This window comes from Cupressus sempervirens, chromosome 5 (genome assembly GCF_028749045.1).
Source record: "Cupressus sempervirens isolate cs-2001-9-10 chromosome 5, ASM2874904v1, whole genome shotgun sequence".
Taxonomy (NCBI): domain Eukaryota; kingdom Viridiplantae; phylum Streptophyta; class Pinopsida; order Cupressales; family Cupressaceae; genus Cupressus; species Cupressus sempervirens.
In genome coordinates this window covers 354,741,082-354,885,260 of record NC_143122.1, presented here as the reverse complement: position 1 = coordinate 354,885,260, position 144,179 = coordinate 354,741,082, and positions in this window count along the sequence as shown.

The window sequence follows — 144,179 nt, the reverse complement described above, 5'->3', positions numbered from 1 at the left end:
AATTTTGCTTTAATCTTCTCTAAGATCCTTGCTTCTATAGCTTCATAGGGATCTTCAATCACCCTAGAGTCCAATTGTCTTGGAGGCATCTTCCAAGTTTTTTTCAAATCCTCCATGACAAGTCAACCAAATCCAACCTTCCATCAAATAATCTTCACCACAAGTCCTGGTGCAAATTGCATCAACTTTGGTGATCTACCCACATGCTCAGGAAAACCTTTTCTTTGATACCATCTCATGCAGTGCAAGGTAGGAGAATCCCCAAAGGATATTTCCTAGCCCCTAAAAAATAATCACATAATAGAAAAACAACACAAGATATAAGATCTAATACCAAACACAACTCTTTATTCATAAAATAATTGTTTACATGCAATGTGCCCGATTGTAAGGCCTTTTGAGTTTTGGCCAAATACAATAATAATTACAAAATATTTTTCCAAGATCCAACCCAAATCCTAGCTAGTTTAGATCCACACTCTAGCAGAAACCTCCGAGGAAGATCTAAACTTGTGCTCACAAACCCACCAAGCAATCTCCTTTAGAGATTCTCCTACCTTGCAGTGCATCACTTATAGCGTCCCCTTCGCAATCTACATAGATAAAAATTCCCAATATAACTGAGGGGAGTGGGGGCACAACTTCTCTAATTTATCTCTCTTCCAAATCATTCCCTACAAAGGATTTCACAATGTTAGAGCCACTTTTCCTTATTAAGGATAATATGTGTATCTGGAGGAGGATAAGGAAAAGAAGGGGTTCGATTTAGGATCAAAGAATATTACATTGGGTCCTCTATGAAAGCTCCTTCCAAAAATCTTGGTTCTATAATGAGCCAGCTTTCCCTAATGCATATCTATAAAGGCTTAGGTTTACATATGTTGGCATTCATACTAACTATGAAAATTGGACTAGAGAGCCTCAATTCAGATTCTACAAAAACTACATATTTTCCTAATTTGTTACCTATTAGTTTAAGAGTCTCTTTAGTTAATAGTTCGATAGGGAGATTAGACATTTGTTCGTATTCATTCCAAAGCATGCAAAATAAATTTCTTGGAGGCACCTAGTTAAGAAATTTGTAAGTCTTGTGCACTATCAACATTTCCAAATTTTACATACAAGTATATTTTAAGACTTTCTAAGTGAATTCAAGATGATATCATTAAGATCATGGTGCTTTTCTATTTCACACTTTCTAACTATGTTAAAGTTTTCTAAAAATATTTTGAATAAATCTATTTTTTGCTTATCGTGTTACATCTCAATCAATGGAATGATATATCTAAGGTGTCCTATATAATCCTATTTTTTTTCTTATCATATTATTGTAGTGCATGATTATTTTTATATTATTTCATTTAGTGTCACTAATAATTTCCACAAATGCATTATTTGTGCTCAAATAAATAGAAATAACTAGCATTTTTGTAAATAATTTCTCTTTCTAGAAGGTTGGAGATGAATTTAGATGTAGTGTAACTATTAGAATATACTTTAAGGTTCTCAACATCTCTAATAACTCTTCCATGAACAATGTTTAATCATTAGTGTAACTTTTATAAGATGACCAATGATGAAAATTGAAATGTGATTCACAACTTATGTTAATGCATTGATAAAGAGTTTACTCCTTTCAAATTATTTTCGTGAATATTTGATAATGTGCATGGATTTTAAAACTCAAATTTCACTCTAAGAAAAATAAAATTCCTTGCTAACAACCAATTTTGATCTTGTATAGATGATTGGGGGAGTTAACAAGAAACATAAGATCACTGGATACATATTTTTATTGCCTTTAATGGCTGATGTGAGATGGGTTGCCGACTTAAATAAAAATATTGTAAACTGTAGTTTGTGCTCATTAGTGGTATTAGAAGAAGGATGGTTGAGTTGTGTGGAATTATTGAGTCCCCTTTCTCATCAACATTTTAAAAGAGGTAAAGAACTTGTTTTTTAAAACTAATGTTCATAAAAAACTTTAATACAACTAGTAATGATAGCATGGCATGCCCTTTAGCTCTTGATGTGAAATTTTGTTGACCTAAATTTATGAGTTAGTGGGGCTGAATATGGGGGATTTCATTTCCACACATTACTTGTTCAAACTTGTTAGCTCAATGGCTTGGCAAAGGAACATGGCTTGTAAGCAGAGCAATCCATATGAGATTTGAAATTTTGTGGTTATTTAACCAGTGAAGTGGTTTAAGTATGACACTACACATCCAAAGATAAAAAGGTTAAGCACTTATGACACTCACAAAGGATTTCTTAATTTTAACTTGTTACCAAAAAGTATGAGTTTTTCTTTTTGATCAACATTTATGAGTCAATTTTCATCAATGTTTAAATCAAAGTTGTCAACTCATTTTAAAAGTGCAATGAATTTTCAATATCCTTTAGCTTCCAATGCTTTAGTAAAGTAATGAATTGGTATTAAAATTTGTTGACAAGTTCTAAACTAAGAAAGTGGTATGTCATCTCAAGGGAGGTTGCTCATGACTTATATTGAAAACTTGAATACACTTATTAATTGATATCAAATTGCTACCCATTCATAACTTATCAGACTTGTCCAATTTATTAACATGCATAACTTTAAATCAGATCAATCTTTTCCTCTAAAACCTAGCCACATCAATAATAATTCCATTATGATTAAAATATATAAAAATAATTCCATTTAAATTGAATCAAATGTTTGATTTTATAATTTCTTCAACTTAAATTGATTTTTTTTAAAGTTTCAATACTTCATCGACCGAACTTTAATTTAGTAAAAAAAAAATCTATATTAATCAAAATAACAATAAAAATGTCCTTGTTAAAGGACCAAAGTTTCACTAGGAATAATCTGATAAAATGAAGGGTGTCTCTTCTTCAAGAGAACATGTACTTTCACATGAATCTAATCAATGAGGAAAGTTTGAAGATGTGCAAAGAAATCATTAGTCTATAAAATATATGGGACTTCCATTTCATAACTTTTCATGCCCTGAATAGTAACTAGTTTCCTTCAAACAATGGTTTTCTATTGAATTGATACTCGATACCTGGTTTTTATAAACCATGGAAACAATGGCTTTGATTAAAAAAAGGATGCCTTAGATGGAAATTACTTATATCTCCTATTTTTATGATGCATTATTTCAAATATTATATATAACATGGAATTATGATTTCATTCTAATCAAAAGTATTGTAGTTCTTATCTTACATTTATGTATACATAAAAATATTGGAATTTCATGATTTCGAGCACATTGGTCTTGTTTTGGAAAAGTGGATGCAAGAATGACTTGGCCTTCAAGGAAGGAGGAGAAAATATATCATCGGGAAGGGGGGGTTATGGTTATGATCATCGACTGACTAGATAAAAGAAGATTGGTACATAGTAAGTAGAATTGGCTAGTACAACCTTTCATGACTTAGGTCCCTAGTAGTATTATTTTATTTTTTATTTTTTGCAGGTGGGGGGGTGAGGGGGCATATTGCTAATGTCTCTAAATAGATTTTATGGTAGTCTTGGAGTCATTAGATTATAGCGTCTTTGACTTGAACCATGTGTGACATCCTTCCTTCAGTACTTTTGATGATGATTCTATGCAAACATTCCTTTAAAATATTTTATTATAAATCTTATCAAATAATGATATATGAATATTCGTAGTATAAGTATCATATATATATGTGTGTGTGTGTGTTTTTTTTTGTGATGTGGAGCCTAATCAGATTTAGAGGTTTATTTGGTGCAATTTCCCTCCAAATTATTTCTATGGGGGTTTGGGGGCAACACCCCCAACATGGGGTCAAGGGGCAGTGCCCTAGGTGCACTCCCTATTGCAGTATAGGATGGGGTTAAGGGGCAATGCACCTGCGGGGGTTTTCAGGGGCAGCGCCCTTGAAGCCGAAAATGCCCTTATATTGTAAAAGGCATCAAGTACTATTTCTCTATTATTCTGGCCCTAAATTTGTAAGCAGTAAAAGCTTGTATTAAAAGGCTTCGGGTTAGGGATTTTTTAATGAATGGTGATTTTGCAGCTTCTTGCGGCAGTATTGAGCTGTAAAGGATTACATATTGTAATCAGGTTGTAATCACTGGATCATAGTAATATTGGACTTGCTATTGGTGGACATAGCCCAAGGATTGGGTGGACCATGTTAAATCTTGGCGTCTTGTGTTCTCTTATGTATGATCTATTATTTTCTTATATTGTTTATATTTTCATGTAACTATTATTTCTATCTGAGGTTAATCCTAACAAGTGGTATCAGAGCTAGACTATCATCATTTTTTTTTAGCAAGACCATCGTCATTTTTTTTAGTGATCCTCTATTGGAAGGTTTCACAGTTAAGTGGGAGCGATGGTAGACGAGGTTAAACTAAGAGTTGACAAGTTTAATGGGTAGAAGTTTTAGTTATGGAAGATGCAAATTGATGACTATCTCTATTAGAAGGATTTATGAAAGCCGTTGGGAGGAAAAATTAAAAACTAGGGAACTATGACAAATGAGGACTGGGATATTTTAGATAGAAAGGCACTTGGAAGCATTCAATTATGCCTAGCACCATTAATGGCATTTAATATTACAAAATTAAAGATGATGGAAGAGTTGATGGAAACCCTAGCAAAACTATATGAAAAGCCCTCCACTTCAAATAAGGTATTTCTCATGAAGCATTTATTTAATATGAAAATGGTCGAAGGTGGATCTATTGTGGATCATTTAAATGAGTTTAATACTATTACTAGTTAGTTATCTCCTACAAGAATTAATTCTAATGAAGAAATTAGGGCTCTCTTGATTTTGTGTTCTTTTCCTGAAAGCTAGAATGACATGGTAATGGATATGAGTAATTTTGTTTTTGGATCTAATACCCTAAAATATGATGATGTGATCAATGTTATTTTGAGTGAGGAAACTCATAGGAAAAGCGTAGGTGGATCTACATCAGGAAGTGCTTTGAATGCGCAAAATAGAGGCAAAATGACTGAGAGAGGAAATAATTCTGGAAACTGTGGGAAATCAAGAGAAAAATCAAAGGGGAAGAGGTCTCAATCTAGAGGACTGAGAGCTTGCTGGTACTATGGGAAATCAGAGCATAAGAAGAAAGATTGTTAGACTTGAAAGAATAATAAAGGAGATAAACTAGAAGGGAACAAGGAGGCAAATGTGGTAAGTAACAAATCTGAAGAGGATGCTTTGCTTCTGTCTTTAGAAAGTGTTGATGATTCATGGGTTTTAGATTTTGGTGCTCCATTTCATGCTACACCTCATAGAGGTTATTTCATTGTTTATGTCCAAGGAGATTTTGGACTTGTTTATTTAGGGGATAATGAATCCTGTCTAATTGTTGGAAAGAGAAAAGTTAAGATTAAGTTGCATAATGGGAATCATTGGCTACTACATGAGGTAAGACATGTTCCAAGGCTGAGTAGGAATTTAATTTCAGCAGGACAACTCGGTGATGAGGGTTGTGTAGTTACTTTTAATGATAAAAATTGGAAGGTTTCAAAATGTTCCCTTGTAGTAGAAAAAGGTGTGAAAGTAGGCAACTTATATCTTCGTAGAGGTCATATTGTTCCTTCTACTTTGATTGTTTTAAAGAAAAATGAATGTTCAGGAATAGTTGTTGCAGTTGAGCAAGGAGAACAAACAAATTCTATAGATTTTGATATAGCACTGTGGCATAAAAGACTTGGGCACATGAGTGAGAAAGGTATGAAAGTACTTCATTCAAAGCAATTTTTACTAGGCATGAAATGTGTCAATATGGATTTTTGTGAAAGTTGTGTATGGAAAATAAAAAAGGCGAGTTTTGTGAAGACTAAGATGGAAAATAAAAGTGAGAAATTAGAGCTTGTGCATACAGATGTATGGGAACCGACTTTGGTATCTTCCCTTGGTGGATTTCATTAGTATGTTACATTTATCGATGATGCAACTAGAAAAGTATGGGTTTATTTCCTTAGACAAAAAATTGATGTATTTCAAACTTTTGAGAAATGGAAATACTTGGTTGAAAATGACATTAGAAAGAAATTAAAATGTCTCATATTTGATAATGGTGGTGAGTATTGTAGTCATGAATTTGAATATTATTTCTCTACTAATGGTATTTGTAGATAGAAAACTGTTCCAAGGACTCCATAGGAAATGGAGTGGCTGAATGCATGAATAGGACAATAATGGAGCATGCAAGAAGCATGAGGTTGCATGTAGGGTTCCTTTAAACATGTAGGAAAAGGCTATTAATACTATTGTATATTTAATTAATAGAGGTCCCTCTACTCCTTTGGGTTGTGGTATTCTAGAGGAAGCATAGACTAGTAAGAAGGTGAGTTATTATTTTCTCAAGACCCTTAGTTGTAAAGCATTTCTTTATATAGATTATGAAAATAGAACCAAACTGGAAGCTAAGTCAAAGAAATGTGTATTTTTTGGATATGATAGTAATGAGTTTCGTTATAGGCTTTGGGATTTTGCAAATCATAAAATTGTAAGAAGCAGGGATGTTATATTCAATGAGAAAGTGTTGTACAAAGATTTGTTGCAACAACATGAAAAGAAAGAAAATGATTATGTAGTATGATACTCCAAAAGCTGGTGTTCCAACAATTCCTCATGATGTGTAACAACCACAACAAAAAATACCACACACCCTAGTGAATGTTTGAACATCAACAAGGCCAAGTAGACCTCCAAAAGGATTTTCTCCTTCCTTGTATTCTATTTTACTTACTAATGTTGGTGAACCTGAATGTTATGACGAAGTTGTATAGGTGGATACAAAGATTCAGTGGGAGTTTGCAATGAAAGAAGAAATGGACTCTTTGCTAAAAAATAAGACTTGAGATTTATGCAAGTTGCCTGCAGGAAAAATGGTTTTCTAGAATAAGTGGGTTTATAGGTTGAAAGAAGATGGAGGTAAGAATTTTTTTAAAGTCAGGTTAGTTGTAAAAGGATTTGCATAGAAAAAGGGCATTGATTTTGATGAGATATTCTCTCCTATTTTTAAGATGATTTCTATTTGCATTGTTTTAAGTATTGTGGCTACTGAAGATTTGCATTTGGAGTAGCTTGATGTTAAAACAACCTTCCTTCATTGTGATTTGGATGAAGAGATATATATGGCTCAACCATAGGGATTTGAGGTTAAGGGTAAGGAGAACTTAGTGTGTAGATTGAAGAAAAGTTTATATGGCTTGAAGCAAGCACCTCGGCAATGGTATATGAAATTTGACAAGTTTATGCATGAGCGTGGATACAGAAGGTGTCATTCATATCATTGTGTTTATTTTAAGAGGTTGAATGATGTCAGCTACAATATTTTATGTTTATATGTTGATGATATGCTTGTAGTTGGGTCTAACATGGACCATATTATGGGGCTGAAATGCCAGTTAGCACATGCATTTGCTATGAAGGATTTGGGGGCAAAAAAATAAATCCTTGGTATGAATATTTGTAGAGATAGGAAGAACAAGAAACTGACTTTATCTTAGGCTGATTATATTGTAAAGGTATTGCAACGTTTCTCTATGGAGAATGTTAAAGTTTTCTACACACCTTTACCTATTCATTTGAAGTTGCACTAAGGAGATGTGCCCCAAGATACAAGAAGAGGAGGACAAGATTTCTAAGGTACCTTATACTTCAGCTATAGGAAGCTAGATGTATGTTATGTATGTACTAGGCTAGATATTTTACATGTAGTGGGAGTCATTAGCAGGTATATGAGTCATCTAGGGCTTGAGCATTGGAATGCAGTCAAATGGATTCTCAGATATTTGAGAGGAACAACTAGTAAGTGTCTACATTTTGGGGGCTCTACTATTGATTTATAGGGCTATGTTGACTCAGATTTGGTAGGGGATATTGATACCAAGCGGAGTACTATAGATTATGTATTTACTATTGGTGGGGCAACAATGAACTAGGTTTCTAGGTTACAAAAGGTTAATGTTTTATCCACTATAGAGGCAGAGTATGTTGCTACTACAAAGGAAACCAAGGAGATGATATAACTTTAGTTCTTTATGAAAGAATTGGGACACAACAGAGCGATGTTTATTTGTTCACAGATAGCTAGAGTGTCATTCATCTTGCAAAGAACTTAGCTCTACATTCAAAGACAAAACACATACAATTGTAGTACCATTTCATTCGGTCAGTTTTGGATGATGTACAATCAAAGTTAGAAAAGATACATACAAATGGTAATTTAGTAGATATGTTTACAAAGGTAGTGACAAGGGAGAAGCTAAACTCCTTTTCAACTTCAATTGGTCTTTTCGAATGAACATAATAACAAAACAACAGAGTCCAAGGTGGTTTGATATTCCAGTGGGAGCTATAGGTTTAGCAGTGCTATGATCAATCTTCGAGTGAGAGGTTATTATTGTGGAGTCTGATCAGTCTCCAAGTGGGAGATTGTTGTGATGTAGAGCTTAATCAAACTCAAAGGTTTATTTGGTGCAGTTTCCCTCTAGATTATTTATACAGGGATCCTAAGGCAGTGCCCCAATTGCACTCCCTGTTGCAATATAGGGTGGGGTTGAGGGGTAATGGCCCCACGAGGGTAGCACCCCCAAATCCAAAAATGCCCTTATATTTTAAAAGGCGTTAGCTACTATTTTTCTATTATTCTAGCCCTAATTTTGTAAGCAACAAAAGCTTGTATAAAAAGGCTCAAGGTTAGGAATTTTATTATGAATGGTGATTTTGTAGCTTCTTGTAGTGGTATTGAGTTGTAAGGGATTACAGATTGTTATAAGGTTGTAATCACTGGATCATAATAATATTGTACTTGTTGTTGGTGGACGTAGCCTAGGGATTGGGTGAACCACGTTAAATCTTGGTGTCTTGTGTTCTCTTATGTGCGATCTATTATTTTCTAATATTGGTTATATTTGCATGTAACTGTTATTTCTATTTGATGTTAATACTAACATGTGCACATGTAAAATAAATGAACAAGGTACCACAACTTATAATTGACCATATACATGTAAATTCATATTTATATGTTAGAATATTAGAAATATACACACACATACACATCTATATATTTATATTAATAAGAAACATGGATACTTTAAAATATTTAATAAGTTTATAATAATTATTAAGAAATCGATATTAGATAGCAATTCAATGATTAAGGCTACCACTGACCTTGCTCCTTGATCAACTTATTATTATTTGTTTGCTTAGTAATAATAAGTATATTTAATTATATAAATCAATGTTACACAAGAAGATTGTAAACTAACTACATAGCTGTAAGCCACACATAAACCACTAAGACCAAACTACAACAATCTCATACAACCAAATACAAGATGACCAAGAATTAGGCCTCAAACCAAGAAGAAAATATACTTACAACCAAGATAAGGAAAATCACCAATATTAATTCCTTAAACACCACCTGCTTCTTGCAGCTTCTCACCACCACCTAAGACAAAAAGTTGGCATTATCAAAACCCTGATGCTGAGAGCTTTTCGGATTTGTGATCAAGACAACTTAGACCAAGAGCTCTCCCATCTTCACCAAGTCTTCATATGGAATGACTATTCCCACAAAAAAATCTCTCAAGCTTTCAACCTTGCTAGTGCTTTCTCGCATTCCTCCTCCCTTCTTTCCTCTTCTCTCCAGGATTCCTCTTCATTTATCTCTCTTCCATTCATTGTTGGTATCTCCCACAAAATCACCAAGATTCTAGCCAAAATTAGTGTTCTTGTGACTTTCAAACCATTGATCACCTTGAAGAATTTCATCCCCCTGCTTAAAAACACCAGGGATATCTTCTCAGAATCTAGTGTCTATAAGGTGCGGTGCTCATGTGGCACATCTTATATTAGTGAAACCGGACATTTAGTCTGCATTAGAATCAAAGAAAATGCTGCAAAAATTAAGCATGAGTGGGTTGTCAAATCTACCTTGGTAGAGCACTCCACTACTAAGCATCATATATTCTTAGAGGACACACAAATCGTGTTCAAGGAAGAGTATTTTTTCAAGAGGAAACTCAAAGAGGCTATTAAAATCAATAAAAACCCTTCTAACCTCAATCAAGATGATGGTTGGAGCTTGAGCACTTCCTAGCAACCCTTGTTATCTTCCCTCACACCTCCCCTGCATCATGGTCTTTCCTCCTAGCTCTGGTTCCCTTCTTTCCTCTCATGCTCCCCTCGCTTGGTGGTTTCTTTTCTTTGTCTCCCTCCTCCCCCCTCCCCCTTCTTTGTCTTTCTCCCCTCCCTTGTCCTTCGTCAATTACTAAGGCTTGTCTATTCACCCCCCAACACCACCTACCTCTCTCTTTTGTCTTACCACTCACCCTTCAGCTCTCTTTTGATTTAGCTTTCCCACCCCCCGCCCTTGCTCTCTCTCCTTCCCTCTCTCATTCTCTCTCCCTTTCTCTCCCTCTCCCATTATGCCTCCTCTTTTCTTAGTTTAACTCTTGGTCCCTTTCTTTATTTCTTCTTCTTCTTTTGTTCCCATCCTCTTCTTTTTTTCTTTTAAATTTATTTTATTATTCTATCATGCTTCTTCCTACTTCCATTCTTCTGTCATTCTCATATTTTTTGTTCCTTCCTTTTTATATTTTTTATTTATGCCTTCTTGTGTCCATTTTCTTTTGCCTATTTTGCTTCTTCCTCTTTGGCCTTTATATATATACATATATATTTTTCACACACACACACACACACACACTCTTCTTTTTTGTTCTTTTCCTTTTTTATTATTATTCTTTCAACCCTTTTTATTTTTTATTTTTGATTTTTTAATTCTTCATTTTCATTCTCTTGCACATTTATTTATTTATCCTTATTATTTATTTTCGTTGTATTTATGTATTTAATACATTTGTGGTGTGAATACACACAGACACAGACACGCGCGCACACACACACACATATATTCACACCATATATATTAGGTAGTATTTATTTTATTATTATAATCATCTTTATATTTTAATTTTTAATTATTTATTATTTTTATTAATTAATTTTTTTATTTTATTTATTTTCTTATTTACTCTATCTTGTTATATTATTCAATTGGTAGTTTTTTGTTTATTTATGTATTTTTGATGTAGGAGCATCCTGGGTTGCCTTGTTATTCTGCTCATTTTGTTCACCTAGTAGTTCCTTCATGTGCCTAGCAGTCCTTCATATGCCTAGCAATTCCTTCATGTACCTAGCAATCCTTCATGTGCCTAGCAGTCCTTCATGTGCGTAGCAATTCCTTCATGTGCCTAGCAATTCTTCATGTGCCTAGCAATTCCTTCATGTGCCTAGCAATCCTTCATGTGCCTAGCAATTCCTTCATGTGCCTAGCAATCCTATTTTCTTCATGTGCCTAGTAACCCTATTTTCTTCATGTGCCTAGTAACCCTATTTTCTTCATGTGCCTAGTAACCCTATTTTCTTCATGTGCCTAGTAACCTTGTTTTCTTCATGTGCCAAGTTATCCAGTGTATGCCGAGTGATTCTTCATGTGCCGAGTTACTTAGTGTATGCTGAGTGTTTCTTCATGTGCCAGGTTACCCAGTGTATGCCGAGTGTTTCTTCATGTGCCGAGTTACTCAGTGTATGCCGAGTGTTTCTTCATGTGCCGAGTTACCCAGTCTATGCTGAGTGTTTCTTCATATGCCGAGTGTTTCTTCATGTCCCGAGTTACTCAGTATTACTCAGTACATGGAGAGTGTTTCTTCATGTGCCAAGTTACCCGATGTAAGCTGAGTGTCAGTATTTGGACGTGATTTTGCGAGTTGACTTGCGAGATTTATTTCATTCGCAACATTTATGTTAAGATCTTTTCTTGGGATGAGTCCAGACCATTGTTGGGTCGGTCTTCCTCTTATGTAATGATTCTAGAATGATCTATAAGTCATTTTGGAAAGTATAAATAGAATGTTTAGGCTTAGAATTAGGAAAGTTTCAGAGAGAGCAGATTAGGGAGCAGAATTGAAAGTGTGAATTTGTAGTTGGATCTTTGAATGTGAATGTATTTGTAATTGGTCATAACCTAGAAGGCCTCACAGTTGGGCATGTATGAAGATATCTTATTGAATTAATAAAAGTAATTCACTCTTCTTCCTCCTTTGGTTGTTGTTCTTTGTATTCATTTCCATTGTGTTAACTCTTGCAAGGTGGTTTGGATAGCTGGGTGAGCCTTTGGCCCTAGTTATTCATCCTCTCACCTACGTCAATTTCCCTCTCCCTTTCTTGTGGATTGATCCTTCTTGTTATGGTTTGTGCTTTTAATTTTCAGGTGTGTGTGTGTGTGTATATATATAACATTTATATGTCAATGTTTCTATGCATTTTTTTATATAAGTGTTGGCTTTTGTTTTTTCATTTTCATATATATCCACATTTACTCTTATTTATTTTTATATTCTAGCTTATAGGAATATTCACTTTCATTTATATATATATCCTCCTTATTTTATTTAGAGTTTTCTCCAATTTTCTCTTTATCTTATTTTTAGCTACCCCTCTGTTTCTTGTCTCTTAGTTTTCTCTTTCTCCTTTTGTCTTTTTTGACTTTTATTATTATTTTCTTTTTTATTGCTTTCCGTGTCTACCTAAATTTGTGTGCCCCTTCCATCACCTAAACCTCTTTTTATCTCCCCTTATGGATCTACATTCCATATTTTTGGTTTTCCTTGATTCTCATGCATCTTGATGATGGATCATGCAGTATGATTTGAAACGTTGATGAGAAAAAAACTCACATAATCATTCCTAGAAATCTAATGAACACCACCTACTATCCAAATACCAATATCAAACTACCCATTACCTCCACCATCTACTATTACTTTGTCCAACATGGAAAAATAAAATACCTAAAAGAGGCATGAAATAGCTTGTGTAGAGTACACTATAACATTGTCACCCACACTACTGTATCCATGGATCCATGCCCTCCTACCACCAACATATCATGTTGTCATAAATTTTTAAAAATACCAGCTACAAAAATTCTAACCTAGGCATCTTATCATTCTAGCTACCTGTCACCTCCAATCCTCTTGATAGACATGAAAGACATAACAAAATTCAAAATAAAAAAACAATATTCTATGACATTGCCACTCTTGTAAGATCTTCAATTCTAAACTCTAGTTCCTCAATATTATTCTCCTCCATATTACTTTCTCTTAGAGTGTGACTAATTTTAAAATCCTCTATTGAGCTCAAAAATTCCCTAGTGGAATTAATAAATGGTTGGATATGTCATGCCTCTAATCTTCCTTTGATTAAAGATTGACTAAAAATTAAAGATTCACCTATCAGATGAATCTGATTGAAACTTACTAGTTTGACAATTTTTATATCTAATAATTATGTATTTTCTTCCATTCTATTGTTAGTACCTTGAGAGATTTGTTGAGCCCCATAAGCCACCATCTCCCTATTGTAATCTCATATAGCTACACAATCACTATAATTTCTTGGGTTGGGATTTGAATCCTCATCAAAATTGATCTTCATGCATCCCTCACCCATTTTCCCCACTTGATCTTAGGTATATTTATCTTCTAAGACTTATTTTGCACACACTATCTTAACACTTTAATTATGATCCCTGGCCATCTTGAATGAATAATTTGGTCCCACAAAGTATAGGGCACCCTTTGTGGAAGTTTGCATCTTTTTCCCTAACAAGTTCCTTAAATAACAAATTGATTTAGTATTTGATCCTATCAACTAGTTCAAATTTCCCAATGAAGATTCTATGGTTTTTCTCCTTCCAAAGTCACCACACTAAAATAGAAGGGATAACAATCCAAACACTAGATATAAAAAATTTCTTTTGTTGAGGGGGCCAACTAATAACAACCTCCTTTAATAAGGTTTGAATAGAAAAATGCCACCCCAATTTACCTAGCACCATCTACCAACATTCTCTTTTTACATTACACTTAATGGTGCAAGGGCACCTAGTGAACTAATGAAATGGACTTAGGTCTCTTTGTGTGTGTGTGTGTGTGTGTGTGTGTGTGTGTGTGTGTGTGTGTGTGTGTTTGTAATAAACCCTTGAGGAAACAAACCTAGTCAAGACAATCCTAGGGAATAATAAAATGAGTTTGGAAACATCAATTGATGGTCAAATAGGCCTTCTTGCTTTCTAGGACTAGTTATCTAGGTGAGTCAAAGTTGTTCAATGCTTGGTCAAAGGATTGACCACAAACCTAAAATATCATTTTAGGTCAAAATCCATCCATGCATGTGATTTGGAGTGACTTGGTGAATATTTGAAGTGTTTTGTGCAATAGATTGAAAAGTTGCAAAGTTGCAACTTTGCAACTTTTTGACAAAAGTTGTCAACTTTGCAAGATCAAGGTGGAATCAGTTATAAGATGCATCTAATTGAGTCAAGAGGCCTATAAGTCTTGTAAGAAGCCACTTATGGAAAGTTCAGTCAATTTTGGCAAGTTTTGGCATTCATGGCTTTTTGTCATTCTTTATGTTTCATACAAGCAAACTCGACATTCTAAGTAGAATCACGGAGGATAGAGGAGTTTTGCTTTCTCAGCATTGGTAGAAGCTAAATAAGTGATTTTTTACATATTTACACAATGGTAGAGTAGATTTGTATAGATCTTGTGTTATTTTGAAGCACTTTTGTAACTAGGGTTTTGAGGCAAGCATGAAATAGTCCTAGCAAACCACTAGCTAGATTTCTCATGGCTTGGTGGAATGTAAAGGATATGTATAATAGAACTTTTTTGAACTATGAAAAACATAATTTTCCATGGTTGGGTACCCTACACATGAGAAATTGGCTAATCACGTGGGGTGTTGAGCTATTGAAACAAGGTTTGGATACAAGCCATAGGTCTTGTGGGCGTGAATACAAGATCTAGTTGCTTAAATAAATAAGGGGGGTGACTTTAGAAGGGATGCAATAGGTTTGAAATTTTCATGCAAAGATTCCATCGTGAAACTTTATTGACACTCTTAAAGACTAAGAAACCCTAGGTTTATTGAGGTTTTTGGGTTAAGACACTTGAAGACAAAATCCACCCATGGAAATGTGATAATGTATGACCCATCCAAATGGGTATCTGAAACTATATAAAGGTTTGGGGATTTTTCAAACTATTTTTGAATGATAGAGGAAAAACTAGTGTTATAGGGTTAATTATATTAGGCCTAATTTGCTAATTTATGAAGTTAGAATCCTAAGTTGAGGGAATGGTTGAAACCCATTATTGTGGTCGGAAAATTAAATTTTTTTAGGACAAATAGGGGCATTGGACACCTTGTCTTGTTAAGATCTTGTAGCAAGAGGAGTAAGGGTGCTAGTTGTGGTGTAGGGGATTCTTGGAGAAACCTAAAGAACTTGGGATTTGGGATTTATTTGGATTTTCCTAGACCTTGGAGGGAAGGAATCCAATATTAGGAGCATTGGGAAAGTCCTAACATACTTATCATCTGGAAGATTAAGCCACTTCTGAAATGGTATTAGTTTTCTAGATTAGAAGAGCACAAACCCTACTGCATCACTTAAGCAAAAGATGGTCCACATGTTCCTCTTTCTCTTCACATAATACATATCTTGTTGGGCCATGTAACCCAAATAATTTTTGTCACTCCCCTACAAGAATCCTAGTCTTGGTATCCAACCATGCAAAGGATCCCACTTTAGGACGGCAATTCTTTTTGCAAAATAGATTAATTGGCCAATCATTCAACTACACTCTCCCATCCACTAATTGATATTCCACTTTCACTGAGTAGTTTCTACTTTTTATAGCACACTGGGTCTCTTTATCCTCTTTACTAGAGAAAACCACTTTTTCAGATTAAAATATTATATACCTCAATTCCATCTATTGTGCACTTGTGTTTAGTCCCTCTATGGACTTCAAACCCCATTCAAGACCTCTAATCTCATGCCTATTCTCAATATACTAAGAAAATTCATCCCCCATTATTGTGTGAGAAGGATCCTTAAATAATGCAATTCAAATTTTTTTTTTAAGGTGGAATACCCTACCAAGAATACTCCCAAAATTTAACCCTAAAACCATTACCAATCTGTTATATTATGTGATTAGTAATGATTGGCCTACAATCCAAAATCAAATTACAAATCACTAAATCTTTAGGAGTGTTTCTAATAGTTAATATTATATCACCATCAATTTTCTAGATATTTATCCTTGATTATTTTGACCCACAATATATTTAGATTACATTAAATTGCTCATACTAACTCTCCTCTAAGATTAATGCTAATCATTTTTCAATTTTAGATTCCCATACCCCCACCTTTATTTATTTTGCAAACCTCCTTTTGTGCTAAGAGAGGTCATTTATCCTCATCTTAAGACTCACTCCAAAAAAATTCCTCATTTTTATTCTATAATGCTGAGCACTTCCCTAGAATCTTCATACACATCACAAAGAAAATTGGAATGACCAAAATCACTAACTCTGACATAAGGATTATACCAACTGAAGTTAACCATTTATTCTTCCATCCTTCCAATTTTCTAAAATAGTTGTCCATTAAGTTGTTTTATAATTTATACTTGGAAATGCCCCTGAATCAAGGAACTCTAAGATATTTTCCTAGAAGTGAACCATCCCTCATCCCAAGTATTCTGCATATATTTCTCTAAACCTATCTATTAGTATTAAAATATTAAATCTTAGATTTTTTCTATTTGATGCATTGTCTTAAGACCCAACTATATTATCCAAGGTAGATATGACAATATGTGTCTTTCATTTAGTTTCCTCCCCATTAAATATGTATCATTCCCAAACTAAAGGTGAGAGATTGGATCAATTCTTGTTGCAATTCTAATACCCTTCCATGTGTGACCATTAATTCTCTTTTTTGAAATTAATATTCATATGGATTTGACCTTGATGATAAGTAGAAAGGATAATAATGGGTCCTCTTTCCTAATTCCCTTGTTTGACTCAAAAAATCCCTATGGGCTTCCATTAACCAAGACTAAGAGCCTAGGTGTGTTAATACAAATATTAATCCATTTAATTAGCCCACTCTTTGCAAAGTTTAAATTTAGTTACCACCTCTATAAATAAGCCTTAATTAACATCATCATAGGCCTTCTTAATGTTCATCTTGATCATCATCCTTGAAGGTTTTTCTTCTCTTACTGAGTGTATAGCTTCATGTGCTACTATTAGGAGAAAAAACACTATGTTCACTAGAAATGGTTGAGTCCAATAGACATTTCATTCTATTAGCAATTGTTGTAGTGAAAATTTTATATACTATATTGCATGAAAAAATGGCTCTATAATCACCAAATTTCACTCTCTCCACTTTTTGGGGGGAATTCAAGAAATAAAGGTGTTGTTGAAGTCATTTAGCATATATCTTCCACTTCTTGATTCCTCTACTACCTCCCAAATATCCTACACAACAATCTCCCAAAATGTCTAGTAGAAGATATCTTAAAAACCATTGAGACTAGAAGCTTTCTTTTTCTAAAATAGTTATTTGACTTCCTCTTTTGAAATAGGCCTCATAATATTTGGTTCTAAAATTTGAGATACATTTAGGAATAACTTCAAAATGCATGAGTGTTAGTTAGTATCCATTGATTCATTTGAAAAGATATCATTAAAAAATATAACAACCTCAACACTTATCTTATTAAGAATTTGCAACCTCTCTCCATCAATACTTGATATTGATAGGATTTTATTAACAAATATCTTAACCTTATGTGAGTTATGAAAGAAGCATGTATCTTGTCTCCCTCCTTAAGATAAGTTTCTCGTGATTTTTTAAATCTCCATTAGACCTCTTCTCTAGCTAGAGTTTCAATCTATTATTTATTGAAGTCCCACTCTAACAATAAATCGAGCCCATTCATCCTATTTTCTATTACTATCTTTTTTTCAATATTTTTCTTTCCCTCAAATGTGTTTGAAAAAAAAACTTTTCTCCAAATCTTAAGTTGTCCCTTGATGAAGTAAATTTTATTTAAAGAGTAAGAAATATTTACTACCTTCTCTAAGAGGATTCAATGTCCATGCATCTCTAATTTTATCCTACAATGCAGTGTCCCTCAACCACATTGACTCAAATTGAATGTTGCCCTCTATGGAATAGTGTCTTCCTGGATCCATAAACAGATAGGATAATGATATGAGGTAGAGATAGGAAGGATCTCAACAAGAAAATCAAATCTATCTCAATCCAAGTTTCCTCTAGCTAGAACCTATCAAGATTTTTAGAAATATTAAGAAAACCACTCTTCCTATTAGTAAATGTGAATTTTCCATTACTCAAATTCACCTTAACTCTTAGATCAACACATGAATGTAATCATAAATACAAAGACCCCTAGAAGACTCCACTAAATCCATAAAGCAACCTTTCCATCCTCAAAAGCGTTGTTGAAAATGCATTACCTTCTCTTCACAATGCTCAGTTTCCTGAATTAAAAAAACATCCAATCTAACATGATCAAAGAATCACTTGATCAAGTGGGTCTTGTTAGGGAAAATGCACCCCCTAGAACGTCATGACAAGAGCCTCATTTCTCTAAGGAAATGGAATAACCCTTTCTTGATATTGAGAATTTATTTATTTTTATTGGCAACACTCCTTGTCATGGCCAATTTCACCTTAGTAGATTTTTGCCCCCACATTTTCCTTTCCCCTACATTAGACTTTTATGTGTATGTTACAATTAGATAAATATTCTAACACATTTGGTTCATCCATTATCTATAGATCACTGAAGCTACCTGTCTATGTTAGAATATTTAGAATAACTAAGAAGGGGGGTGGGGGGGTGAATCGGTTATCCAAGGTCGAGAGTACTAATTAAAAAAACAAGCTCTTCAACTACTTCAAATCTGAACATCCATGAGCTCAGTATCTATAGTACAATTTCAGTAACATCAACTAGTAGTCCACTGTCCTCAATGTAAAATACTTACAGAATGTAAACATTAACAATAAAGAATCATAGATAACATCCACACAAGTTTGACACTACGATTTAACATGGAAACCCAATTTAGGAAAAACCACCAATAACATGTCACTTATCTTTGCACTCTTCTAAAGTGAGCTTTATTAGGAGCCAACCCTATTAAAGGTTATAAAACACACTATTAAATGTGATCTTGTTAAAGGATTTAATCACCTTGTTAGGAGTGGCCTTGTTAGATGACTTTAGAACGTTCCATTAGAATTCCACCTTGAGTAAAGAATTTGCATATGACTATTAGGTCATCCTTGATTAAAGGATTTCAATATTGATGTAATGGTTAGAAAGTAACAATAGGTTTTGATCTAAGAAACATAACTGACTTTATAGATACAGATCACAAATTTGTTCATAAGCTAATCCATTGACTAGCTTTCATGACAATATTTGTCTTTGATTTGCTTGGGAACCCTTCAATCAATCACCCTTCTCAACTCTATTCAACCTCCTCCTTAAGTTCACTAGTGAATAGCATCGGCAACTACTCCAACCTTGCTAGGTTTGCACACCCACTCACACACACATGAGCTTAGCTCTTGTGCCTCCTTAAATTGGTAATTCTAATCTTTTGTCTCTTAAACACCATCGTAGATCTTAGGGTTAGGTTAGATTCATCAAATCCTTCCAACATTTTGTCTACTCTTTTCTATTCTAGAAAATTCTCCAAACTTCTTCTTGAATCCTTACATAGAAAAGTGTAAACATGGTTTCCCTTGATTTAAATATTCTAGGTCATCCATATTTATGATCAACATGCTTTACATATCTCAAGAAATCAACTTAGTCGGTTGAAAATCATGTTTTTCTCATAAACTGTCAAAATGTTGTCCCTCGACCAACACTATATTCTGACGCTTGGTCATCACTAGGTTACTCGATCACTATTAAATTTTTTTTGGAAAAATAATTGACACTCGATTAATACTAATGCTCATTTTACACTACTTCTTCTTGGCTTATACTGACACTCAATCGATACTAAAATCACTTGACATATACTTCAAGTTCCTTAATCTTCTGCTCTATTGCTCGATAAAGCCTATGCATTTGGTCAAATCTTTGATCACTTCTTCAAGGCTTCAGTATAGCTATCTTCTTTACTTGTAGCATGATTAAACAATCAATTTATCTTGTCAAAGTCCAACTACTCAAGTGCCCATTATAGTTTCTTCTCATAACTCAACCTTTCCTCTTGGAGTTATTGTTATGTCCAACTCCTCATATACTTTTCATCAATCATCTAGCTATGACATTCAAATCAGGTAGAAACATATCTTACCAATAAGGTTTGACATCAATGACAACGTAAAAATTATTCCAATTATAGTTTCTAACAATATCCCTCTTTGGAATTAATGGAAACACCTCTAGTTATTGTGTAATCCAAAACATGTACTACATCAAGAAAACTTCCTCTATGCTTAGTATCAAATCTTCAATAATATCCTTAGTTTCATTTTGATTCTCATTCATATAGTGTGCATAAGATATGAACTCCCTTTTTGATATATATATATATCTGTTGATCTTCAGAGTTCCTTGTAACAATATCTCATATTCTCTTGATGACTCTATCATGTATGACTTCTCACATACTCTCCCTCTTGCTAATCACTTTATAGGTAATTGCTTCAATATTCTCACTCTTCTTATTTTCAAACCATGATAATTGAATTACATCTTCTCCCTCTTTGACAACAATACCAAAGACATTTTATCTATCTCATGCATCTTTATTGTGTAGATATCTTCATGTCAGTATTGAATTATTCCTCTATCATTTGTATATGATTGATACAATATTTTGTCGTTCATCCTTCACTACTACTTTAGGAAGCTCCTACAGTAGGATTGTCTACATCAACTTGTAAGATATTCTGATCAACACATTTGATGCAAAGCTCTGTCTTAGCTTAAGTAACTAGTCTAGGGGAATCACCCCTAATTTACTTCTTAGATACTCATGAGCATCCTTAGGTAATGCTTTAGTGAAAATATTAGCTATTTTCTCCTTAATGTTTGCATACTCCAATCTCACTTCTTTTTCTTGAACTAGCTCTCTCAAGTAATGATACTTGATAGCAATATGTTTAGTTTTTGTGTGCATTACAAGATTCTTTGGTATTTTAATAGCGCTTGTGTTATCACAATAGATAACAACTAGATCAATGATCTTTTCCTTCATTCCTTTCAATAATTATTTGATCCAAATGATATTTGAACAATATATTGTTGCTATCACATATTTAGCTTCACTTGTTGATTGAGAAATATAGTTATGCTTCTTGCTTGTCCATAAAACTAGCCTCTTTCTTGGAAAGAGTGCTCCACTTGTACTTTTTCTATCATCAACATTTCCTATCCAATCTAAATCAGTAAACAACTTCAGTTCAAGGTTGTCTTTTATTTTGTAATACAATCCATAGCCTTTTGTTCCTTTTAGATATTTCAATATCCTTTTTACTGCCATTATATGATTCTCCTTAGGACTTGTAGAGAATCTTGCAACTATCCCAAATGCTAATGCAATATCAGGTTGTGAACAACATATTGTAGCTTTCCAATTATTGATCTATATAATGTCTAGTTCACATCAGTAGAATCGTCATTCTTAGATAACTTATCTTATGTGGCCATAGGTGCACAATCCAATCTTGAATCTTCAATTCCAAAAAAAATCAGTATCTCCTTAATTTATTTGGATTGAGTAATAAAGATATCTTGCTTCATTTCATAAAATCTAAAAGAAACAAAGAATTTGATATCACCAAACATAGACATTTGAAATTCCTTCTTCATCTATCAACAAATATTTTGTATAGTGCTCCATTTCCTCCAAAAATTATATCATCAAAAAATATTTCATATAATAATACCTCATTATTATTACCAGTCTTCAAGAATAAATTGTTGTTATCATTAGTTTTAGCAAATCCAACTTCACCAAACAATTGTACAACCTTTCATACCATGCTCTAGGGGCTTGTTTCAAACCATATAGAGCGTTATAAAGCTTGTAGACCATGTTTTTCTTGTTGGAATCTACAAATCCTTCTATCTACTAAATGTAAACTTCATCCAATATTTCTAATGTAGGAGCATCCTATGTTGCCTTGTAATCCTACTAATTTGTTCATTTTGGCACTTATGACCAAGTTCCAACAGTGTTAACTGAGTTCCAACATTGCTAATTGAGTTCAGTGTTAACCAATAGAATTAATCAATTTTGTAGTGTTAAATGAGTTTAGTGTTAATTGAGTTTGTTTTGCAGTGTTAAATGAGTTCAGTGTTAACCAAATTTGTAGTGTTAACTGCGCTCAGTGTTAACCAGTAGTGTTAACCAAGTTCTAGTGAGGATTGAGTGTTCCTTCATGTGCTGAGTGAACCTGATATTTGTTGATGCTTAGTTCATTCTTTGATTGAGTTTGTCTATGATTGGTTCTTAGTTTGAGCTGAGTTACATATTTAATTTGGATCGTGAGTTCAATGATAGGATCTTGTCTTGGGATGAGTGCAAATAATTTTAAGGTCAACTTTTCTATGATGTAATTATCTAAAATATTTTCTAAGCCATTTCGAAAAGTATAAGTAGAGGTATTTGGTTTAGGTTAGAACATAAATTAGAGATTCTAGAGTAGATATTTTTGGAATTGTGAATTGGAAGCTGGATCATGGATCTTGAAGTTGTATTTTGTATCTGGTCATGACCTAGAAGGCCTTACAACTAGACATGTATGCTGATAACTTGATGAATCAATAAAAGTGTGTTATTCTATCTCTCCTTAGTATTGATCTTTGTGTGTTTTCTTCCATTGTGTTTACTCAACAAGGAGTTTGGATAGTTAGGTTTGCTATTGGCCCTAGTTATACAATCCCTCCTTGCATCAATTCCCTTCAGAAATGCAGATTTGACATCCATTTGATATAACTTAAATCCTTTATAGTAGTTTTCTAACTCCTAATATTGTAACAAAGGAAAAAGTTTCCCCATAGTCAATTCCTTCTTCTTGTGCATATCCTTTGCATACCAATCTTGCCTTGTTTCTTGTGACTTTACCTTTTGCATTCAACTTGTTCCCGAATATCCACTTTATTCCAACAATACATTTTTTTTCCTTTGATCTATGTACCAGTGTCCATGTTTTTTTTTTCCCTATCTGCTCAATTTCTTCATTCATTGCTTGAATCCATTCCCAATTCTCCAAAGCATCTTTTACAAATTTGGGCTCAAATTCACAAAGTAAACATGTCTAACTTCTAAGTCTTTTCCTTTTCATCTCACTCTAGATTTTTTTATCTCCAATTATTTTCTTAGGTGCATGATGTCTTCTCGCATATTTTTCTAGTATAGGTTCTTTCCTTCTCTCTTCTTCTATGGGTTCATCTTGAAAAATGATTTCAAGTTCATTTGCTATCTCTGGTTTTGGTTCTAGTTCTAGTTCTAGTTCTAGTTCTGCTTGCTTGACATTTTCTTGCTGATGTTTGAGTCCTTCAGTATGTACCTCAACATCATTTTGTTATTGCTCAACACCCACACTATACTGCTCAAGAACTAGTTGTTGCAACTTGACATTCCCATTTTGTTGTTGCTTTGTAGCTCTTTTCTCTTGCTCAAGAAGGGTGTAGGGAGCACCTTCATTCACATATATGAATGTATTGTAGTCTTTAGGTTTCTGTTACCTCTGGTTTTACCGCCAAGAATTTAAATTTGAAAGTGTGGCTCATGCAGCGGTTAGTCTCGAATAAGTATTTTAATGTTACAACCTGCAAGTTTCTGGCTGTCAGATCTAAGCGGTACCGACGGTTGGCGCCATCGTGCTATAAAGGAAATGCACGATATTTATTATAGTGCGATGATGCCCTGACGACACGTTGTAGGGGTAGGTCCGGCGTTTCGCGGGTCGAAAAAGGTCCTTGACGCTCTTGGCACTATGTCGCTATCGCATATCGGCCGAAAAATCTCCATAGCGACATAGCGCCCGGCGAAAATATTCACGGCGGCGAGTTTCAACAACCGAAAGAATCAGGTGTTGCAGCGACAAATCAGAAGGAATCACGTGTGCCAGGTCAAAGTTCCTGTCGGCACGGCTAACAAATTCGGGGCTTACGTTCACCACCGTCGGATTAGCTCGGATCAATGGTAAACGCCATCGTGCTATGGAGGAGTTGCGCGAGGGTTATGACAGCGACATCGTGCCTTGGTGATGCGTGTCAGGTGGGGCCATGTCTCAAGGCGATGCTAGGTGTATCGACATGGAGGGCAGAAGCACAAGGTACGACGAGTCCACACGATTGTCAGATTGGGTCGCATCAACGGATGGTGCCATCTCGCTATGGCGGAGATGCACGGATTTTATCATGGCGACATAGCGACCATCCGCCACATGGATCGATAGGACCAAGTCTCACCAAGGATTGCTAGGTGTCATCCAGAGTGTGGTACGATTGCCAAGGTGGTGCCAAAAAGGATGGGCCCAGTCGCAGATTGAAAAGTTCACGGCAGGTCGAAAGTCTCACGACGGGCAGATTGCGTCGTTGAAAAGGTGTACCGACAGCGGTTAGTTTTACGATGAATCAGGAACAACCACGTGTGCTGGATCAGAATGCAGACATGAGGTGGCACCAGATCTCAGTTTGACCAACACAGTCAAAGGGCGAGTCCCCACGATCATCAGATCCGCAGGGATCTACGGCTGGCACTATCTCGCCATCGAGAACCACTCGAGAAATAACATTGGTGACATAGTGCCCAGGTGCCATGTGTCCTGGTGGAACCATGTTTCATGCAGCTGGCGCAGTAAGGATTAAGCGATCGTCGGACCAATAGGGAAGTGCCACATGTGTCGCGGGCCCAGTGATTTACAAGGGAAGGGGGTTGCAGAATGACGAGTCTCCATGATCATTGGATCGAGGCCGATCGACGGTAGGCACCATCGCGCTATGGCGAAGATGTGCGAGGTTTATGTTGGTGACACAGTGCCTTGTCGACATGTGTCCTGTCGACACAGTCGAGGATGGCGGTTGGCGGTTAGTGTAACCATCACAGTCATGATAGTATTCAAGGTGGCGCGGTTAGTCCAATGAAGGGTGGTCAACTGTGGGAGGACCTCAAGGTGGCAAAATAAAGAAATGCAATTGGCTCGCGCGGCCTAGTTGACGCATAAGGAGCCTGGTTGACCTTTTGACTTTGATGGATTCATGAACCAGGAAGCGAAGATAATCAATTTTGTCATGCGATCTGATCTCCATGATCAATCTCGACGTACCAGAGTAAATGTAAAACACAAAAAGACACTCCATCCATCCGTTGATCCATCTACTAGGTCAGAGCGCAGTTATGGCACCATTTTCAGTCTTCTCAGGACATTATTGGCGAAAGAGATCAAATTTTCTTGAGATTTTTTCCATGATTGTCTTCCACAGGACTTAATGGCAGGTAGTTGCAGGGTCATTTCAGCAGCAAAAGATCTCAGTTACGCCTGAACTATAAAGGTAGATTTTGTACATTTTGTAAGGGTCGACTCTTCCTGATTTTCTCTGCTGTTGCTTGCAGACTTGCAGTGTAAAATCCCTTTGTCTCTAAGCTAGATAAAACATCCTGTATCATCTCTTTCAACCATCAACGTGTATGTGTAGCGTTTTGCCTCTAATTGATGTATTGTTGAGATCAATGGTCTGCATACTGTATCTATCTTTGGCCTATTGAATAATATACAAGTGAAATCTTCTGTTCCTGGTGTTATTCAATTGGTCTCCTGATCTGTATGTGGCTATTGGTCGATATAAGTCTGAATGAATGTATGACCTTGAATGTTACCCTAGTTCCGTAGTGCATATATGGGCAGAAATGAGTCTGAACACTCTGTTTTGGTGCATCACCACCTTAGATTAGACTAGGTAGATTTGCTTTAATGCTCTCTTTCTCCCTTTCCCTTCTGAGAATAGATAGGTGCACCTTGACAGTAAGAGGAAGTCGGCCTTCTCTGGAGACTCAACCTTGCAGTTCAAGTCCCACAGCTTGGAGGTTGTTTCCATGTTTCACTAGGTTGTCCTCGTGCATAGGCCTTGGACAAGGGTGCAAACCTAAGTGACAAAATTTTTTGGCACGCCCGGTGGGACTCATATCAGAATATTTTAGGTCTACTGGTGTCAAGAAGAAAGAATTCTAGAGATACATGCTGAAGAAGTAGTGCTAGCTTTAGTTTTTGAGCCTTTAAGAGGCTGATTCTTCAAGTACTTGGTGACTCTAAACATCAAAAAAGTCTGGTTCCAGACCAAGTTTGCAGTAATTCATGCCCAAGACTGAAACAAGGGCGTCTTCTAGAGGTAAATTTCAATATCAAGAGCTTTCTCTTTCAAATCCTAGGAGAAGAAGGACTAGAACTTCATTATCACCAGTTAGGGGTAGAATAAAAATTGATATATCTGTACATATCTGTCTCTACTCCCCCTACTGTTCGAACTCAGCCTAGATTGCCATCAACACTCATCAATAGAACACTTGTTTATATGGCACAACCAAGAGTTCATGCTTTTGCCACCTTTAATGGTGGAAGTCCTCTGTTGTTAGCCCAAAGACATGATATACCAGTATATGCACTAAAGAGTATACCTGATTTTATTGGTGAAACTTATATTTCCCCTTTAGAGCATATCCAAGAGGTAGCGAATGTCTGCAATATTCATGGTATCATAGAAGATGATGTTGCCATCAAACTTCTAGCCTCATCCTTAAAAGGAAAAGCATTACAATGGTATAGAGGCTTAGCTCATGGTTCCATAACTGATTGGGATGGGCTAGGAGCAGGATTATGCAAACATTTTGAGGATAAGAGTGACCATTTGTCACTACTAGAGCAACTGACTACAATAAAAAGAGCCCCCCATGAATGTATGACTGATTTTAATTATAGATTCCAAAAGACATGGGATAGAATACCTACTATAGTGAAACCTACCCCTGGTAATGCCTTCTTGCATTACCTTAGAGCTTTCAACAGTGACATTTCCACTACAATCCAAACTATGGGAGGGGATACATTACCAAATGCTTATGAGACAGCTATAAAAGCTAAGAACATCTTAATACAAGGAGGAAAGTTGGCTCCAAGGCCTCCTATGCCTTTCTTTCCTGATGTTCCCAACCACCAACCAACGATAGCCCCCCTTCCTACAATTTCTACATCACAAGCCCTTACTCTAGTTCCCCAAGCTTCCACATCCTCAAACAGAATAGATGAACTCAAGGAAATGCTCCAAGGTCTAGTGCTGAATACAGATAAAAGAGAGAGGACTCTGGATAAAAAATTGCAAGAGCAGGGGAAGGAGTTGAAGGACCAAGGGAAGAGATTAGAGGATAGTTTTTCTCTAATAAAAAAAATGAGTAATAAGGTGGTGGCCTTAGAAAGGTAGCAAGCCCAAAGTGGCAAGCCCCCCCAATTACAACATCAGGCTCCAAGTGGTGGTAGGCCTCCTAATCATTGGAATAGCTCTTTTGATCAGAATAGGAAAAATAGTCATGCTGCTGCTTCAAGCTCAAATCAGAATAGAGCTTTAGTTCCTCAAAATAACTTAGCCCAAGATCAAGACTTCTGTCCTTCATGTAACTATTCTTATGCCTACTGCCTATGTCAGAAGGCAGAATCTTATTTGGCCCTAACTGTCCAGGAGTCCGCAGTAAAGCAATCATACAAGGAAGATCATCCCAAGGAGGCCTCATATGTTCATAGGCAGGGTGATTGCTCTTTTATGAATCACCAGATGGAGGAGCATTGTAATGTAAACCAGGATTCCGGTGCTCATAACACAAGAAGCAAGAAGAGAGCTATGGAACATACTGCCCCCCTTTCTCCTGAGCAGGCCTCAACTTCAAGTGTTATACCTCATACACAAAAAGCAAATGAGCAGACAAACACTTTACAACAGCAAAGGCAAGGTCCAAGAAAGGAGGATGCAAGTGATCCCTATGTTGCTCCATCTCAGCCTCTCATGGGTATAGCTCCCAAAGTTTTCGCCAAAATTCCTAATGCACCCTTGAGTGTGGTAGAGAAAATGAAGAAAACCAATGTAAGCATTTCCATGTGGGATGCAGTTGCCACCATACCAATGCAGAAAAGGATGCTGCAGCCAGAATTGGAAAAGATTGAGCCCAAAGATCAGTCATCTACCATGGAGAGTGACACTAGTTTAGTACAACCATCAGGTGATGTGGAGACAAATAAAAAGGTTAGACCTCCTCCATTCTATGTTTCTCTGATTATAGGGGGCAAGTTAGTCCATAATTGCATGATAGATTCGGGGGCTAGTAGCTCAGTAATGCCTAGGTGTGTTGCTGATGCTTTAGGAATGAAATATGAGCCCATTATTAGGGATGTGTTACAACTAGATAGGAGTACTGTCAAAACCATAGGCATCCTTAGGAATGTGGAAATGGCCCTACATGCATGCCCTGGTTGTACTGTGATTCAAGACATATCTGTTGCTGAAGTCAAGCCCTATTTTGCCATCTGTCTTTCAAGAGACTTCACTGCCCAAATAGGTGGATTCATATCTGATGATTGGTATTATATGTCATTTAAGACCAGATATGGGGCCAACACTTCAATTAGAGCAGAACCTCAAGCCCTTCATCACACTGAACCCTACACTCCCAACTTCATTAATATGAATTGCCCTATTTTGGAGATGGATGAAAATGACATAGTAAATGAGCCTGCCACCTCCATAGTAGAGATTCCTGATTTCTTCTTAGATGAGTGGGCAAATACATGTCAGTTTGAGCCTATGTCAGAAACTCTTGAGACAGGCCTTAGTACATATTGCATAATAGAGAAGGAGGCTCAAGTTCCTGATCTTGTTGGAGCTAATGATGACATAAGTGGAATATGGAGTATGTACTTTGATGGCTCAAGGAATAGAAATGGAGCAGGGGCTGGTGTTATGTTGATCTCTCCTGCACAAATAAGATACTACTTCTCTTTTAGGCTCTAATTCAGTTGTACCAATAATGTGGCTGAGTATGAATCTTTGATCCAAGGTCTCCTACTTGCCCAAAAGAGGGGAATTCAAGCCTTGAAAGTATATGGAGACAGTGAGTTGGTAGTGAACTAAGTGAGAAATTAGAATATCACCAAAAATGGCCTGTTCAAGTCTTACAAACACAAATTCTAGGATTTTCTTGAGGGTTTCCAAGCATTTAATATCCAGAGCATTCCTAGGAAAGAAAACAAATATGCTGATAGACTTGCAACAGTGGGTGCATCTTATGATGTGCCAGGGAATCTTGAGGAAGAGAAGAAGCAAAAAATAAGGGTGGTAGTAAGGCCTGCTGTTCCTGATAATAATACTCATTGGCAGGTGTTTGAGTCTGATGAGCAGATTGTGAGTTTCTTGCAGAATGAAGCAGAATTTTCAAAAAGAAATCAGTCAAGACTACAAGATCAGTATGGTGATCAGATCATTCACCTCAGTTCCAACAAGTTGCCCAAGGGTCTCATTACCTTGGAGAGTGTCTTTAATCCTGATGATCAGGCAAGAGGCAAAGGAATAAATCTAGCTGCAGAAAAGGATGATCATGCCCCAGTTACTATTGCGGATGGAAAATCTCTTAACATGGGGAAGGTATGTTCTGAAGTGGAGCAAGAAAATTTCATTCATCTATGTCAAGAATTTAATGATGTGTTTGCTTGGACATATGATGACTTAAAGGGGTTTGACCCTAGTTTGTTTCAGCATACCATAGATTTAGTTGATAGGGTCAAACCAGTAAGGCAAAAACAAAGGCCAGTGAATCCCAAGATTGAACCCTTAATGAGGAAGGAACTATCCAAGTTGATTGAAGCTAACATAATTTTTCCTATCAAACACTCATCATGGGTGGCTAACCTTGTCCCTGTAAGGAAGAAGAATTGAGAAATCAGATTGCGTGTGGACTTTAGGGATCTTAATCAGGCTTCCCTTAAGGATCACCATCCTCTCCCTTCTATGGAGCAAATTCTGTCCAAGGTCAGTGGGTCAAGGAGGTTCTCTTTTCTTGATGGATTTTCTGGTTATAACCAAGTGTTGGTTAAAGAATCTGACAGATATAAGATAGCATTTACTACTAAATGGGGCACCTATGCTTATTGCAAGATGCCATTTGGACTAACAAATGCAGGTGCCACGTTCCAAAAGGCAATGGAGGTGGCTTTCAAAAGATTAATTGACAAGTTTGTCTTAGTATACCTTGATGATATAACTGTATATTCCAAGAATGTAAAAGATCATCTTGATCATTTGAGACAGGTATTTCTAAGATGTAGAGAGTTTGGGGTTTCCCTCAACCCAGCCAAGTGTGTCTTTGCTACAAGCCAAGGAAAATTACTGGGACACATTGTATCTAAGGATGGGTTGACCATTGATCCAGAAAGAACAAAAGCAATACTTGCCCTTCCTCTCCCTAAACACAAGAAATGGCTACAAAGTTTCCTTGGTAGGATAAATTTTGTAAGAAGGTTTATTCCTAATCTTGCCATCATGGTGAAACCCCTCACAGCCATGCTTAAGAAAGATATGGTCTTCTCATGGACCAAGGAGGGGAAGGAGAGTTTTGAAGAAATCAAGGCAGCCATAGCCTCAGCCCCCACTCTCATGAAATCAAATTTTGAGAAAGATTTCATCCTCTACACTTTAGGTGGTGAGTCAAGTGTTTCTGCTATCTTGACTCAGACAAATGACAAGAATGAGGAGCAGCCCATAGCATTCTTTAGTGAAGGACTCAAGGAATATGAAGATAAGTATAGCTTTGTTGAGAAGCAAGCCCTTGTAGTCATTAGAGCCTTGAAGAAATTTAGACACCTCTTATCCCACAATATGATCCATTTGTTGGTGCCCCATGCGAGTGTAAAAGACTTCCTATTAAGCAAGGACATCAGTGAAAAGAGAGCTGGATGGATCACTAGGGTAATGGAATATGATGTTGATATTCAGATTACCAAATTGGTAAGAGGGAGAGGATTATGCAAAGAAATGTTATCAGGTCAGGATTCAGATGAAGGGACTGCTATGGTAATTGCAGAGCAGCAGGAGGAAAGAAATGTTAATGCCCCAAGGAGCTGGATGGATGACATGAGGAAATTTTTATCAGGGAATGGATACCCTCAGGGATTGGATAGAGCTAAAAGAAGACAATATAGACTGCAGTCCATTCCCTATATTGTGATTGATGATATCCTATTCAGGAGGGATTTTAATGGGACCCTATTGAGATGTATTGAAGAGGATCAGGTTGAGAGGATGATTAAAGAACTTCATGATGGCCCTAATGGTGGCCACTTCTCTGCAAGAACAACCGCTATGAAGATCATGAGGGCTGGATATTACTGGCCATCTCTGTTCCATGATTCTTATAGGTATGTGAGAAAATGTGAGAAATGTGCCTTTTTCTCAGGCAAATAGAGACTTGCAGCTCTTCCTCTTCATCCTATTCAGGTGGATCAGCCCTTCACCCAGTGGGGGTTGGATTTTATAGGCCCCATTAATCCTCCATCTAGTGTAGGTCATAAATGGATCTTAGCTGCTACCGATTATTTCACTAGGTGGACAGAGGCAGTTGCCTTGAAGGATGCTACAGAGCCATCAATTGTTGAATTCCTTGATGGAATTGTATCTAGGTTTGGAGCTCCTTCTACTATCATCTTAGATAATGCCAAATCTTTTGTTGGAACCCAAATTTGTGCATGGGCAATGAGTCACAATATCTATCTGAGCACATCATCAAATTACTACCCCCAGGGTAATGGTTTAGCTGAATCTTCAACCAAAAATCTGATCAGAATCATAAGGAGAATGATAGAAGACAATCAGAGGGTCTGGCATAAAAAATTAAGGACTGCTCTATGGGCTGATAGGATAACACCCAAGAGATCTATTGGGAATTCACCTTTTGTGCTGGTATATGGTAGGGAGGCCAGAATTCCAATCTCGTTGGAATTCCCATCCTTGGAGTTGGCTCATCAGCTGGAATTGGTTGAAAATAGTTCCATGTCAGTAAGAATGGCAGAGTTGATTGAACTGGAAGAAAAGAGAAACAAAGCTATGCAAACCTTGGAGATACACCAACAGCAGATGAAGAAGAGTTTTGATAAGAAGGCAAGGGCCATAATCATTAGAGAGGGAGATTTAGTTCTCAAGTGGGACTCAGACAGAGCAAAACCAGGAAGGCACTCCAAATTTGATCCACTATGGAGTGGCCCTTATCTGATCTCCAGTTGCAAATAGGCCAATGCGTTCTAGCTAAGCAGGCCAAATGGTGAAATTTTGCCCATTCCAGTCAATGGGATCCATCTGATACCCTGTTTCTGAAAAAGTTGTGAATCCATGTACATAGTTAGTTTAGTTGCTTCCTGTTGTTCTTGTTTTACAATAAGTGCGCGTGCACATGGCTCACTTCTTGAGTTGCCAGTTCCCGAAGTTTTGACAAGTCTCAAGTTGCTGAGGAGGTCCTATTTTTGTTTCCAAGTCGCAGAGACAGAGCCAGAGTTCAAGGGTTTTTAATGTTTTGATTTCCTCATTAAGGGTTAGGGTTTCTTGCAACTCTCAGTTCCGTACCTTCCAGGCCCTCTTTTTTGACTCCATGGCCCAATGGATCATTCTCAGGCACTGGTCATGCATTGAGCAGGCTCATGCCCCCTGTGAGTCGCCAAAAGTGTTACCTCTAGTTTTACCGCCAAGAATTTAAATTTGAAAGTGTGGCTCATGCAGCGGTTAGTCTCGAATAAGTATTTTAATGTTACAACCTGCAAGTTTCTGGCTATCAGATCTAAGCGGTACCGACGGTTGGCGCCATCGTGCTATAAAGGAAATGCACGATATTTATTATAGTGCGATGATGCCCTGACGACACGTTGTAGGGGTAGGTCTGGCATTCCGCGGGTCGGAAAAGGTCCTTGACGCTCTTGGCACTATGTTGCTATCGCATATCGGCCAAAAAATCTCCATAGCGACATAGCACCCGACGAAAATATTCACGGCGGCAAGTTTCAACAACCGACAGAATCAGGTGTTGCGGCGAAAAATCAGAAGGAACCATGTGTGCTAGGTCAAAGTTCCTGTCGGCACGGCTAACACAGTCGGGGCTTACGTTCACCACCGTCGGATTAGCTCGGATCAATGGTAAATGCCATCATGCTATGGAGGAGTTGCACGAGGGTTATGATAGCGACATCGTGCCTTGGTGATGCGTGTCAGGTGGGGCCATGCCTCAAGGCGATGCCAGGTGTATCGACATGGAGGGCAGAAGCATGAGGTACGATGAGTCCGCATGATCATCAGATTGGGTCGCATTAACGGATGGCGCCATCTCGCTATGGCGGAGATGCACAGATTTTATCATGGCGACATAGCGACCATCCGCCACGTGGATCGATAGGACCAAGTCTCACCAAGGATTGCCAGGTGTCATCCAGAGTGCAGTGTGGTTGCCAAGGTGGCACCAAAAAGGATGGGCCCTATCGTAGATTGAAAAGTTTGCGGCAGGTCAGAAGTCTCACGACGGGCAGATTGCGTCGTCGAAAAGGTGTACCAACGACAGTTATTTTTACGGTGAATCAGGAACAGCCATGTGTGCTGGATCAGAATGCAGACATGAGGTGGCACCAGATCTCAGTTTGACCAACACAGTCAAAGGGTGAGTCCCCACGATCGTCAGATCTGCAGGGATCTATGGCTGGCGCTATCTCGCCATCGAGAATCGCTCGAGAAATAACATTGGTGACATAGTGCCCAGGCGCCATGTGTCTTGGTGGAACCATGTTTCATGCAGCTGGCACAGTAAGGATTAAGCGATCGTCGAACCAATAGGGAAGTGCCACATGTGCTACGGGCCCAGTGATTTACAAGGGAAGGGGGTTGCAAAATGGCAAGTCTCCATGATCGTTGGATCGAGGCCAATCGATGGTAGGCGCCATCATGCTATGGCAAAGATGTGCGAGGTTTATGTTGGTGACATAATGCCTTGTCGACACGTGTCCTGTCAACGCAGTCGAGGATGGCGGTTGGCAGTTAGTGTAACCATCACAGTCATGATAGTATTCAAGGTGGCGCAGTTAGTCCAATGAAGGGTGGTCAACCACGGGAGGACCTCCAGGTGGCAAAATAAAGAAATGCAATTGGCCCGCGCGGCCTAGTTGACGCATAAGGAGCCTGGTTGACCTTTTGACTTCAACGAATTCATGAACCAAGAAGCGAAGATAATCGATTTTTTCGTGCGATCTGATCTCCATGATCAATCTCGACCTACCAGAGTAAATGTAAAACACAGAAAGACACTCCATCCATCCATTGATCCATCTACCAGGTTAGAGCGCAGTTATGGTGCCGTTTTCAATCTTCTCAGGACATTATTAGCGAAAGAGATCAAATTTTCTTGAGATTTTTTCCATGATTGTCTTCCACAGGACTTAATGGCAGGTAGTTGCAGGGTCATTTCAACAGCAAAAGATCTCAGTTAAGCGTGAACTATAAAGGCATATTTTGTACATTTTGTAAGGGTCGACTCTTCCTGATTTTCTCTGCTGCTGCTTGCAGACTTGTAGTGTAAAATCCCTTTGTCTCTGAGCTAGATAAAACATCCTGTATCATCTCTTTCAGCCATCAACATGTATGTGTAGCATTTTGCCTCTCATTGATTTATTGTTGAGATCAGTGGTCTGCATACTGTATCTATCTTTGGCCTATTGAATAATATACAAGTGAAATCTTCTGTTCCTGGTGTTATTCAATTGGTCTCCTGATCTGTATGTGGCTGTTGGTCGATATAAGTCTAAATGAATGTATGACCTTGAATGTTACCCTAGTTCCGTAGTGCATATATGGGCAGAAATGAGTTTGAACACTCTGTTTTGGTGCATCACCACCTTAGATTAGACTAGGTAGATTTGCTTTAATGCTCTCTTTCTCCCTTTCCCTTATGAGAATAGATAGGTGTGTCCTGACAGTAAGAGGAAGCCAGCCTTCTCTGGAGACTCAACCTCGCAGTTCAAGTCCCATAGCTTGGAGGTTGTTTCCATGTTTCACTAGGTTGTCCTCGCGCATAGGCCTTGGACAAGGGTGAAAACCTAAGTGACAATAGTTTCATCTTGCATTCAACTTCATTCTTTTTTGCATATTCATCAACTTTTACATCTGCACTTTCCAGAACTTTGTTAGTGTTAGAGTTAAAACACTTATAAGCTTTGCTCTTAGTGGAATAACCTAGGAATATGCCTTCGTCACTTTTAGCACCAAGCTTTCTATTTTTTTAATCCTTTAGTATAAAGCATTTTCTTCCAAAAACTTTAAAATATTTCACACTAGGTGCTTATCGATACCATAATTCAAAGGTTGTAACATTTGTACCTTTCTTGACTTGCACTCTGTTTAAAGGATAAACTATTGTACTTACAACTTCTCTCCAATACTTTTACAATACATTCTTCTCCATCATTAGTGTCCTAGTGCAATCCATGATTGATCTATTTCTACTTTCAACTATTCAATTTTGAGGAGGGGTCCTATGTGCTGACATTTGACTCTTGGTTCCTCTATCATTGTAGAATATATTGAACTCATTAGAGACCAATTCTCCACCTCTATTAGATCTCAAGCACTTCAGATTCTTTCTTATTTCATTTTCAAATCTAGCCAAGTACCACTTAAACAATTGAAAATCATCATATTTTTCTTTAAGAAACATCATACTCATCATCCTAGAAGAGTCATCAACAAATATAATGAAATATTTGTCTCCACAATAGCTTTGAACACTAATAGGTCCACAAAGGTTAGTGTGAACTAACTCCAAAATATTATCAAATGAACATGTCTTGCTCTTGAAACTAGACTTTGTCATTTTTCCCAATTGACATTGTTTACACATAACATTATCAAGTTTCTTAAATTTTGGCAAACCTCTTACTCTTTTCATCTTACCAATGCTCACCAAATTGTCAAAATTTACATGACACAACCTCTTGTGCCATAACCATATATCTTCATACTGTGCAAACAAAAATGTCTCATCAGATAATTCTAGATAGAACAAGTTACCACTTTTTTGATCACCACGTCCAATTAGTTCACCATCATCATCAAATATCTTGGTCCTATGATGGAATTCAACTCTGTATCCTAATTTGTTCAACTTTGAAATACTCAACAAGTTATAATTAAGTCTTTCAACCCAATAAATATTTTCACACTTGATCTTATCAATCGATTGTATTGATCTTTGACCTTTCACAAGACATGGTACATCATACCAAACTTAATACAACTACTCTTGTATGGTCTAGTGGTTTCAAATTTACTCTTATCACTAGTCATATGGTTTGAACAACCACTATCAATAATCCATCTATCACTTTTATTCACATTAGAGATTAATTCAATTTTCTCATCTTCATCATAATCTTCTTTCATAGCAACATAGAAAACTTCTTCATCATTACTTTAAGATTCATTATCACTTTCTTCTTTAGAAATGTAACAAGATTTCTTACCTTTGTCTTTGTAGTCCTTATTATTCCTATTGTCTTGATCATCTCTCCTTCCTTTGTACTTACTTTCCCTCTTTTCATCCTTGTCTTCTCTATCAAGACATCTTGCAACAATGTGACCTACTTTGTTACATGAAAAAAAAATTATAGGAAGTTTATATTTGTATTTTCCTCTGCCTCTTGGAAGTCTTCTATCCATCAATTCTTTAAGCTCATCAAGTTCATCATCAGAAACATCACTATCACTTTTGACACATTTTCCTTTTCCTTTCTCACTAAGAACCAATTGTGATTTAAAAGCAGATTCGATAATGGTAGGGTTGAAGTTATCAAAATTTAACATTTCAAAAGCAGTAAGCCTACTAATCACACCTTCTAGAGTTACACTATTACTAGGAGTACATCTCAATTCTTGTATTGTAGAAACTCAAATAACATAAATAGGCTTCTCAATACCTTGTAAATAGGCATAAATGGTAGAGTTCTTAATACCTTGTTGATCACAATTTCATCATTAATCTTTCCATTGGATCCTCTTATAGCATTCATAACATCTTTGATTCTTCCACTTACTGAACAATGTTTTCACCTTCCATCATTCTCATTTCATCAAACTTACCTCTCAAGCTCTCTGATTTTTTTCCTCAATACATTCATGTCTCCTCCATAGATGGTTTGTAGTGTGCCCCACATTTCCTTAGCATTCTTGTAGTCTTTTATGTCATCAAACTCAATAAACATTAGGGTTGATGCAATCTCCAACATAGCTTGGTTCTGTTCTTGCTTCTCTTTTAGTTGTTGAGATGTCAAAGGAAGAACTGTCATCTCCACATATGATTTGTCCACAAAATGTATTGCACCATAATCAATTCCTACTAGATGTAGCCTCATCAAACTTTTCCATGTAGAGAATTTCTCTATGTTAGACCTTGGCACCTCCTTCTTGTACATCTTGATCTTTAGCTTCAAGTACCTTTAGAATTTTCTCTATGAGCACCGAAGCTCTGATACCAATTGTTAGAATATTTAGAATAACATGGGGGGAGGGGGGTTAAATTAGTTATCCAAGGTATAGACATACCAATTAAACAAAAAAACTCTTTAACTACTTCATATCTACACATCCATTAGCTTGACCTCTATAGTAAACTTTCAGTAGCATTAACTAGTAGTCTATTGTCCTAAATATAATATATTTGCAAAATGTAAACATTAATAGTAAAGCATCATAAATAACATCCATACAAATTTGACTCTAGGATTTAATGTGAAAAACAAATTTGGGAAAAACCATCAGTAACATGTCACCTATCTTTTCGCTCTTATGAAGATAGCTCTATTAGGAGCAAACCCTACTAAAGGTTACAAAACACATTCTTAAACATGACCTTGTTAAAGGATTTAATCACCCTATTAGGAGTGGTCTTTGTATAGGACTTTAGAACATTCTATTAGAATTCCACCTTGATTAAAGGATTTACATATGACTATTGGGTTAACCTTGATTAAAGGATTTCAATACTGATACAATGGTTAGAAAGCACCAAAAAAATTGATCTAACAAATACAACTCACTTTACAAATATAGATCACAATTATGTTCATAAGATGATCCACTGATTGGCTTTCATGATGATATTTTTCTCTAATTTGCTTGGAAACCCTTCAAGCAATCACCCTTTACAACTTTGTTTAGCCTCTTGCTTAAGTTCACTAGTGAATAGCATCAACAATTGCTCCAACTTTTCTAGGTTTTCACATCCACCCTCATACACACAAGCTTAGTTCTTGTGCCTCCTTAAATAGGTAATTTTGATCTTTTACTACCTAAATACCACCATAGATCTTAGGATTAGGTTAGATTCATTGAATCCTCCAAGCATTTTGTCTCCTCTTTTTTGTTCTAGAAACTTCTTCTTGAATCCTTGCATAGAAATGCACAAACATAGTTTTCCATGATTTAAATATTCTAGGTCATCCATCCTTATCATCAACATGCTTTACATATCCCAATAAATTAACTCTATCAACTAGAAATCATGATTTTCTCATAAACTATCAAAAATTTTGTCCCTCGGCCAATACTGTGTTTTGATGCTCATTCATCACTAGGTTACTTGGTCGCTATTAACTTTTCTATTTAGCACATATACTGATGCTCGATCAATAGTGATGCTTGGTCAACACTACTTCTACTTGGATTATACTAGCACTCAATTGACACTAGCATCACTCAACATATACTTCAAGTTCCTTAATCTTCTGCTTTATTGCTCAATCAAGCCAATGCATTTGGTCAATACTTGATCACTTCTTCAAGGCTTCATTAAAACTAACTTCTATACTTGTAGCATGATTAAACAATCACTTTATCTTGTCAAAGTCTAACTAATTAAGTGCCCATTATAGTTTCTTCTCATAACTTAACCTTTCCTCTAGGTTCTATTGTTATGTCCAACTCCTCAAATCCTCTTCATCAATCATCTAGATATGAAACTCAAATCAGCTAGCAAATTTTCATACCAATAAGGCTTGACATCAATGAAAACATAACAATTGTTCCAATTCTAGTTTCCAATAGTCTCATTCTCCAAAGTTACCTTGTAGTCAGAGTCCTCCATACCAATAACTATCCCTGACCCCTTTAATGGAGATCTCCAAATTATGAGTGGGAGACATATGCATACCTTCAACACCTTTCCCATCATTCAAATTATTATCACACATCATGACTTTTCTTACCCATATTAACTAAGGTGTTCCTCTATAGATCTACCCCTAGCAAAGGTTTCTCTATTCTAGCATTTTCCCCTTCAAGAATGAAACTTTGCACATAAAATCTTAGCAATTTTGCTAAGCCATCCCTCCCTAAAGTTTTTTGCTCATTTCAAAAAGTTAATTCCTTTAACATCCTAGAATCATCCTCGTAATAACATACAATATTTCCCAAATAGGAAAATGATTTTTCATTTGAGAATCATGTTGACCCAAGCTCCCCTCCAATATCCAAAAACTTTGAGGGACGATAAATTATTCTCACTCTTTTACACTCTTCTTCTCCATTCTACATTTTAAAATATCTAAATTATTTAAATATGGGTAACCACTTCCCAAAATAAAAGTACAAATATTTTCATATTTTCTACATGTCTCCCATTCTAGGCCATCATTTCCTTCATTCCAATCTTTAAGAGTGTTATGCAAGATAAGTTTTAAAGATGACCCCTTAAAATCCACACTTTTCTCTTTTTTTGCAATCTTGGTGATCACTTTCTCCAATCCCTCCTTGTCTAACCCTTTTCCTTTGTCTATCATTGGCTCACTATTCTCCCATTTTTTATTAATCACATCCTCACTTGAGCCTACACTGGTGTCCACCTCCAAATGTTGTTTCCATAGTCCTCCAATATGAATTTCAGTCATCTCTAATAGGAGGTGCACTTCTTGCCATAAAATTTTCATGTATTGGTAGATGCATAGATCTTTGTTATCCACCACTTCATCAAAATTTAGATAGGTCCCTAGCTTTTACCCAATAAACATGAGGGTTTTCCCCCTATAGTTGTGTTGTAAATTTTAAATCTTCATCCAACTTAGAACCTCTTTAATCTTTTCTATAGGTTGATCAAAGCTTGGAGACCAATCCACTAAATATAAATCTTTACCCTCAGTCATTAAGTGTCCAATTTTAAACAACTGGTATTTGTCTTTTATAGTAGAGAAAATAACCATGAAAGATCCATTGGACATAGTTTTGACAAAGCAATTATCTCTTAGGTTTGAATAAAACCATTGCCTTATTTTATGAAAGGATGAACATGACCTAACCCATTTAACAAGAAAAGTATTAGCCTTAAGAAATCTCACTATTTCACTCCACTCCTAATTATAAATTAAAAAAGAGACTACCAAATAATGTTCTTTTATTGGGGTAAATAGAGATTTTGTTTTAGTCATTTTTCTTGCACCTTCAATAACCAAAAATTCCTCTCTATATGCTTAAAATCAAAACTCCTTAAAACCATTGATGGGTAATCACCAAAGTTTTTGCCTCAATCTGCAGTCTTTGTCTTGACCTTTCCATATTCACAATCTTCCTTTAGGATTTCTCTTTAGGTGTGAAAATGGAGGATAATGAATTTAACAACATAAAATATGTGAGATGGATTCATTAACTAAATATTTCAACACTAACATTCAGTATAAGAGAAAGAGGGGAATCCAAATCCAAATATAAAAATAATCCAACTTAGATTAGAAAAACCCAAGGAGATAAGGAATGTCAATGATGAACCCAAATTATATCAAGGAAGTATGAAAGCAAGTCCTCTTTCATGCAATATAAAATTTTATTAAAGATGTGTAGATTTGAATGTGAAATAGAGCTAGTTGATTTAATGATAAAACTAAGATAGATCTAGGTACTAAATCTATGAAATCATCCCAAATAAGATATAAAAATAGTTCTAAACTAAAAAGTCAAATGATATAAAGTAGTCACCTTGAAATGTGTAGAGGAATATGATTTTTCACTCCAAAAATCATGGATCTAATTGTAGCAGAACTTTTTACTACAAATCTGCGGTCACAACAAAAAACCTAAATAATGTTGTTTTTCTCAAGCCTCCAGGAAGACATTGACCTGGTGATAAAGTATCTAGGCACTTTACATAAAGATGGACATGTTCTTTAGATACAATAGAAAAGATGACCCAACTTCTTTAGAATTATTTTGGGTGAGTAATTTCCAAATCAATGGTTGTAATTCGGCTATCCTACTCTTCTACACAATAAAACTTTGTTTTTGTTTTGGGTGGATGGGTGGGTGAGGGCTTTCCTTAAACAATCCCTATATTGAGATATCAACCTTGAAATTTAAATGTACGTATGTAAGGAAGGAAACACAAATGTAAATATTCACCTTGCTTGTAAAAAATCTTTTCAATAAGAATGTTCAATGCTTGTATGTTGTAGATGGTTAATTTACAAAGAATAATGCAAGAAATCTCCATGAATATAATGGTTCTACACAAACCACATCATAGATACACAAATGTCAATGTGCATAAATGAAGAACATGATGAATTCTTTAATGTAGATATCCTCCCTTGATGACCATCATAATGCTAGATCTTGAAGAGGAAATACTCACAAAGGATCCTTGAATCTTTGAATGCCTTGAATTCTTGATTACAATATGATTTCTTGGATTTCTATTTCTTATGATCTTGATATCTTATTCATTGTGAAATTGAGGTGCATAGGCTTCCTTTTATACTAGTTTTCAGGAGTAAAAATAAATCAAGCTAACAAGACCACTCAATTAAAAAATTTCTAAGCCCTAGATCAAACTTTCCTTGAGACTTAAAATCCATAGGGAATAGGTCAAATAGGTTGACATATTATAGAATAGGTTGAGTTAGGTTGACCTAACTTAGAAGAGGTCAAACTGGGTCGACCTATTCTAGGGTTGGCCCACAAGGAGATAGTCCCAAGGTTTAGGAAATTGCATTGATTAAAATGCAAGACACAAAGAAAATTAAGATAAAGAGATGACTGAGCACAAATCCATCCATGGTCCATAAAGTCACTAAAGTATGGGTGTTAAAAGGTCCTAAATAATGGGCAATTATATTTTAAGATGGTACATTTATTCCCCACTTTAGTGCAAATACGAATTGCCTTAAATTCATGGTAAAGTAGATCAAAAGAAAAAGAAGATCTTATCATGAATAAGGAGATGAAGAAACCATCGAGACCTCAACAGACTTGAGTCTTCATCATATCAAGAACCATAATAAGAGAGATGTCACTAAAAATAAAAAGTGTATCCAACTTGTCCAATTAGGTTTGTGTTCCTTATTGTGAAATACATGAAAAAGAAAGGGTGTGGTACAATAAAAGATGACATTGAATGGTCTAACAAGTGTATATGCCATGCTAGTCAACCCATCGAAGATGAATTGAATGGTCTTGAAAGTGTGTGTGGCATACTAGTTAGTCCATAAAAAATATTCATTCTCAAGGAAACTTTATGTTCCAAAAGAAGAACCAGAAAATGACCCAAGCTTAAGGATATGTGTGTCCTTAAGGGATTGAAAACAAGATTAGGATTCCTAGACTATCAATAGTACAAATAAGGATCAAACAATGATTATGCCTCCTAGACCAATCTGAATAAATAAAGTGGAATAGAGACTAAGCCCTTATAGAAAATTAACATCAAGTCTTTAAGATACAAAGATAAGGTAATGAGAAATGAAACCTACAAATCAGAGTATAAAAAACCAAAATTACTAAACCAACAAGAAAAAAACTTAGGAAAATGAAACAAGATGGGAGGCCAAAACCAAATATCCCAACAACCACCTAGAAGGCCAAAAAATAGACCAGACTCCAACAACAAAAAACTAGCCACATCAAACCAGCTGAGCCAACAAGAACCAATCACCAAAAACTACAAAAATTTAACTAAACCAACAAACACAACCAACAACAAAAACCAAAACCATCAGACACCAACCACCAATCACCTAGTGCACACTACCCTAAGGAAAAAGATTAGAAGACTAGGCCACTACTATTACAACTCCTTGAGATGATCCTGGAAGGAGTTCTTGAGTGGGAGAAAAGATATAGTCTCACTCATCCCTTGAGAAGCCTATAGATTTCCATCCTCCTTACTTTGGGTCTCCTCCCTATGCTTTCTCTTTGCCAACCTTTCTTCCAACTAGAGCTTCAAACCACCAATTTTAGCCTCCATTTTGGCTTCCATAGATTTATGGTGAAAGAATAAATTATTCATTTGTCCCCCCATCTAATCTTGAGTTATTTTTATAGCTATTAGGGTCATAAAAATTTCATCTTTTTATTCTTTTGAAGGCACTTTGTTATGGATATCCACCACGTGCTCCTCAAGTTGCTCCCAAATTTTCAATCTATCACACTACACCCAACTAACTTCCCACAAGGCTTCATCCCTATGACCCATCATCCAATCTTTAACCTTTTACTCTACTTCAAATATAGCCTCCAATCTATAAATTTTGTTATAGACAATATGCATTTGAAATAGTTCCATCTCACCACCATATATAAACTATTATAGAATATAACCATCTCTATCAAATGTAACGTAAGAGTTTCCAAATCCATAGAGACATATTCCTTTTTAAGAATGAGACTCGACGAGTATTCCCAAGAAACTTGAGGGTCACCAGGGTAGCTTATATCAATAATAAGGGAAGGGGGGAATATAGTAGAACCAGGGGATAAGGGATTGGAAAAATGGGAAGATTTCTCCAAGTTCCATTCAGTTTTAGTAGTTGAGGACAAGCCCTTTCCAAGATCCTTTAAAATTCAAACAGTTTCCCCTTGATGCTCAAGGGGTCCTCTTTCTTCTTCTTAGATTTTCAAGGGGTGGGGCAGGGGAAAGAGCACACACAATAGACCCAAAAGAGTATTTGGGTGTAATGGGGGTATGAGCGTATTTCAAAAAGGAAGAAATGGCCAAGAAAACCTGATTGTTCAACTCTACCACTAAATGGGGGGAAGTCTAAGGCACCAAAATCGTATTCAACTCATAAAATCTATATAAAAACCCCTAGTGTTAGGGAGGAGAACCCTTCAATTTGCATTTTTCCATGGAAAGAGAAAGAGAGGAATAAGTATAGAATAGAAAAAAAAATAAATAATTCGTATGAAAGTGGTTAAGCTTAGGAAATAGGTGGGAGTGGAACCACTTATACCTAACTTTGGAAATGACGAACTAAATGAGTACATTCACCACTTTCTGCCACACCCCCTTGACAACTTCTCTATTAAACCAAGAATGCAGTCTTAAAATTTTCTCCCCCATGTCTAGAAAATGCTCAAGATCCTCTTTGAATGATATCTTCCTATTTTGTAGAATTTGCACACCTTCCATACTTAGACTTGTAATAGTTGAGATCGATTCCAAAGTCACAACAAAGGAAACAATACCCATTATAACCTTCCCCACATCCTGAGATTCTACAATCTTCTAATAGCACTTCAAGTTAAATCCCTTCATTCTAGTAATGTGCTTCATGATACCTCCCTACTCTAGGATTTCCCACAATTCCATATCATTTTAATATTCCCCTCACTCATCAAACTCAAATTAAATAGGATAACTCCCCATGTTCTTCTTCTTACTATAAATCTTCCTGCAACACTTACAAACTTCAACACTACTCAAACTACTCAAAAAAAAAAACAAAATTCTAATATTACAGCTTCACAACCAAGCTAAATAACCCATAAAGACAAAGTACACTCAAACTCCAAAAAAGGTTGAGGGAAATGGAGCCCACAATCAATTATAATGACAACATCATAAAAGTAAGATTTCACTATGATCTTGCATGATTTCTTTGCACGCTTCCACAAGGATATATAATATGTCTTCCCAAATTTTAAAACTTTCCATAATACTACCCACATTATCCGTCTTGTCTATGGTGAGGATTTTTTTGTGGCACACCTTCCAATTAAAAAACTTTACTTTAGGAATAAATTTTGTATTCTAGATCTTGTTCCATTCAAATAATCTAGGGAAATTTGGAGAAAAAAGGTCAAAACCTATTTTGACAGTATATTCACTAGACTTTGAGCTTTTCCAAATAACCACATCTTATTGGTCCAACCTAAAAAACCTTAAGGTGTTAAGATATTTATAGAGTTGTGAAGAAATAGATTTCAATCTATTCTCAAACCAATTAATGTCAGTGTTCCATTTGATCCTATAGTCCATAATCTCCCAGCAATCCCAAACCTTGAAACCCAATTGCTCCATCAAAATACTCTTAAGGTCCAGGAACAAAGGATGAAAATAGAAGGAAGGAAGATCTAGAGCCATCCCAAAAATCATCAATAACACCATCTCCAATGAGCCAAGACATAGCTTGAGAAAGAAGAGGGATGGCCTTCTTCAAATTAATCTAGATTATTGATCCCTGCATGGGAGGGTTTGTAAACTTGTACATGCTCCATTATTGACATAGTTAGCCCTTAACATCTTAGCCCAATCCATATATGACCTCATGAAACTCCAACCAACTTTGGAAATGAAGGCTAAGTTCATAATTGAGGGTCTCTAAGTTTGAATCCACCTTGGTCCTTAGGGGTATAGACTGTTTCCTAGTTGACCAATGAGAGTTGCTTCTTGTCTTCAACTTTAGCCCAAAGGAACCATGTTTTGATAGCATCTAGTTTCTTAATCCAAAGGATAGACATATGAAAGAGATACATAACATACAAGGTTGAACTTTGAAGAACCAACATGACCATTTGAAGTTTACCAACATTAATAAGGAGACCTCCTGTTCAAGTAGCCAATTTTAATTCAATCGGCTCTAACAAGTTTAACCAAACCCTGTTATCCACTTTGGTAGTAGTTAAAGGCATGCCTAGATATATTGCATGAAGGTGAACAACTTGACACCCAATCATTTTAGCTCTTGATTTTGGATCCTATTAGGGGTGTTAAAAAAGTAAAGGGAACTTTTTGTAAGATTCAATCTTTTCCCAAAAGCAAGAGCATACTCCCTTAGGATACTCTTCTAGGATTTTTCTTCCACTATGGTGGCTTTTCCAACCATTAAGGTATCATCATCAAATTATTGGTGAAAGACAATTTCGAAGGTTGAGGAGAGCCTAAAGCCTTTGATCAAGCCATAAGCAACTATCGACTGCTAAGATTTCTACTAAGAACATCAAAAGAAATATTAGTAATCCAAAGAGGGATCAAAAGAAAGGATTGGATCTCCTAAACTATTAGTAGTCCAAGAGAAATAAAAAATAACAAGAAGAATTAAGCCCCAATGAACTATCAATAGTTCCATAGAGAGAACCAAGATGCCAATTTATGTGTTTGCATAAGTGAGAGGAGTGTATGCCCCCATGTTAAAGAGATTGTAGATTCCTTAATCAAAAAAGTGATTTTAATGGAAGTGTATATGTATCAACTATAAATGTTTCCACTACAAAATTCCCCCAAGAGAGATCACTTCAGGAGAACTAAACACATAAAAAAAAAGAGCACAAAAGGATCTACTAAGTTTGGGGCCAGTGTGATCATATGATAATATGTAATATTATATGAAGTATAAATGTCATCATTCCCCCAAAGGCAGTAGAGATATAATACAATGGAGGAAAAAATGTAAGAGATACAAAGAAGAGTCATTTTGGACCAACAATGCGGAGAGAGAAAGAATTAGTGCTACCATGCTGCAAGAATCTATTTAGATTATTGTTTCCTTCACTCTTGTCTCTTATCATTTTTTCTTATAGAATCTTGTTTAATTTAAGCCCAAAGTGTCCATGTCCAAGTCATGTAGCTAAGGCTTAAATCTAGTTCAGAGTTTAAATCAAGTCACTTCTCATTAGGATTTCAAGTTTTCCCTTCCCTCCTTCACATTTTCGATCACATCACCCAAGCTGGGTAAAAAATCAATGTATTCAAGTCACCTGTGTAGTTCACAAGTCTAGGTAGGTAAGATAAGTCCTTAGCATAACCCTTAATGAGAAGTAAAGTCAATCCAAACATATTATTATCTCAAGATTTGGATGTCAGACTTTTATAGTTCAAACTTCAACACTAGTTGAAAAAGTGTTAAAATTGCTTTGCCCTTGCAAGTGTAAATACTTGCATTGGTCCTAAGATCAATATAGTGTGCATGAATATTCTATAGATATTCCTTTGGCACACCCCACAGTTCAGAAAAATGGAAAAGGAGGTTTGATCCCATGTGTAAAGAACAAGGTGGACCTCGAAGGAAGTTGAAAAGAAAATATGTCTTGAAAGTTTTAAAGGAGGGATTTTGGAAAAGTACTTCCCCCCATATGACACCATGAGCAAGTTGTGAATGCTTGGAGTCAAGGCTTATAAAAACTTGGGAAAATGACTTCCACATGGCTACTAATTCATCAAAGGGAAATTAAGGAAGGAGCAAGATGCTACATGATTGAGGGAAACCACCAACTTAGAAGCTATAATTAAAGTTTAGGAAAGTGGAAAAGCCACTACTCCCATGTTGAAGAAGGAAAGAAAAGAGAAAATTTAACATCCCCAGATATGACTTGCAAGTGATGTGATGCATTGATGTCACTTTCTAGTCATTAACCACTAGACATTAAATTGGAATTTGACCGTTAAACAAAAGGTCACTTCCAATTTTAATAAAAATTCCCTTCACTCATGTGGCACAAGAAATTCAAGCCAAGATCTCATAAAGGAGAGTTTATTAAAAGGATTTGGAGAAATCTTATCATTATTATTCTTCAAACAAACATTTTTTATTTTCACATCATATTAAATTTATTATAACTTGTTATAAGTTTTGAGGTATGGCAACAAAATTTTCTGGATATGATAGTCTGAGCAAGATTGATTATGAATTGAAGAGCTTAAACGATACTCAACTAAGGTCTACGATCTTAGAGATTTGCACAGGAAACTAAATTTTGAGCTCTTGCACTTGATCACTCAGAAGTTAAGAGAGAGTGGTCTTGTAGAGTTCACAGGTTTCCTACTAGCATTCCAGACCTTTGAGTTAATACTGGATTGTATTTACCACTACAATCCATCCACACACCATACCAAAATTCCCAATGATCAGGTGTTACTAACCATAGATAGAAACACCATACATACTTTCTTTAGGTTACCCACTCATAAAGTGTTCATTGATATGGACTTTTGAAAGTTTTTGATGAGCTATAATGAAAATAAATCCATAAGGAAAGGGGACTCACTAGAAACATGGTCTGAGACTCCCAAAGGTAGCAAAAGAAAATTACCGAAGACTTTATATGACACTAATATGAAGAGTGAGAGTGTGGGTATGTTGGTGTTGTTGCATCGAATGAAGGGTAATGAGGATGCCCTAAATTTTTTCGAATACTACTTCTACTTATTATAGGTGATTTGTATGTGGAGAATGAGCATGTACTCTGGGCTCAAATTATGAGCAATCAATTGGCTTCATGGTTGCAGTCTGCCAAAGTTCAAAGTTAGTTCTCCATGTAATCATTCTTAATCTACATGTTGGCTACAATATAATTATCACTTGGTCTTCTTGATGTGGAAGAATTTGATAATGATATCTAGGTGTACAATTTCTACCCTAGTCTTTAGATACACAATAACTATGTAGAATTCGTGAAGGTGAATAATGCTTTCACCATGAGATTATGTAGGGAGTTGCAGGGTTACCTAGAGAGGACATTATCCCCTAAAGCTATATTTGTTGTCACTCAATTTTGTAGCTATTTCATATAGTTCCCTTCCTTCTGCTATATCAAGATAGCTAGATTTGATGAATTCTGATGGAAACTATTGAGATAACCAGAGACAAGATCATTTTGGTAGAGCTCTATCGACAAATTCTATAAGTAAACACTCTATGTGTTGATGCACAAAATGAAGGAATTCCTTTTCCTATTACTATTGGAGGCTATTCATGTGCATCAAGGTCAAATGCCATGAACATGTTGATGCCATTTAAGGAGAAGTATAAGATGGAGTCTTACAAGGTGTTGGCTCAAATTCAATCCAGTAAACTAAATCAAAGATAACCTATAGTTGGGTTCAAGATTTATGCATGTCCATAAGGTCAAAGATAATTAGGCTAATTGTGTCACCAAACTAGAGAGAAAGGAGAGGTTTTACTCATGGATGATAGTTAAACAAATAAAAATGTATAGGGTGAACATTGATGTTGAAGGAGCCGAAGATGATGAGAAATATACAAAATTGTCAACATACATAAGGAGATTAAAAACAACCCAATTGATTCTACCCCATCCTTGGGACCAATACCTTAAACTTTGGAAGTGTTGATGAGTGACATCTCAAGAGAAAAAACAAGTGGGTAGAGTGGACCAAGGCTACAAAGAATAGAATAGGAGCATCACCCTCAACCTCCAACCCTACATAGGCATCCTCTACTATTGCCACCACTAGCTCTATAGCCATTATATCTCTCACACTAGACTAGATACTAACTAGTGGTAGATCAGACTAGCTTCTTGAGAAGAACATCCCTATCTAGCCAACATGTGGAGGTGGTCCGCCCCCAAATGTTGGGACAACTAGAAAAGGATAAAGAAGGTGACAAGGGGAAGGATTAAGAGCCAGATAAGGATACACAAGTGCAAGTGATGAACCTAGACGGTTTTGACAATAGCCAACCATTTGATGGAAGTGATGGCAATATGCAATAATGAGAGAAACTTTAGAGTCAAGGTGACCTGAGTAAATATCCTACTTCTAATGTTTCTACTAAGATAGTCATATTTCCTTTCTCCTCCAACCAGAAGTCCACTCCCTCGGTGGAAAGAAATATTTCTGATGTGGATTCCGTCTAGTTATCATTGAATGTTTTAGCATATGAATCATGGCTAAAGAACACCTTAGAGAATAAAAGGAAGAGAGCAGAGGAGAGTGCTCCCTCAAAGGACTTGATCACTCAGGTTTCTCAACCATCCACCCTGCTTCAAAAAGTAAAGAAGCCAAACACTGTGACGACTCTCAGAATTACCATCAATCATGTAGTCATGGAAATTGTGCAAGCCCAAGGGGAAGGATATTTTCCATCCCTCTCCTTGTCAAATTTTAATGTGTGAATGCCTAATATGGGTCCTCCCTAGCATGACACGATGGTGAGGATGTGGAAATTCACAAAGTAGCATGTGGAGGAAGAGCTCGAGGAACTAAAGATATCTAAGGCTCATCTAAAAACTTCTAATAAAGATCTCTTTGAATACATTAGATAATTACTCTCCCCATTGGAAATCCTCCTAGGACACTCTTCTACTATCAATCCCTTCAACTCATCTATAGAGCAAAACAAGGCTTTGATTTTCAAACTATAGGAAGAGAGACATTTTGGCTAGATTGGGCATAGATGGGTTAAAAATATAAAGAACAAGGGCCTACCCCTAACTGAAGAGTTGGAAAACCTTTGCAAGAAGGTTGCAAATATGAATGAGACCATATTCACCAATATTGAATCCCTCAAGGCCAATGTGGATAAGTACAAAGAATCAACGTCACTATTGCATGAGATTGTAGGTTTAAAGTTTGAAAGCACCATCAGCCTAGGAATTTTAACAACTAAAAAAGAGCCTTTGTTGCATTGGATGTTATCACTCGAATTTAAAAGAGAGAGCATGGTCAAGGCTAAGAAATAGTTGACTTGAAGGTACATGAGTCGGTGAAGAAAGTAGAGGGAATCATTTTTGGACATCACAAAGAGTTGCACATAGACTCTCATATAAGAAAAAATGGGGATATTGTTGATAGTGACCACATGAAGACTATGTATTAGGATTTCATAGATGAGTTGGTGTGCCCTATTGATTTTCAAAATTTAAAAATTCATAAGCTAACAACATTAGTTGAGATGCTAGTGAAAGTTTCGGAAAATATTCAAACCCGCGCCAATACAATTGAGGAGCTAGTCGTAGATCATGAATTGCTCGAATAATATACATATTCCCAATAGAATAATTTTTTTTTAATCTTGGAAGTCATGAAGACACATAAGGCAAGCCAAGAAAGTTCTAAGCTAATTGATGATGGAAGTGGAAATGCTTCAGCTCGCCAGCCTTAATAATTAACATGTTCCAAAAATAACAAGTGTCATCCCCCTTTCTTTTTGTCTCATCTTCTATCTTCTCCAAGACTATAATTATGTAATGGTTGGAAGTTTACGGGCCTATATGTAATGTTTTAAAAATCAATGAAAAGGATCAACAAGTTTTGGTGTGAATTCTCCCCCTATTGCTGAGATAATTGAGTGAGCCTCAAGATTTTTACCACATTTTGTTATTCAATTAGCTAATTATCTTTATGTTTTGTATATGTTCAATGAACATAAATTGAGTTGAATGGATTTGAATTTATAATATAGTTGAATCTTTCTTTCAATCTGAAGTTAATGGTAATTAGATTGTTACTGCAATTTGGTTGTGTTCTTCTCACCCTTTGATTGTATGTATAGAAGTTAATCAATTGCATTAATTGAATCATGTATGTCAAAATATTGTAGTTGCATGTTAAGTTAGAGAAAATATTTTAAAATTGAACATGCTCATGGTTGTGGGTGAGATTTAATTCAGCTACAAACCAATTTTAGGCCTGAAATTTTTATGGAGATGGAAGGTTTGGGTATCACCTCTTTTTCTCTTGAGTTAAGAGCACAACCCTATTGAGTAGGATTAAAAGAAAATTATTGCATGTCACATAAAAAAGGGAGAATTACCTTGCAATTAAGAGGTAATTCTAATGACATAGACAAGGCTTTCCAAATTTTGATATTGATTGTTTTCCTTTAATCGAGCATCAAAGTGAGATATAAAGAAGTATCAATAGAGATAATATGTTAACCAATAGATTTTTGGTGATTCTACTAGGGAGATGAATGGTCATGTATAGACTAAGTCACTAATATTATGAGGGAAAATGGTACTCTCTCATGGGAATATAATCATGGTGCTCTAGTCAAATTTTGGTTTTCAAGATGAACAAGAGGACATCATTGGTTAGTTGAAGACCTTAGTGCCAAGAATGAGGAGTGTAGAGGATTATAGAAGAGCGAGTTTGATTTTGGAAGAAGAAGATACCTTAGTAGAGAATGTGTAAAGAATTCATCATAGGCAAAGGTTGAGATAGGCTTCATGACAAGTACCACATAAATGATTCGCTAAAGACAACAAAAACAAGAATATCTATTCAATCTTGAGTCAAAATGGTCCACCATGAGTTCTAAGGGTCAAGGAAAGATTGATTCTATTTTTGAAAAATTTAACAAACACAATTTCCCTTTATTAGAACTCATCCATTGAGGTGGAAAGAAAAGGCAAGAGATAAATTCCATCCTTGAAGATTTAAGTCAAGTTAGGTTCGCACTGATGAACCCCATTCATTGGAGTAAGAATCGACTAGCTTCACCCTTGAAGAAATAAATTATAAAAATGTATATTTGTTACACACTAACATTACACATAGTAGTTTCTCCTATGGGAGTTAATCTTTAGCCAATTCTTGTCGTTGTACCTTGAGAAATGTTTGTATGTGTACCTTGAAGAGTCACAATCGATCCCCTAAACTTAGATGGACATAAAAAAATTATGTGAGGGTCCTTGAAGCATTTTCAAAAATGTGTAGGTGATGGGAAGGTTTTAGTAGAAGATCACATTGCATCATTCTTCATTGCATGTAGTGTCGTAGCTCCTCAACACATGGATATGGCAGTTCAACTGTTTATAAAGACATTGGTAGATGGAGCCACATATTGGTTCCAAAATTTTCTTACAAGATGTATCACCAATTGGGATGACATGACAAGGTACTTCAAGTCTAGATTTAAGAGTGTCAAAGATGAGCATAACCTTCTCTCCTAGCTCACCTATGTGAAGAAGGAGCCTGCTATCACTATGCAGGAGTTTGTAGCAAGGTTCAACAAGATCATCAACCATCTCCCAGCTAACAATAGGCCAAACCTTGATAACTTGAAAATATTTTTCCTTGGTAACATGCTGTTAGATATAAGCTTCAATCTAAGGTGAGCCTGAGTGGTTGATTTGGTAGCTACCCACAGACCAACAATCAAACTGGAGGATGATCTTATTTCTACTAGAAAATAGAAAAAGGAGATGTAGATGGGGGTGAATAGTAGTAATTCAATTTCCTCCAAAGCCATGATCCAAGAGAATTCAAATAAAATGATGGATCTAAAAAGGTAGATCTTCATTCTGAGAGCCCTACTAGGACATGCCAAGGAGGAACAATGATGGGAAGATTTTATAGTTTCCTTCTACACAACAAAGATCGGCTATAGGGGTGCCACCCAATAAAGGGAACATGCAAATTTTCCATCTCACTACTGACTATGATGGAAAAACTTGCCCTAAAATGGAAAGGTTTGTATGAATGAGCTAGCAGGTGAGGCCTCCAGATGTGAAGAGGATTTGAATCATAATTGTGACTCAATAAATTATTACTTGGAAAATGAATCATATTTAGAAAGGGGAGGAGACTTCTTTTCCACATTCGATGGGACATTGACTCCATTGACTAAAAGCCTAAAGACCAAAATCTTGCTTGCCTCAACCCAACCTCATAATAATGCACCCACAAGCACCTCCACTCAAGCAACTAACATAAGTACCTTGTCATCCTCTTTCATATAGAAGAGTAAGAATTCAAGCTCATTTGATATTATGCATTTTGTAAAGATGCTTGTATTCAAATTTCTTTGTTAGAATACTTGAAGCCAAATCCTTCTGAGCTTCAGAAGCTAGTTGAGTGTTGCAAAGAAGATAATAGAGGTTTCAATGCTCGCATAAATTCTCCACCCAAAGAGGAACCTTTAATCACCCAAAAATGGTCATGCAGACTTTGAGCCACATTTCTAGCATTTTTCTTAATTTATCCATTGCTTATTCATGATCAAATCATCATTTCACTATTTATTCTATTATATCCAATGGTTTGGCCACCTTATCTTATGTATTTTATTTAATTGAAAGAACTTGATCCCTTTTAAATAAATAAAATCCCAAAGTGCCACATATCCTAAGTCTGCATATGAAAAATAAAAATTTTTATTTTTAAAAAGAAAATATTTTTGTCTCACATGAGGTGCACAGTTTCCAAGGTTGGTGGAATCTTGATTCTCCTCCACACACCTTTTTCCTCTTAAATACCACCATTGATCTTGCTTATGTGAGATTATTTTGCACATGGATTACTCAAAGCTCATTCTCCACCCTTGATTTGGAAAAGCCAAAGTAAAAAAGTTAAGATATACTCAAATAATAATGGGTGGGCCCATAGGAATGTCTTTGGGGTTATCAATTTTATTTAAAATTTTAAGAATTTCTTGAGACAATGTTCACTGTCATATGGGTGCAAGTTGGTGTTTATTTTGGATAATTAGTGGGACCCCAAAATTTCCTATGAAGAAATTACTGACATAAAATTTAATATTTAAATTTTTTTAATATGGTTTTGTCTATTTCTAGCACTCTTATGCACTTAGCATTTGGTTAAAGAGAGATTAAGCAAGGAAATGTGCACCAATTCTTCCAAATGGTATTGCATAAGATTTAAGCAATGAACATATATGATAAAACTGACAAGATAAATATTATCATTAATGCACACTTAAATACAATCTACTAACATTTATAAACACAAAAGGACATGACTGAGATAAGTGCTAGGGTTTCCACAAATATTTTCTTTGGGATACTATAGCGGGATGAGAACAAATTATTAATTCATCTATTCTAGCCACCTTTGATTGGAAATTATACATTTCTCTCCTTATGATGGCAACCACTACTAAGAAGTATTAAATCTTAGACACTTGGAAGTTGAGTGGGTCAATGACTTCATCAACAAATGTCAAGAACTTTTATTTCATTCTCTTAATATCCACAAGCTTTCCATTAGTTGACACAAAGGACTCTATGTGCAATATCTTCAAATATTGAAATAACTTTTCAATGACCTTTTGCACTAGGTCATGCACATCCTTGAGCTCATTTGCAGATCTCCTAGAGCTTTCTATAACAAAATCCAAGGATTTTTTTCAGTGAAATATTGACTCCTTGCTTGTCTTAATGATCCCATGAGCAATATCTACATTTGTCTTCATGTCTATCACTTCTTGTAGAAGGGCCAATTCATCTATCATCTTGTTTGTTACCTTCTATATGGTTGTCAAATGATTTGAAGTTGCTTCCTTGAGCTTGTGTGTTTCCAACACTAGGCTTCCTATGTTTTCACCTACTAAGGGACCTTGATCCTTGATTTGATCCACCCATGCTCATCCAACCTGCATGAATTTCCTTTATTGTTGCAACTTTAGGAGTAGCTTTTTGTTCTCCTCTACATTTAGGTCAAATTGACTTAATGAAGTGATCCCAAGTGTAGACCTTATGTATTCCCACTAATTGTCTACTGGAAGATTTCAAAATTTTCTTTTATGCTCTAAGCTCTTCCAACTTATCTTCAATTTTCTCATTGGTAGACTTCCACATTTTCACCATAGAGTTGAGAAATGGGATTTCAAGATCTACCATTTTGATATGGAAATCATCCTTTGAGAGCTCATGAAATCTGCCTTCTTTCTATGGCTAAACAATCTCAACTATCATATGGATAGTTATTGAATTTGTAGCTAGTGTAGCAATAGTTTTCTACTTATTCATCTTCTTGGATGGCTAAGAGGAGGTGACTTGTGTGATCAAGTCCTTCAATGGAGTCACTTCCTCATATCTCCTCTTATTCCTATCAATGGTTTATTCGAGCCATGACTCTATAAAGAGCACACTGATAGTAGAATACAATACAATAGGATTGAATATCTTTCTTGGGATTAATGGAGTTGGTTTTCTTTGAGAAGCAATTGGTAAGGCAACAACCTTAGTTATTGAAAGAGCTAAGGTATCCCCTTGTTGAGATGCATCCTATTCCTGACTGTCCATGGGGTAAGAGTTACCATCCAAATTGATGACTTGGATAGGGGAAGATGGCTTGGCCATTGATTTTTCTTGTTCTTTCCCCTTATCCTTGTCATCTTGCTTCTCCCCAACCTTCTCGATGTTCGAAAGAGAGCCAACCCTATAGGTAGGAGTGAGTGAGACATTCTTTTATGGAGGCTACTCTCCCCCTTGGGCAATGGATTATAATGGACCTACAGATGTCGATGTAGTAGCTAAGGTGGTTGTTGCTATGGTTGACTAAGTAGCTCTAGCTAATACTCCACCCATAGAACTAGTGCTTCTAGTCCTCTTCTTACTTGGTCGGGTAAATTCCACCCATTCTTCTATTCTCTTGATTATCACTTGTATAAGAACTTCCATAGTGTCAATGACTGGATCAGTAGGTGGGGTAGACAAAATTGGGGTGCCTTTGATCTTCTCGTAATATGTGGGGTGCATGTAGGCTCCATCATCTACAAGGTCAGAAACATCAACAAAATCATTATACAATTTAATCTCATTAATGGTTAATAGTGACCATAAGCTCTCTCAATTTTGGTATTCATTAAGACACCCAAACAAGAAGTCTTCAATATCTGAAACATGCATGTAGGCATATCCAAACTTTGAGTGATCCCTTACAAAGTTAACTATATCATATTGAGGTCTGAGTCCCTCATAGTCTAATATTTTAATTTTGATTTCAAATCTCTTCACTAAATTATGAGCATTTGATCTAGAAGCACATGCATACAGACCAACCACAACAGGGAAGGGAATCTCGATAATCTTCTTCATATTACAACATAGGGTGTTCACTTCAAGGATCTGTCAATATAGTTTGACTAAAAATACCTTGTCTTCTAGATAACTTAACAATCTCTTAGGAATCCTACATAAGCTCTTATTCATAAATAGGAGAAGTTTGGAAAAAGGATGAATGGGCATCCGAATTGGCTTATGGCCAAAATTTCCTTGAGTGAAAATCTCCTTTGAGGGCATCCTTGAAATTCTCAGTATAGCCTCATTATGGAGGCATCATTAACAACCACATAATCCTCATAGGTTCTTTGTAGCTCCAAATGTGGGTAAAATCCATATACTGTGGTGTGCTCATCATAGTTTGGGATGCTAGGGAGGCTGGACCACAAGTGGTGAGTTGCCAATGCATAGATCAGATATGATAACATATAGAAATACTTGGATGCTTTGCCCAAATTCAACCATGAGGCTAGCTCATTACAAGTGATCTATTCCTAGTCGATCTACATATCCTCAGCACATATTTCTTCTACTAGGAAGAAATGGTGTTCAATGAACTATAAAATCTCCTCTTTTCCTTTGAGTTTGAGGAGGAGCACAAGGATATCCAAAATATCTCTTTTCATATTCATGCCAAACAAGGTCCTTGAAATTTTTCTCTTCTCTAAGCAGGCAGTCTGGAATCATGTCCTCTATATATTTTCTTGATTGAGGGTCTTTTTCTCATTGAACATAGATGTAGACGATCTAAAATAAACATCACAATACTAATCCTTCACAAGAATGCCAAATGTGGACTGCATCTATGCCTTGTTAATTGAGATGAGAATAGATTGATTAGGAAATAGAATCTACTTTATTTCTAGGTTCTATCTCTCTATGCTTTCCTTCACTAGATTAAGTGCATGAACTACCATTGGAAAATTGGCTACTTCAACTAGTCCACTTTCTTTAAGCTTTTAATCAATTGGTTGAATAGGTTGAGATTTGAGTCTTCTATGAAGATCATCCAAATTGTAGAATTTGAAAGATGTATCTATAAGCTCTGTTAAGTCCCTCTCTAGGACAACTAACTTATAATAACTAGCAACTCCCATTTCCATTCGCTATGATTGCACAAGATATAGTTCTTGATAAATAGCTATTTAACTATACTTGAAGAAACTGATTATAGGCAATTTTGATGAAATAAGTATATGAATGAGAACATTGGTGCCACATGAATGAAATAAGCTCGACCAAAGATTATAATGGCAAGATTTGTATTTAATTCTATGAGGAATGACTATTTAAACTTTTCATTCATTTGCATGTAAACTATTAAATTCTTGAAAGCTTTATTACTTTACTTAAAGTAAAGTGATATGACTAAGAATCGCTTAACAACACAAATGCTTTAGCTTTCTAGAAAGTGCCTTACTTTACTTTAGAATTTGGAATGTAGATATAATTGATAATGTTAATGTATGTAGGAGAGAGAGAAACTTAGCTTTTTTGCAAACCCATTTTCCTTCTATCTAGGATCACAACATAGGGAGTGATCCTTTGGCTAGCTTGTGCACTTCATTCTTTCACTTTCTGCCTAAATCTTTTAACACCACATCTCCTTTATATCAGGGTCGCATTTTCATTAGTAACTTTTCTAGAAGTATCTTTTGAGCATCTTTGAAGGATATTCACATTTTAGATTAACTTGAATTTCTATTTTTAAAGCCCCTAGAGAAGTGGCCTTTTTCATTGCCTTAGGATGGAAAACCTCGTTCTCAGCAACATTTCCTAGACTTGAGCACAAATAAAAACATTTCACTCTTTCACTTTCATGTGATGGCCTCAAAGCTAGATCTTGAGCACGCCTTATTGATTATGAGCCCTTAAATGGTTCATTCAATATCATGTTCACACCATTTGATCCTTGGGGCTGAGGTTTGGCTCTAGTTTATACAACATTGAAAGTAGAAAAAAACAACTTCACTTCCATGAGTACACAACAAACAACCCATATATTCATGTTTCCTTGTAGCACTTGATCTTATCTCCACAAATTTGGATGTAATTCATTCTGGCTTTTATCCATGGCTTCATAGACCTTTTCTAGCATGGCATAATCATCTTCTTAGCTTGCAAATCTTTGTCATGTCTTCATTCTTCAGATATGCACTTGATATACTTTTCTCAAGGGGAAAAGCAACTCGAAAGCTTAGAATTTGTGGGACATGGAATATTAGGGAAAGGTAAGAGAAAAAGAAATGTGGAAAAACTTACTTCTCATTGGGAGGATGCTAGAACACATCCCAACCATGCCTAGATCACCTAGAATCCACACACACTAGAACAATAGAAATCCTACTTAGATGGTGGGTAAAGGTAATGCAAGGGGGAACTAGAAAAGAAAGAAAGTAGAACACTCAAAATATATGAGAAGTGACCTAAACAATACTTAGACATCAATTTTGGACACATATTTTCATACCAAAAACTTTGGGCTTGAAAGGAGAAGATTAAAACTTGGCAACAACTGGCTCTAACTAGGGACTTAGGCAATGCAAATGTCTAATAAAGGACCCATAATTTCTAGTTTTGAATAGCTAGAATGGAAAATTACAACAAGCAACTAAATTAAGCACACAACAGAAAGGAAAACTAACCTAGGAAAGTAGGAAAACAATGAAAGGAAAAACACAAAGCAAACCTACCTAGGCTAACACTAACTAGGGGTTACCTACTTTCAATGGTAAACTTGATACAAATTTAGATCCTAGCCATTGTAATAAAATGGGGGAATCTCTCCAAAAGGATACACCAGAATGAAAGAGTTGTTTTGATTTGTTTGCATAATCTTGAAAGGACCCTTCCAAAGTGAGTCAAACTTGTGATGCATACCTTTGGGTTCATGCCTCCTATCCCACACAAATACCAAATTTCCCTCCATGAACTTCCTTTGTTTGGCCTTCTTGTTGAATAATGTCTTCATGTGCTTCCAATGTTCTGTAATATGATCAACCGTCCTTTCATATTCTTCTTCTAACTTAGTTAGGTACATAATGCACTTCTCCCAGACATCTTGGAATATTGGATCCTTGATCACTTGCTATAGTTTGCAAATAAATAACTCTAATGGTAGAGGAAGGCTAGCTTCAACTTTTTATACTAGCTCAAACATGGAAATATTGATTTCTTTCTTAGGGGTTTCACTATCTACCTAGTGCACATTGTGTAATTTCTTGTGCCATTTCTTCTGGTTCTTAGACCTCCAACTTCTTCATGATATTGATCAAGTTTTTATTTCTTGATTCTACTTAGCCATTTCCTTGAGGGAAATAGTTAGATGAATGACTAAGATGTATGCTATTATTATAGAATAATTCCATAATCTCCACAAAAGAAAAGTAGGAGTTGTTGTCTATGACAAGCTTCATTGGTACCCCAAACCTTATCAAAATGTTCTCCTTGATGAACTCATAGATGACCTCAGAAGTAATTTTCTTGGTTGGCTTGGCCTCCATCCATTTGGTCAAGTAGTCCATAGCAGTGATGACATACAAATGACCAACAAAAGAGGGTAGATTGATTGATCCAATGAAATCAATTGCCCACTACTGAAAGGGGCCTTCAATTACAACTAGCTTTAGAGGTAGAGCATCTAACTGAGGCTTGTTGGAAAAAATCGTACACTTATCAACTTGGCCACCCACTTATAAGCATCCTTGAACATGCTAGGCTAGTAATAGCATTGCCTCAAAATCTTGTATGATGTAACTATTGCCGAAAAATGACCACCACAGGCCTCATTGTGGAAATTAGGAGGAAAACTCTCTTGTTGAGGTTTATCCACACATCTCAAGAAGGTCCCATCTATTTCTCTCTTGTATTGTTGGTCATCATATATGACATAATTAACTGATTTAATCCTGAGGTCTCTTTTCTACTTGTATGTTATTCCATCAGGGCAATCTTTGTAAGTTAGCAAATAGGAAATGTTTGAGAACTAGGAGTCTTGGAGACTCACCATTAGTGCCCTTGAAAATTCATCTTCTTGGCTTAAGTCCCAACTTTCTACAATCATCTTGCACAAGCTACTCCCTCACACCAATTTTGTTGGCTTTAGGTCAATATCATACTCTTGAACTTTTTCTATCCACACACCTCTAGTATTGCAACCTATCTCTTTTTAGGTTAATATTCTTTTGATGAAAAAATCAAGAAAAAATACAATAGAATGATAGTGCTCTTACCATTTCATAGGCATGCTTTTCCATTTGAGAATATCTCAACTCATGCTCCTTAAGGGGAGCACTCATGAAACCAATTGGCTCTTGGATATCTTCCTTGTTCTATTGCATGAGTATTGCATATATTGTATGGGATGAGGCATAGCAATATAGTATGAACTCCTTGGTGTAATCTAGATGTACCAACATGAGTGCTTTGGCTATGGCATCTTTAATTTGATCAAAATCCTTTCTTCCAAAATCATTCCATTTGAAACTTTGACTTCGTTTCATCATATCTATTATGCATTTGGTGAATTCAAAAAAATTAGGGAAAAAGCATCTTATAAGGTTCACCTATCCAAAGAATGATTTGACTCTAGATTTTCTTCTTGGAAAATTTAACTAGTGGATGGCTCTAACATGTCCTGGGTCAATCTCGATGCTTTCTTGAGAGATTATGTGACCCAAAATTTTCCTTTTGTAACAAAAGACTAATTTCTAAAGATTGAGTGAAATCCCATGTTCCTTGCATCTTTTCAACACTTTATCCAAGTCCCTTAGATGATTTTCTCTTTTCTTGGAGAAGGTTGATAGATCATTCAAGTAGATAATGATGATCTTATCCTTTAGATTAGTGAAGGAGGAATTCATAGCCCTTTGAAAGGTGGCACCAACATTAATGAGCCCAAATGGAATTCTATTATATGAAAATGTTCCCCAAGGAGTGGTGAACGCAGTCTTGAATTGATCTTCCAGGTTTACCTAAATTTGGTTGAAACTCAAAAATCCATCTAGCATGGACATCATTTTAGAGCCAACTACTATTTGTTGTAAATTATCCATATTGGGAAAAGTGTAATTGTCCTTAGGGATGCCTGATTCAAATTCTTGAAATCCACACAAATTCTAATCTCCCCACTCTTTTTTTGGATTGGGACAATGTTGGCTATCCATGTTGAATGATGTATGGTGTAGATAATTCTTTCTTCCAACATCTTGTGAACTTCCCTAAAGATAGAATCTAAGACCATAGGGTTTTAGTTACACTATTTTTCCTAAAGGGAGTGGCATCAGGCTTGAGGGGAATTTTGTGCTTTAGTTCACCATTCCTAAAGGTCTTTAGGTCCTCACATTCCCAAGAAAACACATCTTGGTATTCTGACAACAATCATTTTTCTTTTTTCATTTCTTCCTTTGAGAAACTACTACTGATATTAACCATCTTGGGTTTATATTTAGTGCGAATGTTCATTCCTTCATACTCTCTAGAAGTTCCACCTTTTTTTCCCCCCTCCCTTCTAATAAATGCATCATGCCTATTGAATAGTTTCTCAAGGGAAATAAGATGTCGAGGGATCTTGTTACCTTTGAGTTATTCAACTCCAAGATCCAACTCTTTCTTAGTGTCAAGAGAGAAATCTTTGTAGGCATTTTCACTCCTTCCAAAGCACTAATCTCCAAAAGGTTCAGATCATTCTAGGAAATATTCAATCTTCTTATCATCATTGAACACTTTCTATGTCTCAACATTGTCAAGAACATTTGGCCTAAACAAGACTTCGACCTTGTATTGATTATCTACAAAATTTGGATGTGGGAGTAGTAGCAAGGATGATTTAGCTAACAAGTCTACCCTTACATTCTACTCCCTTAGAACAACTTGTATTCAGAAGGCATCTAGATGATCAATCTCATCCTAGACCCTATTTCTATAATTCTTGAGCCTAGCATTATTTAGAGTGTACTGAGCTAGAACTCGCTTCACTATAACCTCTACATCTCCTTGAGCTCATAAGATTTTCACTCCTCTCTACTTTGAAATGCTAATACCTAACAACAAGGTTTCATACTATGCTATGTTGTTGGTGTTTTTGAATTGTAGCTTGTATGCAAGATGAGTCACATCTCCATCTAGAGATACAAGCACGATGCCAATTTTAGACCTAGTAGTAGTGCAACTATCATCAAACTCTAGGGTCCAAATCTTTGGGTCACTAGAAGGCTCTAGCTATTCCTCAAAACAATTAAAGTCAAAGAACATCATATAATTTCCAAACTCCATTTCTTGATATAAGATTTGTGCCTTAGGATCATCAAACTTCAAGACCATGAACATGGTCTTCTCCTCAGGTTCCAACTTGATTTTCCTGTTACCCACAAGAATTATGGTACGAGCCCAATCCATCTTGATTTTCCCTTCCATTTCCCTACTAAAGCTTCTACTCAAAAGCATACCACAGATGGTTGGAATGTCTGCTACCAAGATGGTTAGCTTCATTCTCTTTGCAAGGTGAGCAACCAATTCTATTTGTACATCTTTCACTTGACTTATTAGAGGGAACTACTTTGTATCCATGGAATAGCAACATCCAAATATCTTAGTGAGGGTCAAGCCAAGGGAATGAGCAATAGAAGAGGGCATGACATTATCAAAGGCTCTAGAATCAATTATTTAGTTATTAAGCTTATGGCCATTTATGTACAAGGACACATAGAATTGGTCAAGCTTCTGACATGGAGAGGTAGCAAAAACTGATGCTTCTTCCTCTTTGAAGAGCATAGGAAAAAAAGCTCTTCATTAACTAGTGGGCCACTATCAAATTGAGGCCGGTCATTGCTAATGGTAGAGTTAACATTAGTTTGACTTTTGGCATTAGCATCACCTTTACAATAATCTACTAGCTTTTGTAATTCAACAGAATGAGTTTTGAGATAATTAAGTGGAGACGCCTAGATACGAGCATCCTTACAATATTGGATTATGCCAAATGAGAATTAAGGATTACCATTTGGTTCAAACCTTGATTTCTCTTTCCTAGGAAGTGGATGCTCCAGCTATAGGCAAATGGCCAGTGGCTATTTTCTGAGAAGGAACAATGTTCACTAGGTTCTTCTCTCTTTGACTTCTCATAGCTATGATCATCTGAATTCCATCTAAGGTGGTGAAGTAGTTGCTTCAAACCTTCAAATCTAATTCATACTTCAAAAAGAATGTTACAAAGTTGCAATGGTGAGCAAAATCATTCACTTTTAGGGTATTTGATGGCTAGCTCATTAGTAGTAGTGAGCTGCTTATATCTGTTCATTTTTAAGAACGAATCACCATTGTGATCCACTCATAGATGAAAAATGCACATATTTTTCTTCTTGGGTGGTGTTTCAACAACAACCTTTTGTTGAGAAAAGGACAATTGCAAAGGTCTACCTTCGTGAGGCCTTTGGGGAATATCTTGATATGGTTGCTAAAGTGAAGAAATGGGATTTCCCATTTGTCTCTTCATGGAAATAATTTCATTACAGATCTTTTGAAGCATTTCTTCAGTATTTTTAGTTACACCAAGGAAAAATCTTGTTGAGGCTCCACTCTGAATTTCTCTTTTCCAAAAAACATCCTCCATTTCGATTGCCAAGGTATGAGAAACTAGAAAATTAGCCACATGTGCATATCTAATTTGAAATCTTATCTCAGGGGCACAAATCTAATGAATAACATCTTCTAATTATTAGCAGTAGGTCTTCTTGTAGGGGGAATCCTATTGACCAATTTGTTAGATTTTGCAATGAAGTCTCTCATAGGAGCACTTGGTTCCTTCTTTATCTGGGTAAGTTGAGTTAATAGAGTATGTTCATCCTCTGTACTCCTATAGCATGCTTCAAGTCAATTTCATATATCATCCCAAGTTGTGATACATCCTACTAGAAGGTGCTAAAACTAGTCAGTTGCATAGTCAACCAAGGTTTCCACAAACATCCTCATTGCTACATCTTCATGTTGAGGAAAAATGACACTACATGTGGTGAAGAAAGTTGTGATGTGTTAATCAGAAGAGACCTTCCCATCACCATTATATTTGGGAAAATTCTTTTGAGAAGCTCTAGAGAGGTCATTGTTGGCATCAAGTCACAAAGGGCCAATAACATTACCTTAGGGAATAACCATTGAGGTAGGGAGAATTACTGGTATAGCCTAAAAAGTAATAGTAGTAGGGGTAACTACTCTATGAAGAGTGAGGGTGTTGCACAATGATGGGATTTGAGTATAGAAAATAAGAGGAGAAGATGAATGGTTATGTATCTAGGAAATAGGGTGATGTGGTAGAAAAAGAACAGCATGGACACCTTGATATACTAGATCTTGAGAGTAGGTTCTTCCTCTTCCTATAGGATCTTCCAATATAGGGAACTCAACTTTCTACAATTCTTTGAACACAAGGTTGATTTTCCCTTTACCAAGAGCACTATAGGTATATGTAGAATCTAGGGTGAAGTATCTTAGCTCACAATGGGTGTGCCTCTCTTAATCTTCTTTCCCAAAAAACTCCCTCCCAATATTCAACATTGGCTTCCTCTCTTTGAAGGGTGAAGCTTACTCATCTATATTACTAAGGAGATTTTGGCTTTTCCAGGCAAGGGTATTCAACTAATTTATTATGTCCTTTTGTTCATCTTGGAAACTGATGTTAGGTTGGCGCACTAGGATTTGTCCCTCATGAAGAAACACCATTTCCCCTTATAAGTTGTTATAAATGACTCAACTATTTGAGTTCCACAGAGATAATCTCTAAGTTTCTTAGTAAAGCCACATACATACTTAAGAGAACTTATGAAACGTAAGTATTTCCCCAGTACAGTCACCAAAAACTTTTGGTTAATATCTTTTCTCCTTATCTTTTCGGTTTATACCTTGACTCTTAATTTGCCTAATGGCTTATGGAGGACAAAGATGTTAAAAATAGAATGGGTCAATGTAGTAATCTATCAAAGACCCCTGAATTGAAACACACAACTCCCTTTTGAATGAAAGATATGCAATGAATTTTATTTTTTGGGTTTTGGGGCTAGGCTCTTAACCAGAGAGTAGAAGAGTAAAAAACCAAGCTACTCAACACTTTAAACAACTTAGGCAATTGAAAGGGGAACTAATTCACAATATGCAATCTATTCTAACCTAAAATGCAATGGATGGAAACATAAATAAGCAACTATGACAACATGAAGAAAGGAAGAGATGAAAAAATGAGTAATTCCTGGATTACATAGTTAGCTGATGCTTTGACAATACCCAGATTGTCTATCTCCTAGCTTCTTCACACACTAGTTTTTGTCTTCCTCATGCAACTAACTACACTAAATAGACAAACTATGAAATACAATAGAGAGAACAAAGAGATGCTTTTTCTGAAGAAAATAAGACATACAATCTGTTGAATGAAGAAAACAAAACCAAGTTCACTTATATTCATTCAATTTTCAATATTATCACATGCATTCTATACACTATACTAAAAGTAAATGAACAACAAAACTTGAAATGGACTTAGAGTTACACATAGTAGTCCTAGTTTAGGGGTTTGCCCAAAGTAAATTTTTTCCAACCTTATTAACATCATAAAAGGTTACGTTTATAGGCCTTCTCAAAATGATTGGTTACATTGGATGATTTCTTTGTAGAACATCTTTGAATAGAATCAACTAAAAATAGAACAAGCTTGAATCATTATCTGTTATAGAGACTAAAAAATTGCCATGAATAGATACAAAGAGAAAGAGAAGGGGAAGAATCAGAGATGTCTAGAAAAGCATCAGAACATGATGCCTTCTTAGGAGAAAATTGATTTAGCTCTATAATCTTTCATGGCTTTGGTTACTTTGTCTAGGTCTTCAACATCTAGAATGATGATGATGTTGGCTTGGACCATCTAGTAGTCATGCATATCTATTAATTCATCTATTCTAGCCACTGTTGACTTGAATTTCTCCATTTCTCTCCTTATGATCATGTCCACTGCTAAGAGTTCTCAACTCTTAGATACATGGAAGTTGAGTGGGTCAACAAATTCATCAACAAATGCCAAGAACTTTGATTTCATTCTCTCAGTATCCACGAGCTTGTAATTAGTGGAAATAAAGGACTTTGTTGGCAATATCTTCAGATATTGAAACAACGTTTCAGTGAGCTTTTGCACTAGGTCATACACATCCTTGAGCTCATTTACAGATCTCATGGAGCTTTCTATAAATAACTCCAAGGATTATTTCTAGTGACACAGTGACTCCTTGGCTATCTTAAGGATCCCATGAGCAATGACCACATTTGTCTTCATGTCTATTACTTTTTGTAGAAGGGTTAATTTCTCTGTCAGCTTCTCTGCTACCTTCTATATGGTTTCTTGATGATTTGAAGCTACTTTCCTAAGCTTGTGAGCACCCAACACTAGGCTTCTCAGGTTTTCTACTAGTAAGGGACCTTAAGCCTTGATCTGATCTACCCATGCTCAACCAAACTACCTAAATTGCCTTTCTTGTTGCAACTTTAGGAGTATCTTTTTATTCTCCTTTGCATTCATGTCAAATTGACTTGACAAAGTGCTCCCTAGTGCAAACCTTATGCTTTCCACAAATTTTCTATTTGAGGATTTCATAATTTCCTTCTCTACTCTAAGCTCTTCCAACTTATCTTCAATTTTCTCATTGTTAGACTTCCACATGTTCAACATAGAGTTGTGAACTAGGATGTCAAGATCTACCATTCTAATATGGAAATAATATTTTGAGAGCTCATTAAATTTTCCTTCTTTCTATGGCTCAAAAATATCAACTAGCATATGGCCAGTTGTTGAAGCCATAGCCAATGTAGCAATTGTCTTCTACTCTTCATCTTCTTGGATGACTGAGAGGAGGTGAATTATGTGATCAAATGCATCAATGAAGCTACCTCCTCATATCTCCTCTTCTTCCTATCAATGGTCTCTTTGAGCTATGACTCTATAGAAAGGACATTGATAGTAGACTACAATGCAGTAGGATCAAATAGCTTCCTCAGGATTAATGGAGTTGGCTTTCTCTGAGAAGCAACAGGGAAGGCATCAACCTTAGTTACCAAAAGGGATAAGGTATCCCCTTACTAAGATGCATCCTGTTCCTAGCCATCCATGGGGTTAGTGTTGCTATCCAAATTGATGACTTGGATAGGGGAAGATGGCTTGGCCACTAATTTTTCTTAGTCTTTCCCCTTATCCTTATCATCTTACTTCTCCTCAACCTTCTTGATGTTTAGAAGAGAGCTAGCTTCATGGGTAGGAGTGAGTGGCACATTCTTTTCTAGAGGATGGTCTCCACCTTGGTCAATGGACTATAGTGGCCCTGCAAATGTCAATGTAGTACTTATGCTTTTGTTGCTATGATTGACTGGGTAGCTTCATTTGATACTCCACCTGTAGAACCAGTGCTTCCAATCCTCTTCTTCCTCACTTGGGTCTATTCCATCCATTTGTGTTTTCTCTTGATTATCCCGTATATAAGAACCTCTGTAGTGTCAATAAGTAAATTTATAGGTGGGGTAGACAAAATTGGGGTGCGTTTGATCTTCTTGTAGGATGTGGGGTGCAAGTAGGCTCCATCGTCTGCAAGGTTAGAAATATCAACAAAATCATTATAAAATTTAATCTCATTAATGGTTAACAATGACCAAAACCTCTCCCAATTTTGGTACTTGTTAAGACACCTAGACTAGAAGTCTTCAATATCTAAAACATGCCTGTAGGTATATCCCAACTTCAAGTTATCTCTTACAAAGTTAATTGGATAATATTGATGCCTAAGTACCTCATAGTATAACAATTTAATGTTTCTTTCAAAGCTCTTTACCAAATTATGTGCATCTAATCTAAAAGAACATGAATATTGACCAACCACAATAGGAAAGGGATTCCCAACAATCTTCTTCACATTAGAACACAACATGTTCACTTCAACGATCTATTGACACAGTTCAACTAAAACCACCTTGTCTTCTGGATATCTCGACAACCTCTTAGGAAAGTCATTGTAAGCTCCTATTCATAAATAGGAGAAGCTTGGAAAATAGATAAATGAGCATCCAAATTGGCTTATGGATGAAATTTCCTTTGGTGAAAATATCCTTTGAGGGCATCCTTGCAATTCTTGGCATAGCCTCATTGTGAAGGCATCATTAAACCCCATATACTCATCATAACTTCTCTATAGCTACAAATGTGGGTAAAATTCATATATTTTGGTGCACTCATCATAGTTTAGGATGCTAGGGAGGTGAGGCCATAAGTTGTGAGTTTCTAATGCATAGATAAGATATGAGGATTCATAGAACTACTTGAATCCTTTGGCTGAATTCAACCACGAGGCTAACTCATCACAGATGATCTGTGCCTAGTCGATCTAGATATCCTCAACATGTATTGCTTGTACTAGGAAGAAATGGTGCTCAATGAACTTCAAAATCTTCTCCTTTTCTTTGAATCTAAGGAGGAGTCAAGGATATCCACAATCTCTCTTTTTAGATTTGTGCCAAATAGGGTGTTTGACATTTTTCTCTTATTTGAGCGCCTAGTCAGGAACCACGTCCTCTACATATCTTACTGTCTAAGGGTCATTTTCTCATTGAACATAGGCATGGAAGACCCAAAATCAACATCACAATACTACTCCTTCATAGGAATACCAAATTCAACCTACATTAGTGCATTTTTTATTGAGATGAGAATAGATTGATTGGGAAACACAATCTACTTTGTTTCTGTGTTGTATCTCTTTATGCATTCCTTCACTAGCTTAGGTGCAAGAATTTCCATTGGAAAACTAGTTTCTTCAACTAGTCTTCTTTCTTTAAGATTTTGAGTAATTGGGTGAATAGGTTGAGAATTGAGTCTTCTATGAAGATCACCCAAATCGTAGAATTTGAAAGATGTGTTTGTAAGCTCTTTTAACTCACTCTCCAAGCTAATTAAATTATTTTAACTACCAACTCTGATTGTCATTTTCCATGATTGCACATGATACAGTTCTTGATAAATATTCATTTAAATATACTTGAAGAAACCAATTATAGGAAATGTTGAAAACAGATTGATACAAGTATGATAAATTTGTTTCATTCATTGTTTTGTCACCAATGTCAAACCTACTACTTGCTGGTGAGACAATTTCTTATATGATTTAAGTACTATAATTTGTTTGATTGATGAAGAGGATTTGAATAAATGAGGCAACAATAGCACCTAAAGGAAAGGTTGAGTTATGATATGAAAAGGAGTACAAGAATTAGTTAAGACAATGATATTATAGTGCATTGATAATCTACTTAAGGTAACAAAGGTTGGTTACACTAAGTATGTTTAGAAGAACAAGGTAAATGAAGTTTTTCTACCAAGTTTGACTGAGTGGATAGTAGGTGTCGAGAAAAGTTAGTGCAAGCTGAGAAAAAAATCAGTTGGAGCCAAGAAAATCAGTATAAGCCAAGTGGAACAGTGTAAGCCAAGTTAAGTTTAGTTGATGCCGAGCACCAATAAACTTTAGTTTGTGCTAAGTGTTTTGATAGTGGATGTTGAACAATGTAGTATGTGCCAAGCATCAGAAGCCAGTTAATGCCGAGTGTTAGCATTATGAGAAAGATTAAGAATTCGATGAATTTGAGCTGACAAGTTTGATTTCTTGGATTGTGTGAACTGTGTGGAAGATAAGATTGATGAGCTAATGGCACAAAATTCAAGATAAACTATTTTGAGGTGAATTCAAAGAGGATTGAAGGAGAAGTTTCTAGAAGGGAATGAAATGAAATGAGAGTTAGATTCACTGAATCCTATCTAATCTAACCTAACCCTATAATGGACAATGGAGGATGAACAAAAAAATCTTAATTCTCTATTTATAGAGATGGTTAGTCAGAAGCAAGATTTGATGTGTGAGAACCTAAGGAAGTCAAGGATTCTAGGGTATTCACATCATTCAGTGATGTAAGAGAAGAGATTGCATTGACAAACAAAACAAGAAGGCTTAAGGGTATGGATGCTTGAAGGGTGAACAAGATATCAGAGCTGAAGAGTGTGAAAGCCCAGAAAAATAGAGGACTAAAATAAAGATTTTTAATTTGCAAATGAAGTTGTAAGTTGTTATCAGATCAAGCCTTACTATTACTCTCTAATCATTGTATTAGTCTAGGGTAAATCCTTTGGATTAAGGTTGACCTAACAGTCATTTGTAAATCCTTTAACTAGGTCACATTCCAAGTGAATGATCTAAAATCCTCTAATGAGGTTCACTCCTAACAGGGTGATTAAAATCCTTTAATCGGGTCACATTTAACAATGTGTATTGTAACCTTTAACAAGGTTAACCTTTCATAGGGCATTACTTCAGAAGAGTGAGAATTAGTAGCATGTTGCTGGTGATTTTTCCCAAATTGAGTTTCCATGTTATATCATTGTGTCAAATGTGTTATTGAATATGTTATGTTTCATGTTTATGCTTTTGCATATTGATTTGACAATAACCTATAAGTTTGAGTGATTGCATAATCTAGTGAATGCATCCATGATGAAAATGTTTTATGGATATGGGTTCACTAAATTGTGAAAAGTTTTAATTGTACATTTGGACCTTGGATAATTGGTTCACCCCCATCTTAATTATCCTAAAGAATTCCAATAAATTTTTTTGATGAAATAGGTATAGGAATTAGAACGTTGGTGCCACACGAACAAAATTAAGTTCATCGATGATTATCAACTATTTAAACTTTATGTTCATTTGTGTGTACAATATTAAATTTCTGAAATCTCTATTACTTTACTTAAGGTAAAGTGATATGATTAAGAATCACTTAACAACATAAATGCTTTAGCTTTTCGGGAAGTGTCTTACTTTGCTTTAGAATTCAGAATGTAGACATACTTGATAATATTTTTGATTAAGTAAAATAGGTTTTGAAGGGTGCCTAAAACCCTGTACAAGTCTAAAGATTTTCAATAAGTATAGAAACAAAAAAATACAACAAACAAAAGTGAAAATGGTCACCCCCCAAACAAAGGGTAATCGAGGTGACAGAAAAGCCTAGCACTAGCCAAAACCAAAGATCTAGCTAGAAGGGAAAAAACCAAACAGAGAGCCAAATACTACAATGGAGCTCATGATTTGCCCTTTGATTTAGAGCCTCCCTTTCACAATCAGAGGTTCATTTCTAAAGGAGTAGATGGCTTAGATTTCTTTCTTTTTACTGCAGTCCAACCCTCCTCCACCTTAACTACCTCAGTAATCCAATCCCTAGAAGAAATTGAACAATGGAGCCCAGGGGAATTAGAAGCAACAACAATCTCCCTAGAAGAACTCGTAGCTAGTTGCCCCCCCCATAGGACTAGGAGGAACGTCTGATATAGGGGTAGGGGCAAGAGAGGGTATAGGGTCTTGGCCCCCAATAGGACAAAAAGGAACATCGAATACAAGGGTAGGGGTAGGAGAAGGAACAGGGACCTGACCATGAGTCCAAACATCCTCTGCTATCTCTGGCACCAAATAATCATTAGTAGAGGAATCATCCATTGGATCCAAAGGTGCATCCATGGAATTAACCACTATATAGTGTTCAGAAGAGGCCCCTGACCACTAGGAAGGTGGTCGCCTTGATCTAGTCTTCATAGCATCATAATGAGTAGCAATGTGACCTGTCATATGACATTTTCTACAATGAAAAGGGATACCTTCATAATCCAATATTTCAGCTCAAGAGCCTCTCGAGGATTCCAAACAAACCTTCTTAGGGAGGCCCTTTGAAATATCCATCTCTACAAGAATTTGAGCACACGTCAAATGGAGAATATCCGAAGTGTTTGAGTCCACATATAAAAAATCACCAATGGAATCCCCAATAGCTTCATAAATAGAATCTAGACAAAAGATGCATTGGAAGATTTAGAATTTGGGCCCAAATAGGAACCTTGTTAAAAGATTCTATAAGCGAATCGAAATCCATATGCCATGGCTTGGCCATAAGTGGAAATTTTCATGCCATGAAAAACTATTATCACACAAAATAGTCTTCCTATCTTTAACAATTTAAAACTTTACTATGAAAAATCCTTTAACCATCAAAAAGATGTGGACATCACAATCTAAAATTGGTTCGCAATGCTTGGAGATCCAAGCATGAAGATTAGCAAGAGAGGGCAAAAAGCCCAGAAAGTGAAAAATAGCAGCAAAGGTAGAGAGCTCTTTTGCCATACTATAAATATCATCAATTGTATCTAAGTCTAAAAGTACCCTTATAGGGTTTGATACAATTATAGGGAAACTTCATGATGATGAGAAGGCTCGAAATGAGCAGCTCGAACAACATGATGAAGACCTACCTCAAATGCAGCCATGTCAGCATAAGAGGCGACCCTACCCCCTGAAGGCATAGGAGAAGCTGACCTAGATCCAGTTGACATGCTTGATAATGTTAATGTATGCAGGAGAGAGAGAAAGAAACTTAGCTTTTATAAAAACCCATTTTTCTTCTATCCAAGATTGGAGAACAGGGAGTAATCCTTCTGCTAGCTTGCACACTTCATTTTTTCACTTTCTGCATAAAGTTTTAAACACTACATCTCTTTTATATTGGGGTCACATTTCCATCACTAAATTTTCTAGAAGTATCTTTTGAGCATCTCTGAAGGATATTCACATTTTAGAGTAACTTGAATTTCTATTTTCAAAGCCTCTAGAGAAGTGGCCTTTTTCATTGCCTTAGGATGAAAAGCCCCTTTCTTAGCAACATTCCCCAGACTAGAACACATCTAACAACTCTTCATTCTTTCACCTTAATTTGATGGCCTCGAAGTTAGATCTTGAGCATGTCTTATTGAGTATGATCCCTTAAATGGTTCATTCATCATCATGTTCACACCATTTGATCCTTGGGACCAAGGTTTGGCTCTAGTTTAAACAACATCATAAGCAAAACAAAACAACTTCACTTCCATGAGTATGCATCAAACAACCCATATATTCATGTTCCCTCGTAGCTCACTTGATCTTATCTCCACAAATTTGGATGGGATTCATTCTAGCTTTGATCCACAACTTTGTAGGCATTTTCTAGCATGATATAATCATCTTCTTAGCTTGTTAATCATTGTCACAACTTCACTCTTCAGATATGCACTCAATATAGTTCACTTAAGGGGAAAAACATCTTGAAATCTTAGAATCCATGGGACATGGAATGTTAGGGAAAGGTAGCAAAAATGAAATGCAAAGTAACTTACTTCTCATTGAGAGGATGCCAGAACACATCCCAACCAAGCCTAGATCACCTAGACCCGTGCACACTAGAAAAATAGGAATCCTTCTTAGATGGTGGGTAAAGGTAATGCAAGGGGGAACTAGAAAAAAAAGAAAGTAGAGCACTCAGAAAAACTGAGAAGTAAGTGACCTAAAAGATACTTAGACATCAATCTTGGACACATGTTAACTTTCATACTAAAGACTTCGGGCTTAAAACAGGAAGACCAAAACTTGGCAACACATTTATTTTGGTTTGTGCTAATAATATTTAGTTCAAAGGGAGTCAAATTTTAGGATCCCCTTTTTAATGTGAATGTGGTAAGTGGTGACATATCATTGATCACCATTTCCCAATATACAGTTAGATAGAAAGATAATTAGATAAGAAACACCATTACAATGGACCATGCTATGTAGAGTAGAGTGTGAGACATTCTAAGGAGAGAAAAGACCATCATGTGGCCACCCATAGCTTAAATCCAATGAATAACACATGAAGACAAAGAAAAATTTAAAATGGGTGAACATGGAAGGGAAGCCTAAATGCCTCAAATATTGTGGATCATCCCCAAATGTTGAAAATTAAGATATGAAAAATGGAAGAAAAAATACAACATAAAGAGGATGCACAATAAATAGGCAAGAGCATACATCACAATGGTAAATAGTGAACCTCTTATTTGGGAGGACTTGGGGGTTTGAATCTACTCAAGCATAAGTAATAATCAAATCACAATAATTAATCTTTGCTTCAGCCTAAACTAGTACACCTATCTTTAGATGAACATATGTATAATATATATATTTTTTGTGATATTTTCCCTTGCAACAAAATTTTACTATTTATTATTATAAATTATTGTAAATCATTAGCCTAGCATACCTATCTTTAGCTAAATATATGTAAAGCATGCTAATCTTTAGATGAACATATGTATAATATTTGTTTTTGTGATAGTTTCCCTTGAAACATAATTTTACTATTTATTATTATTAATAATTGTAAATCATTATCCTAACATACCTATCTTTAGCTAAATATATGTAAAGTATGCTAAAAGATGTATCAAATTGAAATAATGTGTCAATGATGAAAATGAGATATTGGAAAATACAAAGCATAAACCTATGTTAAAACAAATTTAATTTCGTGTAGTTAGTTAGCAATGATAATTATAATAAATCTTTACAATACAATAACTATATAATTTATTTGAGTAGTTTTGTTATTAACAAATTTTAAACAACAAATTAAAAGATTAATAATATTTTCATTAAATTCATCAGTATATGTTTTAGATTACAAAATATTAAAGTAGTTTCTAGTTTTTATTTTTTATTAATTGTATATATTTGAAATCATAATAATAAGAATAAGAATAACACATTCTTATTGATTATTTGTTTTCATTGCTTATATATGATCATCTATAATATGAATTTTAATATTTTAATGATAATTAAGTTTTAATATATTATATTTTGCTATATTATTTTTTAAATTTTTAAATAGGTTTCTTTAGCTTGAGACTAAGTATTTGTAAGTTCATTTGATGGTCCAATTCTAAATTCTAAGTGTAGACTTTTCATTGTAATTTATTAACATTTATAAACATATTTTTACCCTCCTCAATGAATAGAATTCATAATTTTAAGTTTGATCAATCCACTTTAATTGATAAATGGCTCTACACAATGGTAAACTTTAAACTTTAAATTGGTTAGGTTACTATGTTGATCGAGAGGAATAGGCTGAGAAGGTTCCTTCAGGACGAGCATGCTACCTTTTTCTACTATGAGTTGAAGCATAGATACTAGTGGTGAAGAACCCTGGATGATTTACAGGCTTTTGAGCAAGCTTGTATTAGGCTAAACAGAGAAATCAGAAACAACATGAATGTCAGAAAAGAGGATTTGTTCTTGTTGACGCAGTTTCAAAAAAGTAAAAGTATCATTTGGATGGAGGGTCCCTTAGGATGGACTGCTTGGATGGATATTCACTATGATGTTCTTAGTTAGATGATCTATCTTCTCTTCTTTTTGTCTTGATGTACAGCTGATACGACTCTTCCTAGGTGAGGCTTGGCCTCCTTGTTGTTATTTGTGGTGACTATTTGGTTTCTTTTTGTTTTCTGAAACTCTTATATCTAATAGGAAACTTTAAATTCTTCAATTTTATTGAAAAATAAAGAATTACAGAATTTAGACTATCTATTGACAGTCACAAAATGAACCACCCTTCCACCCACTGATTGTTATGAAATTGAATCCCTTGCCCACATTTTGTGATGTCATGTACAGTTACAAATAGGTAATATCAGAAGTATGAAATGAGAGAGTGATTTGCATACAAAAGAGACTCCCCCAAATTTAGAACCAAATCAAAGAAGGGGAGCTGAAGGAAGAGGACACAAAGAGAAAGGGGAGCGAAGTTAACAATTAAATTCTTCTTTATTTTTTGTCAAATAAAGAGGAGTCCTTCAAAGTGTCTCTGCATTGAGATCAATCTGTATAGTCTTTCAAATCTATCCAATGCATGCCATTGAAAGGATGATAGAATTTTCATCAACATCTTGATCTTCTTTATTTTTTCCTGAAGGCCATGTCTGATAACATGTAAAAATTCAGCAAGCACACGATTAACTTCTATTTCAGCAAAATAAAGTAACTTCTTAAAAGTGAAGGTTGTTGAATGTATACCATGTAACTTGATAAAGCTTGTTAAAAAAATATAGGCACGAGGGATGTTGTTTGCTCATATATGTGAGCCCAATCTTTTGATTAACCAAGGTCATCTCCTCCGTAAAATCTACACAAAAATTGAGAGATCTTGAAGCAAACTCCTAGAAGAATATTAATCATATCGAAGCTCCCTTTGTTAACCTGGTTTCTAAATGTAAACAATGATATAAAATGATGGTTAAATTGTAATGTTTTATTTCTATTATCAAAATTCAAACCCTTACTAAAATGTAATTGGTAAATATATCTATTGACCCATCAATTCGTAACTGGATCATGAATGCTAATAGTGTGAAAAATGTTAGAAAAATAGAGTGCACAATAACTGTTACCTTCTTTAGAAAAATATAGTTTAAAATCAAGAATATCATCGAACCTGCACAAAATCAAGAGCATTAGAAACGGTTGGAACAAATCATTCTATCAGTTTCCTTTTTGAAAAAAGATCATTTTTTAAAACATCCTAGATAATTTAATCAAAATAGCATGTTACTCATACCAAATGAAATTATTCATACGTACAAGAAATTCCTCACATTAATTGCATACCTTGGTAGCCTTGGTAGATCTATGTTATTTACACTAAACACAACAAGCTATCAAGGTTTTTAGTTTTATCTATATAAGAGACAATATCAAGTTTTAAAAAAAATACCATTAATGCAAATGATTAATATAGATTATTCAAATTGAAGAATTTGAATAAATATTTCAATCTATGGATCTAAATATCCTTTAATATATCAAATATCTTGAAAAACATGTGAAAGGTAAGATAACATATTTAATTTTTCAAAATTTTTATTTTAAAGAACTTAACACACATAAAACATATTTTTTCAATTTATTAAAATTTCTGGTTTTTCAATTCTTCTTAATATGAAATATTCATTTTGTATACTATTAGTGTAAGAAGAATGATGTTTTATGACATATTTCTAAAATACTTAAAAACTCATGTAAACTGAAATTATTTTTGAGTGGAAGAAATTGAATTAAACTTAAGAAGTGACAAAGCATAACATTATACTTTTCCTCACATTAATTGCATATCTTGGTAGCCTTGGTAGATCTTCTAAACACAACAAGTTCTCATGAAATATATTAAAACTATATAAAATGACTAAAAAATTGAAACAAAAAAGAATGCACTATATATGGAAAATAATGATTGAGTAAACTACACAAAATAGATTATAAATATGAGATTTTTTCAAACCTTTATACATGACTTTATAGTGAATTTTGCTATATCTTTGGAGGATGATTATGTAAGACACATGTAATACCCATTAAATATAGAAAGTAATGAATGAAGACAAACCTATTAAATATATAAAATAATGATTGAAAAAGTCAACTAAAAACGGACTCTGAATCCCAAAAAAATGAAGTTAATTTAGGGAAAAAAATTACCTAAATACAACAAAATGAAAGTTCACAAAAAGATACTAACATTTCCACTCTAATTAAATGGAATCATTCACTCAAATATTTTAGAGTAAGTTAAAAGTAAAAAATTAAATGATATATTGCAGTGTAATCATCCTCTCCATGCATCCCCTTCATGTTATTTGTAGTGTCATGTTCATGGTTGGGTCATGTCTTTGCTAATTCTCCTTGATCTTCGCTTAGCTACTTCTGCTTTACACTAAATACAACAAGGAATATACCCAATAAATATGAAAACTAGTGACTGAAAATTTGAATAAAAGTAGTTTTAAAATTGAGGGAAAAAATTTAAATGTATTAAAAGAGAGAAATTTACCTCTTTTGGCCTAGCTTTATTTCTTTGTTTTTTGGGGGCTACTTCTATTTTACACTAAGGACAATAAAGAATATTCCATTAATATAAAAATCATGACTGAAAAACCCAATAAAATATAGATTTCAAATGAGAAAAACCTAATAAGAAAATAAATTTATCTCCCCCAACATAACTTTACTACGAATTCTTGTAGATCTTCTTAGAGGCACTTCTACTTTGCACTAAACATAAAATAAATATATAAATAAAAACTAATAATTAAAAATCCAATCGAAACTAGATTTTAAATTTGTTAAAATTTAAATTCATTTATATAACATTAAAATATAAACTAATAACTAAAAAATCCAATAGAAACCAGATTTTAAGTTTATTAAAAAATCAAATTCACTGCACATTAATAATTTACCTCTATTGTACGAGATCTAGGAGAAGATGCTAGTTGATGGACACTATGTGGAATGGTGGGCATTTTCTTGTAGGTGTTCACCTCTCCTACCAAACGTTCTAGCTGGGGCGTAACCTTTGGTTGAGAACCAGACTCTTGAAGATGCAAACATGGTGGATCTGACTCCTTTATTTATTTAGGAACATCATGCCTACTACTTGATATTTTCTTGGAGTTCACCTCTTCTACAAAATGGTCTAGCGCAAAAGTAACCCTCCGGTGAGCAGTAGGTTCCCAACTGTGTAGAGTATCCCCTTCTGGAAGATTCAAATTTTTTGAATCTAATTTCTTTGTTAGTTCTTTTACCACACCTTCTTCTATGCTCATTGCTTCTTTCCCCTAATTTTCATTTCTTCTCACTACTTTTTAGTCACATTTATTATTTTTTTCCCCTTATTTCCATTTTTTCCCACTACCTTTTTAACTTCATTTATCGCTTCTTTTCCTTCATTTCCATTTTTCTCACCATTTTTTGAACCTCATTTTTTTTTCTTTCTTACTACTTTTTCTTCCTCATAATCGTCTTCCTTGTCATCTGGTGCTCCTATCCAAAGCCAAGTCATAATCATGACGACTATAGCAAGACACCAAAGCAGTAAAGCACCGAGCTTGTGATCGACTCTATTTGGAAAGAGCTGTTGATCAAACATTTCTACAAAGCAAAAAACCATAAACATTACTCTAAAGGCTACACTAATTATCTCATCTTCGAGCTCATTAAGCCTCTTCCTTCCATTGTTTCTCACCATGAAAGTTAGCAAAAAAAAACAACAATTACTGAAAAGAATTGCTTGCGAAAAGTATGTTTGAATGCAAAGAACTGTTCTGTACAAAAACTAGGATTTTTATAATGGCATTGAGCTATGATGTAACGGTCACATTATTAATGGAAATTTCTAAATTGGCTGCCGAAAATTTCTAAATTGGCGAGAATTAAAATCAAATAATTATAGAAACATAACGCAAGATCAAAACATTTCCTTGTGCAACATCAGACCAACGAGGAGAGTGAATAGTGAATTCCATAACTAATAGGAGACTAAGGGAAATTATAAGAAATCATTTGGAAATGAAAGACAAGGATACGATTTCAATCTGACAAATATCGGCAAAACGAGCTCTGCTCAGGGAAACTATCACTTTAATCAAGGAAACTTACTGTTTAAGAAAGTTTAATTGCAGACACGAAACTGATAGAAATTTATATTGAATATCGGCAAAACGAGCTCTGCTCAGGGAAACTATCACTTTAATCATGGAAACTTGCTGTTTAAGAAAGTTTAATTCCAGATGCGAAACTGATAGAAATTTATATTGTTGTTTAAGAAAGTTTAATTGCAGACACGAATTGCGATTTTGTAGCCTTTGGACTCACCCTGGTGACACTGTTAGAATTAGAAAGGCAAAGAAATCATTTATTTGACTTGGGACTCCATGAGATTTGGTAGACCGACAGTGGGATGCCATAACTAATAATTAAAAGAGTTTGGCTGAATGAATGTAAAAGTTTCAATCATTTTTTTTTTCAAATCACAGGCTCGCATTTCCAAGTGCATATAGAATGCATAAAATAATATGAATGAAATAAGCAATGTCATATCCCGGAAAAAGCTCAGTATGAAAAGCTCCTCCCATGGCGGACAAATCTCAAACTTTGTCTTAACTTTATATGACACACTTTTTAGGTGGGTATGATAAGAAATGGAAAGGCAATCATTTTATTGTCAATCCTTGTGGAAGACATTGAGTCTTTAAGCGCTTTTTTGTTGGGACCCATATTAACTACTGTGATGTTGCTCTTATCTATTGTTAATTTCCCAATGCAATTCTTATAAAATATTCTCTCATTTTGTTTGTTTAGATTGTTTGATATGAGTGAGTATCTTCTGTGTAGCTCTTAGTGCTCAGGATCAAGTATATGCGCTAGAGTTACCGTTTGTTTCGTTGTTTCTATACCAACAAAAAAGCGTGGGCTTTGGATTTATCTTCTTGATTTCTATTGTTGTTGTTTGGACAACATTGAACATGGCAGTTATCAGTATAATTAGCTTCCAATAAACGTTGGACATTCAAGTTTTTCACGTGCAATCATCCCTATCAATGATTTAGGGTTACAATGTGTTGTATTTAAGCGTCTAATAAATGTTGTACACATCAGTCTTTTACGTTCTTTCCTTCTTATGAATGACTCAGGGTTAAACATTGTTGTGTTGGTGAAATTTACATACTAATACTATTTCCTATTTGGATTTATGCCAACCTTGTTAGTTCCTTTGTGGATTTGTGCCCATCTGGATTGAATTTCTCAAAATCTATGTTGGATAGAATCTTTCATTTTGGATTGGCAACACAATTGTGTTAGGTTTGCTTAAGTTCATGGTTGGATTATTGTCTGAATTATTATTTGTCTTTGTTTGCATTTGTTTTTATATATCTTTTCAAAATTGTTCTTGTCTTTTTAATAGTTTCAAAATGCAATTATTTAACTTTTTTATTATTTTAAGGCTTACACATTTAATTTCAAAATGTAAGTATTTAACTTTCTTATTATTTTCTTATAGTCGACATAAGTCAAATTAACATATTTGTCCAACATGTTGTCCAACTAGCAAGTCATTTGATCATTAAAAAGAAGAGGAGCCCCTTTAAAAGAGGGAATAGATAGGGAATACAGAGTCTTAAAGATGCAAAAATAATCATATCTATGTATAGACTATCTACCTATCAATGACTATTATCTTCGATATCACTCATTGCTATTGATTAGGTCAACTTACAGAATTTGACCAAGGAGAACCCATTCACTTATCAAATTAGAAATTGCATACATGATGTCCTTAAATGTACAATCTTGACAAATTGGTCTAGCTACAAGATAAAGGAAAATCTATTCCTATATTTTATAATATTAATATATTTAGTGTTCAACCTACACTTGCATCAAAACCTATACCCACATGGGGGCATGTAAATGTGTATCATAGTTCATAAGACAACCTCAATAAAATTGAAGCATGTCATTTTTAAGATATCTGATAAGTTCTTTGAGGCCAAATTGTATAGAAATAAAAACAAAAACCAAAGAAAAACTAACTCGGTGTTAATATACAAATGAACAATTAGGGAGTTGCTCATTTTACAAGATTCAAAGTCCATCAAATTATTTTACTCTAAAAATTAAGAAACTAATTTGGCATTAAATTACAATAATTAAAACCATGTCAAGTAGAAAATATAAAGAGGGGAGGAGTGATCATAGCTTGTTGCATTGATCAGTTGAAAATATTAAGATTTGGTTATGGAGATGGCCATCCAAGATCTAGAGGCCTAATAGAAAGCGCTGTAACAATATAGGATCAATATGATAAGAATAAATTTCATTCTCACAAAGAATGCAATAGAATAAACAAAGTTAATATACCACAAATGAGATATCTTGGTTACATAGGTCAAGATGAGACATGGAGATGAATTAATGTATGAAAGTGCCTTAATATTATGACATGGCATAAAGAAAGGTAACTTTTCACTGACTCAACATAGAAAAGTGAGTATGGCATGTCCAATAAAAGTGGATCACTCCCAAAGATGAGAAAGTGAAAGTATCACTATGTAGGTACACCAAGATGAAAAGTCAAAGGGGATCTTAAGATGTCTTTTTTTTTCTTGTAAAATCAACAAACTCTAAAAATTAACAAGAAAATCAAGATACTTAATCTCAATATTTAAACATGCAACAAGAGAAAAAGTTCTAGTATTATAAATTTAATAAATCTAAGACACTAAATTATTTTGACAATGAGGGACAATAAAGGCCTCAAAATGAGGGAACACACAAATTGGTCTTTTTTTCATACAAAAATATAGCATAGTGTTTGGTGTGCTTCCTCTAAAATGTAAATTAAAAAAATGAACTAGTTTGGTGAGAAGTTAGCTAATGTCATGTAGTTTATCTTAGATTTTTTGGCTAATTTTTTGTTGAATGTATGATTTTTTACTAATTTTTTAAGTGGGTGCATTGTAAATCATGAAATTTGAGCATGCTCCCCACTAAATTTATTTAAAACAATTCAAAATTTAAAACTTGTATTTTTTAAGGTTTGTAGAATAGAGTCTAGTTTTGAAAAATGTAATTTGTATAAAATTTTGAGAAATGTCCCAAAATCTAGGCCCAATATACCATATGCTAGTTTATGACAAAAAAAAATGCACACAAAAGAAATTTGAGATGGAAAGCTTAAAATTTTCAAGATCCAAAATAAATTATACAGTTAGATAGATATTAGAGTGATCGATAGAATTGTGGTATTTTTATCTATGTATCACCACATGCAAACTTGATGTAGAGCACAAATCAAAAAATGAGAATTATTTTAGTGTTCTGAATAACATGTCTTTGGCTTACAATATTTATCCAAACCTTTTGTTTAGATGTATGACTAAGGCTCAATGTTTCCCATGGTCTTTAATATGGAACAAAACATATATGGATTGTGCCAATTTATGTAAATCCTATTCTTAATGTGTTTTCCACAAAACATTTTGCTAGCCAAATATTTTACATTGCCAATTTGTATGTATCTCTTTCTCTATCTGCAAACTTGATTAAAATGTAGGCCTTATGGTTTCAAGACATTTTTCCACATCTCCATACATGCTCAATTAACTTGATTCCCTATATCATCATTTATTCACATCAACCCTCTCTCTCTCTCTCTCTCTCTCTCTCTCTCTCTCTCTCTCTCTCTCTCTCTCTCTCTCTCTCTCTCTCTCTCTCTCTCTCTCTCTCTCTCTCTCTCTCTCTATGTGGAATAATAATTAACTGCACACTACGAAGAAGGGGTGACTTTTTTATGAGAAGATTAAAAAATTTAAATTATTAATCACATGTTATGTCTAAAATATATAGTATGATGCTTGAATAAACATACACAAAACATAGTTCATACTAGGGTAAAAGAACAAACTTATGTCATCTTTTAGGATAACTAAGTAGGTCCAACCAAAATGGTTTCGGTCAAACCTCTTTCAGTTGGACAAACGTCATGTGCTACATATGTGACAAGGTTGATTTTGTTGAAACAAGGGATTTTGGTTGAAGTGTTTGGTCAAACACCCGAATAAGTATATAAACCCCAAAGAATCTCCTAAAGGGATCATTTGCACTAAACAGGTTCCAAGATTTGTGAAATGCTTTAGAGTTATTCATCTTGTTTGGTCATATCAGGTAAGTGAAATTTTGGTTTTGATTATTTTATGATTCCTTATATTTTATTTTACTTTACTTAGTTGTATAGTATTTTAAAAATATTTTTAATGTATAAATATGTTTCTATAATATTTTTAAATGTATTAAAATTTGTTTTATTTTTAAATGTATTGAAACATGTATTTATTCTTATTACAAATATTGTTACAAGAACCTAGAAAAATCAACTATTTAACCTTAGAAACAATGTTAGAAAACTCGATAATGGTTTTGATTATTTACTATCACTAGTACATTTGAGGTCATTTTTTGACCAAAAATTTTGACCATCAATTAATAAGGTTTTGATTGGTTGGATTGTAGAAGGAAAATTTTCTTGTTTTTAAAAATCTAAGCCTATGTTGGTCAAAATTTTGACCAACACGGGCTTAAATTTAACATGAAAAATTGTTTTCAATTTCATTGTTGAGCACGCGAAGTAGCTGGAGCTACAGAACCTTGGGTCAACCCATGCCAATGTTGCTTGCTTTCCCATCACTAGCTCCTCATCTGGAACACTGGACTCCATCTCTCGCATTTGGCTTTGAATCTAGCACTTTCTGCACTTAAACTGGTATTTACCTCATACATTTTTTATGTTTTCATACATTTGGTTGATTATTTCATTTCTTCCAGTGGTTTGAGTTGTCCCACGCTTAGGCGCTTACACTAAATATGGCACGCTCTTCTTTCATGAGGTTTATTGAAAACCTAAAGCCTTCCACCGATAATGCCTTTGGTGTAATGTCATTAGACTGGATTACATTGCACATTTTACTGTCACAAAATGCCATTTGCGTCCCCTACTCTTGTCAATCTTGCACCATACTGCCCATTTATAGAGGGCTAGTTGAAGGAGATGCTTCACATTTTGCTTTCAACACACGAACCCCCTAAAGATTGCTCCACAGATGTCTAATGCTTACAGAATTGCATTGAATAGAACACCTTTTTTACAAGGTGAAAATGTCCTCCCATTTCCTCACTCACAGGCAATTTTCCTTTGGTATGTATCCTAGTCATAGGTTGTTGAGTGTTCTACCTTGCCTAAATTTGCTCTTGTTTTTGGGCTTCTTCCTCTTGGATCTAAGACACCTTTGGGGCATATCTTTGAAAGGGTTTTTGAAAGGTTAGTGATTTTTGTATCAGAAATGTGTAGAAGGAAGTTCCCTTGGAGCTTATCTTTTGATGCCCTAATTTGGCCTTTCATGATCCTTCCCTTGGTGTTTGAAGTACTCCCCCCCCCACTAAGTGCATTGTCCAAAATTGTAGTTGAAAAGAGGGTTTCCCTTGAAACCCTCTTTAACATTGGCCCAATAACAGGTCGCACATGAAAAGTACCCTTGTTAGTTTTGGTTTGACACCCTTTATTCAAAACTAGACATTAAATCATAAGGTTCTAGGATCTCATTCTACCACTTACTCTTTTTCTCACAGTTTCTAATAAAGAAATTATTTTTTCATACCCAAGCCCTTGTTATAATGTTCACCAAGTTATTATCTTTTGGGGGAATATTTTCCTCTTTAATCCTACTCCAACATCAATTACCTGAGAACATATTATGGATTTCAATATCAAAGCTTCAAGTTTCCTTAATCCTCATTAAGTAACTTGTGAATGAGTAATTAGAAACCCCGAGGCTTGGACACAAGTAATAATTCAATTTTGGTTTTACTGAGATTGTGTTGGCTTTGTATACTAATAAAATATTATCTTATAGGAAAAGATAGAGTTGAGAGCATAGCTTCCTCATCATCCACACCAGCGGAAACCCAACACAAGTATCATCAAACCCATGGGAAAGAAGAGAAAAGTTGATCAAAGAGTTTGAAAAGGTAGTGCTAACAATGAAATATATGAAGGATGATGTGCTCCAAGTGTTGAAGATAGATAACTTGGTTTGATTTCTAATGGACATAGACATCAAAGAATGCAACTTAAGAGGAAATCAAGGAAGATATACACAAAGGAAATGTTTCTCAATACGAATACTATACCAACCTTCTTAGTCTAGGATAGTTTAGAAATGCTTCTTTCCTACATCCATTTACTGTCCAAAAATCAGCAATACCTTGGACAATAATTACTCACCAGCTACATGATTTTGTTCCCTACTAGACAATACTATCATTGTTGCCTTTGATTCTATCAACACAACCATAGTCTTCCAGACTCCTAGAAGAAAGTACATGACTTTGAACAATAAGGTCTTTACCCTTAGGGAGTATCAATCAATGAAGCATGAATGCAAGTGATAAGTGAACACATAGTGGATAATCCTCCTCACCCACTATCTCTAGGAAAAAAGTCATATTTTCCATCCAAGGGATCATCATTATTTTATGTCGCATATTTATGGAATTAAATGTGAAAGAATATTCCCCAAGGATGTATTATCTAATCTCAACATTATTGAATCTACTACCTTTTTTGACTAGGCACAAATGATCTTTGAAAATATTGGTTGACAACTAAAAGAGTTGTAGCAGACTCACAATTTTTATATGACATCTTAAGTAGTTTGGATGATAGATTTTTGTTGACAATATGAAGCGTTGGAGACTAAAGACCACATGGGGGTTGAATTTTGAAATATGTTTTGCAATATTTTGCAAGGCTAATGGTACATTCCTATACAACACAATAATATGCCTACAAGGGGACCCCATATTTTAATTGTCCAAAAAGGAGAAAACCTTTATCAAGCCATGGGGGATGTGGTTCATAAAGAGTTGGTGACACACCTATATCCATGTGTATGGGTTCTAATGACATCCCTATGTACTACCTCAACATTATAGTGATCAAATCATCATGCTTGAGTTCTACAATTAAATCTTGGATGTACATAACACATTTTCCATATAAAAGGTAAAAGTTGTGGGGTTCTCATTATCATGTAGAGGATAGAAGTGCACTTTGGCAACTGCTAAAGATGCAAGTACCAAATTGGAAATCCTTAAACTAAGAAAGTTCTACTTTTTGAGGCCCAATTTTGACACCAAGAGGTAAGTTAAACAAGACATTTACCAGTAGCTATGGTGGTCACCTCCCTTGCCTTGAGGATTTATAAGCAGATTGTCAAGATGACTTTGATGCATTCTTATGGAGGCATTGCCAAATTAGAACAAAAAACATGAAGTTGTTTAGGTTGAGGACTTTCTCAAAGAAATACATTGATGACACACTGATCTTGGATTCACAGTTCAATAAAAAGAAAATGGGAAGTATTCTTCTAGAGCCTTTTGATTGGAACACCCCAAATGTTTATGACATTAAAGTGATCAACAAGCCAATGATCGATAATAGCTCACTAGTACATTAGGCCCCCATTTTCGACCAAATTTTTTGACCAAAGGCCTATTTTCATTTTTTTTTGAAAAAATGGTCCTGATATGGTTGAAATTTTGACCATGGTTAAATTGGTTAAATTTTGACCTTTAGAACATATGTGATAATAAAAGGTCAAAACAGTGTTAACTTTTTTTTCGTGCGCGCGGTGACTACAATGGGCGGGAGTTTGGTGTAGGGTCAATAGGAGAGGAGAAGGAGGTAAGAATCAACCACCTCGTAGTTCCAATATTATCATGTTGTTCGTGACTAAAAATAAAGCATGTGGCCATGACTGATTAATCTAATAGAAACTTTACACTCATAAAGCTCAAGAGATTTGATGTTTTCTATGGGGGTAATTTTTTGTTTGTCATAGTTGCCTCACTATCCATTAGTTTTGACTTGGAATAATTGGTATAGCAAGTGGGTGCAACATCAATTGCACTGTACTTTTTTGCTAGCTGAGATTGCTCTATCCCAATCTCAGCCTATCTAAAGATAATTGTATAAGGTTCCATGACCACTTCCTCGATTGGTTGTGTTGTCCTTCTACCCCACTTTGGAATAATTTCAATGCAAAATAGGCCAAAACTATATTACCAATTTTTCCTCTTCAAGCAAGAGCCTCCATTGTCCAATTTAGCAGCAGAATGAGGACTGTATTTACATATTTAAATCTGGTCATTAGATATCATTCCAAGTTTTTTATCTATCAGAAAGTTGCAGATTCCAAAGCTATTCAATGCCTTTACATTTTCTCTTTCTCTTCTACTCATCGCAATTTAAAAAACAGAGCCACTGTTAATTCTTTCAGGTCACAAAGTTGTTTTAAAGATGATGCTTAGGTTCAGGGTTAGCATATATTTAAGTGCAAGGATAAAGCTGTGGAAAATTTATATTTCTGATATCACTAGTTATATCTTAAAGTTTAGTTCACTAGACACTTGTATTCTCTCTGTAAGGCCTTGTCCCTTTTGCGGCTCAGATTTTCTCTCACCCATTTGGATCTATGTCCAAATATTGAATTCATACTAATGGATGATAATAGACTTTTTTTTAGCAAGCTTCACAAATCTAGAAGTTAGTAAGCACATACTTTACTTGGTAAAAGTCTTGAAATACTAAAATAGTTTTCTGTTCTAGTGAAGCCTTGAAAGTTTTTGGTTCACTTCTCCTTTATTAATTCTTCAGCTATAATGAAAATTTTAAGTAGAGATGGAAATCCCATCCTTTGCTTGGTAGGAAAAGACTTGAAAGACAAAATTGTTTTTTGTAACAGTGAAGTGTCAAAACGTTTTTGGCTAGCTTCTCCATTGTTAATGTTTTGGCCATAGATGAATGCCTTGAGTTCTTGATGTTTGATAAAACTTGGATTATTGTGTGCTCAAAATCAATTTTTTTGGAAATGCATTATTATCTTTACAGTTACTGCTCTTGTTTGTTAAATTTCATTTGCACTTTTCTTGGAGACATATGCCCACTGTGAGCTATTTCTTAAAAGACTAAGAATTGTAGAATAGATGAATAATATTTAATACTAAATATTTTCTTCAAATCTTGTGTTCTGGTATCAATAGCGATGTGTGGAGAGTAGTTGTGCAGAAAGTTGTTCTGATTTTCTGATTTGTCATCAGTGACAATTTTCGGAAGTCCCTCTCTTTCGCATATATAAACTACTTCCTAACAACTATAGAAGTACAATCCTCAAATCTTGTATTGATTTATTGTTTAGTTTCTATGAAGTCATGTACTCCATTGCTCATGGATAATGTGAATGTGATCAAAACTATTTAGATGGTTTCTGAGTTTCATGGGTTTCGAGGTTATTGAGATCTTCATATTTATCCTAAGAGAGTTCTTGAAGGAGGCATGAACCATTGGAATAAGAGTGATAGTGACAGAATGACAACATTGTAGGATAGTTATATTCAACTATTATGCTCTCTTTTTTGTTTAAGTTCTTTGGCAGCTTCCAACAAAACAAATTGTTCAGTTGCACCGATTAGGTAATCTAACTTACAAAAATATTACTTTATCATTGAGACAAAGATACATTGAGGATTGTTTCTTTCTCACTATTATAAATCATATTTTACTCAGCTCTACAAGTACATAATCATTCTAAATGATGTTTTAGATGATATATGATTGTTCCATCTTCATTTTTGCTTGCATAAAAATTGATTTGCAACAATTAATGACAATTTCCACCTACGGTAAAGGTGTATGATCTATTGAAGGTCAAGATAGTTATTGTAATGCTAAAAAGGCGGTTTTATATAGTTTTTGTTTTTTAATGTCATTAGAAGAAATTTATTATTTGAGTTTTCTAATAATTGAATAGTCATAAATTAAGGGAGGATTGTGTGTCACTGTGTAGTAACTTAGTTTTGGAAGATCCCCTTTTTGAACTGTATCTGAAAGTGTATAGAAAATTCTCGAGCAATCCAGGAAAACAATATCAGCTTTAAAGGAAGATTACAAACAGGAAAAATTTGCAATTAAAGAAAGAGAATACATAATATCAAACCATAAGAAAAAAGGTTTGTATGAATGTAGTGTTATTTAGTAGATGTAGTTTATAGGATATTCCTAGATGAGACTTACATTAGGGATGTTGTATGGTGAGTAGAAACACTCTGACTAAGCAGGCTTGCACACCTCTCTCTGATTTTGAGAGATCTGTTAAAGACATTGAAGGGTTATTTGCTAAAATAGGTATGTTGACCTAGGCCTTTTCAAAGATTCAAAATATTTTATGACATTGCAATGCATAGATTGTTAGCTGGACATTTTTGTTCTGATTGTGTCAATTTATAGAAATGGAAATCAATATAGGGAATGGATTTGGAATTTCCTACCCTATAAAGTAGTAGTTTAGTGTGTAAGTAATAGTTAATAGAATAGTTTTGTAAAAGATAAATAAAATTTGTAGTGTGTGCTTGATATTATCGCATGTCTATAACTCAAATTGCTGTCAATATAAGAGGGAGAATTCCTTTCAAAATTTGTAAGAGTTCAAAATGCAGCCAACTCAGTATTAGTAACAATCTTGACTTATGTCCTATCACATACGTTTCTACTACACAGTCCCTTGTTCTAGCCCTAAAAGTTTAGATGTATAGTTGTATTGATGATGAACATTTATTGCCCCTAATTTTATTTTATAAGAAAAATTGGGTTGCAAATGGTAGTTAAGTCAATCACGAGGATCACAATGCATGAATATGGAGTTGATTATTTAAGTCACATGGGTGTGAGTTCTTAGTGTCTTCATGGGAACTTAGATCACTAGTTGTGAGGCTCCACTGTTATCTTTATTGCGTAATCATCACAACACCTTCTGATAGAGACACTAAATGCATCTTTAATTCACTTTTATAACTCTTTTTGATAACCCTACAAATGGAGCAATTTACTCACCTATAACTAGTTTGGATCAAAGAGTAACTTAGAATGAATACAAAAACAAGGACATTGATCAAAGATGCCTTGATTGGTAGTTAAGTTGTGCATATGTAACTCAGTTGTTATGGTATCTTTCTACCCATTATATTATGTAGGTGTAGATGGAGCTTTCGAAGATTCTCTTTTCAATATTTCCCTGTTTCACCTTAAGGGTAGTATTACTTGATCTTTCATCAATATTATCTTTCTTTCCTCCATCTATATCATATTAAATTTTCCCTCATCCGGTAGATAGAGATTAGAGAGAAAATAAGACCTAAATCTGTTTCTCTCCTGCATAAGTTTCCAAACATTAATGGTCTTAATCAAAGAACAATGAAAGAAAACAAACTCTTCATCAGTATATCTCTTACTTCCAAATACTTCCAAATGGTTAAGGAGGTAAGGAAGATTAGTTTTACTCCATGAAACCCACAATTGCAATGAGAATTATTGTAGGCTAAACGTAAACAATTAATCTCAGGTTTTACTAGTACCTAACATTTCATATTTAGGCAATGCTTAATTTTAAGCCAAACTATCGATAGCTAGAGGATTTAATATGATCTAAGATATACTGCATTGTAAGTGTCACATGGATTTCCAATGAGACAAAATATTGTTTTGAGGCTTGATCTTGGGCCGTATGAGAGGCCAATGATGCAGCCCTCGAGATTGTTTTTCCATGCAACAAGAGATGGGGGTAGTGAAACACAACTTGTAGAGATCCAAAACTTCCCAATATCTCTTGGAAAAACTTGTTGTGGATTGTTCATGGTTTAGACTCTTGCTACCTTAGTTTATGTTGATAAAAAATGAAGAGAGGCTATCAAAGTGAAGTATAAACGTTAACATCTTGAGCATGAGTTCTTATATTACAAACCCCTAAATATTTTGCAAACTTGGCAATTTAAGAGCCTTGTTTCAATAATGTAACACCTTTCAATAAGCCTGCTTGAATTGGGTAATCCAAAATTTAACATCTTGAGCATGAATTCTTATGTTGTAGACTCCTAAATATTTTTTTAGACTTGGTAATTTGAGAGCCCTGTGTCAATAATATAATGCTTTTCAATAAGCGTGCTTGAATTGGGTAACCCAAAATTTAATGGTAGATATTGGGTATTTTATGGTGAGTTCAATCGATTCTTGAAGTTTCAAAAATGGGTCCTCTCCAAATTTGCCACTTTTCATATAGATCAGTTTCTATATCAATGCTTGGATTGGGAAAATGAAGGCATTACTTATCCATTCAGTCTTTCTCAATGCCCCCCACTTCTTAACAATATCTTTATCTTTTTACACACATACAAATCTCCGTGCATAAGAATTTAGAAGGAATCCCTCAGAAGGAACTGAACTTATGATACAACTTTGAAGAACTTCGACTATGTACTTGAAGGTGAATGCATTAAAATCTTAGAAACAACTGAGTTTTAGCAATGAAAAGATAACAAAATCCATGAATGGTGAAGCTTGGGAATCTTATACAAGCAAAAAACTCCACAAATATTCTACACCACTCTAAGAGTGCAGAATTTTTTTGGATGGGTGTTGTATCTCAGTCTAATAAAAGGTCCTGCTATCTCCACACACCCTTCTCCCATATATCCTTACCAACATGTATCTTAGCAATGCTATGCCATTGTCTTCTATGTTTTAGGGCTTGATATTATTGCTAGCATATATGCTCCCTAGAAGATGAGAATGCTATTGATTTTAGGGGATGAAGGGAGGATTTTGAGATGCCAGACCAAACAATTCTTTACTCTGTATTTGAGAAGCTTATTTATTAAATATGTATCTTTCTGAACCATTCAAAACTTCAAAGCCACATCATATATGTGGATTGAGATGATTATAGGGATTTGTATCCCTCAATTGCCCTAGAAAATATCTAACATCAATCTTTTGACTGGATTTCAAGAAGGTTTCAATTTCTAGTTCACTGAATGACCTCTGACCGTTTTCCAACAAATCCTTTTGCATAAAAGGCTTGAAAATAAAATTGTAATGGGGTATAATAGTTGCAAATCTTAATTAGAAACTAGAGCCGTATTATTTAACTACAGTTCACATAACATTTTGTTCTATTGAAGTTTCATATACCCATTTCATGAGGATTTTTGTGGATATAGTTTTAAAAATATTTTCTATTTGTTTGTTAGTAGGATGTCAAATGAAAAATGGAAATAGAATACCTTTGACACAGTGTCTTAGTAGAAAATCAATGAATAGATGGTTGTTTCCCAAGGATCAAGGTTTTGTGTCTAATATAACTGAATACTTCTTAGATAATTATTATTTAATCTGTGTCAGTGAATTATAAAATGCTATTTTATTTGTCATGCTCAGGAATTGATTAGCTTCTCTATGCTCCATCAGAGTGCTTGGAATATCAAATGTACTTGATAGTTATTAGATTATGCTCCTTGCTGAAATTTGTTCTGTTGTCAGATGATGAGAGACTCCACATTCTTTCACCTGGAAGAACTACCAATGAAACAGATGTTGCCAAAGCATTATTGAGAAAGATTACTTTTGTAAAAGGAAGAGTTATTACTACACAATTTTCCTCAAATATTCATCGTCTTGGTTGTGTGAAAGTAGCAACTGAGCTCACTCACAGGAAACTGGTAGGAATATAATTTTTAGTCTCTGTTTCATCATGTGCCACCACACATGACTTTGTATAAATCTATCAGGTGGCATCAAAGCATCAGCAAGGTTTGATTGGGAGTTGATAAGTTGCATATTTCATCATCTAGGAATTTTTGTTCAGGTTTCAACTTTTATTTTTAATGTTATCTACATATAATTTTTTGCAATTCACGCAAGGCATATGACTGTAACTTCAAAACTCATTTTACTTCGACACTGGTACACTGGTTCCTTCATTATATTTATGACTAAAACTCAGTTATCTTTCAACATATTGATATCTTCAATTTTCTAGATTATATTTTGAGCTGTTGGAGATTTCTATAACTCAGTGGTCATATCTTCTAGTTAAGGAGAATTGTAACCAACAATCACTTTGAATGGAGTCGTCTAAATTGATTAATGGTGTATTGTTTTAAAATTATTAATCATCATTCTGGGATTTGTCCACATTTTTTGTTCATCTTCTGATTATATTCCTCAACAAACTTTCAAGCCTCAATCCACTACTTCCAAGCCTCTATTCATGACTCTCTTTTTTCCCCACATCCCATAGTGTTTATAATATTGGAATGGCAGGAAATGTGGGAACATGTCCTTGATGACCGTAGAGGGCAGGAGGCCTTTTTTGTGTGGAACAACGGGGTATAGCAATAAAAAAAGGAAAATTTTAAAACATTAAAATGTCAAGTATTTATATAATAATTCATTCATCATATGCATTATATAAATGTTTCACATAACATTAGAGCTGAATTCAAAATTCACACAAGTTGACAAACAAATTAACTGAATTTCTTTATTTTTGTTGTCAATGTACACATACAACAAAAAGCTGAAGGTCACAACTAGAAAATGACAAAGCATAGAAATTAGGAAAAAATATATTTCATAATTCAGAACATTTTTGTATTTAGTATTACATCAGGTCAATAATCATGCCCCCTCCACACCCCCCCATGGCTTGGCAATAGTCTGCCTGCATGCATTTGGAAGCACCACATGGTGGATATAAGAGGTCTAAGGGTTAGAATGGATAAATGAAGGTTGGAAAAATTTAGAGGAGTATAGTTTAAGGTGTCTAAACCATCTGAATGGTTTTGTGTAACTATTAAGGGTCTTTTCTAGAGATCCCTAGGTTAGAAACCCTTAAAATGAGGGTTTGATGAAAGAATGCTTAGATGTGAGTGGATGTTCAAACAAATTTAGGAGTCATACTATTTAATATATTCGTTAAGACTATTTCAAGGTTTGGAATGTTGAGAGCAAGTGTAAAAGGTAGTTGCTTTGTAATTGGAGGGCTAATTAAGCCTAGTTGCAAATAGGAATAGTCATAGAAAGGTTCATCAGTCACAGGATGAAGGACTGAGATTCATAGGGTTTGAAGAACTCAATAAAGGGTATTTGAAAAGATGAAGAGGTTACTAGGTTGTTTGAGAAGTTTGGAAGTAAAGTGCATCAAGTGGTGCACACCAGGTGCCATCATTCATTTCATCCTTGATCAAATATCTCCTTGAAGCAATCTAATCAAACATGGTGTTGCATGTTATATTTCATAATTGAATTGTGATGGAAGTATGACATTTGGCACTTTGTTAAATGAACTGGTATCCTTTCATTCCCTTTCATAGAGACCCATTGACACCAATGTCATGAATGCCTTTGGTCAAACAATTCATGTTCTTTGTACATGTTTTGACAATTTGGATTAAAATATTTCATAGCAAGCTGATTGTGTAGAGAAGTTGTAGGTGTATCTCATGCACTGAGCCAATAGAGTCAAAGCCATTTTTGACATAAAACATTACATATCATGCTTTCCCATATGCATGTCCATCAATCAACATTTCAAGCTCTGTTTTGAGCATTCTATAAAAAAATTTGATATCTTACTAATCCCATTGCACTATGCATTTCAAGTGCCAAGCTTTATCTTTACTAAGACCATTGAATGGTTAAGAATCTCTTTGATGTTTCTTGCATTTTCTTTGCAAATCCGTGCACTATCTCCATGATTCCATGTTTGGTCCTTAGCCTCTTTGCAATAACCACATGATCAATGATTGCCAAATAGTGCCAACATACTATGTGGAAAGGCCCTTTCTAGATCATATTTCAATGCAACAATTTATCAAATGATGATGCTTTGATCTTAGGCTCACAAGTTTTTGAGATTTACCCATCTTTTGAGCTCACATGTTCTTCATTGAAGATTGCATTGATATGTTTCAATATTTTAGTCATCTTCATTAGTTGATGCATTAATCAGATTAGTCATTGCTATCAGGATTAGTCATGGCATGCTGCTATTAGCACCTAAGTAACTTTCAGCTTGTGACATCTCTTTGAGGCATTTTGCAAATAACTAAGATACATTGTCTATAAATCCACATTTTGCAAACATCTAGACCTTCTAGAAATTATAGGATCATTTTAGTTACATTTGAAAACATTAATCAACAATTTCCATATGTGCAGATATAAACGTTAACTACAACATGTCCAATTTATTTGCAGGTATATTATCCTGTGAAGAAAGACCACACCTGACAATATGAACCCAGAAAAAAATATTGAGACAATGGTTGCATTGTGTGCTTAGTTTCAAAGAAAACCTAATAAATTTTATTGTCCTTGCAAAAAGTGTAAGGGCTTGAAGAATCAAAGAATTCTAATCACAATAGCCCAAAGTCATTGTAGGCAATATGGTCATGTTGAAGGGGGCCATGATTTTCATCCATTGTTGAATGTGGATTTCCTACTAGAGGAACATGGAGGTGTGAATATCCAAGCTGGGGATAACACCCCCATGGAAGAAGATGATAATGTGCCAGAGGACATGATTGAAGAAGATGGTATTGGGGTAGGTGATGAAGAGGCTCACAAGGATGGTACTAGCGAATCTGATAATATATACCTTTACTTGAGAAGGCACACGAGCCCTTATACAAAGGCTCCCAAACAACTCTACTATCGACTATAGTTTTTTTTGGTGAACTTAAAGGTTATGAATAGTATATCCAATGTAGCAAAGTCACGTATGCTAAGGTATGTCATTTTTGTCATCTTCAATGTTAGCATACAATTACTATTCATTATATTAACAATGCATATTTGTTGTTGTAGGTTGATTAGTGAGTTTTTGTTACCACCATCAAATATTTTGCCTCGTTCATACCGAGAATTATCTAACATTATGGATCAGATTGAAATGAAGTATCAGACAATACATGCATGTCCCAATGATCACATTCTATATCATAAACAACATGAATTTGCAATAGAATGCCCTAATTTTCATGTTAGTAGATATCGGTCAGATCAAACAACAAAAAAAGTGCCTCACAAGGTTCTTCGGTACATTCCCATTATTCCACGTCTTGAATGGTTATTCAAGTGCACTAGCTTGGCACAATTTATGGATTACCATGCATGCAATAGAAGTCAGGATGACATTATGCCTGCCAATGGTTTTGCATTTAAAGAGATAGAAGAAACATGGTCACACTTTAAAAAAGAACCTCATAATCTAAAACTTTCATTGACAGTGGACAGTGTCAATCCATATGGAGATATGAGATCTATTTACTCAGTATGCCCTATTTTTATTATTAATAATAACATTCCTCCTTGGATTTCCATAAAGAGGGAGCACATAATGTTGTCAAGGATTGTGTCAGGTATTTTTTTATTTTATAGTTATCTAAATTAATTTATAGATAGTGCATGAAAATGGTTATAATAATTACGTAATGTTTATATTCATTCAATTGCTAGGTAAATACCAAGTTCAAGATATGAACATGTATATTGAGCCTCTAATTGACGCGTTGTTGAAGTTATGGAATGGCATCACTATGTATGACATCTCTAGACCAATAGGACATCGACAATTTCAATTCCATGCAATGCTTGTATGGACAATACATGATGCCCCTGGGCTAACTCATTTTTGTGATATGTTATATTGTTAAGTTCACATATTTTGGTCTATTATAGTGCTTACACATTACTATCGAATGCTTAATTGTGCATGATAATTGTACATGATCCAATTATACATGATCTTTTAGGTCTTCAAACAAAGGGAAAATTTGCATGTCCAGTTTCTGGTCTGAAGATGAAATGTCATCATTCGAGAAGTTTAGGAAAGTAGGTGTTTGATGATTTTAGACACTTTCTCCACAATAATCATAGGTATCGAATTGTTGAAAAAAATCTTTTCAATGGGAAAGAAGAGACATCATCAAGGCCATGAAGAATAACACCTCATTTATGAAGTTGGAATACGATCGACTAAATCGTTGAGGTAATGTCCAATTTGTCGTCTGAAGTTTACAATTTGTATTTTGATATTGTCTTATATTTACTAATGTTGTAATTGATGCTCATGAAGGTCATCAAGGCATCAATGACCAACTTCCTAGAGGAATGAAAAGTTATCCTACTCAATTTAGTAGGTTATCATACTACAAGGATCTCCTAATCATGCATTTGTTTGATGCTATGCATATTGGAAAGAATGTAACAGAGACACTATGGAAAATGTTGGATGGAAGATGTGATAGAGAACAAATTGCTAAAATTTGTACTGACATTCAAAATCCAATCATGCACTAAAAGTTTTCATTGAATCAAATAGGAATGGAGACTGCATAAATACAAGTGCCCTTCCTTAGTTATGAATGGAGCAACGAAGTGATGCATTAAAAGAAGTCATAAAAAAAACAAAATCTTCAATAGGATTCGCTGCAAATATAAGCACTCTTCTATCAAAGAAAGGTGATTTTGGGCCAGGGTTGAAAACACATGATTGGCATACCTTCCTGAAAGTAAGTCATGTTTTCTATTTATAGTATATTTTTAAGATTAAATGTAGTACCAATTGCATTATTTAATAATATATTGACATGATCATTTTTTAATGATTGCAGTTCATCCTACCTCTATCCCTTCCACAATAGTTTGACAACAGTATTAAACAAGTTATATATGATCTTGGAAAATATATGAGGTTAGAAGTGTTTTTTCTTAGATCTGTAGCTTTTTATCAGAAATCTATTGTATAATTTTATTTAAAATCTCCTTTATGTTTTTGTGTGTTGAATCTCTTTTAGGTGGTTATCGTCTAAATAAATTGATTAAAAAGATATAAAATATTGGAAGAGAAAGATTTCACAGCTTATGTATGAAATACAAAAGTTTTTACCTCCAACGTTTTTCAATGCTCAAGAACACTACCTCATATATCAAGTTGAGGAGATTGAAGTGTGTGGACCTGTACAAGCTAGATCAATGTGGATGGTTGAGAGGCACTTGAAATTTATGAAGGGCTTGGTTCGACAAAGATTGCATCCTAAGGGTTCTATGATAGAGGGATATATGATATACTAGACCATGGTGTATATTAGTGAATATCTTCCAAAGTTTGCAGCAGGTATCCATGTAGATCGCATTTGGGATCCCAACTGTAATGACAAATTCAAATGGGAGTACCTAATGGGGAAAGGTAGATCGAGGAGGATGAGAGGTAATTATAAGTTCTTTTTTGTAATTTAACAATTCTTATCCATCATCAATATATATAAGTTGTTTCTAACTGGTGTAATTGTCTTCTTTATAGTTGGTCATGAGTGGGATGCACTACACTTGTATATTGCAAACAATTTTGATTGGATGATAGTATGGATTGAACAGTCTCAAGAAAATGGTCACTCATTAACATGGGATGGTGTTGCATCGTTGGTTAAAGAAGCTCATCATAATGGAGATCCCAATATTATGCCAATGGTACTTGATCTAATATATGGCTTAAGAGATACAAAGGTATGCATAAGATTATTAATCATGAGACATAAGTTTAATATCAACTCATAGATCAATGAGAAGATTCTTGACGTGTTTGAATAATTGCAGGTCAAATACCAAAAAGCTATGTACTACCATGGCTATAAATTCCACACAAAAAAGTTAGATAAAATGAAGAAAATGTGTGATTATGGGATAAGTGTTGTCTTCATGATCACCAATATTTCATCTAGAACTGACATACATCCTCAACAATCTAAAAATTGGTACTATGGCATTTTAGATGATATACTTGAGTGCAACTTTAATTCATTCAAAATAGTTCTATTTTTTGTCAAATGGTTTAGGTTACAACTGAATTGAAATGATTCCAATAGGACTATTATTGAACACGATAATGGATTTACTATGATTAATACAAGGTCATTTGAGCCAATCAGAGATGAGCCCTATGTTCTTCCAAGCCAATGCAAGCAAGTGTTTTACTTTGGTATTTCACACTAACTAGGTTGGTTATTTGTGGTTAGACATGACCCAAGAGGAAGGCCAATAAAGTATAATGTGATCGAAGAAGAAGATATTGAAGAAGCACAAGAAGAAGTAAATGATTATCAGGAATGAAAATGACCTACTGATGAAGAACAAGAAGATGGTGATGATTTTGGTCATGCTAATGATAATGGTGATGATGATGATGATGATGCTGATGACGATCATGATCATGGTGATGAAGATGGTGATGATCATGGCAATGATGGTCATGATGATGATAGTGATCAAGAGGATGATGATGGTGATGAAGATGGTGGTGGTGATGACGATGATCAAAGTGACAAGTACAATGATGGTGGTGATGATGATGATGATGATGATGATGATGATGATATGGATGAAGATCATGACAATCAATGAAATGTCTAGGTAGGATCAATGTCAACTATGATGGGGTCTTGTATGACCAAATATTTCTTTTCGAACCATACGTGCACATATAAACATTAAGTAAAACATGTCAAACATTTTTTTAGATATAAATATTAGTTATGCTAGATTTTTAAATTAAGACAAATGATTTACATATAAAATCTACTTTATTCTTAATATTTTTTTTGGTAAGTCTATTACTTTAATTTTGTTGCTGATTTATAAGACTTACTAATTTTTTTCACAGGGTGATATGGATGCACCATCTTAGACACCTTCAATAGAGGTAAACATTAATTATGGTAAATTTTAATGTTAATATAGAAAGAAATGTAATATTATTATGTTCTTTTCTTTATGGCTTTGGAATTATTTTAATGAAAGTATATGAATATTTGATGTCACAAATGATAGGAAAAAGCTACAATGATCACTGATCAAATGCAATCTGAAATATGGGTGTCATGTCTACATGACATTGGCCTTAGTACTAACCCTATATTCACCACCCAACAAATTACGCAAAGATACACTGATGAACTTGTTAACATTATCATCAAGGGTGACAGAAATGAGGAGAAAGAGGCACTAAGAATAGAATTGGACCATAGAATCCAATCTTTGAAGGTAAGCAGTAATTCGACTAAAGCAATAATAGAAGTTCAATAGTTATTAATATTTTATAGTATCTTATGGATCATGATCTCTAATTTAATGTGTTCTTGTATAGACATATGTGCCAGTTGCGACATCACATGGTGAACATGGTCAGGGTTGTTGCGCAGTACCTTCATATAACTAACACTTTGTTTGCTTTGATCAACATTATAACATTTACCTTTTTTTTGTGGACATTTCTCACTAGTATCCCATTTGATCTTAATCCATTGCAAATGTCTTTGCTAACAATATTCTATTCTTTAGCTCATGATGAAGTGTGGACTCCTCCTTCGGTTGGTGGTCCACTATTGTCTGTTGCATTGTCGACAACAAGGACCATACAAACATCATCGTATATGCCCACTAGAACTGGTAAAACCTTGTTTTTCTATATTTTGCAATGTGCTATATTTTGTAATGTCTTTCTACAAGTTGATGAACAAAAAAGTAGCATATCAGTGCTTAAATAATGTCTATAGAAGCCTGCATACACACAAACACATGCATACACACACCACCATACATACGTGCATACATATATATATACCCACACATAGAGAGACATGGACATAGGAAGGGAGGTAGACCAACAGAGGGCAGTACTAAAATTGTCATGTAATTGTTATGATGTTTCATTTGATAGACCAACAAAGAGCAATATTACTAAAGTTGATCCATTTCCTAGAGTAGTTCGTGTGATTAGTACTGGTTCATATGAAGGGACATTATTGCTGAATAACAAAACTATGTTTTCATTGAAAGAACGAAAGCTTCCAGGTGCTTAAAAATTGATATTATTTAAAGTGTAAATTTAGTTTACTTTTACATTACTCATTTTGGACTATAAATCCTTTATGTTTTTGTAGGTAATAATGCTTTCTTTGAACATCTTTTTCATATGACATTGAGACTATTTGGACCCATCATACATAAAAGGTACGTAGTTTCATATCATTGCTACATAATTTTTCTTTTCTTCTATTTATTGTAATATATTAAAGTTATTGATCTAACAATCTATTTGTTTTTAAAAAGGTGGAATTTACAAGCTGTGGAATTAAAAAATTAGCTGATTGCATCTATTGAGGAGAAATTTTGGAAAAACATTTTTGACACTGGCCTACTTCTGAAAAGAGCGGCAAAGCATATAAAGACTGTGAGGGATCAATATAGAAGGGCTCTTAAGGATAACCCAAAGTATGACTGTCCTCCTATGATTCCACTGATGGAGTGGAATGAAATAATAGAAGATGCAAAGGAGAAAAGGCTATGTGAAGATAGAGATAATGAAATAGCACAAGGCAAAATGAAGTATGTCATTATAGTATTAAATACATTGTAATCATGCACTAATTATTGATATTTATAAATATATAATCTAAGATGTTTGAAGTTGTTCATAGATTGCAGGACACATTTGTGGCTACAAAAGTGAGAGTAGAAAACGTTGGCCAACACAAACTTGGCTTTGGTGGCTATATGAATCTGTAGTCTCGACTTGTAACTAGAGCAATGATTTTTTTAATTTTTTTTAATATAATGTTGCAAACAATTTTCTTTAATGAAACCATACATGAAAAATTGACGTTATCAAGCAAAAAACATAGGGCACAAATTTCAATGTGGAAGTCATAGATGAAGATAGAAAAATTTCCTTGAAGGAAGGCTATAAAGTTGTGGTTGCATGGCTACATCAAGAATCTGTAAGCCTTTCCCAAGAATCCAGTGCACAAAATGATATCTCATAGGTAAATTGGTCAGATAAAAAATAAATGAAATTAAATAGTTGAGAAGATTATTTTTGGTATTAGTTCTAAATGTAAATTGACTACATAACAATGTGCATAGCATTTTACTGCAGCCTTCATATCCTACCACAAAACCTGCTCATGACGATGGCCATGATGTGCATTATAGTGGTGGAGGTATTAATTTTCTATTGGAAATTAATTATGAAATTATGAATACAATTTAACATCTTCAATTCAAATTTGGCGTGTATCCTTTTTTTGAATATTTCAAAGCATGTTGAACATCATGCTGAAGGAGTGGACCATGTTCCAAGTGTTCAACATGTTGATGCAGTGGCAGATCAAAATGTTAATGTACATGATGTAGCATTTTCAGGTAAGAAAAATGCATTTTATGTTGTACTCGTACTTAATTACAAACTTGTAACAGTTAGAAAAAGAAAAAGACTATGCGAATTTATCCTATTCACTTGTTCTTGCAACAGAGCCCCCTTTAGTGCAGCAACCTCCTGCTCCTCCAAAGAGAAGGAGCCATCATAATTTGACATTACACGTGCCAGAAGAGGAGGAGAATGAAGCAAATATGGATGCTCCTATGAGCGCTTTTCTTAAGAGAGCTCCAAAAAAAAAAAAAAATGATGTTTTAAAAATCTTCTTTGATAAACCTTGTTAGATAATGAACGAACTTTGTTTTAAGTAATTATGTATGAATGATGAGTATTAATACATATTTTTATTTTATGTTAATGAATATTGTTATGTGTTAATGAATTTTTTATTAGTATTGTGTATTAATGAATTTTATATCATATTAATGAATGTTATGTGATTGTATTGATTGAATGTTATAGTTCATAAATGGATGAATGAATGAATGAAGTATGTAATTAGATGATAATGGGTACTTTAGATTGATGTTAGTGGGAGGGGGGCGAGGCCAGATGAGCTTCCACCTTCACGTGGTTGGCCTTGTTAAATAGAGAATATTATAGTATTCTTGAAACCAAGTGAAGCTCAAACTAACATAAAATGGACACTTTGCATGTCGTAGGTCTAAAATGATCCACAAATACTGCTACCCATAACATACAATGCAAATGTGATATGGAATTTATGTGTGGCTACCTACAATGTTTGATATTTGATCATTTTGTTCCCCTTATATATTTACCCTTTTTTTTGCCCTCGGCAATAGTTGTCAATAATGATATTCTGAACTATGCATTAGGTGACTTAAATGACCATTATGGGTAAATACTACAATATCATTCTAATAGAAATGGTTGATCGAAGATTCATCTCCATCTTTGGGGAAGAATGCTGATAAGATTGCTAACGAGGGCACATGCTTGCTTGTGAGTGAGCTAGGTTCTATAGCTATATGTCTCTTTTTTTCCTCTTGATGTTAGCTCAGTTGTTTAGGTGAATTGTGTTTATAGGCTAGGTCTGTTTAAAATCTTTGATTAGAATTGTCCTACTCATGAGATTGTTTCCCTTGGTTATATTTTGGATAACTAGTTGAAAATGTTAAACTATCGTGGATGCAATGTAGAGAGTTTGTCTTAACTCATTTGTTAGATGTGTTGATCACAAACTTCTTGTGTTTGAACTGCCCTTGACAACAAAAATAGTATTTATTCAGAATATGATAATAGCTTTATCAAATTTTAATAATTTATGGTAATATTTAGGTCAATAAGTTATAGCATAATACAAAGTAGATCAAATTGTTGCAAAACAATGTTTCAGCAATAGAAATGGAACAAAAAAATTCAGCAAGTCATGAAAGCCACCATCTCAAAGTTCTAATCCTTGCGGCTATCATCTTTGCACCATTCCTTATTGGAGCCATCTTGCTATTTGCATATTGTAGTTGGGTACACAAGCGAAATTCATATCTAGTTCATCCACCATCTCAAGTTCAAGCATATGAAAGGCAAGCACGCATTGATGGTTCAGGTTTTCTTCTCTTTTCTTAAAGGTTGAAAAAATTTCTATGGGATCCTCTTCTATAGATGTTAAGCTTACAATTTGTGAAGTTCTAATAAGCATCATCATAATCTCTTTGTGGGATTCAGGGCCGTAGATACATCCATTAAAGGAAGTTTTGGGCATTCTTATTGTAGTCCCTTTTTGGTCCCAAATAGAATTAAAAGTAGTTTACTAATAAAACTTTGAACCAACTTGTCTTTTCATATCGTAGTAAGGGAATATCACTTGGGCCGTTGATTAATCGTTGAGCTCTTTCCAAATTATAAAGAGGAGAGAATGTGCATCTGCAATCGATTACCTTGCTTTGCATGAGGCAACAAATAATTTCAGTAGTTATAATCTTCTGGGAAAGGGTGGTTTTGGTTGTGTATATCAAGCCTAGTTCCATGATGGATTTTGTGTTGCTGTGAAGAAGTTGAATAGTGATAGACAATAGGAAGAGGAAGAATTTTAGGTATGTAAATTAAAATTCTAATTATCTACATTAGCCCTATTCTATCAATGTTTTTCTTTGGGATTCATGACATGGCTTAACTTTTCTGTAATAATAAAGTCACTTTTCTTGTTTCACTTTTGAATTGATGATTCAATAATTCTTATATCTCTTTTCTTGTTTCACTTTTTGGTTTAATGACTAATAATTCTAGGATCCCTTTTCTTATATCATGTGTCCAAATATCTTAATATACAGACTTGGTTGTTCATGTCGACTCTGAATGCTTCAATAGTACTGAAGTGTCTATGTTACTAAAAAATTTCATGTTGTCCATGGCTAACATTTTTCTTTTCTAATGGAATGTTACTTCAAATGTACTACATTGAGTCACTGACTAAAAATTTCAATTGAAATAACTTTTGAATATATGTAAGAAATTTTTGTTCCAATGTGTACTATAGAAAAATCTGTTAGGCAAATTCATCAATGTTCCTTTCAAAATCCAATTTAACTACTTCCCGTAGATTTTATAAGTCTAGTTGTATCGAGCACTAATAGGTTGATATTTTGGTGTAATGGTAACAACATTTGTAACAAGTGGTATAAAAGCTCGATCTCATTTGAGTCCTTTCGATTAATGTCAAAGGCTAGATTGGTAACAAATTGGTAAGCACTTCCCTCAGAATTTGTAACAAGATTTAACCACTTCTAATAAGAATGCCACTATCATTAAAACTCACAAAGACGTTATATTATGTAGCAGCATCACCCTTACCAGTGCTCCACCATTGTTCACCCAATGTCCCTCTTCCATCTCCAAATTTAAACCCTCGTTCTCATCCATGAAACCCTGCATCCCTACATCTTTTTTCAATAAATTACTGTTGAGATTGTCAATTTAGTAGTCAATGCCTCTTTTGAGATTCATGCCATGAATCGAAATAAATCTACCATTTCTATCTGACATTAATAGTTCAAATTTTTGATGCAACAACAAATACTTATATAAAAATACATGCAGCTGTGGAAAACACATAATAGCTTTGGTTTTTTTTGTCTTGAGACAGATTCCTATCAAAGAGTTTTCTTGTTTCCACACAGCCAATTTACTTGTTCATTGTGGTGTTAACAAAAATAGTGAGAAGCGGTTACAAGGGTTTTTTCAGAATTTATTTTGATCGGAAGAGTAATGGGTTGATTGTATTTTTGTCCAAATGATCATTACGTCCTGATTTTCTCTATTCATTGGCATTTTCTTTTCCAGTCTTCTTCATCACATTAAATCTTTAGTTATATTTGTTTTCAAGTGAGATTCTATACTCATTTATTATTCTCTTTCAATTCCTAACCTTATCCCATTTTTATTCACTTTCAATTCTAAATAGGTTCAATAAGCCTCCTAAAGTGATTATGGGCTGTTAAAACTTCTAAATAGACCATCCTTTGTTTTGGCATTATTTTATCTCTTTTTTGATGCCTATTCATTTAGTTTCAGTGAAAATGGTTTGAGCCAATAGTGATAATGATTTGAGCCAAGAGCAGATTCTATGTGTTTTTCTTTTGTAAAAATAAAGACAGTGCAATAGAATCTAAAGTCATTATGCCCTAAATATTATAGAGCGCTGAAGCATTTGCACGAGCACTGTGATCCATCTATCATTTGCTATGATTTGAAATCATCAAATGCTCTCCTTGATGCAAACTACAATGCCAAAGTAAGTAAATTTGATTGTAAGGGAATGCTCATCAGGACAAAGTCCAAACTAAAAAACCTTGTACTTGATTGTTGAATATGTTAAAGAAGAAACAAATGCCAGTTAATTTACAAACTGGAACTAACTTGAATTTCTTGCTGTATTTTTTAAATGTTGAGATGCATATACTAATGAATTTTTGGTTGTTGTAGGCCAAGCCACAGCTGACAGACAAGTCAAAGCTTCCAACTATTGTGGATCCTGCGATTAAAGAGTTGCTAAACTTGAAACATCTTCAGCAAGTTGCATGGAAAATATTTCTTTTGAAATAATTTGACATTATTTTAAAAAATACATTCAGTTTATACAATTTTACTCATTTTTTGGTGGATAAAAACTTAACATTCTTCCACATTTCTTGCCTATTTTATTGCATATCTGAAATAAGACGTAATCTTTCCATTTTCCAATAGCTAAATGTCTTTAACTGTGATTGGAATTTGGCATAAAATGTATTTTTAAGGTTAGATTGTTAGCTAGTTCTGGTTGATCACCATTTGAAAATTAGAGGTGCTAATCCTTTCATTGAAGAGAAAATTTATAGTGCACTACATATCATCACACTTACCCAAAAAAGTTGAGCCAAACTCTCAAAGTCCCATTGAATCTATAGAAGGAAGAGAAGAAATTGATTATCTAGATTGAAAGTCATTGTCCACTTCATAATCTTAGCAAGAACAACATCATAAGCACTTGTGAACCAAGTATTTATGATGAAGCAAGAAGGAAAGAAAAATGAAAAAATGTGTTGAGTCGAGAGATAGACATTGGAAAGAAAGCCATTGATTATAAAAATTATTAAGATCAAGTTTAAAAATAATGTTTTAATTGACAAGCACAAAGCAAGATTAGTAGCTAAAGAGAAACGAATTGAAGATTGAGGAATCTTTGCTCTAGTTGCAAAGATAATTATGATTAGAATGTTAACAGCGCTTGTTTCCAATCATAGTTGGAATATCCACCAAATAGATATGAAGTACATTCCTAAATGAAGATCTAAAAACCCAATTTTGTTAGAAAAGAAAAGGAACACATGGTATGTCACTTGAAAAGACACTATATGATTTGAAACGAACTCCACAACATTAGTATTCAAAACCAAATAAGTACTTTCCCCAAAGGAAATTAATTTTTTAAGACCCAATTTATACATCAAGAAGTCTAATTGCACATTATTGTTCCTTCAAAATTTTGGTCATAGGGTATTGGTTTATCAACCATTGTACTTGCTTTTAAATTAATAAAATCTACTATTTCTGGGCCTTTTTTACTATTTTTTCCGTACTGTATGGGCTCCTGAAGGTTGTACGATGGCTATTTTGCATTGAAAAGTTGGAGGTTGAATTTTATGAATTTTTGGCATTGGTTTCAAGGAGATATCTGATTTCATTTTCAAGTTATATATTTTTCTTCCTTGCTGCTTGTGAAACCCTCAAAACAAGGGTTTTGGCCAAAGGAATGGCCCTAGTTTGAATTCCTATCGTTGGAATTTTCTCCAATTTGGTATGGAGAAAACTAAGGCATTGTATTATCAAATGTCAAAAGCCTAGAGGCAAGAGATTGCAACAAGCATTTTTAAGAGCAAGCCCTAGGTCTAATAAGACCCATGTATTAGACCTTGGTTTTGCAATTTGATGAGTTAGAGTGATAAAAGGAACTTGGGACTTGGTGTGGAGGCAAGGAATCTTAAATTTGACTAGGAGGACAAACTGAAGTTGAAGAATTGATCCATGCACCCATATTTTTAACCTTTTCATTGTAGACCAAGCCTAAAGTTGCTAATTAGGCCTATGTGCAAGATTAAGGTTAGGGTATGTTGGAGTGGAGTTAGGTTTTGAAACTTTGGAGTCTTTTGGCACTTTGAAAAGGGTGTTTGAATTTGTCTTTTGTTTGCTTGGTCCTTTGTAAAAATTTTGAGTTATTGGTGGAAAACAGTGCTAAGAAACCTAAGTACTTGTTTGGTTGGCTGCAGCAGTTTGCTTGGTAAGTGGTTAGCAAGGTTTCCAACCTTTGTTACACCTTTTTTTGGTCATATAGGAGTTGTTCCAAACTATCCTTGGTGCTTGGGAGTTTTGGAGGATCCAATTGCATTCTTGGTTGTGTGTATGGTATAAGAGCCAAGTGCTGCAATTTACCTTATGACTAGTAATAGCAGGTTTGCCATATACCTAATTTTTTTTGGGTGTGTTGATGTTTGTTTGGGTTCCCTTGGATGTTAGGAAGGTTGGGGTTACTTGATCACCTTGTCCCAAGGTTGGTTCATGATGCTTGGGTTGTATAAGTGAGAAGAAGAAGAGTTGCAACATTTCATGAAGTGTTGGGTCTGTGACTTAAAGCAACAACAACAAACCTCAGTAAGGTCCTTCTTATAAGGTGAGTCAAGCCTTGTATAACCTTGTGGAGGTTGTGATTTTAGTTGCTTTGTTGTTCCAAGGTGCAGAAGTTTTTTGGGTTAATGGTTAATTACAGATTTTATTTTAGTCATAGGGTATTGGTCAGAGTATTCATAGCTTCCCATACGGCCAAGTGAAGAAGAAACAATAAGAAAATTGATAAATCATCAAAAGTTTACTATTGACAAACAAAAATATACCGATCCACATGTAAAGGAAAATGCATTGTTGTAAGCTCACTTTTCAAGGCATGTCATAGCTAGTAACCTAACACTAGATCATAAAGCTTCTTTTTTCTAACCAGCTTCTTCAAACTATGCTGGATGTTATTTCTGGTAATGGTTGGTTCAATCCAGCTCTTGTAGCAATGGAATTGAGCCAAATGGTTACACAAGGTCTTTGGGACCGTGATTTTTTCCTATTACAACTTCCACATTTCACCAAGGAACTTGCTAAGAAGTGCCATGAAAATCCAGGGAAAAACATTGAAACTATTTTTGATTTAGTTGAGATGGAGGATGATGAAAGGCCTGAATTGTTACAAATGATAGATTCACAGCTGTTAGACATTGCTTGTTTTTGCAATCACTTCCCAAACATTGATTTGGCATATGACATAGTTGACAGTGATGATGTGAGGGCTGGAGACACGAGTTGGGTCCAGTTGATGCACCAAGGTATCCCAAAGAAAAGGAAGAAGTATGGTGGCCAGTAATTGGGGATTTAAAAAGTAATCAGCTATTGGCCATTAAGAGGGTATTGCTCCAAAAGAAGACTAAAGTCAAGCTTGGGTTTATTGCACCTTCAGAGCTTGGAGAGAAGACAGATACACTATATTTCATGTGTGATTGATAGCTTGGGTGTGATCAAGAGTAAACTTTCACAGTCAATGTGAATGAAGTAGAAGATGAAGAAAATACGAAGGAATGAATGTTATTTATCGAGTACCACAGTTGTATAAATTTTGCATGAAGCTGATATGGTCAATATATGATGATGGAGAAAGATTGCGTGGCAAAACTCTACAACTCAAATATATGAGCTTACGAAATAAGTTTCATCTAGTAACTTGAATGCTTTTACCATGGGCTTTAGTGATACATGATTTCAGTTAAAAATTCATTAATAAATAGCTCTTGCCATTGGCTTCACCAATCTATGATTTCAATAAAACAAATCATTACTAACACTAATATTAAAATCAATTGTGGCATGCTTGCATTTAATGCAACCCATTAATTGGGAATCAAGACTTTAGTAAACTACCTAAGTGTACTTGTGGTTACTGTGTTGAGCTTGTAATAACTTAAATAGTTCATACTGTTTTCATAGTGTAGAAGTATCTGGAACCCCCCCTCAATGACCAAATTTTTCTCATGTTCCTCTTTGTGAAAATACTTGAACCTAGAAAGGACCTTGTCCAAATTTACTAAGTCCCTTATAGAAAGATAGACATTGAAAATTGAAAGAAAACCTTTAAATTCTATTGGAAAATTCTCCTAATAATCATCATATGGGATGGATGGAATGAAAGAAACTCAGTAATGGAATGAAATAATATCACTAATATCAAGACAATTTGATATTTAATTAGTTAGTTTAATTAATTTCTTAGAAAAAATGTATGAGGAACAAAGACATTGCATTAGTGTAGACTATAGTAAATGACTTGGACACTTAGATATTGGGAAATTTTTACTTATTTCAAATTGAAACATTTAAGTCCCATTGAATTCTCAAGCATTACTGGAAGAAGTAAAGTAGAAAAAGATTAAGATATTTGAAGCTTGATAAGTAGGAGATATTTTACACAAGAAGTCAAATTGTGATCTTACTATTAGTATTCAGTTGTGTGTTTTCGAGCCAAACAAGCATATTATGATTTAGCAGGCAAGTTTATATTAGAATTACAGTTTATTAAATATCTTAATATCATACGTTTGTACTCCAAAGTTGAGTCCAAAACATCTTTGTTGGTATTTGTGCTTTTGAAGTTTTCTTTTGTGTACATTTTGCGTTGTATTAGTTGGTTTTCTAAATAAAAATTGGTTCCCATATTTAACTTTATTCTCACCTGAGAACTCACTAGTTTTATTCTAAGGAGTTTCAGGTAGGAATTGTAACAAAGCAAGCATGTGTTGAATCAATTTTATCAGTTTCTATGGAGTTTTATACTGATCTGAATTATAATGTTCGTGAGAATCCAAAATGTTTGTAGTTTTTTAAACTGAATTTCTATAAAATGTGCTCCAAAAAAGTACTTTCAAGGATCAAAGTGATGCTGATATACATCTGGATGAACAATTTGGTACTTCAAGCGCTACACCAAAAGTGCCAAAAGAAAATGTTAGTGATGATGAGATTGTTGAATCAAACATTGAACTTGACAATGAAGGAGTTGTTGAACCAGACAATGACGCCCCACAAAAAGTAAGCCTTTGATTGATAATATTTTCTATTGAAAACTAAAATATGTATGTCATAGTACATTCTAAATCTTAGTTAGTATTGCTTTTGGAGCTTCTACATGATTGATGGTGTTAACATCAACTCCTTAATCAACATATGTAGTTACTGATAGATGGAAAATCCCTCTGTTGAAGTAATTGGAGAGCAATGAGATTCTCCCCAAGCAGCCAAGGGAAAAGTAATGGAGGCAATGTCAAATGGTATAACACTTTGCTAATAGAATCTGTAGAGTGGTTGTTATATATTATTTTTGGAAGGGTATCACATAGATTGCCTTTTGCATTTTTTCTAATCTCAGAGTTTCTCAGGTGATTTGGAAGAGGCTATAAACCATCTTACAGACCATTGGTGATTGTGTCATTTCTTATAGGATCATTGATTTCCAAGGAGGTCTCCCCAACACAAAATTCTCAACTGGCTTTGCACTTCGCCCTAACTGCAACATTCTTTGCTGGGATTTTTCAAGCAAGCATGGGCATTTTCAAGTTGATGATTTACATGTCTAATAATGCAATAATGTCACTATGCAAGCCTCTCAGTGTCTATCCTTCATAGGATTCTTCTTTTATAGAGAAGATACATGTGACTGTACATAATTGAGTGGGAGGCTTGCACTAAAAACTCATGTAATTCAATGGTTTTAACATGTCCCATATTTCTATTTTTAGTTATGTAATTTTTCTTATTTGGGATGGCATGAGAAATTCATACTGATTTATATAACTATTTAAAGTTCATGGACAACACTAGAATATTTTTCAGTGGAGCCAAACAGCTAGATTTTTGTCACTAATAGTATGTGTCACATCATTTATGATTCTACTATAGGTTGGGATTCATTATAGACTTTCTATCACATGCAACTATCATGGGTTTCATGGCTAGAGCATCCACTATTGTTTCTCTCCAACAGCTAAAAGGCATTCTTGGTCTTCAACATTTTACTGTAGAGATAGACATAACATCTGCCATGAGATCAGTATGGGGACAAACTCACAAGGTATGTTTATATGCAATGAATCAGCAACCTCATGATTTGAATACATCTAGAGTAAAGAATTCATTCTTGAATAAAGTATATTGCCAACTTATTGTTATTGTCTTCTTGTAATTGTATCGATGTGCAATGGAGGTGGGAGACCATAGTGCTCGGAATATGCTTTCTCTCTTTTCTACTCATCACTCGTCAAATTCTCAGTATTATAACATAACTTTATGATTCTCTTTCATTTTTCTATCCATATAATACCTAGCCTTCATAACGACAAGAAGAAACAACATGGAATGACTGATGTCTGATATGGTGTTGATCTATTTTTTCATTCTTGTGGGCTGATCTAACGGAGTAAGAAAAATCCTAAGCTCTTCTGGATATCAGCAGCTGCTCCTCTGACATCTATAATTCTTAGTAGCATGCTGGTGTTTACTATACATGCTGATAAACATGGGGTTGAGATTGTATGAGTTTCTATCACCAACTATTCTATATTGTCTTGTATTCATTTCTGCACAATGTGTTCAATTCACTCATGTCTAAGTATGGTAGAATGAATCACTTATCAAATCACTTTTTATTATGATCTGTACATGTTCGGTATCACTACCCAAAAGATACTAGTTATTTAGTGAGTTTGAAACACGATGGGTATGGAACAATTTGTTTGATATTATGTCTAATTGTTGTTCTAAACATGATTTTCTAGTCCTAAAATGCATGTTTCTTTTGCTAATGTTTTTTTGGGTGGCTTCAAATAGGTTGGTCACTTAAAAAGTGGTTTGAACCCATTGACCACTGAATTCTTTGTTTTCGAGGCCAAATATTTAAAGACCCTTGTGAAGGCAGTACTGATAATTGGCATCATCACACTCACTGTAAGAGCTAATCCCTTGAATTATGTTCATTGGCTGGTAATTGATTACCTCTGGCTGATTTAAATGAGTCCCATGCAGGAAGGAATAGCAGATGGCAAAACTTTTGTACTGTTCAAGAACTACAATATTGATGGCAATAAAGAGATGATTGTCATTGGTATGATGAACATTGTAGGTTCATGCACATCTTGCAACATCACAATTGGTAAGTACTGCAACGCATTTAATCTATTGAGTTACAAAATATTATATGACTACTCTGAGTCTTTATTGCATTCAAAGCATGAAATTCAGTACTGGTCCTAAGTTTTCATAGCAATCAAACCATAGATTTTGTATTGATTCTAAGAGTTTATATTATTCAAACCATGGATTCTAATGTTAATTCTAGGTTTTTATGGCATTCAAAACATGAACTGTAGAAGAATTTATATGGTCTAAAGGGATGCTGCCCCACACTTCTTGTCACCACCCTTGTAGTCAAATGTTGTTCTTGGACTCCTAGGATATTATTATTGGGTAAAGCTTAAACAGTCTTGAATTTGTTTGTTTGCTTTTGATATTTGGGGTTCTGGGTTTCTAAAATATCTCAACAATGAAAAAGAATGTGTTGACCAACTCTCTAGTAGGCTCCTTTTAATTGGGTACTTCACATGGGTTGCTAGACCGCAAGGTGCTTCCTTTATTTAGCAAGTGGTGAATGCTTAACCTTGAGAACCTTGCGGTCTCATTGTTCTTGTCTTCACGCTTCTCAATCTCGTGATCAAACACCAAAATCTCTGATGTAGGGCCAATGCTTAACTAGTGGATGAGGAAAAAAAAGGTGATTGAGGATGTGGATAAAGATAGACGTTATGAAATTGATGCATCAATTGTAAGAATTATGAAGAGTAGAAAAGTTTTAGCACACCAAAAACTTGTTATGGAGTGCGTTGAGCAACTTGGACGGATGTTCAAGGTGAATTTCCTGATTGGATGCTAGATACTTTTGTTTGCATCACTAGTACTTTAGATTTTCTTTCTACTTTCCCACAATGAATGGGTTTATACCTGTGTGAATTTGTAAAAAGTGGTCTCTTCCTTTTTCAATAGATTGTCCTTTATCCATAAGAAAATGATATACCTGGATAAGTAGGCATATTGATTTATCTTCATAGGCACATTGGCGACTGTTTGATGTACTTTTTCCTCTTTGTAGTGTGTAGTTTATGTCTGCAGTCCTAATGTAATCATATTTGGCATGGTGGTTCTTTGGAAAGGGAGGAGATCCTGGTAGTGGCAAGCCCAAACTTCAGATTGTTGTTCCTTCTACAGCTTTTGGTGGAGCATTAATAAGTTTTGTATTGTGCCCAGCAAAGTTGATAAAGGTAACAAGAACTAGACTTTATCTCTATTGTATGTATATAAATTGAATTCTAGACTCAATACCATTGATTATTTTTTGTTTTTCAATGTAGATTGCAAGTTTAGGAGAATGAAAATAGGCAACTGAAAAAGCATCAGTAGATATATGATGGGCCTCTGGACTGTGCACTGCAAACTCTTAGAAACGAAAGGGTAAGGTGTTAAATTTTTGTTACTATTTGGTATGTAGTTGTAGACATGCAATATAAATGCTTTGCATGGTATCCTTCATTATACAAGATATTATTTGATTGTGTCATTGGTGCATAATTTTCTAGGTACAAGGTTTGTTTCATGGTGGCCTAACTACATTTTTTAGGGAGTCTATTGGAAACACAATTTTCTTCAGTACTTATGAATTGAATTGATATCATATGCTTTCACTTATTAGTATGCATGATAAAGTGAATCCCCAAATGAATTCCCAGTCTTCTCAATTTGTCAACTATTCTTCTAAAGTTTTTATAGAAGCAGGAGTTGGAGTTGTCTCTGGTGGGCTTGCAGGAATTGAGGTATGTAACCTTAATGTTGGAATTTCAATTTAAGTATTTAAACTTAGTTTTTGCAGATCAAATGTGTCCAACAAAACTTGTAATTTTCTTTGCAGTTTTGGTCAGCTGTTTTGCCTCTCGATGTTGCAAAAACCCATATTCAAACAGTCCAAATATTAATGCAAGCAAAAATCCTATACACGCAATCAGGATGGTAGGACATAAAATTTCATTTTTACATGGACTCTACTCTAGAAAAAATGTTTTTAAATTAATTTTTAATAAATATTTTGACTAGGCTTTTACAAAGTTGTTGGATTCTTATGACAACAATTAGGATATCTGTTAGGATTGATGGTTGGATTATTGAATTGGGTTAATTCATTTATTTGCATGTTTTCTTGTGTTCTGGATAAAAAAATTATCATTCACGATACTAACACCAATTGTTTGCATGCTTATTTTATAGTGGGTATATAGAATGTTCTAATTAAAAGATTAAAATTTAAATATTCAAATACCACGGGACTTAGCTTCTATCTGTTTGTCTAGGATCTATTCTACTAAGTAGTCTTAGATAACCAATAGATGAATTTAAAAGCAGTAAGTACTCATATTAATGAACATGAAACCATTTCCCAATTCTATGTTTGGCAGATTTATAGAGAACTCAATTTTAGAGGATTATATGTTGGCTTGGGGCCTACATTGGTGAGAGCTTTCCCTACTAATGCTACAACTATCATCACTTGGGAACGTACAACAAATTTACTGGGGGTGAAACGGTAGTAAGAGCATTACCTTCAAAGTTGAATGGGTTTATACCTGTGTGAATTTGTAAAAAGTGGTCTTTTCTTTTTTTAGTAGATTGTCCTTTATCTGTAAGAAAATGATATACCTGGATAAGTAAGCATATTGACATACCTCGGAACTAGCATTATGTCATGGGACTTAGCCAACAATATATTTGTACCAATTATAGTGCACTGTAATGGTATTGTTCATACAATGTTGATATTTACTCAAAAGGACTATTTTTATTTAGTTTTATTTGCCAAGTTTCCTTTTCAGTTTGATTTTGTGCTAGTGACACTTCAGACTCAAATGCCTACAAATGCTTCATGCAGTGTCTAGTCTCGAGCTCTAATCACTAGGCAAGCTCTTAGCTCTTATTACAGTTTTCTTACTACAATGTCACATCTAGTTTACATGTGATTCTACTGATCTAAAGGATCCTTAACCACAAACAACAGTAGTCTTCTCTGCCCAAGATAATACAACTTTGTTTGGATTTAAACAAGAAAATCATAGCAGCATTATTATTGAGGATTTGTGTCTGCTCAGAAACTTCTTATCTAAGAAAGCCTTCCAGAGGGTTATGAGCTTGTCTATTTCTCCTTTACGTCAAAGGTTCAATGCGAACATGTTGCTAAGAGCCTGCCCAAGGTTAAAAATGCAAAGTGAACTGGTTTTTGATTGCCTCTTTTATTAGAGTAGATTTACCTATGGGGTGTAGAGCACATGGAGAGCTTGCCTGCTTATTTAGAGTTTTGTTTCTCATCCTTTTCTTGAATATCATATCAAAGAAAATACAAAGAGCTCGCACAAGTTTGTATGATTCTCTTTCTAATTTTGGTGGATAGAAAACTATTATGGCTTGAGACTATGTTCAACATAATTTACAACCTCAACAAGAGTTGGAATCCTAGTTTTATACATATGTGGCATTGGTTGCAGTAACAAGAATGTCACTACATCATCTGGATATATTCAACAAATCAATATGCATATCCTGCAATATTGGCTTGCCATTAGACAATATTTCATGGAGGCAATCAATAAAATAGTTCAAACGCCTTACCTATGATTCCACATTTTGCATGCATGTCTACCAGGGTAGTTGCAACTTAAACAAATATATTCTCTCAATATATCTATTTTGTGCATATCCAACAACCATGGCTTTTGATGACCACATTATGTTCAGGCATCCTATCAAAAAGTTCACATGACTTATCTATGCTTCCATTTTGCAAGCATGTATCCCAAGGAAAATGCTACTACTTCATCTACACTGTCTAAAAAAATCCTTTATGCTTTGATGGGTTTCTATAGCTTATCCCAAAGCTCTCATTCAACAATTATGAGATGATCAATCAAGAGGAAATAGTTGAGAGCTTAGAGTGACACAATTTTTAGATGATCATATGAAATGAAATGGGCATGTGAGTAGAAAGAAACTAGAAAGACATTGTGTACAGTTGAAGGCATGAAATGGATGGTTTTGGAGCATTCAGCATAGACACTCAGCATTCAGTACATATCATCATTCGAGATCAAATGGGCGTGTGGAATTATATGCATAGTGAATAATAAAGGAGGGAATTGAACCCTCCCTGAGGCTCACACTTGTTGAGGTCCACTTTAGCAAGGGCCCTTCTTGTGAAATTGTTGTTTAAAACGTTTCTAATGAGATAATGTGTTATGAGCTCTTCATCAGTAGGATGGAACATGAATCCAGGAGGCAGTTGTGCATCACTCATATCATGACTATAACTAAAGTTATGAGCCTCTATTATTGAATTCTATATGGGTAATAGGAAAGAGAATTCAATAATTGGGTCAAAATTTTGACCAATAATGGTTGAAAAATGACCTCAAATGTACTAGTGGTTCTAGGCAGTGGAACCCTCTATTTGTCAGTTTGTTCCTCCTCCTATTGTTTAGGCTGTATCATTCCTATTGGCTCTAGTTGATGCTCAACTTGAGGTACAACTTTCTCCTATTGAGATGGTGCTTTTTGTGCCTTAACTATGAATGTCCACTATAGATTGTATTGTAAAGTGCATTGATTTTAAATTTTGCATAAAAAGAATTTGTATTATACAAATACGATTTTCATGAATGAAGATGCACTTTGTAATCTCTTCTTGTTGGAATTACAATAGGAAAGGTGAATTTCTTGGGGGGGATGAATCAATAGTTCAAACTTGGATCCATAAAACTTTCACCATATATTCATCTTATATATTCAATAGATAAACTAAAATAACATGTAAAGCATATGCATCTAAATCATATAAACATGCAAGCATTCACACATATAACACTAGATACGATTACACAAAAACCCTCCAAGTGAAAAGGTAAAACTGCAGTGGAGATGACACCCACAAATCTTCATTATTGTAGCAATAAAGTGTATCCAATGAAGGTTACAATGTTTTAACCATGAAACATGATCTGCCCTATGAAAGGTCTACCATGTTAAAGGCTTACAAAGACTGTTAGGTCTCACCTTGTTAGAGGATTTCAACAACCTATTAGAAGTGTGCCTTGTTAGAGGACTTCGACTTAGAACTAAGTATGCACCCTGCTAAAGGATTTCATAGAGCCTGTTAGGACTACTTTGCTTAAGATATTTCTTTGAAATCACCTGTTAAAATGTCTCAGCATAGATCCTACGGTTGGCACTTTCTTGCCTAATAATAGATCACCTCTAAACAATGTCTTCTTGATCCTTTTCAATCAGATGTCTCAATGTTATATCCTTTTTTTCTAACCTCTGTTCTTCTCTAACTAATTCTACAATTTACTCTTTCTTTATAACTTCTAAGTCACCTTGAATGCTCTACTTGCAAACTATCTTGTTCACTCCTTCAATTCATTGAACACTCCATACCATTCACTCCTCTCTCTATTAAGAGTTTAGGGCTTCATCCTCATTAAGAAGACCTTGGTGGCTTAGGGTTAGGTATGAATCTACGACTAAGATTCATCCATTTTGTCACTTAATCCTTCCTATTTTCTGATTGACTGCATGTAATTGCATAGGGAATCCAAATAGAGATTCGTCCTTATCTCCAAAATATCAAAATATAATCTTAAGTCAACTCAAAAATGGTTTACATAGTTGTTTGTGCCATTACAAATTTTTTTTTTTTATAATTGTCTTACTCAACATATGAAATCTTCAATGCTCGACATGCACTGTCCTGTATACTATGACTTGACACTTGTATTGCTCTGCATCCACTATTTTACTCAGCTCCTGAATCACTCAACATGGTCTATCTGCTCGACACTTGAGTGACTCAGCATATGAGTGACTCGACATTCATTGCAACTCAGCATGGTCTAATATTTACATGTTGTGCTTGGCATGTATTACTTGTTTAACATGAACTAAGTAAATAGCTTAAGTGTGTTGACATTCACTTGTCAAAACCAATCTAAGATCAACAATCTCCGCCTTTAACATGAGTGTCAAAAGCATACATTATCCTCCTTAATCTCTCAAGCATAACATATCCATGACTCGACTTATATAAAAAACTTCAAAATTTCAAAATTTTGCAATAACTTAGATACCTCAAATTTTGATAACTCCCCCTGAGTTAATATGTCTATTTTGTATCCAAAATTTTGTGCTCCTTTCTGAGTAAATGTCTCTCTATTGATATACTTTGACTTCAATGCATAGAGTTACTAATATATTTTTATTTTTATTTTTTTGATATGCTCTCCCTTAGCTAATATCTCTCCCTTTTTGCTCTTTCTTCCCAAAAATATATATCTCCCCAATGATATATCTCCCTCTTTTTTCCTCTGTTTTATTCTCTCTGCTACTATATGCTCTCCCTTTCTTATTTCTCTCCCCCTTTTTTGACACTTATGTCAAATGGGCTAGACACCTATGGTGTGTTTTTCCAGAAAAGATTTATGGACATCCATTATTATCTTAAGGGTTGTATCCCAGTTATCACATGCAACATCCAATGACTTTATTTGGATTGCAAGCTCGATAGCAAGGTGTACTAGACCATCTAAAGTAGAACTCAAGACTTCTTATTTCTAAAGTTTAGCCTAGCTCCTTGTACAATATCTCCATGTGTGGGTTGAGGGTAGCTTTTATGCTTGTTAGTTTGGCTCTAATGTTAGCCTCATCTATTGTTAAGACAACTAACTAATTCTATATTTGAAGTAATGTCCTAAAATGCTTCTCACTCTGAGCTGGATTTGTAGGTAGCCTTGCACCTGATGTAGATATTTGACTTTCCAGGCTCAGAATGTGACTTATGGTCTCTTGGGTGAAGAGTGTAGGATTGCATAGTTTTGTGTACAATGAGAATATGTTCTCAAGTACCTTCTCCACATCCTCAACCTTAGTTGCTAATGCAACTTGAGTAAGTGCTATATCACTTGATATTTTCTCATTTACTCTATTTTGAAATTTCTTTTTTGACCATTCTAAAAGTTTTGAATTTGTATCAAGGTATTCATTATTGACCTTCTCCACTATATCTGTTAGTTGTTCTATTAGTGGCTTGGTCTCTTCAGGAGTTGGTAGACTAAATGCATCTAGAAAGATGTCCTTAATATCTTGAAGTGCTTGCTTCTGCCTATGTTCTCTCCTAAACATTTATTGATTCTTTTTCCTTTCTAAGGCTTGTTGTAAAATGCCTATTTGTTCCAATGTCATAGTATCATAATCATACTTTGGAATAATAATTTCTTCATCAAGGCTTATGTCTCCATAATGTATTACCTTTTCCACCTTTGATGAGCTTGGGATTGGTACTGAGATCTACAATGGAGTAGCATCTGTGCTCAGCTTCTGAAGAGTTTTTGTGGAAGGAGTGCCAGATGCTAGTAAGGCTACCAGTGCTTGGATGGCCACTTGTTCCTTCACCTTTGGTTCTATCTCTTCAGGCTTGTCCTGGTCTATCACTATGACTTTGTTTGCAACTTGCTCTTGTGTTGTAGGTATAGATGAATCTATCTATCCTAGTTCCTTCTATTGTCCTGCAATGGTTTCTTTTTCTTCTTCTTTCTTCTCAATAGTAACAACTTTAACAATTGTATCAACCTTGGTAGATGTAACTTCTAGCATTAGGAACAAAAGTTGTACATGAGTAACTAAAGGGATGATGGAAGGTGGTTCTTGTGGATTCACCTATTCCCTTGTGACATTAGTTACTGCCTTTTGTAGTTCTTCTACACTAACCAAAATTGGATTGCCACATAGTTTGGCTTGCAATGTAGATTGATCTAAGATCTTCTTCAAGTCTTCTATAGTAAGAGGATTCATATTCTAAGTTGGTGGATCAAAGATATCCTTTACAATTATAGTTTTAGTTCTTTTAGTTGTGTCATGGGGAGGACTGACACTAGATAATTGTGTGTCATGCACACTCTGTTCTTCTTGCTGCTCAGGCTTAGCTATTGCCTTGTCATCTTCTTTTATTTTTGTCTCTTCTCCGACTGTGTTATCTTTATCATAATCTTCCTTATCATCATATTTGTCATCATATCTAACCTTTGAAGGGTTAGTTTCTCCTTTCCTCATAGTGGTCAACCCATAAATGAGTTTCCATATTTGTGTTGATTTCTTAACATCTTCAATATTATTTTGGAGAATGCTAAAGGCTCTATATTTAGGTATAAACCTAACTGTATATTTCTTTAATGCTTAGCAATTTGTCCATTAGTCAACTCAGGCATTACTTGGGCTAGTGTTCTCTCCCTAATTTGTCTTTCCAAATTTAGACAGTAATGTCATTTTTTCTAAATAATGTCATATAGATTTTTAGGTACTGAGTTGGAAAATTCTAGTGGCGTGGTCTTAAACTTTGACATCATGGCATATAATGCCTCTTCCACTTGGTTCTTCTCCACTTTACCCAATTTATCAAATTCAACATGACTAAAACCTGATAGATCTACATCGTTCTTAACATTTTCATAAAGATTCTCAAGGCCTAAGAGAGGATTGTGACTTACCATATTCAATTGGCTATTGTCATCTATTTCTATTTTCTTTTCATTAGAATCTGGTTGAGCCACATAATTCCTTCTCTATCTTTTCTACTCCTATCTTCCTTTCTCTATTTTCTTTTTCTTTTCCCTAGCCTTTTGTGTTGTAGCACATGTGTTGGCTCTAGTTGTAGGTGCATTGGGCTTTAGATGACTTGGTTTAACAAGTTTCTTGGTCCTTTCCACTGGCTGTGCCTTTGCCTTCCTTTTCTTTTTCTCAGCAAGAGTAGGAGTTCCTTAGCTTCTCCTCCCTTGGCACCTTTAGTCTCCTCCTCTTCTTTGTCTTCTCCCATGCCCTGTGTTAATGCTAGAGGTTCTTGAGCTTGAATTTTTTCTTCCTCTTCATCATCTTCTGCTTCCTCCTCTTCCTCCTCAACACCCTCTCCAAATTTTTCTTTCAATTTCTTTAGTATCTTTTCCTTTTTCTTCATGGTAGAGGTAGTCTTCAAATCTTTGGTAATCTTAGATTTTACTATCTTGTAGTTTCCAAAAACTTTTGCAATCTTGTCTACTTCTTCTGCAAGTAGAGTTGTTATTGTTGTTGAGGCTTCATCTACATTTACCTCATACCCTAAGGGTCTCAACCTTCTTACCCTTGGTGTGGTAGCATGCACAAATGTGTAATCAATATCAACAATAAAACATACATCATTATAATGTTTCTCAACTAAGGAAATTGGTATTTTGAGTCTCTACTTCATTAACTTCTTGAAGTCTTAAAAGTAGCTAGTCATTAAGGATTCAAAATTTTCTCCTAGCTGCTCAATGTATTCACTTATTTGTACTAAAATTGATCTGTTAGTCTTCCATCCTACTATTCCAAATGAGGGGAGTGTGTTTTTTACAAAAAAGAATTTTAATATTAAACCAAACTTGCACTATGCACTCTTTGTTTTCCTTATTGCTCCAAAGTTCTCCATAAGTTGTTGCAATTGAAGTTCTGCTAGATCATATGCATGATCTTTCTTAACAATCTTATAACCAATATCCATAACTATGTAGGTTACACTATTCAATCTACTGGATTGATAGAACTTATGTGATATTACCCTTACAACAAAGTCTAACAATGGATCAGTGATTGTATCTATTGTCATACATCTCTTATTCCTGAATGCTCCAGTATTCTTTTCAATCATTTCCTTGGAATCGCTCCTGTCTTGGGTCAATCTAAGTTTGAGTAGCCAGTAATCCTATGAATTATTCTCTTGGTAATTTTGATTGGTCTACCTTCAATCCATAAGGAACCATCACGAATTTAGCTCAACATAATTCGTATCCACTCTGTTCTAAATACAACAGGAAAATCTAGGGCTCGTGTTAAACCCTTTTTCTCAACAATTTTATATTCTTCCTTCAAAACATTGTTTTCACAAAGTTTTTTTATGCCTCTCTAATCTCCATGTGACCAATGCTTCCTATCTTGCAATTGTAGCATTTCCTCACATCTTGCACCATTACCACATTTGGCAAGATCATAAACAATGCGCCAGAAGGATCTTGTTTAAATGCGATGTTAGGAATGGCTTTAAATACGGGTTGCTTAACTTCATTACTAACTAGTTGAATGTTTAAAACTTCCTTTCCTTCAATTTTTTTTTGAGCTTGATGTCATTGTGTCAAACTAGGGTTTATGAAAATTTAAAATAGCTTGGCTCTTGATAAATACCTTGCGACATCAAATGAAATGGTAATGAATTGTTATGCAAATCTTCTCCAATCACTTCTGAAGAATTTCTAGATTGCCTCTTGCTCTTCTCACTCTTTCTTGATTTCAAAATGATGAAAGAATGAGTTAAAAATCATCATATACCCTTTAAAAACCTTGCATTTAATGCTAAGTTCTTACACAATTGTAAGCTTCACAATAACTAGTTTCAGGTTCACTCGACATCCATTGATATTTCTATCACTTGGTAGCTACTACAAGCTTTGCATCAACTACCTAGTCTGATAGCTTAGCATCTTCTAGTATTCCACTCGACACATATAGGAAACTTTTCATACTCGGCATCAATATGAAAAACTTGAAGATTTATCTTTAATTTCTAACAACATCTTGCACCTTTGTTCATGCTAATGTAGTCTTTTTAGTACTATCTCCTTTTGGAACTGATGCATGATATGCTGCAAACATTTTTCTTTTCCCATGTCTTATTCATCTCATCTCTGATGTGTTCAACATCTACCTTGCCTTTACCTTTATCAAATTCACAAGTTGGTGCCTTTGATCTAGTTGGACAATATTTATTGATGTGACCAGTCTTCAAACAACTAAAACATGTAGTTTGACTTAACCATCTTTGGTAGTTACCCCTGAAGTGTGTCCTAATAAAATTCTCAAGAACATGACCATATTCTTGATAATAATGATAGTGATATCTTGTATTATAATCCCAATTATAAAAGTTGTCATTGTTTCTTACCTTTGTTTGCCTATTTAATTGATCACATGGATTTGGATCTACATTCAAAAGCTCTATATCCATACTTCAGACAATTGTAGCAATATCCTTCAAATCTTTGTGTATGCATGGTCTTGATTCTGCATTCATGTGCTTGATGGCCTTTCTTGTTGCACTTATGAAAATTAGTCATATTTTTAGGCTTGACATTTTGATTTGTAAAGTTGCTCTTGTACACATTAGTAGTATGTCCTTTCTTACCACAATTATGACAAGTAAGTTTGGAGTTCTTACCTTTGATGTTCCTTTCTTCTGCACTTTTGGATGTTTCTCCTTCTTCAGTGATTGTGTATCCTAGTCCTAATGTATCATTCTTGGATTTAGGAGATCTCAATAATTGCTCAAAATATTTGACAGCTTCATTTGGCTTGTTGAAACTTTTAGCAAATTCTTTTTCTCTCTTTAGGTCACTCTATAATCATTTATTCTGCAACTTTAATGTAGTTATCTCAATGTCCTTGACATTCAATTCATAGTTAGCATTCATCATTTGACTTACAGTATCCAATTGCATGTTGGAAATCTTGGTTAGCTCTATTAACTTCTCTTCCAATCTATTCGCTAGAATTCTTTTGTCTTCTTCAATCATGGATTTGTCTTCCATAGCTTTCTTCTTTTGTTCAATTACCTCACATAGCAGTATAGCTTGTGATTCTTGCTCTAACTTGAGATTTCTGATTTCCTTAGCTTGAACTCTATTCTTTTCCATTAGATCTATAACTGCTGCATCAAAGTCATTACAGTCTCCATCTACAAATAGCTTAGTAGTGTCTATCTCTTTGTATAGTATGTCACTCTCCACAATAGCAATCTCTTTCCTTCTCTTTAAGGATTTCTTTAGTTCCTCTCTTGCTTCCTTTAGTTGATGTAATATGAGATGTATTTCAATCTCCTTGTTCTCAATAGTCCTTCCAAACTTGTAGACTTCCATTTTAGGATCTTTTCTCAAAGATGCAATGCTTCTCTTTCAGAGTACAAGGCTCTTGGATCCATAAAAATTTCACCATATATTCATCTTATATAGTCAATAGATAAACTGAAATAACATGTAAAACATATGCATCTAAATCATATAAACATGCAAGTATTCACACATATAACACTAGATATGATTACCCATAAACCCTCCAAGTGAGAAGGTAAAACTAGGGTGGGGTTGACACCCACAAATCTTCATAAGTACAATAATAAAGTGCATCTGTATGCACCTTAAAATGGTTGCCTAGACTATGGGCCCCCATTATTAAATTTATCAAATTTCTTGAATCAATGGTTTGCAATATTTTATTAAATCAATTCAAATCAATTTTTTTGATTAAATTATAATTAATTTAATTATTTTAATATTTCCTAAGGTTTGATCATTTTATCCTAAGTCTTATTTAATTAAAAGAAAACCTCTATTTTAATTAAATAATTACTCCACATTTAATTAATTAAGAGAAAAAATCCTCTTTTAATTTAATTAAATATTTTCTTTTTAATTAAAAGAACTCACTCCCTTTTAATTAAATAAAATCTCCTTTGAATTAAAAGAAGATTCCTCTTTTAATTTAATTAAATATTTCCTATTTAATTAAAATAACTTGCTCTCTTTTAATTGAATAAAATTCCATGTGAAAAAAGAAATGAAATAAATGAAAATTAAATAAATTCTTTTTTCCTTCCCTCATTTAATTTTCCTCCTCTTTTCTCATTGGTGGAATTTTGTCTCACATGGATCAAACTCTATTATCCCATACTGGTCGTGAGAAGCCTCCCACCACCACATTCTTCTTTATAAGGGAGAGCCCTCTCCTCATTTTTGACATCCACGATTATGCTATTGTTATGTTGCAGGTTTTGACATCCACAATTATGTTATTACTATGTTGTAGGTTTGGAGAGCGATTTTTGGAGGAGTTTGAGTATTAAAGCTTTTTGTGGAGAACTTCTATATTCTTGTCTTCTTTTCTCATGCATGCATGGCTTCCATCATCATGATCCATCCTTGCATTTTCATATTAGCTTAGATCCATATTTGTTTTTATAGATTAATATTGCATTGTTATTTCCTTTCATAGATTAGATTTACTTTCTTGCATTGCTTTGCATTTTCATCATTTATATTAGTTTGCATCTTCATTTGCATGCATATTTTGATCCTTGAATCTCTCATTTTATGGTGTACTTGCATGGGCACAAACTAGGTCAAATTAAAGGCCTCCATCACAAACCCTTGCACTCCATGAATAGAGAGCTATGAGCTACCATTCAAGACCTCATTCTTGAGAAATCTTAGATATAATGACTCATAAAAGTGTGCTCACATTTTAGGCATACATTTTTGGTACCCATCGTAGGGCAACCCACCTTTACTTGTTGGTTTTAGATATTTTTGCAGTTAACCCCCTTGTGCATATTTGTTTGGTGACAAAAAACCCTAGATCTAAAATATTTGATCATATATCCCACATAGATTAGTATTTTGATATGAAGTTTGTTTTGCAAGGTGGCAACATATCCGGCAAGCTTCAGCCCAACTTTTAGATTTTTCTGAAGTATTTTAGATTTTTTATAATTTTTTCTTCATTTTTGATGAAAAATTGTTTTAGGGCTCAAATTAGTGATTATTTTGGAAAAGTATGCATTTTGGAAAGCTCTCTAAATTTTAAATAGATTTGGCTCTTTGTATTTTGATTTTAGAGAACATATTAGGGCTTAATAATTAGATTTGCAAAAACTAGTCTGCTTTGACAAAATGCCTCTCTAGGGCACATATGAAAAGAGTTTTTCAAAATTTTAACATTTTTGGAAAGCTTTCTGATTTTTGATAGGGGTATCTTTTCTGCATTTATGGTTTTAGATGTGAATTCATATCATATAGGTCCAATCTTGTTGACTAGGTGAAAAATCAATATTCAAAAAAGGGTATTTAACAAATAACTTGCATTTAATTTTCATATGGATCAATCCATGATGTGAGCTTTCAAATCTAACCCTAATTTTGTATTACTAGGTATTTTTTTGGATCTCTATAACATTTTTATTTGGAAGTAAAACAAATCCTCTCCTGTGTTTTTCTTGAGTGTTTTTACATGCTTTTATAGATTCACACTTCATTTGGTGCTCTAAAATTGAATCTAGATTTACTTTCACGCATATGTGTTTCACATAGTAATTAGGCCCTATGAACACTATTTGTGGAGTTCTTGAGGAAATGTGCTTCATTTGCTTGTCTTACATGCGAAGCACTTCTCGACGATAGATCCCCTGTAGGTAGGGAAGGATATTTGTTATTATCTCACTATTTTGCTTGGATTTATCCTCAACATCCATTAGTACTTTCTCTTTTGATATTGGTTGTGTTTGTTGTTGGCTTTTCCAAAAAATTGGTGAGGTGATTTCAAATTAGCATGTCAAAGAATGTTGTTTGCTATGTTTGGGTAAGGTGAAGAAGCTAGAGGAGTATGCTATGTTCCCTTCTAGGTACATCAAAAACTTGGAACCCTTAAATCCAAACCAAGTCCCTGTGTGGTACAACTTTGTGAGTCTTCCTTGATTAGAGAAAGTTAACTATAGTGGACATTCCATTTATTGGGTCAACCACGTGGACAAAACCTCAAGCAAGAATAGCCATTTTTGACATGGTAGTAAAAATCACTATATAAATGTCCTTGTGGGGGAAATCCTCACAAGTGTAGTCTTTTGTTGGGTTATCAGATCTCCTCACTATCTCTAATTGATTAATTCTTAGAATATGTCAAAACCCTGGTGCACCGAGATTGGATTTTGTCCACTCTAGATTGCAAAAGCTACAAAGTTGAACATTACTGAGAACCATAGTGCTGCCAAGCTTTCTTTTCTAGAACTATGTGCAAAATTGAAAAACATTTTGAGAACATACACAGTGGTAGTTCTAGGGATTAGACTGATACTATGACACAATTATTGTTTATGTGCAAGATTTCTTTGCCCTTTGCTCATTGTTTGAACATGTTTGCTTGAAATCTCTGATTGTTGTCTTGCGTACTTAGTTTATGATTCAAAATTTATCACACCAAGTTGGATATTTAAAAAAAAAATTTGAGTTCCTGAATTGAGACTTTATGATCAAACTACTTTTCTATCCTATTATTTCCAGTCTCTCTAGGTTGATCTGGTTCATATTAGGCTACTTACACCATTGTTAGAAACTTGTTTGCACCTTGGGTTATTGTACTTTGACCCCTTGAATTAGTGATCTTTGGTTTCACATGTGAACTTTTTTGGAGTCAATGAGTTAGAGACCGTCCTTGTTGAGAAAGATATACCTTTGGATTCTTTGATATTATGCTTGGAGAGTCTTAATAATTTCTTATCCATCCACTTTCATAAAAATTCGATTTTAATTATTTATAATTCGGGTAAATCATCCTCCTGGTCCATATGTGCTAGGGTATTCACCCAAAGTTTTGGGCACCTCTGTGCTAGTGTTGGTTTATTCCTATTGCAAAATTCTATCTTATCACATCTCTTTTGGACAAGTGAGTGCTTTGACTATCCTAGTTTGGTACCAACGTTTGTTAGGGTTATCCTATCACCTAGTACCTTTTTTTTCATGTTGGTTTCAACAAGATATCAAGTAGATCAAGGAAAGCGACCTCCGGTCATCTTTAAATAGTTACCTTTAATTCAAACTCATCAAAAACATAAGGGAAAAGAACCTATGTTTGTTCAATCACCTAAGAATATTCTAGAAGCTTTGATTGACCCTAGTAGTGACCTTATTGAGTTGAGTACACCCTTAGCATCACCTCACTCAGATATGGATATGGATTTTATAGTGGCTCTACAAAAAAAGAATCAAAGTGGTGAATACTATGTTGACCTTTTGAGTGGTAGTCCTATTCATGAAAATAGACCAACCTCACCCAATATTGAGGATAGATATTTGGATGCACACAAAAGGGCTGAGAAAGGTAAGTATTATGTCTATCAAGAAGACAAATCCCAATATGATGATTGAATTAGTGAGCCTTCTAGCACTCATGTGAATGCAACATTTATTGGTAACTAGTTTAGATATTCAAGACCATGTACACCACTCATGACACCTTTAGGTTATACAAGTGGCAGACTCAAAGTACTTGAGCATGAGAGAAAAGCCCTTCTAGAAGAACAAGCTAAGAAGGAAGAACAATTTAGACACCTAGAGGAAGAAAGGCAAGTTATTATTGAGATGGACATGAAATCCCATCAAGAAGCACAAAACCTTATCATGGCTTTGCAACTTGATAATCAATTCAACAATGTGCACATTGGTGGTGGAAACAACTCTCCTCCATCCACCCCTCCTAAGACTCCACAAAGTGGAAGATACTCAAGAAGATCTTCATGATCTCCTAGCCCTAGAGGAAGGAGAGCTTCAAGACATGATTATTATGGGAGACCAACACCTCTTAGAGTTTCAAGAAAACCTCCACAACAATCTCATTATGGTTCATGATATGGAGGTGGTAGCTCAAGCTTTGACTGCAATGCTTATGATTTCCTGGCTATGCAACCAAACCCACATTTTTTGCAAGATATGGAAGCGTATATGGACAAAAATAGAGATGCATGCTTCCAAAATTTAATAAAAAAGGGTGCTAAGGTCCCTTACAACTTTGATGTAGACAAAAAGATTCAAAAGAATGATCCCTCCATGAAAGAAGAAATTGACCAATTGAAGAAGCAACTGAAGAAAATATTGACACCCAAGAGTTCTTTTTCACTCGATTCAATTTTTCCTAATCCTTTTGATAAGAGTGTTAACATGAAAGATTTTCCTAGAAAACTTGAGATCCCCCAAAATGACAAATATGATGGAAATGGGGATCTGAATGATCATGTGTGTCAGTTCTATACTATGAGTTTTGAGTTTCCTCATGAGGACTCATACCTTATGAGATTATTTTCAAGGAGTCTTAAGGGTTAAGCAATGGAATAGTTTACCAATATAACTCCTCTTGTTAAGATGTTCCCTGAGTTAATTCAGAGATTTGTTCAACACTTTGCATACAATCTTTCACGATCTGTCTCACTATTAGACTTATGTCACACATAGAAAAATCAAGGAGAATCCTGTGTTACTTTCTTGCAAAGATGGAGACGATAGTGCCCTTGCTATTCTAGGACTATTCCTGAGAAAGAAAAGATCAAAATTCTCATTAGTAACATGGTTCCTGAGATTAAAGTATGAAGTTAAGAAGATGGTTTTTGAGTTCTTTGATACCATGGTTGAAGCTGCATTTAGAATTGAGGATGTTTTGAGAAAGCAAGTTATTTTGACAAAAAATGGAAACAACAACAACAATGGTGAGAACAAGGATAAAGGAAAGCACACATATTGGAATAAGAAAAAAAAAGTGGTTAATGATGGATTTGTGATTCCTCTAAGCTTAAAGACCAAGTTGTTCTCCATTTGGCTAGTGCCAATCAACAAAGTAACAAGCCAAGATATCAAGAAAAGCCTAAAGGAGAGAAATGTAACTTTACACAATTGGGTGAGTCATATGAAGAGATATTCATGAAGCTCCTTGCTCATAATATTGTGTTCCCTTGTGATTGCACAAAGTTCTGCATACCTAAAGTTAAGCCATGGTGGTGGGATGAGAAGGCTTATTGCAAGCTTCACATTGGCATTGGACACGATATTGAAAACTATGGGAGATTTAAGCTTATTGTTCAAGATCTTATTGAGAATGGAAAACTTGACATAGATGGATTAAAAAACGATGCTGATCGCATAGCATTCAAAGAGCCTTTTCCAAAATATGAGAAAGGGGAAGCTTCCCAACCTAAGAATGGCAAGGCTGCAATCAATTACACTTATGCAAATGCAGAAAATGTTGTCAATATGCTTTAGGTTGTAGAAGAAAGTGTCAACATGATGGAGGATAAAGATCCCAGTGGTTATGATTTAAATTTGAGCTCTCCTATCCTTGGTGAAAAACCTATTTTGGTGCTAAGGGGTGCTCACTCTAAAGAGGCATCTCAAGGTCCCCTTGTCATTAGAGGACCCAATTCAAACTAGTCAAGTAAACCTAAGCAAGTGTCTTCCCAAAGTCTCAATATTGTTACACGAAGTCAAGGTCCCCTTATCGTCAAAGGACCTAGTTCAAACAAAAAAGGTAAGCTAAAACAAGTGCAATCCAAGTATGGTCCTTCAAAACTAGTGGTCAATCCTAGGTCAAATTATAATCTTGTTAATCAATTGCAAAGAACCCCCACTCAAATTTCAAAATTTGAGCTTTTAGAGTTGTCTCCGAGACACAAGAAAGTCCTTGAGGACACTTTGTGCATGGTGAATATCCCTTAAAATTTAGATGTCAATCAATTCTAGAACATGGTTAATCATATTGCTAGCCCTCATTACCTTTTCTTTTCGAAGGAAGATGATAAATCTTTGAGCCATCTGCACAATTTTTCCCTTCATATTGAGGTCATGTTGGGCTTAATATTTGTTCTTTGAATCTTTTAAAGACATTAGGTTATTCTAAAAAAGTTATTGATGTTAGAAGGAAGATTATTATCAAAGCCTATGATGAGGTAGAGAGAAGTTCAAAGGGGTTGGTCGTCCTTGCAAGTTTCCATAATAGATCAAGATAATCACACTACTATTCCTCTAATCAAGGGTACTATATCCATTTTGAGAACTATCTATTCCATTATGAAAATACATTTGAATTGTCAACTCAAGGATGTAGGACTTGAAATGGGTTAGCACAGTATGTGCACCAAGTTCCTTTAAGAGTCTTAACACCTATGCTAGAAGAAAGTAAAATACATGAAAGGAATCTATACTACTGATATAGAATAGTAAACACACTTAGATTATCAACAAAGAACTATAGAAACTACAAAAAAAAGGAATTCTAAACTAGTTAACAGTTCAAACATCCACTATGACTATTTTTCACAAGTGTCGCAAGAACTTTCATAGTAACTATGTTGTAGGACTAATACAGTAAATCTATCTTAAATAGGAAATTGCAAGAAATGAATCTACTCTACCTAACTCTATTCCACCTCCCAAGTGGGCCCCCTTGGTTGGCTTCAACTAACTAAGAACACAACAAGTAATCCAAAATCACTCTCTCATTAGAATTCTTCTTTTGTTACATGACTGAACAATTAGAGAATAGAGAAAGTAACTTTAGAATCTCAGAATCCCCTAACTAACTCTAACTCTCCATATATATAGAGGATTGGTACTTATTACACAATATAACATAAAAGCTCGTGAGCAAACATCATTAGTAGAAAAAGGGTGGGATGTCAACCATGATTTTTAGAACATTAATTGAGCAATAAAATAATGGTTCGTAGATAATGTAACAAGTTAGGATTTCTGAAATAACTCCTCTCATGGATGTGGCTTATCACCCGAAATTGACATGCGCTTCTCATTCTATGACCGATCTTCATTACTCCTTCTTTAATACGGTGCTCACCACTCTTTGTGCCACTTCTACATTTTTGAAAATTAGAAACATTCAAACACATATGACAACATTTCTATTCTCATTTAAATATTAAAACATAGCTTAAAATATTTTTATGAAATACTGCAATTTATATATAATATTAAGAAAGGTATGTCATATCCACTATCCATAGGTTTAATAAGTTCTAGCTGCATTCATCATAGGCTCACAAGACATTTAAAACATATATTTTGGAAATGTTTTTCACATGGCTCAAAGAGAAAGTTTAGACTATATTAAAACTATATCAAATTTGAGACATTAATATGCCTCATCATCTACCCCCCACTATGAAAATGCTTGTCCTCAAGCATTGTACTTCTTCGCCATTGCTCTAAAATCTCCCACTATTGTCTTCCCCTGTTTCCCACTTATGAAGGTCTAGAAATATCCTCTAGATCATCTCCAATGCTCACCCAAGTGTTCTTCAACTAATGGATCTAACCTGGTAGCATTGCTTTCATATAGGGGCTAGAGAAGGGTAGGAGGTTGGAAGGTTAGTGGCGTCCATAACTATTTCCTAATTTTCCTTCCCAATTGCATGTATTCAGCCACTGCTACCTCAAAATTAATAGGGCTATGTGGTTCAACCTTCTTGAAAGATTTTGGCAATCGACTCCACCTATTTCTAAGCCTTGCCTCTATTGTGTAAAATTAGGAAGTGTCTGATACTCTCTATAAATTTTTTCCCTGTCTTCAAACACTTGCCTCTGATTTTTGGTTTTGGCCTTCCATAAGTTAATTTGAACCAATCTCTCAAGAGGTCATAAGGCTTATGGGATTCAGCCTAGAGTGGCAGTGGCTCAGATATTTTGAGGTCTCTATAAGTATCCAATTGTTTATCATAATTCGTTTCATTATGCATCCATGACATTGGAGCACTTAAGTGAACATCCCCTATGTAAAGTAAGGGATTCCACTCTGTTTCCTGTGGAATTATGAAATTAAGCAAATAGAGCTCACACAACAATTTCTTTTTCCCTAAGGGAAAAGTTTGATACGCATTATAAAAATCTCGAGCATTCTTAAATTCATAATCAATATTTCTCATTGTCATTATCAACTAGAATAACAAAATTTGTTCTTTCAAACACATAGCATACACCCTTAGGGGTGGTCTATAGGCTATAGCCTAATTAGCTAGCTTCAAAGCCTTATTCATCTGTTGCTTTTTCTTTTCTAGTTGCTCCTTTAATGATTCAATTTTCTCATTTCTGTCAAATATTTCCTTTTGCATCTGGTCTCTCTCTTGCTTCCACAAGGCTTTTTGAAAAATAAAATGATTATATAGACCAAACAATATTGAATGAATTGTTTATGACAAATATTCTCGAGTTTCAGATTTCATCTTTTGTTCTCTAGCAACTCGTTATAAATACTAGGTGTACCAGGAAGATTTATAAGGTATAAGGGAGACATTGGAATATTCAAGGACTGATGACATGACAGGTTGCTCATTACTAGGTGCTTTTTCTAAAACAACAATAGGATTTGATTTTACACATTTCCTAATTCTCTTGTGGTGTCTCCTTGATAGACTCAGCTTCATGTGTTTCTATGTTTTGGGGCTCTAATTGTACAAGAGAATCATCTGGGACATTTTCAACTACTGACTCTATTTGAAACTTTGAAATTGGGGCATTTGGTTTTTTAATAGAAGCTAGAGATACTTGACCTCGCATATGAGGGCCTCTATGTACAAGAACTTTTTCAATTTTGACCACTTTGTGGGTTTGTTTTGGTCTGGGTGTGACTGGAGTAGATGCTGCAAGCATAGACCTCTTTCTTTTTGTTACCCTAACCGAGGGATTTTGCACTTCCTTTTCAAGGTTAGGGTTAACCTTATGCTTGCCTTTACCCCTAGAATAAATTGACATATCATCCTCTAAATTAGGTCTAATAGACTTATCAGGAGAGGGTTCTTTTTCCTTCTCAACTGGATTTGGAATTGGCTCTATGGTTTCTTCCTCATTTTCTATGTTTTGAGGAACATGGTTGGCTTGTGACTGTAGGGTCTTGGATTCAACAAATTCTACCCATGAAATAGGGGAAGAATTATTAAGAGATCTTTCAACTAAAAGTTTAATGAGGGCATGATGGGAAACAAAATTTGGCTTTCCTTTTTGAGTTTCCTCAGCACTAATACACATCATATTGTAAAGAAAGTTGGGAATATTAACTTGTATGTTATGCCTTATGCAACTAAGCAATTTAAAATGATGAGAATGTAAATTTGAAAACCTACCTTCACAGGTTAAATATCTGATAATGTGGGTTGCTAGCTCTAGATATGGAGGTGGAAGAGAAAGTTTCTTACATCCTTGTTTTGTAATGTCTAGTTGAGGGCCACCTTGCTAAGTGAAATGCGCCCTTGAAGATTTGGCATCATGCTCATTTGGATAATGTTCCCCAATTGTTGGTAATCTTGTGACCTCTGCTATTCTTTCCTTGGTAGAAACCACTCTTAATCCCCAAACTAAGGCTTCTCCTTCATCAAATGTCTTCATGAACTCCATTACCACTTCATTAAATTCTATTAATTGTAAGAAATAATCGAGCCATCCACTAGCATGGAATCGCTGAACTACTTCAATATCCATGAGTAAAATATTATGAATGATTGGCTCATACCTCTTTAGTTGTCCTCCCATCTTCAAAATTTTTGGCTTCCACTCTTGCTACTGTGACAAATTTTCTTTTTCTCTAAACTTCAAAACTAATCTTTAAAAATGTCGTATGATGTTACCACTTCCCATGATCAAGATCCCTTTGTTTCCAGCATGTAGAATAATGATACATTAATGATGGAGTACATTGAGGCTTTAACTATAGATGTTCCCATAATAGCTCTTAATCCTTTCAATCATGCCAAGTACAGAAGATCTTTTCCCAAAAATTGCAATAAAAGGTATGGCAGATACAGAAAGATTTTAAAAATTAATGAAATGAAAACTATCAAACTACTTCCAAAGTACATTCTTTAACATAGACATGACTAGGACAACATGGAGGTGACATTTGAAAATTACTATACTTTCTTGGCCCCACACTAAAATTTGACAAGTGTCCTCACTTTAAAAAATTTCGCATGGGAAGGAGAAACTAGCTTAAGTCTTATATGATTTATATAATATAGTATTAGATATAAATATCAAAACCTATATTCTAAAAATGAATATAGTAAAATAAATTTTTATACCTGTAAATTTGAGATTCTACATCCACATGTAATTAGTTGATGAGGTGGTGAAGGCTAATGATTGCAGGAAGTGCTAATGGTTTTTTTAATTGAAAGCAAGAAAAATAGAATGTGGGTGATGTGGAATGTGGGTGGATGGTAGATAAAGAAATGAGATGGATTGATATGAAGAAAGAGAAAAGTGAATGGAAGAATGTGGCCTCATATTTAATTGAGGTTTTATTATGAAGGTTCCTAAAATTCTATCATTGTATGGCTGCAGGAAGAAGATTTTCATCTTCTATCATAGAAATTGTGTTCAGAAGAGCTAGTGCACTAGTTGGTTGGAATTGCTGCAAGAATTGTGCTTTAGTCTATGGCTTATGATAGAGATGCAATCTACGGCCATTTACAAGTAACTTAAAGTGAAAAGGATCAATGGTTGTTAGTTGCACTGTGCCATTGTCAAATACATGTTGAATTTCATGAGGCCCTAACCATCGAGTTTGAAATTTCCCTGGATTCTCTTTGAAGCGAGGATCACAGAGGAGGGCCCAATCTCCTACTTGGAATTTTTTATTCCTAATATGTGCATCATGCCACTACTTTCATTTCAATTCTTTCTAAAGCTCTCTTTCATATTTCATCTAGCAAATTCAAGTGGAGGAGTCTCTCTTGTTGTGCGGTAGGAAGATTGATGTTCAATTCTAAAGTAGTGTGCAGTGTCTTGTGTTCAAATTCAATGGGAAACATTGTTGCTTTACCATAGACAAGCTCAAATGGAGTGAATCCAATTTTTGTCTTCCATGAGGTCTGGTATGCCCAAACAAATTCTTTTAATCTTCTTGTCGAATCCTTCTTGTGTATGAGTACTATTTTTGTGAAAATGGCTTCAAGATCTCTATTGGTAACCTCTACTTGCCCATTTTCTTGAGGGTGATAAGGATTGGATTTATGGTGCCTTATGCTATACTCTTTCATAACCTTAGTGATCAAATTTGATGTAAACTGAGCTCCTTGATCTATGACAAGTTCTCTGGGCACTCCATAATGGGTGAATATTTCTTCATATAGGAACTTAGCTACTTTCTCATCTCTAGCATTTTTCATTACTCTAACTACCACCCATTTAGTTACATAATTTGTACATACTAAGATGTAGGATTTTCCACTTGATGGTGGGTCAATTCGACCTATGAAATCCATGCCCCACTTATCAAAAGGTGTGACCACAACCTATGTAGTGAGTGGCATCTCATCAGTTTTGGTTGGTTTGCCCATCCTTTGGCATTTGTCACTATTAGTTGTATATGTCATTACATCCTTATGTAGAGTTGGCCAATAGTATCCCATTGTAAGTATCTTTAGTGCTATTCTTTTCCTTGCAAAATGGCCTCCACATGGTTCATCATGACAAGCATGCAGTATATCATATATCTCATCTTCCCTAATACACCTCCTCATGACTTGATTTGGCCCTACATAGAAGAGATTGTTATCTATCCAAGAATATTGAAAACTTTTCTCTTCTAGCTTTCTCTTTTGTTTATAAGAGAAGTGTGGGGGCAGTCTATTTATAGCAAGATAATTTGCAATGTCTGCATACCATGGTGTATGGGTTTCTATATGGAACAAGTACTCATCTGGAAAGGTGTCTTCAATTAGAGTTGGTTCTTCATCATCAATGGTCAATCTAGACAAAAAATCTACAACTATGTTGGATTTTCCTGGCTTATCAATAATAGTAATATCAAATTCTTGTAACAACAAGAGCCATCTTGCCAATCTACCAGTGATAGCTAGTTTTTTCATTAAATACCTTATAGCTGAGTGATCAGTATGAACAAAAATAGGATATCTACTCATATAATGTTTGAATTTGTTCAATGCATAGACTATAGCTAAAAATTCTTTTTCTTTTACTGTGCAATTTAGCTCGGGTCCATGAAGGCTTTTACTAATATAGTAGATGGCATTCTCAAGATTAGCAAGCTTTTGTCCTAATACAGCTCCTACGACATAGTCTGATGCATTAGTATGAATATGAAATGGAATTGACCAATCTGGTCCTTGAAGTTTCTTAAGCTGCAGGAAGGCTTCATTACATTCGGGTGTCCAAATAAATTCAACTTCCTTAGTCAACAATGTGTACAAAGGACTAGCTATTTTTCTAAAATCTTTTATGAAACACCTATAATATCCAACATGACCTAAAAAAGATCTTACATCTTTTTGTTTTGTAGGTATGGGCAGTGTTAGAATTACCTCTATCTTAGCTGGATCCACTTGTAATCCTACTAGATTATGTTCTTTACACCAGATAAGAACCTTTTCAAGATTCATCATGGCTTCTTCAAAGGTGACTCCAAATGTTGTGAAATCATCCATATATATTTCCATACAATTATGTGATATATCATTAAAAATATTGATGACAGCTCGTTGGAATGTTGCAGGAGCATTACACAGGCCAAATAATAAAATAGAATATGCAAAAGTACCCCATGGGCATGTAAATGTGGTTTTTTCTTGGTCTTCAAGAGCAATACTTATTTGATTATAACCATTATACCCATCTAGAAAAGAGAAATACTTCTTTCAAGCCAGAGTGTCTAGAACTTGATCTATGAATGGTAAAGGAAAGTGATCCTTTTTGGTTGCCTTATTCAATTCATTGTAGTCTATGAAAATCTGCCACTTCCCTCCCTTTTTAGGCACTATGACCAAGGGTGACGCCCATCTACTATCAGATATAAGATAAATAAAACCAACATCAAGCAATTTTTGCAATTCAGTTTTAACTATTTCTCAAAGGGCTAGATTAATCCTTCTCTAGGGTTGATGGAGTGACAGACACCCTTCATTGATGTGTATTCTATGAGTACATAATGTAGGACTCAACCCTATCATATCCCCATAGTTCCATGCAAAAGCATTTTCATGTTTTTGAAGTAGCTCTATTAACCGTTTCATCTGTGTGGGAGATAATTTGGGATTGATGTGAAGATTATGACCTTTTGACAGCTCAAAAGTAGTGGTAGACTCAATTATAGTAGCTTCAGAGATTGGAATTGTATCTAATTCACATGGTAAGACTTGATGAATAATGTCTGGTTCTTTGAACAGAATACAATTCTCATTACACTCCTCACATGTGGTTAATTCTAACACGGAACTATCAAATACATCTTTTTCTACCACACAAGTATTAGTAAGAATACTCTAAATTACTGAATCCTCCTCCTATAGCTTTAGGAAAGATTGTCATTGTCTATGTAACATCATAAGTTTTGCTATAGAGTTTAACTCTTCTTCTTCATCCCCTAAATCTAGCTAGACAGAGGTGCTTAAATTTGGTTGTGGTTGTGCTAGAGGATATAAATCAAATTTCTTTATTGCTTGACCACTAGATATGGTCATATTCCTTGACCCACAACCTATATTTTCATCAGCTATAGCTAACCATGGTCATCCTAGAATGACAGGGTAACTAGATAAATTGACTTTGGGAGATAGAATCATGAAATCTTGATCTAGGTGGATTGTGAAGACCTCAAAAATTCAACCCACTCAAAATCTCCCAAAATTGACATCAATGCATATAGCACGATGAAACATTCCTGACACAATTTGAAGTGTGTCAAAAGGAATTTATTTGCTTGAGATTTGCTTGGTCAAAGTTTAGGTCAAACTAGTGAACCGAGGGTTGACCAAAAAGGTGAAATTGGACCATTTCAAAAGTGGTCAACAATGGGTCTTAAATTAAAAAGCCCATCAAGAGCTTTCCAATGGCATTTGTTTCATCGAAAATGGAGTTCATATGTGAAAGTTATGATCATTTAAAGTTGGATGCTAAAGCCAAGTATGATGACATCAGCATGATGTCATCATGATAGGGTGTCATGAATTTCCATGATTTACCATGATTTTTTAAAGATTTTTTAGAAGGTCTTTTTGTTTTAAAATGACTAATGTTGTTTTAAAATATAAAATGAATGTATAACCTTCCTATTAATAAGGATTCACTTTCTTATTTAAAAATTTAATAAGAGGCCATAATCTAACTGAGATTTCTATGTAAGGCTTGAATTATAAAAGCCAAAAATTGAATCGATTAGAATATAAGGGCTATTAATATTAAGGATTTACATGGGAGGTATATGGAAGATTTATTTGTTATTTAAGGGGGAGATAGTTATCAAATTTTTTATTTGGTTTTGCACCAAATAAGGAAAATAGTTTGTATAAAAAGGGGATTTATTTTCTTGAGAAGACAATTAATCTTGGAGGAGGATTTTGATAAGTCTTGTAATTCTCGAAAGGAGAGAATTAAGTGGTTTCATAATATGAGATAAAAACTTAGAATTTTCTTGAGAGTATTTTTTATGACATTGTGTCATTTCAGTAAAGGCTTAATGCCCATTGAGAGAGAGTTGCAATTTTATTTCTTATCATTGTAAAAAGTGGTGAAGGAGCTATTCATGAATATTTTGCTAGCAAGTTCTTGTCATTGCAGTGTGGAAGTGAGAAGTAGATTGTCACTCCATGGAAAACCATGGTCATGTATGAGTTTTACATCATAGTAATGGCATCAATCTTACGAGTTTACAGATGCAAAGACGTAGCCAGAGTCTGGTGAACTCCGAAATCAAATCTATTGTCTCTTGTTCTTTTTGATGCATGTTTTGTCTACTTAGTTATTTTTTGCATTTCTAAGTATTATTTTCTTAGTTCACAAGCAACGTCAATTACGATCTTTCTATTATATCTGTATCCTAGTGAATCTTAAAATTATAAGTAATTCATAACAAGGAGCTTATAGATCAAATTTGTAGGTTACTCTAGAGAGTCTAGGGTTACAACTATGTTTTCTATCATCCCATCAAGAGTGACAGTAGAACTATCTGCAAGTTGTAGAATTGCTAGAGTAGCCCTTAATCCTTCTATTTTCAACTTCTTCATAGTATCCTTGGTCATGAAATTTATAGCAACACCAAGATCAATCAAAGAATTTTTAACAGACTGACCATTTATAATCACATTCACAACTGGACTATCTAGATTAGAATATTTAGGAATGATCAATTTTCCTAACATAATGTCAGCCAATTGTCCTACAACAAGGACTGTAGTTGGGTCCTTTTTCTTTCTCCTAGGCTTCTTCAAGCAAGCTTCTCTAATGGTTGTACCATAGATAGGAACATATTTAATAGCTTGGAATAGGGGTATTTGGACATGCATGTTCTTTAACTGATCAACAATATCAAAAGATTGTTCTTCTATCTGTACATGTTTACTTTGTATGAGCTTCTTTGAAAAAGGAGGTTCAACTGTTGGCTGGGCTTGAGTTGAAATAGTGACATTAGTTGGGTCAACCTCTTTAGAAACTGGGGGTTTCGATGCTGTAGGAGTATCTTGTATTTTAGTTATAAGAGGTGGTTTAGGCACTAGTATGGTTGTACCAAATCTCATATGTATATTACAACATTTAGAGCATAAATAGGATATTATTGAGCATTAGTAGAGTACAGGGGTTATTGTGGTTGCTGGTTATTTGGATTTGGCTAAGGTTGTGCAAGTAACCGGGTCTTCTTTTGAGGTTCAGAACTTGTAGGTGGTGGCATTAGTGTAGGTTGTTAGACTGGAGGTGGTAATTGTGGATTACCAATATTTTGGTTAGGCCACTGTTAAGGTTCTCTCCATTGATTTGTAAATTTCCAATTACCCTGGGGTGGTTGCCATTGGTTTTGATAGTTTTTCCATTGATTATTATATTGGTTTAGCTAGGAAGGTCGAGAATTCTGAGGCCATTGAAGCTATGGTGGATTATTTTTCCAAGTATTATTCCAATTAGGTTGACTATATTGTGGAGGACCTTGGGTATTATAGTTTTCCATTGATTACCATATAGATTTGAATTTTTCAAAGGGTCTTGAGGCATACCTTGACATTGGGCCCATGGTTGGCATTGAGCAACAAAGAATACTTACTCATCATCTCCATCTATCCTGATGTACTCAGTTGGAAGATGCTAGTTTTCCATGCTAGCGACCAATTTGCATTGACAATATTTCTTCTACTTTTGAAAATGGCGGTAGTACTTAGCTAATTGTACTTTAGATTGTATTTATTTCTTCTTTCCAGTCATTGTGCCGAGATTTGTAGCAACATCATTTATAATGTCCTGCTTGAAATCTGACAGCGGATTAGATATCTTGAGCTTTGAAATACCCTGACTAATTCCTTTAATAGTTTTAGTCCAGTGTCATTTTCCTTTCTTCATGGTTGATCTTTAGTAATTAAGAAAATTTTTCTTGAGGTCATCCCAAGAAGATTGATACACATCTCCTCTAGCCATCAAGTCTAATGCTTCTAGACATTTATCATTCATACCTCTCAAAAAGACTAGCTTTTTTGAATCCTTGGACAACACATGTTGAGGGTTCTTCTATAGTGTATACAAGAAACATGAAACATGGTCTTCAACTATCTCTTCCTCCTTTTGTGATATTCTAAAAATATCATCTCCTCTTAACTCATTTGCTTTGAAATACTCTTTGTATTTGTCCAAAAATAGAGTTTGCATTTCATCCCAAGTACCTATTGCATTGGCTCCTAAACCCATGAACCATCGTAAGCTAACTCTTTTAGTGTTGCTAAAAATAATTTGAGCTTTTCAGCATCAATTTTGTAGTCAAAGCTACAACAGAGTATGCCAAACTCAAACAAGAAAGTATCAGGATCTTCAGTTGCAAGGCCATAAAACTTTGGAAGAGCATTTGGAGGCATATTTTTGAGATTAGCATTGGTTACAAGACTTCGGAGAGGAAATGGAAAAGTAGGTTGTGCCATTATTGAACGTATTTGATTATGAGGTTGCTATTGAAAAGGGATATTAGGTACTGGATTGTTAACAACTAGTGGATTTGTAGCAGTACTATCAAGAAAACTGGCCAAAATTTTAGCAAAAGGTTGAAGACCACTTATATCCAAAGGTTTTTCCCTTGAGGATGATTCTATAGGAAAAATAGGGCTTGCATCTAAAAAAGGTAACTCAGCTTCTTCTTCAATTTCTTCATTTAGATTAACAGGCTCCCATGGAAGAAATCTCCCATATTCATCTCATGGTCTTCCTCTTCAATGCATGCAATTGAATTGGTGACTTGTGAATCAAACACTCAATCTTTTGGTTTCTAACTAACACACTAATCTAGAAACAAAGGACTCATGAAGGTTCCTAGTTTGACACCATCCTCGGCAATGGTGCAAAAAATGTAGGTTTCCATAATAGATCAAGATAATCACACTACTATTCCTCTAATCAAGGGTACTATATCCATTTTGAAAATTATCTATTCCATTATGAAAATACATTTGAATTGTCAACCCAAGGATGTAGGACTTGAAATGGTTCAACATAGTATGTGCACCAAGTTCCTTTAAGAGTCTTAACACCTATGCTACAGGAAAGTACAATGCATGAAAGGAATCTATACTACTGATATGGAACAATAAACAC